General features: G+C 38.1%; 5 protein-coding genes and 1 long non-coding RNA gene across 6 annotated transcripts in view; 3 read left to right on the top strand and 3 right to left on the bottom strand.

Moving 5' to 3' along the window:
- Nucleotides 1–29,575: 29,575 nt before the first annotated feature.
- LOC139721437 (uncharacterized) lies at nt 29,576–40,814 on the top strand. Its single transcript, XM_071632755.1, has 7 exons — nt 29,576–29,713; nt 33,496–33,600; nt 34,972–35,070; nt 35,558–35,656; nt 36,041–36,142; nt 39,212–39,292; nt 39,663–40,814. The coding sequence occupies exons 1-7, from the start codon at nt 29,576–29,578 to the stop codon at nt 40,812–40,814; spliced, it is 1,776 nt and encodes a 591-aa protein (XP_071488856.1).
- A 6,213-nt stretch (nt 40,815–47,027) lies between these two features.
- Nucleotides 47,028–73,883, bottom strand: LOC139721248 (transcription initiation factor TFIID subunit 5-like). The gene is made up of 17 exons (XM_071632572.1): nt 73,732–73,883; nt 71,495–71,598; nt 69,162–69,240; nt 66,856–66,934; nt 66,178–66,301; nt 65,319–65,437; nt 64,442–64,519; nt 63,152–63,252; nt 59,216–59,307; nt 58,322–58,441; nt 57,831–58,010; nt 57,033–57,221; nt 53,826–53,937; nt 52,557–52,670; nt 51,294–51,471; nt 48,194–48,287; nt 47,028–47,142 (listed from the first exon to the last, which is right to left on the bottom strand). The coding sequence occupies exons 1-17, from the start codon at nt 73,786–73,788 to the stop codon at nt 47,028–47,030; spliced, it is 1,935 nt and encodes a 644-aa protein (XP_071488673.1). The 5' UTR covers nt 73,789–73,883.
- Nucleotides 73,884–74,119: 236 nt separating this feature from the next.
- LOC139721240 (uncharacterized) lies at nt 74,120–78,925 on the top strand. The gene is made up of 3 exons (XR_011710224.1): nt 74,120–74,264; nt 77,747–77,769; nt 78,417–78,925. It is a non-coding gene; the product is annotated as an uncharacterized lncRNA (long non-coding RNA).
- Nucleotides 78,926–81,391: 2,466 nt separating this feature from the next.
- On the bottom strand, nt 81,392–87,840 carry LOC139721229 (uncharacterized). Its single transcript, XM_071632554.1, has 6 exons — nt 87,672–87,840; nt 85,240–85,401; nt 84,776–84,866; nt 83,925–83,962; nt 82,873–82,980; nt 81,392–81,507 (listed from the first exon to the last, which is right to left on the bottom strand). Exons 1-6 carry the CDS (start codon nt 87,742–87,744, stop codon nt 81,410–81,412), a joined length of 570 nt encoding a protein of 189 aa, XP_071488655.1. The 5' UTR covers nt 87,745–87,840; the 3' UTR covers nt 81,392–81,409.
- Nucleotides 87,841–91,058: 3,218 nt separating this feature from the next.
- On the top strand, nt 91,059–99,893 carry LOC139721218 (uncharacterized). Its single transcript, XM_071632545.1, has 5 exons — nt 91,059–91,116; nt 93,803–93,973; nt 95,341–95,540; nt 97,886–98,001; nt 98,469–99,893. The coding sequence occupies exons 2-5, from the start codon at nt 93,807–93,809 to the stop codon at nt 99,891–99,893; spliced, it is 1,908 nt and encodes a 635-aa protein (XP_071488646.1). The 5' UTR covers nt 91,059–91,116; nt 93,803–93,806.
- Nucleotides 99,894–111,422: 11,529 nt separating this feature from the next.
- Nucleotides 111,423–114,685, bottom strand: part of LOC139721426 (uncharacterized) — an 8,376-nt gene continuing 5,113 nt past the window's right edge. Inside the window, exon 4 of the mRNA XM_071632744.1 lies at nt 111,423–113,987. Within this exon, the coding sequence (XP_071488845.1) occupies nt 111,423–113,987 (2,565 nt within the window). The remainder of the gene's footprint in view (nt 113,988–114,685) is intronic.

Here is a 114,685-nt window from a genome sequence, read left to right as displayed (position 1 = left end):
ATCATGTCATGCCATGCCATCACGTTCGTGGTCTTCTGAATTTTGACTTTTTGCTCACGAATCAAATTTTGAAATCTTATCAAATCAATTTTGAATCAAAATCAAATGGAAATATAAGATGACAGTAACTTACGAACATGATTTAACACGATGTAGTGTTCGTGTCTCCCCAAGGTCGTCTCACCAGTATCATAAAAGTTTCTTTTTGAGACACACGTCATCAATTTGATATTCTCTTTTTTTTTCTTGTTCATTTCGCCCCAATTAAGTCATCTATACATGAAACTTTTCTTCAAAGGTTTGAAAGATCGAAAGGTCGAAAGGTGTGTCAATGTAACCGAGTGCTTTCATCTAAGCAGAATTTGCAACTGCCTACAGGAACCACATAAATGTAGAATCCAAGAAAGGTGGATTTCGTTACAACATTGAGCACCAAAACTCTCGAGTCGAACATGTTGATTGATGAACTGACGTCATTATTACGCCATGACGAATACACATGGGTATCTATATTAAGACTGAAAATGACTGTTTGCTCACCTTTTAGATATGATCCGTACAATTGGGTGTGTATTAAATAGCGAGTTGCAACTCTAATCTTGCGACGGAGGTATGAGGCAGAAAAAAAAAATGTCGTTCTGCGAATGCGCGAGACAGCTGATTCCATTACCCGACCAGGGAGGAGGCGGGTCCTAAACACTATAGCATCACAGATCTAAACCTCGCTAATGACACAAAATGGGCCAATGACTTATCACTACATACACCTGTCCTTTCTGTAACAAGTAATTTGACAAAGCATAATATCACATTGATAAAGGGATACCAATATAGGGGGGAAATCCGACTGTTACCGTGTGTTCAAGGAATGCGCGTTCCACAATTTTATATTCCCGAGACTTTAAAGGGATCGTATAGTTTTGGTTGAGACCTAATTTCAGGTTTCTAACATTTTTTGATGAGATAATGAGAAACCTCTTATGAAACATGAAAGAACATGTAATTCGTTGAGGAATTCAACGTGTATTTGATGAAAGTGGTTTTGAAATGGATGAGATATCCAAAAAAGAGCGATTCTAATAAAGTGTGGGACCCACACTTTATTACGATCGCTTTGTTTTACTTTGTTTTTGGATGTTTCAGTCATTCCAAACCCGATTTTCATCAAATAAAGTTTGAATTCCTCTTAAAATAGTATGCTCTGTACTATATCATCGGTGTTTTCTTGGTATCTCGCAAAAAGTTCAAAGCCCGATTCTCATCTCCACCTGGTCCAATACTGTACCATCCCTTTAAACTGAGTTGTCTATGTGCATGATCATAATTCCTTATCAATACAATTACTTAATTAAGTTTGTGATGAATAGTGTTTTTGAGGATTGTGTGTGAGTATGGTAAGGAAATATTGATGGACAAAGATCCTACTGATTATTCACACCTACAAGAATGATACAGAGTTGCGTTCCTGTCATTTTCTTCCAAGTTTTTCCCTTGTTTTTGATACACAAGATAAGAAAGGTGAGAGATGACAGAACAAGCAAAACGAATAATGAAGAAATAGTTAGTGGATCGTCAAGCTAGGTGACTATGGTTAGGAGCAGCAACCGAACTATGTGAGGCATGTTAAGCCCCGCTGGTAGCACAGTCAGCTCTCGATTCGCCATCTGCCAATCACATGGAATTACTAAATCGGCAACACGAACATAGATCTGTGTTTACATGAATGGATATCCTCACGCCATCTTCATAAGTCAAATTACTCCATTAAACGTTAAAGAGCATACAATTCTAAGAGGGAGTCAAAGTTTAGCTAATGAAAATCGGTTTTGAAATGGCTGCGATATCCAAAAAAAAAAAAAAGTGGTCCTAACATGTTTTGGATATCTCAGCCATTTCAACCCAATTCTCCTCAAATAAACTTTGAATTCCTCTTAGAATTATATGCTATATGCTATTAGAAGTTTCTCATTATCTCACAAAGAAGTTGGAAATCGGAGGCCCCATCTAAAAAAAAAAAAACACCCACCAACAACTATAAAAACAACTATATCATCCTTTTAATGCGGGTTTTCCCCAAATCCTTTGACCCATAACCCAATGGCAAATACTTGATAACAGGCACTAATAGCTGGTATCTAATTAACTACGTCATAGCCTATATATAGAGGCCAAAAAATGAGAACAGTAACAGAAAGTGTCAACGTATTTACGAGACGTGGACATTTTTCCCTCCCTCATTCTGTCAGCATGGCAGTTTTCCATTCTCTTATTCCTTTATATCTATCTATTTCTATCCCTTGTATACGTGTATGTGTATGTATGTATGTATATGTATCATACATATATATAATAATACATTATGTATTATACATATTATGTATATGTATATACATAAGATTATGTACGTTTATATATATTTATATGAAGACTAGCAGGGTGTTATGTTTATCGCATATAAACCAACATACCGTTAAGTTAAAAACAGCGACTGTTCGAAGTCTTTATCGATCTATGAGTGTATTACGCACTACAATTCCTTTCCGCATAAATTGCGTTGTTGACATGACTGGTCTTATTCTACCGAGATATCACGATATTAACTCGCTAAATATGTTCTACAGCATACATTCACCATCGACTTACATCTGGGTGAGAAGATTTGAAAACAAGAGCTATCGATTGTGAATCATTGCACATAGCATCCTCTGAAATGGTTGCGCGGGCTCCACGCAGTATCCATCAACAACTATGGCAACAATACGTTCTGCTGTTGCTATGGTAACCTTACATTTCTCATGCAGAGCGCGCGTCATTGTTTGCAGGTTGATGTGGCTTCATCTCTTCAATTTGTTGACGAGAGAACTGATCATACATAGTTCGCCACGTTGACATTAGGTGATGACGGGTAAATATATTTTGTATTTTACTTCTCTTGCCTGTCTTGAGTCGTTTAAAGTGACAACGGAGTTATGAAGCACAAACGGAACAATGATAACTTCTGAAGAAAATCAATCGTTTGTCATAATACTGGGCCTGTGTTCTAACTTCAAAATAACCCCGCAATTAACTTCATAATAAGATGGCACGTATGTCAAGGACATCACACATATAGAAAATTGTCAAATCTATTGATCTCCTGCTTACTGCAAGTATATTTTAGGAGAGGAGAGAAACAAAATAATTCAATGATCGCTTAATGATAATTACGAGTTCTCTCCTTCCCTCTTTCTCTCTCTCTCTCTCTCTCTCTCTCCCTTCTCTCTCTCTCTCTCTCTCTCTCTCCCTTTCTCTCTCACCCACTCTTTCTCTTTCCCTCTCTAACTTTCAATACATCATGCCTGTATATAGGTATATAATCTACACACATATATATATATATATATATATATATATATATATATATATATATATATAGTCACGGAGTGTAAGATAAACAGACGATACACCTTTTTATTGTAGTTATTTGACGTGATCAGTTAGCCCTTGAAATGCAAAAAACTGCATCAGATCATGATATGAACGATATGCACCTACAAACGAGGCAAACCAGTGAAATATTCCCCGGAATAACATATTATCGCGTGAAATAAAAGAACAATGCAATCGCATTACATTCACAAACGTCACAATCACAATGGCCACGCGGATACAATGAGCTTTAAGTGACAGCTGTCTAATGATTGGCAAGTCCTTCCCCTGATTAAACATGGGTCCGTCAGCCCAGCTGTTCTTACAAGTACACATAAAACACCGTACGTTTCCACGTTTATATTGACTGTGTATATGTTTTCTGAGACAACATGGCTGTAATACCAACGTGTGAATGATTACAAGTAGGCGAGTTAGAGATGTAGCTGTACCATGCACCCATTGCATGTTCAGAATCCAGCTGTGTATCTTTCATTCTTATGTTGTTAACAGTAGAAGTAGGAACACAAAGAGATAGTCATAGAAGTCATTACTACAAGACTGTAAAGGTCAAGCGAATAATACTGAAAATACTATTTCTTTGGGAATAATAATTTTACTCTAAATATCATTAATTTTTCGCAAAGCATGAAATAGCGCTTCGGTGACGACCTCAATATGCCTGAGGTCGATATGTCTTAGCCTTTGTATATCTTGATCGATCAAGAAAAAACAAGACCTTGAGAACGAACGAGGTATGTCCCCATACAGCTAGGGTACCCCGGCAGAGTACGAGGCAACTTTCCTGGTTCATTGCTCAGCAGCAATTGAATAGATCATGATATCTTTTGTATCTACTAAGATCGGCATCGCTATAAACTCGTCCTTCAAACACCATTACCATTTGTTGTCATGGTTACTACGCGATTGCTTTTGGTATCATCGTATCTATCAGATAAAGCTCAGTATAGGTTTATAGTGAATTCATTTCGGCAAGCAACTCCGGAGTGTCTGTGTGTGTGTGTGCTTGTGTGTGCGTGTGTGTGTGTGTGTGTCTGTGTGTGTGTCTGTGTGTGTGTGTGTGTGTGTCTGTGTGTGTGTGGCGTGTGTGTGTTCTTTCTTCTTTTCCACCATTACGTTCTTTCCTTTTTAAGTTGGAAATGCAACAACAAAATTAATTGCCCTGACTCCAATATTGATTTGAATGTGAAGACCCAATTAAGCTTTCTCTTTTTTTCTTCTTAAACAAAAACAAATGAAACCCCTCTGAACAATGGCAATGTCACTCCGCAAGGGTAAAAAATCCTAGCAATATATACACCATTAGTACACTTACATCACAACTAAAATAATTTTCTTTGGAATAACACAAAGTGCTAAACTGTCATGATGACATTACTTGCTGAATCCTCAATACCCAATACACAGGCCCCAATGTATTTTGGCTATTCTATCGCATATAGTCTCGCACTCTCTCTCTAAAAAAAATCGAGTGAAAATATTCACTTAAAGGAGTGAATATAAAAAAGAGTGAATTTAGAGTGAAATTGGAGTGAATTTTGAGTAAAAATGTTCATTTTCACTCAAAATTCACTCCAATTTCACTCTCAATTCACTCTTTTTTGTATTCACTCCTTTAAGAGTGAATATTTTCACTCGATTTTTTTTTTAAAGAGTCCACTTAATAATTATATCTGCATCAGTCAAGCCGGTATTTATCTTCAAAGTTCAGTTTAATCATTATCACTGGATGTTAGTGTTGATTAACATTAGTATTGATTATTTTTCTATAAAAATCAAAGGAATTATACCATTGACGCTTATAATATATTTCGAACGCTGATTGACTATTAATGATTTTTTAATGTTTACTATTTTGGCCTCTGTTTAACTTATCCAATCTGATATTTCACATCTTTTGAGTCAACGTACGTTTCAACCAACATTACTTTATTTGATGCCTCACTTACCCGATATCCATTATTTTTTTATTTGTTGTCTTTGTGAATGTATTTTGTATGTATGTACGCATGTATGTTTTTTATTTTTAGTCGCTTTTAAGTTGTATATTATATCATTATTTATGTTTATTATACAGTTGCAATAGGGTGCACCTTACCCGACAAGCGTTTGCTTCTTATAGGTGTCACCCAAATGAATCCTTGTAATATTTACCTTGTTTTATATGCGAAATAAATGTGAATTGAATTGAATTGAATCTTACAAACAATGTTTTGTCTATATCGAATATATTCATGTTCACTATATCATTCGTTCTTTATCTCTTGATCAATATTTGTCAATTTTATAATTTCAATTTTCTCAGCATTTATTTTGAAATGAATGCAGAAAAAATGCAACATACATAAACAGTAAGTCGGTGACAATTGAAATAAAATGCTTACTATGCTTACAGTAGCTCGAGTTGCATGTGTATAGACATTTTTCAAGATAGTGGCTGATAGTCTGTTGGATTTTGATATGGCTACTGGATATAAAGTTTATTACGACTTTAAACTATATTTCTGTTTGAGTAACATGTTAATCATATCCACTCAACCCGATCGTTCAAGTTTACTATTGCCATTTTTTTTTTGTACGTGTTCCGAGGTACGTCTGGAATATTGCCGATGACATAGGTCCAATGAGCTAATTTATGAATAAAATGAGACATGAATAGAAATAATGAGTGCATAAAATGGATAATGCCAAGTCTTAATCGACAATGACAATGTAATGATTCCTTTATAATCATAATCTTCGCGTTATATAGCACTGCACGCTTGTACACAATCCCTGCGAAGCACTCGTATGCATTTGAATACATTGGTAATTGCTACAACGAACTCCTGCGTGTTTCGCTCTAGCTTGTTCTTTTATTATCATCATTATTATAAGCTTCGAGTACATTTTCTTCTGCTTGGTTGGGGACCCCAACAGAAGATCGTCAGATGTTCAAACAGGAGACGTGGCTGTCTGGATCCTTCACTGCACACTAAGCAGGTGCGACAAATATCAAGACATATCACAGTATCAGTGAAGACGGTACACCATGCAGTACACTGTGCGAGAAGGAGCGATATCAAACTTTCCGTTTACACTCTATCAGGGGGCTACATGTTGTATGTTCACCTCAGAAATCCTCGTTCTTTGGAATTCATACACTTCTATGAACTGTAATGTTCAATATCCGTGCTGAACTTGAGGAAACCGGTTACATTATAGCTTGGCCTCACAACTCAGCTATTCAGGATACATTCATTGAAATAATTATCGCCCAAGGATACACAGGCATCTATCTAGTCTCTGAAGGGAGGTTACTACTGTATATTGATTAGATTAAAATCATGGCTTTTCACAACTAAACTGATCTCCATCACACAATCAGACCTTTTTAGATCATTCCGCTTAATTAGTTAGCATCCTTCACTTTCCACACTGTCTCTTTCTAGAATGACCAATTACGTTTATCTGTGCTTAGTTGGCTTCTTCACAATGATACAGACCAATGTGCATCACAAGCACACCCTCCCTAAAAGCCAACGAATTTGAACCCCCCCCCCAAAAAAAAAAAATGCATCCTAACACAATACATTGCATCTGAAAAAGAACAAGTTTAAAAGGTTTGAAAAGGTCTGTCAAAATTATCTACGTATCATTGTCTAATGTGAATAGTACATGTGAGCGGTTCTACACCTTTCCACTTCCAAGTTTTCCCGAAACTTCCCTTATCATTAAAAAAAAATTGAAAACAAAAGGCTTTTGTTGTTTTTACTCCCACACAGCATCATAAAATCAGCCAGTGGCACAAAGAGAGTGTTTTTAATGACTGAATGAAATGGGTGATTTCCAAAGTTCATCCCCATTAGTGGGAAGCGGCACGCCAGACACAAAGTTGCAAGAATAGGTAAATGTATAACGTAAACACGTTGGTGTTGCAGACAATTTTACTTCACAGTCAACATAGGTATATATATTGGTGAAATTCACTTGTATCTGGTTGTGGGTGTTGAAAAAAAAAAAAGTCATTTTGATATGAAACACGATAAATTCCCCTCTCTAGTGGCTTGCATAATTGCGATTTTATCAATATACCTCTATAGAGTTCCTGAAGCACCATTAATGACGTCATCTAAGAGGCGATAGCTCAGAAAATTTGACCCCTGGTCCTTCTTGTGTCCTCAATTCTGACTAAATCGCCTCAAGATGACACTTATGTGTGTCTGACCCTTCTATCTATCATCCAATCAGTGTACTGATTGTACTGACAGGTAATACTTCTACAAATGATAATTTCATATAGACTGACATTATATAGATTCAAACTCTTGTCATATCTAGCATGACAAGTAAAAACACAGAAGAGCTATTATAATTTGCATTGAAAAATGTTTCAAAAATTCATGATGGCCACCAACCAATTAAGAATGGCTAATAGAAAGATATGAATTTTACAAACATCATTGCCTTAACTTGTTTTTGAGCCTGTGTGCAGGATTTGTGTGTAGTTAATTCCCGGGGTATCTTTAACCAACATCTTAAGGTATCAAATTACCAAAGTGCCAAAACTGTGTACGATGTCTCCATCTCATTCTATCTCAATTGCCATTCCAGAAGTTTGTCTTTGAGTTGCCTGATCTGAAGACTAGTAGTTTATGCAAGACCAATTCAACATGCAGAAGCAGCAACGGCAGATATAGCAGAAAGAATAGCTCATCACCCTGATTTTAATTGTTCGTAGGTCACTATGAAAATGAGCTACATGACGTCCGCGCGTATTACAGTATTCGACTCGTTGATGAGTTTGATATTTGATATTGTAGAGTGATAGAATAATGGCGCTATAGATTGGCTAGCCTAGGATCAAACTCTTCAGAAATTCATAGTCAGCCATGTTTGTCTAGTGGATGGGCCTAAAGACCAAAGGATTACTCTCTCATCGATTACAAGCCGAGACAAATCCGCGGCTTCCTGCTCCCGTTAAAAACGAGTAATCCCAGAGATTTTGTGGGAACGAATTTCAGCATCACAGCGCTTTTTTAGAGGGTTTTTGCTCTGACGATGAGTTTCGCGCATCTAAGATCATAACGGTTGAAAAGCTTGGACACTTCATCACATTATCACACTATCTGCGGTCTATATAGCTTGATGGTTCTTTATATGCTGGTATGAAAGTCATATTAGATGTAAATTCCACCGTATAATCAGGTTGGCGGTAGAGACGACCTCCCTTCTTTGACCTTCATCGAGAAATTTCAATTTAAACTGATTACATTCAAATTACCGTACGAGTGGAAACTATGGTAATCCCATTTTTCTTCAACCACTGGATATAGAGAACTAACGTATGGTCAAAAGAAACGTGATCAACCGGTCGTTTATAATAGCTGAATGCAAATTCATTACTGCGTCCAATTTATAAATCGTTATAGAGCCAACCACGAAAACACGAAAAAACAAAAAACAAAACCGTTTTGATGCTTTCTATAGTAAGCGCGTGATGTCTGACCAGAAAATTGATCGGTGAGGAATAAAATTCCCGCAGATCAGAAATCAATTCAGATTTGCTTTGTTTGCCGAGCTTAATAAAGCACACATCAATAAAACTACAAATTAAAGTCATCAAAACACTCAATCTCATGGCATAAGGAAGAATTCCTGCCACCTTCCTTAAGGAGATCTTCCCATGCGCTTCTTACTCAGCAGGCCTCAACCATGTGCCAGTATTTAATAGCTGCAGAAAAGAAAATAACAGCTATGATATTTCGTACTAACCTGAATAAAATGTTCAATTACCCTGTACGTTTATAGTCATTAAACATCAAACTTAGCCATAGATGTGTATGCTTGTGTGGGTGTATGAAAATATGTGATGCATGTGTTTAAGTTTTTGCCAACGGGAGGTGTACGCTGTGTATGTGAGGGGTAAAAATGTCGAGTGTGTTCAAGAGTGTAATTGTATCCGTTTTTTACTTGTATTACGATCCATGAATGTTTTAATGTCTGACTTTTTTTTGATAGTGCTTTGGAAAATTGAGTTGTGAAATGAATAAGCAATGTTACAATGTTATCATATGATTATATCTGTTCTGTAATGTAAGCTGTTTTTTATAAGCAATTTTTATGTGATATTGTTATGTTGTGTTGTATCACTGTGTAAACTACCTCAATTCGGCCTTGTTAGGCTGCCATGGTAGTTGTTTTTACACCATGAATAAATTAGCAAATCATTAGCAGTAAACAGCTATGATGTGCGTGTGGTTTGCTAGAAGGACACCGTTTCTTAGGTCCGCCTGCCTATACTGTGAGAAAATTGAGTTTGTTTTTCTACAGATATTTGACACACTGATTTAGATAGACCTCTGTGATACCAATGGATTCTACCAGTTCTCTCTCTGCCTCTACCTATCTATAAATTCTGTAATATCTCTTTATCTGTGGATTAAGTATACATTATCTAAATACCTGTCCATTATATCTTCACTATTTTTTTTTTCAGACTGAACATATGACTGGAATCCAACATTTACCCAAGCTCCGATATCACAACAAAATGAAATAATTGCTTTATCGCTTTCCATTAAAACGAGACGACTTTCAGTGGCCTAAGTATGAACCTGTTGAATGTGGTCTTAATTAAGACTAATTGCTACCAAAGAAAGTCAAGTGAAGTTAAGTCATCCCACTTCTTACGTTTCTGTATCACGATATAAATCTGACGCCGCTGCAGGGTTATGGATTAGATTTGAAACGCTTGATTTACAGTTTGCATACTAGAATTTCAAGTTCATCAAAAACTGAGAATATTGAATTAACAAGTGTCATGTTCCTATTACAGTTCGTTGATCAAACAGTTAGGTGGTAGAAGTAACGTAATTTTTGACTGAGGAGTGCACTATACATTAAGCTCAAAATCGCGCAAACAGTCTGTGTATTCCTAATGTATCGAACACGTTTTGGCAGGAAAACGATCACTTCTTCTTGGAAGCTGTCATATGATTATGTGCTTTGCGACAACAGACTCATTGTTGTGTAACATTAAAGTCACTACTGGAAGCCTCTTTTCGTAGAAACTCCAAGGAAAGACATAAAATATCCATTACATGGATATATTAAATTAAAGAAAAATGAATCCTGCAGTTGTTTCTGCCTTTTTTAGAATTATGACAAGAGTGATGAGAACATCTACGGCAATAATTACATACATCACTGAAATACATCAACAGGTATACGCGCTCTTAACATAATTATGCCATTGGGAAGAGTTGCCGGGAAATAAACACACGAGTATCTGGGCATTGTAATGGACAAATCATGTGCGTAACGCAAGCTTTGTTAATCAAATTAGAAACGTGTGCAGCCCTCCATTCACTGATAGCCGAAGGTGTCAAATTAGAGAGGAATCACAAGCCAAAGTGGGAACACCATTGACGCCCATGCTAATTAGCTCTTCGCGCTTTCAGTTTCAATGTCAACACAATTTGCGAGCGGCGCCAATTATTTGACGTACGAGAGTAGAATATGGCAACAAAGAACATATTGTCATAATGACAAAAGGAAATGCAGCAGGTTGTCTTTGTCACGTGGGTTGTTACTTATCCCTATTTGTGGCTAGATTTGATGGATAAGAAGTATGATGATGAAAATTTCCTGCAATGAGCTACCGAGCGCAGATCGGATGTCTATCACTAATTCAGCATCAATCATCAAAACATAAAAATACCCATAAATAAGTGATAATAAACATATAAATTTATTGTATGACTGCTATTATAGTCACAACGCTTTGTCAATATAATGGGTATACTCATTCACAAATGACTAAAGAATGACGCACGAGTTATTCTGTCGGCTAGAGGGTAGAATGAACAACAGCTGAGACTTGAAGAAATTGAAAATAAACCACCCTCTATTAGTGGTATGACAGATCTCTCTTTAGCTAATTAGTGGGGATTTTATCGCAGGGGAAGCCTTGGAAAGCAGTTTTATGATGTAAAATTCAACGTTGCCTTCTATACACAATGATAGAAGTAAATTATGCTGCGTGTTATTTTGTATCATCACATGCGTTCTGTGTGATCTTGGAATGCGCGATATATGCTTATAATAATTGAATTGTTAAGTGTGTGTGAGAGTAACTTATGTACTTTTTGTAATAACAGCGAAGAAACAATTATGCATATATTTTGTTCTTGTATATATTCAAACGAAATATGGTCAAAACTTGAGCTTTGGCTGTCCCGTAATGCTATTCATATTAAGCTCACAAATCAACATAAATTATTTGGTTTTTATGGACGTAATAACAGTGCCCTCAATTGCATTATGATTATAGTAAGGAAAGAAATTTTTACAGCCAAATGCAAAAATTGTTTGCCAGCTTTTGAACAAATCATGTAAGCGATAAAAAGTTATTATGATATGGAAAAGTATATATGTAAAACAAATCTGAAAGAAAAGAAATTTATGAAAAAGTGGTTACATTTTACTAAATGTTTCTGATTGTGTTTTCTTATGAAATGATTTGTCAGGTAATTTTCTGACACTTTGAAAAGAATTTGCAATTTATAATTGATATTTGTAACTGTTTGCTGTTCTTATTGTATTTAGAATGGCCAAGAATATCATGTGTTAAATCTGCATGTACATACATATCTCTTTTTGTATATATTTGTGTGTATGATATTATTTAATAAAGGAACCCTGTGGAAGGGGAAAAAAAGTGTGTGTGAGAGTGCACTACATGTATTTGCGAACCTGCCTAGCTGAAAGGAAAATTACACAATCCCTGTTAGATCTGCGTGCTTCATCAATGGGTGAAAATAAATACAGAGATAAATACATGGAGATCGAATAAGTATATATATTGATAGAAAGAATTAGAATTATTAATATAGAAGGATAACCCATATTATAAAGAATGGATAACGATAAAGTGAAGGAATATATAACTGAACGGAATAGACAGATGAAAGAATATATTCACAAACAAAATATAGAATGGATGAAAACGAATAAATTGATAAATGTTTATAAAAGAATGAAAACATATCATATTAGTAGATAAGATGAATGATGAAAAATGATGATAGGATGATTCGAGAAATTAATAAATCAGTCTGTGCGTTTGCGCTCGTAAGTAGATGGTATCGACACCAACATGACCAATGTACTCACAAGCCTAGCACGATGGACTGCGCCACATCCTGTTCAATAATGAACGGAAACCAAATAGAATGCTGGATGGTTCGGGTCAGACCTGAAATAAGAAACAGAGAAAGGTCCATGATTTTAAATAATCTCGTAATATCAATAGCGAAATTTAAATTAGAAGGAAGATAATGACAGCATTCCCTCGCAAGTCTAACGCTAGCCTACACACTAAATTTCCATTGTATGAGAGATATAAAAAAAACTTTCTTGTCCTTCTAATCTAATGATTGTTTCTGTTTGTTTGTCGTTGTTGTTGGTTCTTTTTATTCGGAGGTGAGGATTGTAGTTGCTTTATCAATATGATGTTTTCATTAACATACGTGTATATAGACTCAAATAAACAGGACAGTTGAATGCTGATGACATCACTGAGTCAGTAAATTTACAGCTGGCGACCAAAAACACGATTGCTAAAGCACTTGAAACCTCCTTAGCTTTTACGTCCGCTTTCATTGAACTTATACCACTAATATTCCGTTTGTTTGACCTGACTTTATTTGTTTAAGCCACAACTTAGACTTGATGTAAAACTGCCCTTCAGATTTACTGGAAGGAGGTTTCGGGTGCTATAGCTCTGTGTTCTAATGAGTCGCTTAACTGCTTTTTCATCATCGTCATTTGCTGTTGTTACAATCTTTTCCTTTTAAATCAATTGACACTAATCAAGGATATCCAATCTTCGAGACAGATTTTAAAAGAAAATATCAAAATGCGTATACATGATTATGTAGACACAAATTAGCGATTTTCCATATACATATACATAAACGCAATGTGAATGCTCCAGATCATCTAGTAATGTCATTAGCAAGCAAGTAAATATTATGTATACATAATGTTAATTGTGAGATTCCTTCAAGCGTTTCCAAAGTATCTTATCTACCATATGAGAAAAGACGCTTAAACTTCCATTTTTCGCATGGTTTCTTGCCTGCTTATACCCGTGTTCTTTCCGACGAGTGAATATAGAATATAGAATATATATATATATATATATATATATACCTTGTATAAAATCAATCTAGTTTTGGGCCCCACTCACAAGCTCTAGTTGCCTCAAATGGGTCCTGGTGTTGATCGGTTAAACATGATGTGCCTTTACACTGTATAATTATGTATTGTTTTTGTTTTTACTGTGTACATAATGTACTTATTATTTTTACTACCGAATAAATTGAATTTAATTGAATTGAATTGAATTGAATTGAATTGAATTGAATTGAATCGAATTGAATTGAATTGAATTGAACTGAATTGAACTGGACTGAATTGAATTGAATTGAATAGAATCGAATTGAATTGAAATGAATTGAATTGAATAGTTGTGAATCGCAAAATTGATGTTCACCAAACATTATTTTGACGTTCAGAAGTTAATCATCGCCATTTGATATGATACATGGAGTAAGAAATGGGTCCACTGTACCCTTGCAATCATTCTATTCTGATAAAAGAGTTTAAAGACGACATGGAACTTTGGTTTCGTTTTTCCGGGAGAGTAACGGGATAAAGTCCACTCAGCATCAGGCAATTCCGATGTCTTTGCACATAAGTCATTCTCTGCGCGTGTAATCTTACATGTGCAAATACATGATAAGCGCTTCACTGCAAGCGACATGCTCCTTATTGATATAGCTCCGTTAAGTTGCACTCTGTAAATTTTGTCTGTAGACTTTGCAAGTGAGTTTTTTCCCCACCCAAGTATATCAGAACGATACTTCTCTGTAGTCAACTTCATTTTTTATGGTGTCATTATGGCCACTTTAAGGTTATCAGCCCCATATGATACCACGGAGATGCTTTTCTGTGGTCATACACGTTCACTTTACTGTACTACAACAATCAGGGGGAGTCATTCCATCAGACATAGCTGTTCAAGGTTCATTAAAACTACACAAAGGCAGGTTAAATGTGAAAACTATATCATTTTTAATCGTAGCCTACGTAAGAAGAGTGCTGTGCAGACAGAACAGTGCAGTTTAACATACGGTTCTGCTAAATGAGTACCAATGATTTGTGCAAATTGTATACATACCACTATTACATGTCTTGAATGGTTCCAGTTGTTCAATCCTTGCGAGCTATGAACCCGAAAAGTGTATTATAGATCTACGATGACCTTCCGCGAATGATGAGAGACCCTTGTTACAGTGTCACAATTCCAGCATTGGTGTTCCACCACCACTATCATCTCGAACCTTTTTTTCAGCCGTGTCCTCCAGGGTTTCCCAGGCGACGAGACGCCATGATGACATGCCTACCACTTCTCTTCACACACTTGATGAGTAGTTTGATTCATCTCGAAATAGAGTGGCTTCCATCAATACTGCGCTCCAATCCATAGGAGCCAAGAGTGTCAGAAACCCTATTCATACCCGGTGTGTAACAAGATCAACAATTCTGTGACTCGACTCCCTGCCGTCTGTTTGATTATGAAAGTCATAGAATTATCATACTTATCAGTGGTGGTAGCGAGTTCACGTACACGGCGCGCTGCGAGCTGATGACACAAAGTCCGCACAGGCGGGTGCGGGTAAGAGCGGGGATGTCAGTCAACGTGTACGAAAGACGCGACGAGGAATGACGGGAAATGCTTCCAGGCGACAGAGAGCGGATGTATCGCTATCGTCCAAAAATCAGATCGCAGCCACTGGTTCGCCTGCGATATATTCGATCGACAGGAGATTGAGCGGTTGAAGTTCATCGATCGCATTTTGAAGGGCGTTGAAAGGTGAAGTCTCGTGAAGCGCGCTCCTGCGATAATAATGGTAGCCAATGGTAGATTAAATTTTATTAAAGAGTGTTTCAATGTCAGTAATTGGTTGCTTTAAAGGGATCGTATAGTTTTGGTTGAGACCTAACTTCAGGTTTCTAACATTTTTTGGTGAGATAATGAGAAACCTCTTATGAAGGATCGCTTTGTTTCACTTTTTTTCAATGTTTCGGCCACTCCAAAACTGATTTTCATCTAATAAACTTTGAATTCCTTTAAGAATGGTATGCTGTGTATTATTTCATAAGTGGTTTCTTGGTATCTCATAAAAAGTTAAAAGCCAAATCCTCATTTCCACCAATACTATACCACCCCTTTAAGGTTTCTTTCTCTCTCTCCCTCCCTCTCTCTCTCTCTCTCTCTCTCTCTCTCCCTCCCTCCCTCCCTCTATCTATCTATCTATCTATCTGTCTATCTATCTATCTTACCTTCTCTCTTTTTAGATCCCTCAGTCATACATGTCTTTGTCATGTCTATGTACCAATGCATGCCTATTTGTTGTTTTGTGTCTGTGTGTCTTTAATCAGTTACATAATACAATCATCCCCGTTTGCCCCCCCCCCAAAAAAAAAAAAATCAGACTCTTTCCTCCTTCCCGCCTTCGCTTATGCATTATTTTTATCTATCTTACTCACTATGCAACTGTATGCTTTGAATGAATAAAAATGTAGACGAACGAAGCATAATATAGTTACTGTGTGTACTTCGTACAAAGTGTGAACTCTGTCCACCCTCCAGCCTTAATCCCCCTCCCTTTACCTGTTGGGCTCCTTGCCCATGACCTCCAACCCTTCCCTTTTGCTTTTCTTTGTTCAATCTGTGGCCCTAGCCCTCCCCTGACTGTTCTTGTTGTGTGAAGTCCTTATATATGATTGCTTTCCCTGCCTGTTTGTCATTTTGCCTCTGACGAAGATTCTGCTAGGATCGAAAGTTGAGGCCCCTGTTGACTCCAACTACGTTCACGTGTGTACTCCTATGTGTGTGTGTTGTTTTTGTGTGTGTGTGTGTCTATATTGACATCTCGTATTTACCTTTTCACCATCTACTCTGTCTATCTCTTATTTCCCTCTATATCTCGTTTATCTAGCTCCTGTACAACCTATTAGTTTTCACTATAGGTTTCTCTCTCAAAGAAAGGAGTAAGTTCCTTCGTACAGAAAAAAAAATCCTTTCATGGGTATCTTATATTAAAAGTCATGTACCATAAACTGTTTTATAAAACCTATTAGTTTTTCATCAGGTTTCTCTCACAAAAAGGAGTAAGTTCCTTCATACAGAAAAAAAAACTAGATCCATCTATTGGTATCTTACTTTGAAAGTCACGTACCATAGACTGTTCTATAATATAAGCTATTAGTTTTTCATTAGGTTTTTCTCACAAAAAGAGTAAGTTCCTTCCTACAGAAAAAAAAGTCCTTCCATGGGTATCTTATATAAAAAAAGTCATGTTCCATGTTCTACACAACCTATTAGTTTTTCACCAGGTTTCTCTCACAAAAAGAGGTAAGTTTCTTCGTACAGAAAAAAAAAAATCCTTCCATGGATATCTTACATTGAAAGTCATGTACCATAGACTGTTCTATACAAGCTATTAGTTTTCATTAGGTTTCTCTCTCAAAAAGGAGTAAGTTCCTTTGAACTGCGTAGACACCTTTTTCCTCCTACGGATGTGTTATATTGAAAGTCATGTAGCTTATCAGACTGTATCTAGTAGATTGTATATTCGCTTCTTATCTACTGTACTCACATCTCGTTAACTTAACTGTTTCACTTTTTCGTCACTGTATTTCTTTTCACAACAGTTACCTGTAATTTCATTTCATTTCACTTATTTCCAAATTCTCATTAAAATGCAATGACGAACACAGGTTCCCAGCATGTACGCCTATGTATTCAGTTTATGTCGTGTTTTACCGTGAATAGTGGAAATCAATTTCGATTTGATTTGAAACAAGAACAATGTAATGCAGTTACATACGCATATAGTCACATAATTAATCCTATCACCACCCCAAGACAGCATTACTTGCCAAACCATTTTTTGTTTTGCCTAAAAGGATTGAAAATAGCACAATGAACTTCAAATTGCTCTTTTATTTTGCATCAAATTTAAATTCAGAATCATGAACACGTGACATTATTTTGTGTTACCAAATTCAGCTGACGCTTTCAAGATGTAGAATGGATAACTCTTGAGTAATAATAACAAGGTCTTGTTTATCCAGGGTAGTCTCTTCAGTGTTGTCCCTGCTCTACCAGAGGGCCCTACCATTATATTACTACCCTAGCCTTGCCAGGTACCCATTTATACATCTGGGTTGAGAGGGACGTGGTGGGTAAAATCATCTTGTCCAAAGACACTGAGGCGGGAATCGGGTAATCGGGTCCTCCGATTGGGAGTCGGGAGTCTTATCCAATATGCCATAGCTTTGACTATTATGATGGTGTTGAAATGAACAATTACAATCTCATGATAAAGGGAAGGTAAATGCTTTCTATCTCCATGTTCACAAACACACACACACACACACACACACACACACACACACACACACACACACACACACGCACACAAACAAACAAACAAAATAACAACACGTACCGTCCAACGAAGAAGGGGTCATAGTGAAATGATGATAATGTTATTTCATCATTGCACAACCCAGGTAGGTAATGAAATCTCAAAACAAGACAGATAGAGCCACCGCCAGAAACTCGCCTGAGGGCTAGATGAACCTATAAGATCGAGCAGATGATAACAAAGTGAGAACGATCCGGGCTTAAAGCCAGCCCTCAGACAAGAGAAATGCTGAGGATATGAAAGGAAAACTAGAAGTGCTAAAAAAAAGATTATTTTAGGGCGCCTTTAAGCCTGAGACGGGGAGATGTAAGAGCTGCCGTGAAGGGGAAGAAATATTTATGTATCATCGGAGGCAGGATAACCTTTCTGAGAAGAGAGGTATTTTCAATAAGAGAGAGCGCCAAGACGCTTTTATGTGCCTCCCTTTATTGGCAGTTTGATTAATATTGCACAACCTTGTCTCCGATAGAGTCGGTTAAGAGCGATAAGGTATATGAACGACTGCCTTAAACAGTCCATCGTGTTATCCGAGGCAGGCGATTGTGAGAAAATATGAACAGCAGGTGTAAGGACGGTGGCAGCAGTCATTGTAGTGATGACATAACATCCAAACAGTAATCGTCTGGTCAGTCAATTTGATAATTACCGAGCAACCTCGGATACAGAACAGTAGGTATAGACAGATAACACTAAAGTGAAGCAGAGGTAGAATCTATCCTTTTAGTACATTTTTAGTAATGATGAAGATAGCAATAATCTATCTGTTGGTAATCTACTTCTGCTTCTATTTCTACACACGGTGATGATAATACTCATAATGCCTTCAATGGTGATTGTTACTACTTTAATTATCGCCATCATTACTGTCATTAATGTCATCACCGACGTCTGTACCTGCAATATGAGTATTGTTAGTAGTAGTGGTAGTTGTGATAGCAGTAATAGGAGAGGGACATTTAGTTCTGCAGAACTAGTACTACCGCTACAATCAATAGAGATGGAATGATCTCTGAACCGTAGGCGTTACCAAACATGACGGATTAAGCTTTTAATTAGCAGAGTAGTTTAAGACAATCAAGAAAAAAGTAGAATTATCTATAAGTGCTGCATGAATGACTATTGTTGATTTGATTGAAAAGAGTACACATTCACACGTACATTCCGATATGTTTACCTACTTCATGCATTAATATTTACAAGACAGTTTTAATGAAGACCTATTCCTTTCTAAAAGTGCTTTTTAGTAACAAGTCAATAAAGAGAAGATCTGCAGTAAGATACATTAGCACATTCTCAGATTGTAACCGTGAAGTGGCTCACAGTAACAACATAGTAACAGAATTTGAATGTCATTAATCAACTATAGAATGATGATGATAATGATAGTAATGATAACAAAAAAGTAATAATGATGATAATGAAAATGAACAGAAGTAAAACTTGAAGAACCACTAATAGTGCGACTGATGATCGGGATTGCGCTGCCGTCGTGACAATTTCAGAATTAATTCGAGCAAAGGTACTTCTTAATTGACTAAAGTATTCGGAACAATCATAGTCCATGCCAGCAACACTACGGTTGCCATGGCTACATTACCAGCTGTGATCAAGCGAAAAACGAATAATACCTTAATGAAAGCCCCAATGATGTCGAAGCATCGCTCTATACGGACGGATGGCGGATTCCTGGTCTCCGGGGAGAATGATGCTGTTGCTAGGGTACACTATTGCCATGGCAACCAAAACGGAGTCTAAATTATGAAAGCCATACTGATTATGCCCCTCATTCAGCCTATTATACTTAAGATAACAGGTGTACTCATTTTCCCATGACATGTTGACTATTATAGGGCCGTTTTTACTGGGATACCATTTGCTGCGATCAAAAGGGGGATAGAGAGGGGTCATTGACTATAGAGACACAGAGAATAGAAGATGACAGCAGACCAAGATTACTGCACAAAGCTTGCAAAAAAAGGAAATGTTTCTCCATTATAATGAATAAGTTAGTTCGAGGCTAGCTTATGTGCACATTGGTACAATGATCTCTCCTTTTCCTTAAGGCGCTTCACTCGTTTCCAAGGTGACATGATACATAAGCTTGCCCGTTTTAACAACTTATGGAAAACAACAACCATAACGAACTTGCATATACCAGGTGACCAGAATGGTCTATCAATTAATACTTGGGGAAGCATTCATTTTATTATTTTGCATTGAATATACAAATAATGTTTTGTCTGATAATATCGCCAAATACCAGACTTGCTGTCAAGTGGATGTGCTAACATTACTAAGGATTACATGAATTTTTAGTATTTCAAAACTGCTTATCTCAGTGAATTTAAAAAACAGAATGTCTGTTGGCACAAAATAATGACCTCTTTCTACTCATGCGCAAAGTGGAACTCCGAACTAGCTTACTCAGTGTACTTTTATGTCCAGTCGTGTAAGTGTTTACAGTGTTCGGAAAAAGAAATGGTCACGTGACACAAACGCACACCAACTCGCATTCAAATAATGGGCCTTACTAGTTAAACTCCTTACCATTCCAGTCTATCCACTGGCTCACTCACAACATTCAATTCAGTGCAATGTTGTCACGGTAATGCCTTATATTTTAAAAAAAGCAACAACAACAACAGTGATTTCGTCCAATCTGTTTCAAATTCGTGACTCTTCACTTCGCTCTCTTGTTAGAATCCTCGATGTTTTCCTTTAGCTGATGACACCATTGTAAATCACCTGCTAAATTTATCAATTTGCCCGAATCCCCAAAACGGCTGGTTGTAAGTCAAATGCTCCGGTTCGTCTCTCCTCACTCACTTGGCTGATGGGAGAGAGGCGTGAATAATTGATAGATTGTCGTAATCAAGCTTTCCACATTGCCGGATCACTCTACGGGGACGATAGACAGTCCAGTTGTTCGTTAAGTGTTTCGCTTTATCTCTCTCCTCTCCTGTCAAACTCGAAGAATATTGATGATGATGGTTTGTGATAACAGATTAGAGACGCGAGTTCCTCTCCCTTTGATAACATAAGAAATTTGTGTATCTCAGGAACACTAGCTGGAACCAGAAACAATGTCACTTTAAAGTGAAATCACATAGAAATAGTAACAACACCTGTCGCCATTGTTCATCACTTAATTGATCTACGGTGAGCTAGGTTATTTGAGGGGCGGGTGTTTTCCCAACATAACCGTATCAAAGATGTTTGATAGAATAAACCAACCCGAAAATTACCTGATTACTGAGCTTTCTCCTGCAAGCCAGTTGGAGTAATTAGAAGTGATAGTAACAGCGAACAAAGACATTTCAACCGTTACTGCAGCCCAGTTGGCTATCAGGGGCGGATCCAGGAATAAAGGGGGGCGGGCGCAAAGAATATTTTTGGTGCCACTTCCGGGTTTCATCTCATTTTTTAAATCTTTTTATTTCTTTTGTTTTAAACAAAACATAAAGAGGGGGCGGCGCCCGGTGCGCCCCCCTCTGGATCCGCCACTGGGCTATGTGGCTGTACATTCAATTATACTTGCGCGTAGCATTATGTCATTGTCTTTTTTTTTCAGAAGTGAAAGAAAGACACTCTAAAAAATACGCAAATTGAATCCTACAAATAATATCATTTCACGCATAATCCTCAAATTAGTAGACCTCAAAGCAAAAGCATCAGTCTTGCAATTGATTGATGCAATGCTGGTTAACCACTAATTTTTATGCAAGAAAAATGGGAAGCCGCCCCCCCCCCCCCCCCAAAAAAAAGGGGGGGGGGGCAAAGGTGATGCCACTATCTAAGTTGCTTCGCCAGCTTGTATAGTCAATCCTCATGTTTCCTTTTTTCTGGGCAATGAAAGGACGTGAGAAGCGTCAGCTTTTGATTCAATGAAGTTTGAACAAAGGCTCCGCAGAGTCTGCAATAAGTATGGTATAAGGAGTGCAAACAATCTTGAAATATAGATGGCGCTTCTTCATTAGCTCTCTTACGCACAAGTTGACGTCATACACGATGCATTTATATCTGAAAACGTCAAGGTAGTTTCGTCTATCGTCTGTTCTGGTGACAGGCTGTGACTAACCATTATGTAACTTGCCTTAAAGAGAAATTGACTCTAATTACGTGTGTTTGGCGAATGCAGAAGATCTAGTAGAACATAAAAGTCAAGTTTAAGGATGTTTGGACAAGCCGTTTAAGCGTTATGAATATTTACAGCTTTGGTTAAATAATGGAAAGGCCTCAACTATTATAGGAAAACGATAGAAAGGAATTAAATCGATTTCATTCCGGATAAGATAATCACATTTAATCGATTCTTTTATAAGGACATGTGGCCACTCGGATAAGGAAGATTTTTGATCATCTGTTTTTGTTTTAAAAAACGTGCCGATGAAATATATATATAAATATCTATACAAATATTTTAGATACATCCCCCTATGGAAAGTTGAAACATGTGTGTTCCGTTGACATGGCATCCCATACCTTAAAGACATTTTGTGTGTGTGTGTGTGTGTGTGTGTGTGTGTGTGTGTGTGTGTGTGTGTGTGTGTGTGTGTGTGTGTGTGTGTGTGTGTGTGTGTGTGTGTGTGTGTGTGTGTGTGTGTGTGTGTGTGTGTGTGTGTGTGTGTGTGTGTGTGTGTGTGTGTCCATTGTTTTAATACAGGATTTAAGTATGTGAATGACCGGGTGTATTGCGCGCATTTGAGTTTGTCGCCACCTACAGACCAACGTTACGAAAGGCGAACTTTCTCTCATTGAACAGGCTGTGATTATCAGCATCATAATATCAATGAGCAAATGTGCAATGGTATATAGATGATATTTCATTGGTATATTGGTGCTGTCGTTGTTTTCATTCCAGTGTTCCACATCCTACAAGCTAGCTTTTTAGTGGAACACTCTTTTCCGTCGTTATGATAAAGATTACTAACCTTTTTTTGTTACCATGACAAAGTGTGCATTGTTTCTATTTTTGTATAATATCATTCGTGCATATACTTTATATTGTATTCGACGAACTGTGTTATCAGATGAATGAAAGTCAAATTGACAACTTGTACCGCTTTGAATCATGCTTTCTTTTTCTTTTCTTTTTTTTTGATGATGGAAATAAATAAACTATTGCATTGAATTGAATTGAATCATAGCTCGATGGAATATTTTGATAATATGGTTCTGAATCCGGTTTCACTAAATCCTGTGCAAACACAGAACGGACAGCAGGTTGCTATATCGCGCATTCGGTGTGAACTGTTCTGTTTTCTCTATGAAATTCTGAAATGAACCTTTCTCCCCCTTTTTTTTAACAGATCCTCTATATTAATTTGATCTAGTTTACTTTTGAATGTACTGATATCTAAAATACAGCTCTAGTGGTAATAGGTTCAACTCCCGTGTTGTTGGTGAGAAAACGAAAGCTGAAATTATCAAATACAATGTATTTCATTTTCTCTCCTTTTTCATTCGATCTTTTCTTCATTATCATTATTATTTTTCCTTTTTGAAGGAGGGGGTACAAATACAAAATTACGTTGCATAAGACTGTCAGATAAGAATGGTTGCCAGTAATGAAGTTTTTGACAAGAGGAGGAACTGAAATATTATTCATTCTTGTGTCAAGTTGTTGTTGTTTCGTTTTTTCTTCTCAATAAACACTGATTGACAAATTGCCCTTCAACGACGTTAAAACACCGATTATTCAGTGTCCGGAGTAACAGACATGATATAAAATCATGGGCATACCTACTACATCCGAGTATGTATGCCTCTGATTTAGATCATGTATGGATATTACTCTAGACACTTAACAATGAGTATTTTTTACGTCGATGAAGGGCAATTTGTCAATCAGTTGCAATGAAAAAAAGGAGGAATGTTTATTGGAGCTGTGCTATAACCCGCTTGTTCATGTTTCGCACAATGTGTTTGCTGCCATCACCGGTGATTTTTTTTTTTCGGGGGGGGGGGGGGGAGGGATGGGGGAGGTGTTTTGTGTTTTGTTTTATCTTGTTCCCTCCTTTATCAATTCTCAATATCTGGTTAGCTTATTTTCGGTACCTTTCATCATTAAACTCATTCGACAGGTAGCCTTTTGTATTTAACAGTGAGTTAATATTTAAAAAAACAACAACAACAAGGTTCTTAACCGGCGGGATCTCTGGAAGGAAAATATCAGCGTTTTTTATTTATTTATTCAACGATTATTATTAGCGTTTTCTTGATTTCCTAACGACCAATGTGACCTTCGTATTTATTTTGCAATTTCGATGGGTAAAGAAGGCATGTTTTCAAGGTAGGGACCTGCAGGAATTCTAGATTATATATATATATATATATATATATTTTTTTTTTTTTTTTTGGGGGGGGGGCTGATGAGGAAAGTGGCACCTGAGATGGATGGGGTAAAGTAATCACAGCTTATTCTCAGTATTCAATTCAATTCAATTCATTTTCATATTTCTAAATGAAGGAATGTACATCAAATATAATAAAATGAAGTGAATTATAATATCCAGCTTGGATGCACAGTAAATTAATGTAAACATATAAAACATAACGGTCAATCTTTGTAAGTTTGGTTTGTATAACGCTAAATGATGGAACCTACTTAAATGCGAGCTTGTTAAGCGTAGGTCCCAAATTTTGAACAGAGTGTAAGATACAGATGAGGAGCACGGATGCAACGTAGGACCAAAATAAAGAAAAATAAAAATGAAAGGCAAAATACCCGGGACGATAACAGAATCTTCTCAATACAAATAGTGATAAACAGACAACCACATTCTGCAGACGTAAGAACAGTTGATTTAGGAATTTTTTGAATATGGTGTGATAATGCGATATGAATAATGCTGAAAGAAAGAACAACTCGACATGCAAGTTCTCGGAAGAGACACGGGAAGCATAAAGAGTGAACATACAAGTACTAACATTCAAACAAGAATTAGACTTACCAGCCAGGGTATTGTGAGCTATTCGGAAAGTCAAAATAATACATTATTTCTTGTAAGTACAAAACCGAAAGAGCCAAATCGAAATAAGTTTGCAGTATTAAAAGCAAATGTACCGGTAGTAAAATCCAATGCCTGCTATAGATATCATACAGAAGGAGGGTGTAATGTTTGTAAATTGATTATCACCTACATTTTCCTCTACCTCATGGTTTGAAAACCATGGTCCATGCAAAAATCCTACACACACAAATACACACACGCTTTCATGTATTTCATAGCTACACTGGGGCGTATTAATTTTTTTGCCCTGATATCCAATGATAACGGGTTTCTGAACAGTGGTATCGTCATTATTTTTCTAACTACCTGAAGTATTTAACAAAATAAAATAACACACACAAGACACCTGTCGTAATCTCCCGGTATCTAATACTCCTATAACCAAAAGATTTCCCAACGTACGTTTTTCAGCTTGAATTCTCCCTTGCCCTCGGCTATTCACGAGGTTTCATTGACAATGCCCCGTCTTTAACAAGTGTCTGAGCCGGATGTTCGTCCGCGACAACCAAGCGATCATAATGAAAACAATCAGCCACTCTTTATTAAAAAGTCTCGGGGTCAAACAAAAGTACTTTGGTAATAATCCGTCTGGTTTCCAAGGGGCGCCCAGGTCAAGTTCCTATTGTCATGGTAGAAAAGTCTAACTAGCTAATTAGGACATCCAATACAAATCACGTGGTAGGTGAAGATCTCATGCTGTATCAGCTTACACCATACATTCGCCACATTCTCTTAGTTCTTCACGATGATGCAGTCTTGATATGAGGATCGCTTGCCTGGATATCTCCTCGGATGATTTTCGTATTGAAGGAAGCAAGCTGGTAAAGGTACGTCTTTCTCAAACTTGATCTTGCAAGTTAGACCTAACAGATTTATTAGCTCATCTAGTATGATATTGAGTAAACTGCAATTTAAAACATGACATCTTCTTGCTCCACATCTTATGGATAATTCTTCTTCTAATGATGAACAAATAACCACAGAAAAAGTCACGAACCGTATACGTTGGTGTGTTTTACTTTCTAAAGTAGATATTGTTCGTGAACCCGTTGATCATAATGATAAAATGTAGAGATATGACCAGATTTTACTATGTTGCCTAAAAGAAAATATCGGTTTAATAAGAAATTACCTCGATACCCATTAAAAAAACCCAGAATGGGTTGGTTGTAGGACCAAACGTTAAGTGTCAAAGCTAACGTCTTTTTATTAGCTACAATTTAATATGTTAATGAAGGAGTATATAAAGTGCAGTCGCGGATTCTCTTGCAATCTATAGCAATTACTGTACGTATATTTTGCAGTTGCCTATTGCAAAGTGGTCTCATTTATTATGCCACAGTTATACACAGTAATCGTACAGTGGAAGCTAAGATTTTATTCACACGGACCATTGGATAGAATTTATCATAACTTTAATGCTATACATTGAGCCAGTAGCCATTTAAAACCGATTCCCACAAACCATGGTGTCTCGAAGACTCGAACTCAAGACATAAAACGTACCATCTGTAAGATACATGTATGCATCTACAGTTCACTACATTATTAGTGAAGGCTGATGTAGAATTTGGGGGCATAGGAACGTAAAATAGTTATTCGCGTCTTTGTAAACCTTTTAGAATCATTACCAATTTGCTCTAACGAAAGCTTTCGTATGAACAGACAATATTCAAAATAAAGATCGAGCTACTATTATGCTCTGAAATGTCAAATCATTTCGTGGTGGTTTCCATTATGGTTGCTGTTTTATTGATCTGTATTAAACTACATGCAATAGAATACATGTATGCAGTTCCAGTCTCATTTGAATCGTAAGTTTCGTGTCACAGTGTGCTTTTAGGGTGTAGTATTCCCTTTGTCACGTGCTATGTGCTATACGTTTGGTGTGCTATATCCATTGTAAGTGATAATGACTTCACAAATGGGCATTTCTACTGTCAAATAATGTAGTTGTGTGTTTCTTACAAGATTGTAGCAATGCTTCATCTTTGTTTCAAGGAACACTCCCCACAGTAGCCTATATCATCTCGCATCAAGTCTAAAGTCCAGCAAAGCTTCAAGTATAGGCCTCCAAGGTACTTATAAGCGTAGTATAGTCTTTTATCAAGCGTCAAAACTCATGGATACTTTGTAAAACGATACTTATTGTGGAATCTGTACAAGCCTATGGTACATAGTGTTGATGTTGTAGAGTGGTAAATCATCATTACTTATTGCCAGTCATCTCCTATTCTGGATGTTGATTGTTTCTTTTCAGTTTTCATTGTTGTCTGGATTGAGGCTAACCCATACGGTCTTCATTAGATACCACTCAGGCAAAGGGAGTGTTTGGTGTGATGGTAAACTGTTAACAGTCTACCTGAAACAAGAACCAAATCGAAGGGAGGGTGTATGATAACGATTGTCGAGTTGAGGACCGCACAACAGAAAACGATAAACTTTTGCCCCGGTTTGTTTCATTCAAAGGGCTGTAAAATCGCGTTCAGCGGCATACTCGGTCTTTATCGTATGGCGAACGAACGGAGGGTATAAGTCAGTGAGATTCCACCCCTCATCAGCATCGGACTTGTGGTTTTAACCGGCACATATAGAGGAAAGCTCTGTACGAAAAACTCGTGCATCACATTGGATTTAGTGACTACCAGTGCTATTGGTATGTATGTTGACTTTTACTTGTATTTTCCATTATTGCCTATTTAGTTGGTATGTGAGTTCAAGATAATACTTCACGATATGCAGTAACCATTTTGGCTTATTATTTCAGTGATTGAGTTTAACTGGCAGAGTCATTATCATATTACAGTTATTAAGAGACCGATGTTGTCGGAAAAATAACTTAATGTCATAATAGGAATATCGCTGTTTACTTATATGTGCAGGGTAAACTGACCCCAAACAAACAAATAAACGAGCAAACAAACAGATATTATGATTGTGAAATTGTCGCTTCCCTAAAACAAGACGTGAAGATACACTCTCTTCCACGATATAGTATTGTGGAATATTATTTGATTTGGATACAGCTATTCGATGTCACTTATCCAATCAAAAGGAGAGGTATATCTCACAGAGATGGGTAGAATCTGTAATTCATACAATGTGAATAACAAATTAATGATCAATGCTTAGATTTACGCTGACGAAGGGCAATTTGTCAATTGTTGCAAACAAAAACAAAAACAATAAAAACAAATCTCGATGCAAGAATCTTTGATTTAAATAAATACGCAGTGCCTGCTGCTATGAAGGATCAGAAGCAGTACATACTTGGTAATCGGGCGGAACTCTGTAGTCTATCAACCAGGAGGTCGTGGGTTCGAATCCCACCCTGAGCATGGCTGTGTAATGCCTATGACATCATATAGCTATTAAAACACTGAATGATCGGTGTTTGATATCTACGTCGATGAAGGGCCATTTACAATCAGTTGCAGTAAGACAACTCGACCCAAGAACCATTAGTTTTTTAATAATGACAATAATAATAATAATAATAATAATAATGATAATGATAATAATAATAATTATTATTATTATTGTTATTATAATAAACATAATCATAATAATGTCATTGATCAATAAGAGCAGACTGAGTGAAATAATACTTTAGCTGAAAATAAAACTTCGAAAGGCCTAAAATATGTCTGGAAGAGACATAGAGCTTCAATGAGCAGTACAGCGGATTCTCCCATTCGAATTTCTGATCAATTTCCTATCATTTCTACCAGTTCATCTTACAGGAGCTAGGAGCAACTCCCCTGTGTAGTCTCATGTGTACAAATCTTAAAACATTGTTTTCTGAAACGTAATACTCATATAGGAGACATTGATAAAGCATCAATGCAGCCATTAAATTCCGACGTAAATTCTGCACTTCTTTCTTTCCTGCCCTCCTCACCGTTTTTCTCCTATTCCTCTTTCTATCTGGGAGCACCTTGGTGTAGTGGATAAGGATCTGGATTTGTAAATAGAAGGTCATGGGTTCAGATCCTGCCTGGTGTTTTCATCCTTGGATAAGATGTATTTCGCCAACAATACGCCTCTTGACCCGGGCTCGTAAATACATACTTGGCTGGGATAATAACAAGCGATTACAATTCGTCACTTCAAAAGTGAAATAAGGTTCGTTATTCTGAAGGTTCATTACTGCAAACAAGAAATAAGGTTCGTAATTCCGAAGGTTCATTAGTGTAGCGCATCCTTATAACGAATGTATAACGAACCTTCGAAATAACGAACTCTATTTTTTTTTTCGGATTTACGAACTTTCGGAATAACGAACCTTATTTCATTTTCGGATTAACGAACCTTCGGAATAACTAACCTTATTTCATTTTCGGATTAACGTACCTTCGGAATAACTAACATAACTCATAACAATCATGACAACGACAGGGCTGTCTGAGAAAGCAGAGTGACATTAATGAAGCTACCCTGGGAAAATAGATCACGTCATAATATCATATATTTGAATTATTATCGTTATAGCCCTCTCTTTTATTCTCTCAATAATATATTTCAGGACGCAGTAAGTAATCTGATACGTGTAGACGAGGAGTATCTACAAAGCAAACTGTCAGGAAAATGTCATCCGGGGAAGAACTAGCCCTGGACGATCTTGATGATGAGCTCCCACCGCTTCTCCAAGCTGCCAAGAATGCCGACGTCGCTTCCTTTAAGAAGCTCATGGAAGACGGGCACGACGTCCTACAGAAAGACGAGGTCAGTTGAAATGTTTGGTAGAACCGACGGAGCTTGGGAATTTTAAAGTGGAACTTCCATGTGTCCCCATCGCGTGTACGTCACGAGACCGACATTCACGAGTCATGCAGCACACAAGTCATACAGCCCATGGGTTATACAGCTCACGAGTCATACAGCCCATGAGTTCGACACTAAGCTAACAAGGTCCACGAGACCGACACATTAAGGCCCGTGTTGTATCTGTCGAACTCGTGGGCTGTTTTTACCTAGTGTCGAACTCATGGGCTGTATGACTCGTGAGCTGTATGGCTCATGGACCTGTTTTCAATGTCGAACTCGCGGGCTGTATGACTCGTGGGTGTCGTTTAGTGGATGACCCCTCCCCATCACCAAGAATAAACATAACCATTTTATTTTCATATTCTTTTGCTCCACCTCTTTTTCTCATTTTCTGCCATCTTCTTAGTGGCTTCTTTTCTTTCCCATCCTTCTGGGTTTTTTTCTGATTTTTATTTTCCCTTCCTCCTCGTTCCTCTTACTCATCGCTTCTTCTATTTAAGAAATAAGCTGTATAGTCATTCATGACTAATTGAGCTTTATTTTGGCCGACCGACCTAACAATACACTACTATGACGGCTTGTACACGTGTTTACCCACCCGCTCATGCCAACCATTAGCTACAATACCATTCTGAAGTGGAAATCATTCACTTTTTGCCCGACAATAGGAACAGGATGACGTCACTATTCTGCTGTCTTTGCTAATTTTTGCTATCAATGAGATGACTTAATATTCTGGTTACAATCACAGAATATGAATAAATAATTCAAAAAGTTAAACAGATAGTTTCCAAGAATGCATGTTTAAACAAAATATTAGATTTAGCAAAATTTAAATTTAATTTGTACTTTTGCATTTCCAAATACCGAGTGATCACAATCCCTGTAATCATAGCCTCACACACTGAAGATAAGATTATCATTTTCATGACATCAGAGAGTTGCCCTGTCTTCCGTTGGCGGTAAATTCATGCAATCATGATTAAAGTGTGAGCAGTTACCAACTTCCATACTTCCAATGCCACGAATTTCAATTAGTTGATATCGAAACCGTGTTTGTCATTCAATCCCACAATGACTTGTTTGTTCGTGGTTTAATGACCGAGTGTTAGAGCCGCACGTTGCTGGGAATCGAATCCTCAACGAATCGTTTCAATCTCAAAATGCGATGTATCATAATGGCTACCAAATTCTTCGTCACAGTCTGTCTGTTCTTCCGGATGATAAGTCCTCAGTTTGTCACGTGCCTCTGTAATTACCTGTATTCTTAACGTCATCCTTGCAAATCGTGGAAAAGACATCCGATGAGGTTGAGGAAATTTACATTGCTTAGTTACAGGAAGCAAAATAAAGTGTAAAGCAAAAAACTGATCAACAGATTTTCATTCTTAACTGTTTCGCTCCTGAACCGTCGATAGCGTTTTAAAGTTTCGCAAACTAATTGCTCTTTGTGTTAAATCGCTAACTCACTGACATCACAATCTATATGGCTACTTTCTACACGCCTATTCGTGTACTTTCATTCGAATTCCTACTGGTCATTTGCAAATACCCGGGTTACGTTTAAATGAGTAATGTATAGTATGGAAAATGATGGGCGTGGATGAGGCTTGGGTTACCTTCAAATGTGATAAGCGTTTTGAGCAAATATTCACAAAGACGACACGTTTGTCAGGATTTATGTTTATTTACCGAATATAGATAGGAAAGAGCATTAATTCAGAGAGATAATTAAGACATTGAATCAGGATTTGTGTCCCCTTAAGAAGAATAAAGAAAAAAAAAGAGTCAAATGGAACTGGAGATAAAAAGACTTGTTTGGCGTACAGCTTGAAGTGAGACTAGGCGATGCGCGTCCTATCTCCCTAGAGACGGACCTTATCAAGTAAATGTCACCAAACTTAAAACCCAAATCAAACATTGATCTATGTTAACAAAATAATGCAGCGAGGTGCCAAGAGATAAACAGTGATGTGTCATGAGGTTTTTGTTCTGTTTCTCCTTCAAGTCGATGTAAATCTTTCGAATGTAGTACGACCTTGTTACTTCCACGGCAGTACAAATTTGCTTGGTTGCGTGACTTCACTCAGAGCTTAGAGTTTAATGCCATGAAACTCGCAAGTGGTTCTCCAATAATTACTTTGTTTCGAAGGCATTTGTGCAATTAAATCTTTTCCCTCATGACGTCATTTTCTCTTACAGAAAGAAAGTTGATATTGCCTGAAATAAAAAGTACTAAAGTATGCAAAAAGCAGTAGCTGCCGCTGTTTAGAAAACAAACGTAAAAAATAAATCAGACTGTTAGAACAAGGTTACTGCAGCTTGACACCGTAAAGAATAATGTAAATTATTGAACGATCAAATTGTTAAGTTATTGGGTTGTGTTAGGATTTGATGTTTAACGAAGATGCTTGTGATAGAATAGTTACACATTATTTCCCTATAAAGAATAATGTAAATTATTGAACGATCAAATTGTTAAGTTATTGGGTTGTGTTAGGGTTTGATGTTTACCGAAGATACTTGTGATACAATAGTTACACATTATTTCCCTATAATTATCATATGATAAGGCACGTTGACCGTTGCTCTAAGGTGATAAGAGCAATAAATAGCTCCTACTTCTATATCAATGTTTACTAACACAAAACTATAGTCATCGCCATCTCAATGCTTGTAATCTATATACTCTGGCCTCATGACAATGTCTGAATCGCATTCATTTCATCGTGTGTGTGTGGATGTGTATGTGTGGGTGTGTGTGTATGTGTGTGTGTGTGTGTGTGTGTGTGTGTATGTGTGTGTGTGTGTGTGTGTGTGTGTGTGTGTGTGTGTGTGTGTGTTTATTCATTCATTGCATTTACTCATTCATTTTAAAGGGATTAGACAATTGTATTTCTGTTTTTATGTGATTATTGCTTATGTAACATAGATGTATATTCCTCATTCAGTTTCTTTCTCTGTTGAATACACGTAAATGCCTATTTTTTTTGTGTATATTCTTTATCATCGAAGCTTATAATACAATTTTCATCTGAAATATTTCTCTGAGCTTTTGTATTTTCTTCTTATGTAACTGTTCTGTTCGTTTATTTCTCATGTACATGATGTAAGTGACTCCTCTGTAAAACAGCGTTGTTAAGATAACAACGCTGAGGGTCATCCTTCCGTTGAAGGTCTGTTTTATGTAATATATCTTTGCTTGTTTATCTTTTTAATGACGGAAAATGAATACATTTACCATTTTCTTCACCAATTACATTCGTAGCATACATCTATACAGATTAAACAATATTAACAATGTTATGAAAATCCCATGTAGACATGAACTTTACACAATATACACAAGTTGTATTATGAAGAGAAGAGACAAAGAAACTACGGGACCTCGGTACCCGCAAAACAAGCTCTTGACTTTTACTTGTAAACTTTTCCACAAATAGTCATGATCGACAGGTTAATTTACGGGGGAAAAAATCAATCAAGAACCTGTTGAAATAAGAGTGCAGGCTACTGACTTATCAAATCGACGGGGAATAAAAGGGCCCCACTTTTGTTATCACAGCCACGACTGTGGTCATCGTTGTTATTACTCATCATCGTTTTTATCATCATCATCAATATTGTTAATGTTGTCATTAGGCCTATAACTAACATTATTATCATATTGTAATACCTCCGTCTACGTCTACCACTTCTGATATCATTACCAATATCATCACCATTTCCTCACATGATAGGACGACCGCACCGTCCTACACTGGGCCGCCCAGAGTGGCTGTGTGCCGATCATCATGGCTGGCGTAGCTCGCGGTCTCATGTGGCATGCTAATGCTAAGAGCAAGGTGAGCAGAAGGCAAAAGACTCAGACTTTCCTTCTCTTCTTCATTAATTCTAGTAAGCGGAATTTCCTGCTTGTGTAATGTAGAAATGACAGCCTATTCTATCAAAAAGGAAAAAAATAATGAATCGGATTCGATACATAATTTGAAGACAAAAGGCAACATACAATCCGGCGTAATATGATTGCGTGATGTGTAATTAGAAATTGCGGCAAATCGTTTTGATAATGTAATGATAGTTTTAAGTAACTCAGGGGCCTTAATGCTGTGTTGCGTCAATGGGTTTCAGTCATCAGTACATACAGTACCTCTTTTTAATCACCCAGCTTCACAAGGGTGACGACCGCAGATGGAGTTGACATGCTGGGAGATGTAGGACTCGATTGATTCAGAGTCAGTCATGTGTTATTACTTACCAAACTTAATCGAAATTTCACGAATGTCTCAGAATGGTTAGGACTTGGGACTACGCAAGCTTACACGTACAACTGTATGTACAGCTATAAAGGCGAGTTGTCAAGACTCATCTAGGCGCCTTGTTAAGGACAAATAGGCGCCGTACCGCCTTGACAAATCATATCAGGCCACTTTTATCGCCTTCTTGTCCTACACGAGGATCTTACGCTAGTTGAGTTTTGATAAGTCGTCTTCAAGTCCTTCTAGTTCATATACGCGACTTTTTAATAATCGCTTTCTCGTCTTCTCGTTTTACCTTTTCATGAAAAAGAAGGCTGCATTTCTTCGCTCAAACGTTTTGGTGCTCCGTAACCATAGTGAGTTATACGGCTTGCTTGAGGAAAGGCATATCTCCGGAATAAGAAGGATTTGCCATGAGCAAAGACAGGGGGAAAGGATCGAGTGGCAAACAATCTTTTTCAATAGCGAATCACCACATTGACTCGCTGTACAAATGAAATGAAATGAAATGAAATGAAATGAAATGAAATGAAATGGAATGGAATGGAATGGAATGAAATGAAATGAAATGAAATGAAATGAAATGAAATGAAATGAAATGAAATGAAATGAAATGAAATGAAATGAAATGAAATGAAATGAAATGAAATAAAATGAAATTTATTTACCAAACAAACATCGTCAACATAGTCAAAACAGTCAATAGTTAAAGTACAGTTTTGGCAAGAAAGAACCGGCAATAGCGTGCAGGCTAGTCGAGGCCAGTTCTTTCAATGATATAGATTATATGACGCATTTACAATATTCACAGAAGCAACGTTATATAACAAGATACTTTTATTACGAACATGTCAGACGTTTTCTTCACAATAATGAAGATTAAGATGGAGTTGGATTACATTGTATGTGCATCGGGTGCTATATCAAAACCAGTGGTCTTTCTCCCTTGTTTAACAGCGAGGTCTCACACCCCTCCACGAGGCGTGCCTAGCAGGCTACGTCAGGACAGTCCATGTGTTACTGGCCATTGGCGCGGATATGACGTCACAAACACAGGTGATTCTTGGCAATAAAATTAATTAAAATCTCGCATCCATAAGTCATACGAGTCATGATTTTCTGCGCAACTAAGCATGTTAAGTTTTCATCCAGGGCCCCGTTTTATCAAAAGATAAAATCGATTTTAAATTTCCTTAACACACAAGCTGCCATAGACTTATGATTAAAATCAACTATATAATCAATTATAACTCTTCATAAAACAGTTTAGTGTAGTTCAGGGTTGATGAGGTGCATGATGTATATAGGGCCTATTCATATTACTTAATCCATTACGAAATCTTGTTCGAAGTAAATTATATCACTGAAGATGCAGGGATATGTTTCAGCAAATCATAGAATTCTAGAATGTTATGAGAAAGAAGATGATACCACAATTCTAATGGCCAAATGTCTCAAATATTAATGCAACAACACATTTGTCCTGTATTCGAGACATGCCGAGTAATCCAAAAGTTGTCGTTTTTCTGTTTAATTGCCGCAGGAGGGTTACACCCCACTCCTATGCGCAGCAGGTAACGGTCATAATGACGTCACGCGAGTTCTCGTTGGCGCGGGCTGCGATGCCAACAAACTGCTTCAGGTGAGTTTTTATATACCGATACGATGTATACGCGATAACACTCTATAGACACCAATGTCTTGAAACGTGTCTCAATTTAAGAGTTGAGGCGTCGCAAAGGCTCCTCCCAAGTAAGTTTACGCCTGGTATAAAGATAAGATGTACTTGAATAAGATGTACAGAAATGAACGCAGAGGGAACAAAGACGACAACAAAAGATATATACAAAATCATACAGTGTACACCCTGCAAAACAATATGTAATTATAATAATACTGATAACATTACTGATAAGAGTTGTATAGTAGTGGCAGTAGTATATAGTAATAATGATAACAACAGAGATAATAATTGATTTCTTCTTTTTTTTTTAGATTGTAACAATATGATATCATTCTTTCTTAGACAATAGGGGTGAATGCACTTCACATTGCAGCGTGGACTGATCAACCGGAAGTCCTTGATGACCTTTTGACCCTGGGAGGAGACATGACGCGGAAGAGCAAGGTAAAGTCACGTGTACTTTTAGTCCTCTAGCTAGCCGACAATCTGTCATTACAGTTTAAATTCATGCAAAATTAATCAGGTGTCAGGGAGTGAACCTATAAATCTAATAAGTTGTGTACTTGAGTGGAATTCGATTGTCGGACTGGTGCCGTGATAATACTTGAATATAGAATTCCGTGCGTGTTGAATAATAATATTATGTCATATCACATCCCCCATGCTAACTGCATATATCAGTTGATCAATAGAGAACGGGAAATTTTTACAAGTACCAAGCAGATCAGGTGTTTATAGCATCATTATATTCTAGATAATCCCTTGATTGCCCATCATCGCTGAGCGTAAGTGTTATTTTTGTAGAGTATCTTACTTAAGTAAACGTTAAACCAATCCCCCCCCCCCATCATCAGGATGAAGGTAAATTCGCCATTAGATTGCAGATTTGCGCTATATAGAGACGGATTGTCCATGAATCCAACTAGTTTGCAATAAGAGTGCGAGGCATGATTACACCTATTGGTGACAACTAAATTCAAGGAGATAACAGTCTATAAAGTATAAAATATCTTAGAATCAAACAATCATCACAGAACGTTTTTAATGTCAGGAATGAATCTAAATCAAACCACTAACGCCTTTGAAAGTTTTAATACTTTTATGACACTGGGCTTATAGTGTCCCTACCGTCAGTCAAAGTTGTAAAAATCACCAGGTATATACTTACAGCTTTACAGTCAAAATGTCAAACACTATTAAAACGAGGGTCATCAAGTACAACGTACACTATAAATATTTTGTAAAATTTTCTTGACGTCAATTTGAAAAGTTGTGTGATACAATCTGTCACTTCTTTCGGTACCTTTTGTATTTGCTGGACCGTTTCAAGAAAGCGCCTTACTATTTCATTATTCCTGACCACGTGACACGGAGTTGATGTTTGAGGCGGAATTTTCCCAATCCCCCCCCCCCCCGTGCTAAAAATGAAAAGCAGACAGATTGATGTGCGTAGATGGGACTACGATCATTTCACTGGCATGATGCATGTTTTTATACAATACCACTTTCGACGTTGAAGTGGCATCTTGTTTTCAATCAACATCATTGTTTGCCTTTGAAGAAAAAGTTCTACCGTAAAAGTGTAAAATGTACTAACTTTATAAAGAATACCACATGAAGCAAAGTCTTTTCCTATTTATAACTTGAGACCTATCTATTACCTCTGCAAGCTTATAGCACGTGCTTATCCGGAATCATTTATCCAACTCATTCGACAGATTGAACCATTACTAAATCAAGTGAATTCTAAAAACAGTATATTCTACCATTTTTGTTTTGTTTTGCCGTCTCATCCGGTCATCTGGACAAAGCAAACGTTTGCTTGAGCTTAAAGTCACATTGAGATGAGGATCTGTTAATTGTGACGTAGAACAATTCATCCTTGGACCGGGAGAATGTTATCATTGGATTTAGCAGTGTTGCAAATAACCATTACCAGGGACTTAAACCTTGGGTAGTCTTGCAAATGTCTTGCAACGAATCACGTGCGGTGCAAACTATATTATATATATTCAATTCGTTGGTTATAATCATACTATAACTAATAATTTTACCATTAGATAAATCACTCTATGCAGTAGAAATGATAAACCTACTAAAACCTATCTTGCCTATGATATTTAGATGTGTCACATGTAGGAAAATAAGAGAATGAAGAAGGAAAAAAAAAGGTAACAAGCAACAAGCGAACGGTGATTTTGTACGCTATATATACGAATGCATAGAGTTTGATCATTTCAAAGAGTGATCTTACAAGGACTCTACACGCCCATGGTGGACGCACTGTGGAGAAAGATACCAATCGCTCATCAAACAAAATATTGACCCTCCTATCGCATGTATTGGGTCATCAACGACAAGCAAATATCGGCTTTAAGAGATAACGGTGTTGGCTCTAGTTAACGTTACGATTACACGGTGGACAATGAAGCCATCACGTATTATACCTCAATGTATTATTACACAATGGCTGTACTTGGGGGTGTTTCACGAAGAATCTAAGTCGAACTTAAGATTTAAATTTAAGATTGACTAAAAATTATAGTATGCTGTGTGTGTCTTCAATGTTGCTCAACTTTTTAATGAAAATGAAGATTTTGGAGACTTTTTTCCATGTAGCCATTGATAATACAAGATAAAATAAATAAAGATGGAATTGTTCTGCGTAAACATTAATGATGATTTGAAGTAGGTGGTGATTACTAGATTTATTGTTAAATATCGCTGATGGGATTTATCTGAAAGGGAAAAAGACGAATGCTTACCAAGACAGCTGCGGAATGTATACACAGTCAAAGCAAAAGTTGGAAATTTGACTCAAGTGGAATTGCAGTAATGGATTCTAGAATATTTCTAGCGTTCGTGATATATGTACGTTACCTTTGATTCTACAGACTGCTGATTTCACACGTTGATTTAAACAAATCAAAACATTATGCAATCAAAAAGTCAACTAAATTAATGCATAAACATTTTCATCACGATATCCTTCTAATTTTGATACATTTCTGTCTGCTGAAGTATATTCATTATTTAGGAAAACCCACTATTGTGAAATCATAATGCCTCTGTCCTAACGATCTGGGTGGCCAATACAAGTATCAACAGTTCAACTCTTTCAACCTACACGTCTTTATTTTCAGGATAGTGAAAGATGACTTGGTATTACACAGAATTCACATTTGCGGTATGAAAATTATACGTATAATCACACACGTATGTACTTGTTAGGACCTACGTTACTCCAACAAGTAAATCAACAGTAGAGTTATATTTCAATTGCTCTTTTTTAGAAGGGGGCAATACCAGTAAATGGTATATTCATATATATATATATATATATATTTGATATTTATATATATATATATATATATATATATATATTATACATATATACACATATATAATATATATATATATATATATATATCTTTTTTTCTGTTCAGTTTTCTTTCTTTTTCCCATGAGAATGCAACAAAGTGTGACATTTCTTTTCTCTCGTGTAAATTACAGATGGGGAAAACAGCAATTGACTTCGCCATAGAACAAAGCCACACAGATTGTATCAACGTGCTCCGAAAACATGAGGAGAAAGTGAGTGGATAAAGAGAATCCAGATAATGACATCACTTATCTCGGTAGACAGACAGTAAGAGTGAATATTACTATAAATGGGTTAGGTCTACATTTACTTTGTTATTTTTCTTATTATAATTGTTTTCTTCTTTCTTGGTTTGATACCTTGTCTTTGAATTTGGCATTTTCGCCGTTGTTAAAAATTTTGCCGTGAAAGACAGTAAAAGAAAGTTTCTTATCATGTTAGAAGACTACAATTGATGTATGTAAAGAAGCGATTAGAGCCATCTTAATAGAACAAGTTACAGGACTAAATGTAGTGTTCTACACGTGAATCGATAATAGTGACAATGCGCTTTCATTGCCTTCTTCGAAACACTCTCCACAGCGTCAGCTGGAATTCAAATCACAGCTGGGTGAACAGGAGAACTTCTTCAGAGCCAAGTTGAACCAACTGGCAGACAAGATCCACAAGTACTACGACGACCGTCTGAAGCAGGAGATCGAGTACTTCGAGAAGCAGCTCCACGACCTGCACGACAGGGATGCCGAAATCATCTTCAAGTTGAAGAAGAGAATCAATCAGCTCCTCAAGACGGAGCTCGACGACCACGACGAGGAAGAGGAAAAGATGGAGGAGGATGATCGCGGTACGCCAACCTCAGAGACAAAGGCACACGATTCACTGCGTCCCGATGGAGAAAACACGAAACTCTCTTTACGGAGGCGAAGACGGAGTAGCCAGTTCGCCCATCGACCACGGATGTTTAGTATTACAGCACAGCATGGGCTCGGCGTACACGACTCGTCCGACGAAGATCACGGTGGTGAAACTCGGCATGGTTTTGAAAGACAACACAGCGCAGAGGTGCACCGTCAACCTCGACGACCAGGCAGCGGGAAGACCAAAACCATGACGGAACTCGTGCAGGATGCTAGCAAACGAAAAAACAGCGTGAATTTTATCAAGCGACAAGGAAGCGCGGCGAGTGTGGCGATAAGTCAGGTTCCAGAGCCAGAAAGAAGTCACTCCCCGAAGCCTCCAGGGGTCCCGACAATCCGTCTTCTGCAGCCGAGCAGACTGCGGCACACGAGGTCGACAACGCCCTCACACTCAATGTCTGTTACCCCATCAAATTCCTCACTCTCCCCATCCCCTCCACCACTGTCTCCTAATCTGTCTCGACAACGCTCGTCGAGCCCCACTTCTTCCATGGCCGACTCGGTCTTCGGAGAGGAAAACGACAACCACACGGTCCTGTCACCACGCTCACAGCCGAAGTCGAGACGAAGCAGCATCGCCGCTTTCTTTAGGCCGAACTTCAAGTCGAACACGAACGACGAGGAGAAGTCACGTCGGAGAAGCGTCGAGACGAAAATACAAGACCAGTCTCCCCCGAAACCTCAGCCCCCAAAGACAAAGAAAAAGAAAGGGTTTTCCATCTTTTCAGTCCCACTTCCTGGAATCCCTGTAGGTATGATCGAAGAAGACTTCACCGAGGATATTGATATGGAAGGCAGTGGTTCACATGACTCTTGAGTTGTCTTGTAAATGTGATGGAGACTTCATTTCATTTCGTTAGTAAAGAACTTCAATGTTTGCACTTTGTTTCCAAGTTAGCTAATTTGTGCAGTTTGGTGGGATGACGAATTGTCAATGGTCAAAGTCAATGATTGACAGTCAATAATGTAATGTATCGTCAATCAACACTCTACCTTGAACAAACTTGTTTGTGAAGCATCGTAGTTTTGCTTGTATGCATCCATGTAACAGTATGATATCCATGTCTTTACATCTAAGAAATACAGTGAAACCTCTCTACAAAGAGATCGGATGTAACAACGCCTTCTTATAACAAGATGATTTTGTAGGTCCAAACTCTTTATACTTCTTCGTTTTTGTATCCTGCTGTAGTAAGAAACGTGATAACAATGTAATTGTCATCTTGGTTTCCATATCCTCATTATAAGGTGGGCCCCCGTTCCTTTATTACGTAATACAAGAAGGGAAAACTGATAATCACGAGTCAAATACTTCGTTTCCAACTGGACCCCAAATGTCACTGTGGGAGGAAGAAACGTTGCACTCACAGGACTCCTGATGTTATTGTTGTTTTTGTTTCCGTGTGTTTTTTTTTTTTTTTTTGGTTTGTTTTTACAGAAAAAAAGTTAGTCTGTGAAAGTCGAAGAAAAATCACAGCAAAGTTCAGAAAGTTACATCCCTCTGAATGTTTCTCAGCATCACGTTGTCTGTGCATCTTCAAACACTTGACCCGGCCGACTTGCAATGTGACGTCAGTCATGTGAACTGTGACGTCACTGCAAAGTAATCATTAGATTAATGGATGAATTTCTGTTAATTTTGCATTAATCGGGAAGAGCACATTTCTTCAAGATAATGCCCAAGAAGTGTCAGATATTTTGTTCTTCAACTTGCAGAAGAGAAGTTATCCTGCATAACAAGTCAGGACATATACAGTATGTTCGATATTCGTTTGATCTCGTAGTGTTGAAAAAAGAAATGCTCATATTTTCATCTGCTTTCTGTATATAGTCACAAACATTTGACCTCAAAGTTCCTCAGTTTCCTTCCGTCCAACGTGTATCTTTTACAATATCACATTTTCTATGCATTTTGTGTTTTTTCAATTTTATTCATTTCAGTCTCCCAGATCATATCATTTGTGTGTGCTGTGCTGATGAGGTAGGCGCATACTAGCAGTAGACGTTGTGCATTTTGGGTAACATACTGCAAACCAAGCAGCTGTCGGTACTGTACAAGAATACGATCATCACGGCTTGTGTAATGTGAGATGTGTATCTACAATAAATTGTGCACATTAAATGTAATCAATATGGTATCCTTAACTGCCATATTTCATGCTTGACAGGGTCTGGTAAAGTGTAGTTCTGTGGTGCAACAGAGCTTCAAACTGCCTAATGAAAACTAAATTGTGGCGACTTCTAGCTCTGTACAGTACAGTTGTTCAAGGTACTTGTTAGTCTGGCTCCCAGACCATCACTGCCTGTAGTAATTTTGCTTTCCAGAATATTAACGTCCTCTATCGACGAAAGAAGTAGCAGGTTCAGGTGGAAGGTCCTGCAGACACCTTTAAAGCAACCTTTCCCTTATGAAAAGGCGGCGACTCTGTCGCGGGCAGCGGCGGCTTCGTCATATTTTGTGAAATTATAGTTGGCAAAGAGTTTGGAAACGAGACTAGGTACCTGGCAATCCCGTAACACAATCAATGCTTCCTTCTCTGCGTTATAAGTTCATCTCTGGTCAGTTTTTCTCTGTGGAATATGGGATCAGGTATCACACAGCACAGAGTCTAAATAATCTGCTGATTCAAATCAATGTGCAACTCATTCTCAGGTCTCATTCCACACACACACACACACGTACAGAAGGAACTACATGTACACGCATCACTCCTCTTATCACACATCTAAACATTCTGTCCAACGTCCTTCTTCAAGTGAGTTGATAATATTTGAGTGTGTTCACTATACATGTATTCATGTGGGATTGAATAAAGCTATGTAAATAGGCAGGAAATTGTCAGTGTATTGTTCAATTTTGCATTTATTTACAACTATTTACAATGTACAAACCATCTGCATTGATAACCCTGCAACGATGCAATAAATCTGGCTGATGCCAGCTAAATGTCACATGATCATGTCACATGATCCATGTGGATGTGTTTCACTATCACATGCAGTGATACGACCAATTAACATTCGTTGTAATTAACTATCTTGATGATGTACAGTACTATAGTATCATTATGACATACACACTGATGCTGTGAATGTAAAGCCATCATTCATTAACCCATTGAGGATGAGTCCAGAGTATACTTGGGCAAGTGTCTATGGGAAATGCATGTTGTAGCAAAATCAGCCCATCTTTCAGCAGGTTAAAGGGAGCGTATAGTTTTGGTTGAGACCTAATTTCAGTTTCTTACATATTTTTTGTGAGATAATGAGAAACATCTTATGAAATATGACAGAGCATGTACAATGTAATTCTATGAGGAATTCAATGTTTATTTGATGAAAATTGGTTTTGAAATGGCTGAGATATCCAAAAAAGAGCGATTCTGATAAAGTGTGGGACCCACACTTTATTACGATCGCTTTGTTTTACTTTGTTTTTTGGATGTTTCAGTCATTCCAACCTCGATTTTCATCAAATAAACTTTGAATACCTCTTAAAATGGTATGCTCTGTACTATATCATAAGTGTTTTCTTGGTATCTCGCAAAAAAGTTTAAAGCCCAATTCTCATCTCCAACAATACTGTACTATCCCTTTAAAGTCTCACAAACCAGAGAGGAGGGAAGAGCTTACTGACTTCCAAGAGGCCATCACCAAAAATTGTCTCAATATGAGACTATTTCTCCTTTATATCAGGGGGCTCTGGTGATAACTCCATATAGGGTGATGTTGGCTGAACCACTACATACTCATGAGTTTCAACTTCAACACCGCAGAGGTGTATGGGGAATTTATTCATTTTAAAAAAATAATGTATTGTATGAATGCTGCGAATCAGAGGCCACAAATTTGTATTACTACACCTGCTCTGCACCTATGGGTGCTGGAGGCATTATGTTGTTGTTGTTGTTTCCATATTTTTTTAAACCCGTAGAGGATGGACTGATTTTGCTATAACACACATTTCCCAAAGACACTTGCCCAAGTACACTCAGGAATCTTTCTTCATCCTCATGCCCAACAAGAAGCTATCACGTCTCAGTCTTCACGTGAATACTGTCTGGAGTGTGAAAACTCTGCGGAGAGCTGTTTCATCTCATTGGCCCGAATTCACGAAGGTGGTACAAATGAAAGCATGGTTTAAACCATGGACAAAAACCATGGAGCGCCATGCGTTGCACGGAATATTTCGTTACGAAATTGGTCATTTCGTCCACAAAATGACCGTTTCGTTAACGAAATGTTTATTTAGTTACAAAATGTTAAATAAATAACAATTTCATCGACGAAATAATTGATTTCGTACAGAAATATTCCATGCAACACTTGGCTGTCCATGGTTTTTGTCCATGGTTTAAACCTTGGTTTCATTTGTACCACCTTCGTGAATTCGGGCCATTGAGGATGAGCTGATTTTGCTATAGCACAAGTTTCCCATAGACACCTGCCCAAGTATACTCGGGATTAATCTTCAACATGTTTAATACTCAGGTGTGCCATCATAAGACCACCATTCAAATCTCAAACCAAGTGATACCATCCTGCATTAATTGTGACCCCGCACCACAAAACAAACAAAAAGTCGCCAGACATGAATCTTTAGTTAAGACCATATTCTGAAAGAGAAGACTTTAAGCTTTAAAATGATGTATAACTCAAATCAAATGGACTCTCCTTACCTATCTAAATATTGGAAAGAAAGCACAAACTCAGGAAAAGTGTGAACTGAGAAAAAAGGCTCTGAAGTACAGTGTCTATTTAAGCGCTTAATCTTTACCAAACCATGCTGGCTGTGCGATGAATGGGACAAAAAACAGGAAGTAAACCACCAGAGTAACAACAATGAAGGGATTATCAGATTAAAATGAAATTAAGCATGCCTCATTAACACATTCTGTCCATAATCAATGCTAACTTTCAAAGCAGTAGCACTATCCTTTCAAAAGTTATTAGAGTTGAAAGGGAAGAGTGTGTACAAGGTTTTTCAGATATGAAAAAGGGACTCTAAAGACACACCTACTCACACTATTCTACCAAAAATGTTCGAGATAAACTGCTAATAAGCACACTTTCCCGCCCGTTTTATGATCCCAAATTTTAGCATAATGTAAAAGAAGACTTGCTCTTTCAGAAAATATAAAAAAGTTAAGATCAGCTAGGTTGACCCATTTCACTTATTTTCAGTCCTCACGCAAAATCAGTGTGTGCGACTTTTTGTTTGTTTTGTGATGCATGGTCACAAATAACCCTAACTGTGCTTTGTTCCCTTGCTGGCAGGCAAGCTGGAGAGCTTTCTACCCTGACCAGAAGAAACTGTCAATGAATAGAGATCAGCTAATCCCTTAATCCCTATTGTGTTACCATGACTCTCCTCCTCATTGCTACACCTGAGTAGGCTTGCTATTCTACAACTAGGTCAAGTTTGGATGCCAATGAATAAGCCTGGTCAGCTGAGCTAAGTGTCTGGGCACATGAAGAGTGAAGAGTAGACCAATGATTGAAAAATGATGAATTACTGTAAAAGTGGAAATATTCATGGTGTTGACATTATAGCGCATTTTGTGCAACCAGAAACTAGCGCGAAAAGAAGAGCACGCAAATATTTTTGCCTGCCATATGTTACAGCAGTTCGTCGGGTGCCCGTGCATTGGCCGCTAACGCAATATAATTTGTATTGCGTTAGCGGCCAATGCACGGGCACCCGACGAGTTGATGTTTTGATTCTGCGGAATTAAAAACCTGCGAAACTTTTCTTATCCGGCTGAGCGCGAAAACATCCACTTTTACAGTATACATGTCATGTCTCTTCGACCACCACAATGTTAAGTAATGTGTTGCAATCTTTTCATAGCACTGGCTACCTTTTAGCTCTCATCCTAACGGGGTTAAAGCAGTTTACACTTAATTGCTAAACACAGTGATTGTAGTTTCCCTATCAGCAGCAGGGCCATGATTAATAATTGCCAGTATTCCAGTTGTTAATGTGGAAACTGCATAGTGGTTATTGCTTATTGAATACCCCTGTATAAACTGGACCTCAGGAACCCATTTTGTAGAGAGTTTCAATGGGGTGTAAGACCTGAACACCTTACAATTAACCCGTTCCATACTGAATTCCGGATTCCCCATAGACTTAATACATAGGCCACCAGGTTCCCGTATGGAACAGGTTAACTGTACCCTTCATAAGACAGGACCAGCACAACAATGCATTAGCAGAGTATATACCATAAGAGTAGTTTTAGAAATTTCCCATCGTATCGGTCCATAAGTTCAAGGAACTCTATCAGCCCCCACTCCCCTTAGGCTTTTTCTGGGGGGGGGGGAGGGTTGTTTTGTTTTGTTTTTTTGTCAGCCGATTTTGGGAGAGAAGTGTCAGCGAAAACTGTGAGGACTTTTTATTTGCCTTGTCATGACCCATCAGCATTTGGTCACACCCCCCCCCCCCCCCCCCCCCCTTAGGAAAAAGCTACATCTGCCTCTGGCTATAGAGCTATCACAGTGGAAAAGGTACTGACATCCTTGCATTGGTGTGGCTGAATACTCCTATTGATGTACTGTTCACAGATAACATCAGGAATATGAGAATACTTGCAGGAAAAAAAGAAAAATATTTGAAACTTATGGGGGAAAAAAGGTCTGAAATGCATTTCAAGGCATTTGAATTGCCCAATTGGGCAAAGTAAAAAAACAAACAAAAAAAACTGATATCTGATTAACCCGTTGAGGACAGGCTGATTTTGCTACAACACGCATTTCCTATACATACTTGCCCGAGTATACTCGGCACAAATCCTCAACGGGTTAAACTCTGGACTCTCCATCCCTGTCAGATGAGACCCGAGGTGCTTGAATTAAGAGGACATCAGAATAAGACTACCTGGTAGGCTATTGTATGTATTCATAACCATAAAGCATGTGACCTGTGCAAGGTCATGACCTGTAGCTATGAGGTGAAAGGTCATGACCTGTGGCTATGAGGTGAAAGGTCATGACCTGTAGCTATGAGGTGAAAGGTCATGACCTGTAGCTATGAGGTGAAAGGTCCCGCTGCCAGCAGCAGGTTGCGTCTAGTGAAGTGGAGATGGTAGACAGAGGTGGACTTGGTGGGGTAAGAACCTAGCAGACTGTCTCCTCCCTCAGGCCTGATATACAAAACACACAAATAATGAATGAATAGAAATCTTTCCTCTGCATAGAAATGGCTGTTAAACTCAATCATTTCACGGACCCAGTTCAAATGTAGTTTGCAGGCACAAACCCTTTTTGGTCATAAAGGAGTCTGCACCAAAACTAACTTCATGCACCACCCTGGCACTGTCCCATAGGCCCTGTGTTGTAGTGCTAGGGTGGTGCATGTAACAACCTGTAGTTAGTCTTGGTGCAGACTCCTTTACGATCAACAAGGGTTTGTGCCTGCAAACCAGTTCAAATGTGTCTGTGTGTGTATGTGTAGTTGCTTTTGATAGAAATACACACATATTTCTTGATTATTTCCCTCTTGAACAAATCAATAATTACTAAGGCAGTCAAGATTCACACATGTTAATTAGGGAGGGTCAAAAAAGCAATCAGGGAGATATTTTACATATCACATCCATGTCAAAAGGCTAGGATGATTCCCAAATCAGGTAATTATTCTATGATTGTTTATCATCATCATCATCATCATCATCATCATCATCATCATAGCTTTACCTATTACCCACACAGGGCTACAGAGGATGATTTTTTATTTTTTTAAATATTTTTTGCCTTTCTGAACACAGAGTGCTGATTTGCAAATGCACTGTAATCCAAGATTATCACATGAAATTTTTCTTCAAGAAATTTGTACAAATATTTGCCTATTCATTTATCATAACTTACAATATAATCCATCAATAGCAGTGGCGGATCCAGAGGGGGCGCATTGGGTGCATGCCCCCTCTTTATTTGTTGTTAAAACAAAAGAAATAAAAAGAAAAAAATGAGATGAAACCCAGAAGCAGCACCAGAAATATTGTTTGTGCCTCCCCCCCCCCCCCCCTTTACGGAATTCCTGGATCTGCCCCTGAATAGAAAGTAAACAAGAAACTTTGATCTTTTGTCTGAAGAGAAGAACTTTTACAACACATTTCACATGAAAGGTTGCAAACTGATATCAATAACAAATCAAAATACATCAATGTATCACTGCAGACTTGTATTACTTACGAGATCACCATCGGAGATGACATGGACTCATCTGCGTCTGCCTCTGTGAAGATCTTTTTGACATCCCATAACTTCACACAGTTGTCAAGACCACCTACAAAAGAAATGCGTGTGATCCAAAACTGTATAATTTTTACTGTGTCACACAAAAATTTGGGAGGCATTTTATGTATTCAAAGAAGGCCTTTCAGGATATGGACAAACATAACACACTTTCCTTGTTCCACTGGAAATACACTGGAATTGCATTAAGCAAAACAGAAATGCTAGAATTCTAGATTACCGATAACGTAAATTACAACAATAGAAAGAGTTCCATATGTATTGTACTTGTAGGTAAAAAAAAATGAACAAAAACACAAACGAAAAACACAACATGAGCATCAAGTCTTAGTCAATAGTTTAACAACTACAACTAGAATCGGAATTTGTCAACACTGACAAATTAGGTGATCCGATCTGTTCGGAAATCAACTGTTTGAGTCTCCTGATCCCAATAGGCATGACCATACCGGTTTCATCTGTGTTTAGTGGACATTGGCCGTGTGATGTTTGGATTCTCATTTAGAAAACGGAGTCAGACCTGCCATCTATCGTACACAATTCCGTGTACACTAACGAAGATACAGAATGAAGTATATTTGACCTTTGACCCCACTTTCCACAGACAAGATGACATCTGAGCAAAAAGTGGTTATTTTGTGAAATGATCCTTGTAACATGGTCATTACGTGTACAAAATATGGGAAAGAAAGGACATGTATTCACCAACATACAGGATGATACATTTATGACCTTTGACCCTAATTTACATTCCCAAGATGGCATCTGATCAAGTAGTTGTTATTTTATGAAATAATGTACGTGACATGAACTAAACATGTGCAAAATATGGTGGTGATAGGGCTTGTTTTTCTTGAGCCATTGCAAAGAAAATTGCAAAAAGAAGGGAATATGAAAATACATCGAAGATAAGCTTTAATTTCAACCAAGTTTTTGGACGTGATCCCGACAACGTATGAAAAAATAAAGGGCACATTAACGATAGCCCAAAGTCTCAGCTACAACATATCAAAATCTGGGAGAAATTCTCCGAAGCATAAGTGAGCTAGTGCTCGAAAAGGACAGTCATGTCAATTTTCATTTCCAGAAAAACTGCACTCCCATAGAGATAACACGTAAACTGGTCAAATTTGACAAGCTTACTTTGAATCCATTTTTATGAGGTGATGCCGTCATCCAATCAAAAATTGTTATTACATTAATGAAAGAACATTCAATAAGCTACAACACACTGAAATCTGGGTGAAAATCGACAAAGGATAAGTGAGATACGCTCGAGTGAACTTGAAATTTGATGACGTCATTTGGAAAATTTACTCTTTTTATTTTATTAAGAAATTTGATATCTTTTAACCATTTCTCCAGCATCGCCAACCCATGAAATGACACGTACAACTCATCAGCTTTCAGAATATGTAAAGAAAATTGGGGGTCATCGTCCATCCTGACGAGTAAAGTCGGATATAAAATTGGCAGTTTTTTGGCATAGTTGCACTGTATATCGCCATTGACGCGCGCGCGGAATTTCAACTTTGACGGGCCCGTATGACGTCATATTGACTTGAAACTTGGTGGAAATATTCCTTGACATTTCAGGCATCCGATAAATGTGAAAAAATGGGAAATTTCTATTGTATATGAGCTGTGCGTGCGTATATGTGCGCGCGCGTACGCGTCCGTCCGATTTTTTTCAATTTTTCAAAAAATGCTCCAAATGGTCTGAAACGTGTGCAAAAAAAATTTGAGCTCGATTTGAGGATACAAATATTCCAACGCGCGCATACGCGCACGTTTTGAGAGAAAATATGTATTTTGAGAACATGAGTAGAATGCACATAACTTGAAATATATGTGACGTAAATTTCATTGAAAAATTCTATTCCATTAATGAGATATGATTGAGAATGTGTTTTCATATAATGACGTCATAGTGACGTCACGGTTGACTGATCACTATGATACATTAGATTTGTCATCTTTGGGACATGATACATATATGGTATGAGTTTGAAATTGATAGGAAGAGGACTTTCTGAGCTAACCTCTGCACAACTTTTGAGGAGAAAGAAGAAAAAGAAAAACAAAGAATCAGTACAGATACAGAAGGTGATCCGAGAGGATACTCGGATCACCTAATGATCTATACAGACAACTCTACATGACTATACATGACATGACTCTGCATAATAGCATCACTTTCATCTATTCTGTATATGACTGTGACCAATATTAACTGGCACATGAAAGCTACAAAACTTTGAACCCTGCACCTCTCTGTTTTTTGGTGTCTGGTTTTGAAAAAAAAATTACCATTCTGTTTGTCTACTGTAAAACATGATATATTCGCGGTATGAAATTTTCGCGAATTGGAGCCGACAGCTTTTTTTGCAGCTTGAAATTTTCGCGAACTGCCACTGGCATTCAATGCATATAGTGTAGACAAGAACTTTTGCCTGCAATTTAATTTCGCAAATCTTGGCGCTCGCAAAATTCGCGAAATTAAAATGCACGTGAACATTCCTCGTTTTACAGTATATTACTCAATTCACCATAGAGTGGTACTGTATTACCTCCGCCAAGGAGGGTATGTTTTTGTTGGCATTGGTTTGTTTGTTTGTTTGTCTGTTTGCAAAATAACCCCAAAAGTTGAAAACATATTTTTGATGAAACTTACAGGAAAACTTTATGACACAAGTAACAGATGATTAAATTTTAGTAGTGATCTGGGAATTTCTATAAATTTTTGTAGGACTATTTATCTTCTGTTATATCGGGTCAGTGAACCTGGGGGTTCAAGCTGCACATGTTTAAGGTTTGCATATGCACACTAAAGCGTGTGCTCTGCTCAAGGTGCCATGCAGCAGGAAGCTGATGAGGTAACATAAACACAAGGCTTCTTTTTAGCTTTATAACTAGGAAATTGGGCAATTATTCAGCATGCATGTATGGGTGGGAATGAGCTGCTTGGCCGAGGTCTGCACTCTTCAAGAGCTTTTCTAGTTTGATTTGACATCTTCACTCTTCTCTGGGAACCCACCTGAAGCAAGAACATTTCCATCTTGACAAAAGCTGAGAGAGTAGACAGGAGCTGTGTGGCTGCTTAGTTCCCTGATCAGGTTGCCATGACGCAGTTCCCATAGCAACACACGTTTATCAGTACCCGCTGATGCCAGATAGTGACCATTGGGAGAGAAGACCAGACTGTGGATTGGACCCTTGGTATGAAAAAATTAGAAGTTTATGAAGGATATTGATCTCAGTGTCCTATCACACAAGATCAGTTCAGAAAATTAAAAATGCTTAGAAACGTCAGTATTAAGAACTATATAAGTGCTATTTTTTAAAATTATCATTATTATTATTAGAACTGTGGGTCTTGCAGCGCAAACAACAAACAAAAACAAAAACAAAAAATCAACCACTGCTTTCATGATTTCCCAGGCATGTACTTAATGTTCAGGATGTAATCAACCACATTTTTCAGGGGAATACATTTTGCATGCTTCACTGATGGTTGTTTGATAAAATTGAAGTTACATTGTATGTAATATTTCTTCCTGTACTTGAAAAAAATCAATAGTTGGGAGTTCAACTCTAAAAACATCTTAAACTAAAAAATAGGATAATGCTACTGCTTTGAAAGTTGGCATTAATCATGGACAGAATGTGTTAACAGAGTATGCTCAATTTCAGCTTAATCTGATAATCCCTTCATTGTTGTTGCTGTGGTAGTGTACATCCTGTTTTTGTCCCATTCATCACACAGCTAGCACGGTTTGGTAAAGATTAAGCGGGTCTAGGGCAATTACCCCCTGGGCAATTACCCCGCACCCTTCCCCTGGCCCTAATCCTAATCCTAATCCCGAACCTAATCCTATCCCTAACTCAAACTCCTAACCCTAACCCTAACCCTAACCCTAATCGTTACTCTAAGCTTACCACTAACCAGTATTTAGCCGGGGGGTAATTGCCCTCTCGGGGTAATTGCCCGGATACGAGATTAAGCACTTGAATAAACCCTGCATTAAAGAGCCTCTTTTCTCAGCTCACACTTTTCCAGAGTGTGTGTTTTCTTTTCAACATTCAGATAAGTTAGGGGAGTCAATTTGAATTGAGTTATTAATCATTTTAAAGCTTAGAGTCTGCTCTTTCAGCATCTGCCCTTAACTAAAAATCCATGTCTGGCAACCTTTTGTTGGTTTTGTGGTGAAGGGTCACATATGACATGGCTGAAAAGATGTGATCATTATCTCTGCCAAAATAGAAAAAAGGAGGCTAGGGAAGAGATTTCTTCGCATACCTTGTGTCCAGTCATAACCCTGACACACTTTCCGCTGCTCATGTCCCATAGGCGTATTGTCTTATCACTCGAGCCTGTGGCAATGTAGTTTGAGTTGGGATGAAACTTCACAGTCTGTGGAGCGAACACATGTACAGCAATCATGTAAAGTAGGATGTATCACAATAAGTGCCATATATAAAGAGAGTCTGGTCAACTCGGTTTTTCGGCTTATGAGTTTTGAAGCTTATGATTGGTCAAAACTATTCTGTGATTTTTGTGGAGCCATGTCATTACCAAAGTTCGCTCATACGCAGTGCCCATTGTTCACCACCTCAAATTTGGCTTGCTTTCACTGTTAGGTCTGAGCGTACACGCCAACCCTCTAACGCGTAATACGCTTGGGAACGACATGGCGTCCAATTTAGCAGTTGTCCAGACCTTCTTTATATATGGCACAGGTCACAATAATGCACTGCTGCCCTCTACTGGTTGAAATCTGACATTCACTTAACCTGACAATGAACACTAATCCGATGAGGATGGGCTGATTTGGCTATAACACGCATTTCCCATAGACACTTACCAGAGTATACTCGCGACTCGTCCTCAAAAGGTTAAGGAAGCTGTGGGCATCTGTATTCATGGGCCTAAAAATTGCGCATGAATTATCACGACAGAAATATCTCTGCTTTACTACACTCAGTATTGCATGAAATGGTATCATTTTCAGAATTCTAGACCATCAAAAGTAACACTAGAAAATGGAAGTTGACCACATGTCAATTTTTGCAAACTTAATCATTCTGAAAACTTACAAAAATTTGGTAGCTTTCTCAAAGGTTTTCTTATCTCAGTGAATAGCAACAAAGAACAAACAAACTTCCCAACAATGTAAAACCAAAAATCTACACATGCATTCTAATTTTGCAAATTTCTCACTCGCAAAATAAAAATGCTTGTTAAAGCTCTTGCCTACACTAAATGTACTGAATGGCAGTGGAAATGTACAAAAATATCATGCTGCAAAAATTTTTTGCTTTATAGTACCTGCAAGCACAATTAATCTATTTTTAAAATATGTGATTCTGCAGTTTTGGTTAGATCATTTCTACAGATCACTACTCAATCTCACTATTGACGTATGAACAAACTTAACCTCTCTACAGCCAGGTCAATTTGAATTTCTCAGACATGACATGTATTCAACAAGGGATGTTTTAGATTACATTACATCTGAACAGACAATGCCTCAAGGAGAAGAGGTAGAATCAGAATTTAAATTCTTACATCAACGTCTGAGAGATGACCAGCAAATATCCTCAGAGGTTGATGGTACTCTGTGGCCCAGAGTCTGGCTGTCCTGTCTTTGCCTACTGATGCAAAGTAATGGCCAAACGGTCTGCAAAAACACAGGTAAAGTACAATAGAGAACATCATTAGCATGAAAGGAACTAAACGAACCAGGTGTATTGTACCAAAGAATATCACTAGTGAGAAATAGACTACAAAATATATATATATATTTTTTTTTTTAATGTAGAGCTCAGATATCGAAAGGATTGCAACAAGAAGAAGGATGGTAATTGATGAATTACTCAGAGTAGATTATGTCATCATTATCATTGTCTAATAGAACAGAGTTTGTATCTACAGCTCATTTGTGACCCTGTATCTCCAAAACACCAACAAGTCACTAAACCATACAGATAATCCTATACTATAATACTCGAAGTTGTTGTTGTTGTCGCGGCCTTATGTATTTCCTGTTTTATTTCGGCGTTGCTGGTTTCTCTATCTCCTCCCGAGCCGTCGGCTCCGGGCAGTTGCGACCGGTGCCGTCGGCCGCAGGAGAGTATCCTACATCGAATGGCGTGGGTTTCGTCCCCTCTCCGCGTCCGTGTCGACATCGAGGACGAAAAAGAAAAATTAATTAGCTACATGCATAATGCATTTTTGTGCGTGACGAAAGAGCCGAGCGTTTCAATATTCACGGAACCTGCGCTGGCCTCCTGCTTTCTCGATCTTCCATCTTTTAGCTTGCAGAGACACTGGGGGATACTAAAGATGATGGTGCAGCGAAATCTCTGACATCTTCCGGCGGACGCGCACGCACACACACAATGTACCTCGCAGAACTCTATACACACTCTACACTGTGTGTATATAGTTCTGTGATGTACCTTTGCCTCCGCCTGTTACGTGTACTGAATGTATTGACGATGGTTTCACGAATCTGTGTGTGCGTGACATGGACTACAAGGGCATTTACGTACAGTTCGCCATTATTGGCGTCCCCAAATGAAAACAACGAACGTTGGTTATGTAATTGTATTTTGCACAACTGCAGAATACTATATATGCAGCTCAGGTACGTCATTTAGTTTGCTCGCCGTTTGCTCTCAAGTCCGGTGTCATTGCACGCAGACTGTTTAGGACGCGGCTAAATATATTTGCCGATCGTACCCTTACATATCAGATTACACGCGCAGCTGCACGTGTCCATTCGTTTACTGCAGAGCTGCTGTAATCATACATATTCATAAGATGAGCGGACGTAGAGGAAAACCTCGCTTTGCCGACCGCCTATTTTTAAAATTGCAAGTGGAAATAGAATGTGTGGTTCTATGGTCTATCAAACCAAGTTTTGGTGACAAAAAAAGAGGGAGCAAATGAAGACGAATGCAGTGATGTGTATATTCTTCTTTCTTCCATAACATGGGAAAAATATTAAAGAAAAAAAATACGAGGTCGTGAGAACCTACTCCCACGGGTGCCTATTAAACCTGATGACTATGATCTCCCCCTCCCCAAATAATAACAATGATGATAATAATAATAATAATAATAATAATAATAATGATAAGGATAATGATAATAATGATATAATAATAACAATAATAGGAGCAATAATTGTAGGCCTAATATTAATTATGATAATGTACAATCTGAAGCAGATGTAGTTCTATATCATATGATATATCAAGCCAAGTTTTGGTGATTAAAAACAACAAGGAGGGAGCAAAATTATGAAGACGAAAATATCTTATTTTTCTCTCATAACGTGGGGAAAAGAAACATGAAAAAAAAAACACAAAACAACCGAGGCCTTGAGACCAGCCGTGGATTCCCGCGGGTGCCCGCGTGGATGCAAGAGCAGGGGGTAATCAAAGTCATAGTGTTAATATCTTCCCGTTTCAACGGGAACAACCTGTGGGCAGAACTTTCGGGGAATCTCATTTGCGTTTTTGGTAATTTTTCCCTGAATGTTTTTGTTTTTTTGCCCTGCGGAGGTGGAAATGTGTGTGTGCGTGAGGGGGGGGGAGGGGTGAGGGGCAACAAGACAACTGTTGGACTTCAACGGGTGCAAATAACCCCTCGAAACTCAAGTTCTATAATAAAAGCAAGTAGTGGCGGGAATGATCCCTACCAATGGACCGGATCGCCTGGCATATACTACAAAAATGTATTATAAAATTTCTGGGAAGGGTGGTCATTTAGAAGACAGCACAATTAACGAAAGAATGAGAAGACTTTTCTTTGTATTTCTTCAATAAAAATGTGCAAAATCGTATTATGAGAAAAAAAAATAAAACCCCTCAGACCCGTGGATTTCCACGGGTGCTGCTAGTGTAAAATAATTAAAGAGTGACTGGGTTGACCAATTTCACCTATTTTGAGCCTTCACGTAAAATCAGCGCATGTAACTTTTTGCAGGTTTTGTGATGCATGGTCAGATTTGTAAATTACCATGTGGTTGGCAGTCAAACATCACTGTCTCAGAAATTCTTATAACTGGTAATTGTTTTCATCTATGACAGCATGAATCCCAAAATATTTTGAGCAGGCTTCCTCCCTGTAGGCAATTCTGATCTCTGGTCTAATGGTAAGCTCCTGGAGAATGCAAGAATCTGGTGGTTAATCCCTTGTTTCAGATCACCTCTTTGCAATTGTAGCAGTGAGGCTAGAAGGAAATTACTCAAAGCACCTGGTGAAGGGCATGGAATGGGTTCTACGTCCTAAGAATTGTTTCAGCCTCTAACCAGGGCAAACATAATAGGGGCAGTCACTCTACACAAAACTGTGTCATTTCACTACCTGGTATTTTGCTTTTTGTAGTTTGGACAGTAGTTTGGGAGTTACCAGCGAAACTTTTTGCATGCAAAAGGGGAAGTTTCTCATTTCCCACAAAACTCAGTATGTGTAGTTTTGTGTAGTGTGGCCACATACAGCTGAAACTTCAAGAAGTTTGTCATGTGATTGGATCCATTTTATGTTGAGTGCACACTTTGCACATTATTTTGCATGCTGTACATGATTTTTGCCAATGTGAAACATGCATATCAGAGACTGGAACTATAGGTAGTTTCACATCAGTCAAACTAAATATAGTTTTATCGGTAGTGTGATTGCTTGCTCAAACTTCATATAAAAGTTATTGGGAAGTAAACTACTCATAGTTTAGTGAAATCTGGCTGCTGCTAAAGACAATCTCACCCAAAGTCTGCATCCCAGACAGGAAAGTTGTGGCCCTTGTATGAGACGAGGCAGGAGTAGGTGTACATACTCCAGAGACGTATGCTGGAATCCTCGGAGCAAGACAGGAGGAAGTTTTTGTCTGGACTAAAGCTGGTTCCGTACACCGGTCCACTATGGCCATAAAGGGTCTGCTGGTCAGTTGATGTCCTGGAGGAGTCGGGTCAAGCAAGAATTTCAGCAATTTATTATCTCATCAAATATGAATCCAAGATATTTTCCATTGTTCCTAAAATGGCATACTTGTACAGCCTGTTTCCTACAAAATTGTGTTTGACTGTTTTTGGTTTTTTTTTTAAACAGAAACATTCTCCTATTCAGCTTGTTTGAATGCATACACACTTCTTCTGATCTAAAGTGTCAATTAAGACAAACATTGTACTGTGAGTTATGCTTGCTACAAGGAAAAATGCATTAGGATCAAACTTCAATAGGAAATACTCCTGTCATAAAGATATTTTGGGGGGGTTTTGTGTTAGCATTGTAAGAGCAGTATTACCATACTCACTATCAAATTTACAAATACTTTTTTAGCTATCATGCTAGTTATTTGCAAAATGAAACGAAAATGTTAGTGCTTCACAAACTGATAGAATCCCAAATTAACCCCATTATAGCTAAAGGCAAAACTATCAAGTGTAATGGCAATGGCATTTTGTGATGAGGAATCTGAGGGAGTAGGCATCTATCTGCAACTGATCTTTGGCCAAACCAGACACATGAACAGATGGATTAATTTGAAGTATATTTGAAGCCTACCCATCATCCATTATTCGTTCCAGGACATCATCTGCTTCGGCATCAATCTCCTTCAAGGTTTCAGCTGGCTTTACCCTCCGTAGCTTCTCAGGGGTCAGTGTCCAGATCCGGATATTGGAGTCTGAGAATCCGGCTGCCAGGAGACCGGAGTCGTTGCTGACGTCTACTGAGATGAGACGACTGGAGGGAGGCAGACAGGATAGAGGAGATTCAATCTTTATTGCACAATAATCAAAGTCAAGACACACTCAAATTTGCACTGTAATGCTTTTCATCAGCATGAAAAATATGCCATGAACTCTTGCTGAAATAAATGTGTTTCCTGAAATTTCTTTAAAATTTCACCTGAATTTGGGAGTCAAATATCATGAGGAAGATATTTCTAGAGTGTTGGTACAGTACACATAAATGCTCAGTCACAAATGTTAGTTTTGTTTCAGATTGCACCTTTTAAAAATGAAAAAAAAGGGGACTACACTGGATTTACTCACCCTTGTGTGGAGTTGAGGAAGGAGTAGAAACAAATTGAGGGCAGATTGTCGGTTCCCAGATGGACTCGTTTGGACAGCTCCCTCTGGGCATTCAGACGCTCCAACTTGTCTGCATCTTTGCTGATGTCATCATGATGTCACAATGAAACAAGGAGAATTATTGCTGATATGCACAACTTTTGGGTACAAACTAATTTTCTTTAATAGGTAACACTGCTATCATGTATTTTAGATCACAAATGCAAGTCAAGTTTGAGGATTTTTGTTTCATATTGGTATGTGCTATATCACTTATATCAATTACAAAATGAATATGTCAGTTGAAGGATACGTGTATCTTCCCTACAAAAGATTGCAATAACTTCTTGTCATAAACACCATTCCAACCTGTGCACTCATGTATTCTTTGGCAATGAAGTCAGGGAGAAGTGGATAATAGTACGGTTTGTACAGAAAATAATCTTATATTAAAGGGTGTGTACAGTTCTGGTCGAGGTGAAGATTTGGCTTTTAACGTTTTGTGAGATATTCAGAAACCACTCTATGAAATGTCAAAGAGCATGCAGTTCTAAAGGGTATCAAAAGTTTATTCGACGAAAATCGGTTTTGAAATGGCTGAGATATCTAAAAACAAGGTGAAACAAAGAGATACTAATAAAGTTGGGGCATGTCGCCTTTTATTATTAGCACTTTTTTGGATATCTCAGCCATTTGAAAACCAATCTTCATCAAATAAACGTTGAATCCTTCTTAAAATTACATGCTCTTTCATATTTCATGAGAGGCTTTTCATTATCTCACTTAGAAATGTTCAAAACATGAATCCGTACCTCAACCAGTACTGTACAGTCCCTTCAAGAGAAAGTCTAAAGCCTTTCAATGTTTCAGACTTACAGCTCTGGAAGAGGAATCCTGTTCTGTGGTGGTGCGTTTGGGTCAGGTTTATTCTTCTTGCCTGCCATGGGGTCTTTCTTCTGCTTCTTCTTCTGCAAAATTGTTTAGAAAGCAACAGATCTTCATGATAAATACAAAATAATTACAGCAGGACAAAATCTTCATGATGGTTTATTTTGATCATTTATGTTTAACTTGCCAAACTTAGCTTAACTTGCCAAAAGCTTTTTTTCATCACCATTCTGAAGTCCCTCTAAACTTGAACTATTTGTGAAGTTAGCAAGCCCACTCAGGTGTAACAATGTCCCTTTAAAGGTGCATGGTCCCCGTGTTTTAGTCAAATGCGTATGCGGGCGCACGGCGCAAGTTTCCTATAGAGACCTATGCTATCGACTTCTCTTGGGCGCTTACGCTTTGGCCCACTTTCCCGAGTCCGAAGAAGTCCGATCCACTGTGTCAGTGGTCCGATCACAGTTCGGCTCATGATTCGGCTCATGGGGATGACAGCTTTAGCACATTTCTTTTGTAATGTCATAATAAGAAGCACATATGCACGCACCCTGGCATTACTACAGACTGCGTGATGCGCAGAGAAGACAATGAAGGCAACGTTACTTAGCAACACCTACGCGCTTTACTCTTGATGACAGCTCAATTTCGGCAATCTTCGTATCAATGCAAACGGGAATCGGCAGTAGCATCAACAGCGCCATCTACACTACCGGGACTATGCCCCTTTAATAGTCCAAAAGGGAGGCCAAGGAGATACAATAGGGATGAGGGACATTTGGTAATCTCTACTCATTGACAATACTTTCCACTCATCTCCATCAATCAGTGGACAAAGGACAGGAAGGGCTCAAGCATGTAGTGTTGTTCTGAAGTCTTTACAGTGCACTGGCACTGGCAAGTTATGAAAGAAAGCACACAGCACTGAGCAATGAAAGCACAGGTAAAGCATCAATCACTTTTACATTGTTAAAGGACAAGTTCACCTTCATAGACATGTGGGTTGAGTGAATGCAGCAATATTAATAGAACACATCAGTGAGAGTTTGAGCAAAATCGGACAATCCGTTAAAAAGTTATGAATTTTTGAAGTTTCTACTCAGTCACGGTTGGATGAGAAGACTACTATAGCTTGTGATGTCACATGAGTACAACGATATAAAGAAAGAATAAAGAAATTTCAACTTATTTCCATTTTTCTCGCATAACAAAAGAACACTTGACTTCTCTCTTTCAGAAGGCAGGGGGAATTATATTACCCTTAACATACATCAGTAGCAAGTCGAAGAAATGTTCACTTTCTTCAAAAAGTACAGTTTTGTGAAATTCTCTTTTTATTTTCCTTATGTAGTTGTACGCATGTGACATCATACACTGTAGTAGTCTTCTCTTCCAGCAGTGACTGCGCAGATACTTAAAATATTCGTAACTTTTGAACGGATTGTCCAATTTTCCTCAAACTTTCACTGATGTGTTCTACTAATATTGCTGCATTCTCTCAACCCTTATGTATATGAAGGTGGACTTGTCCTTTAAATGAGGAAATTTTCTTTGATTAATAACGATGATAATAATAATATTTAAAAATAATAAATAACACTTATATAGTGCTAAATACTGGCATTTTTAAACGCATAAATACAAAACAAAGAACTCAAATTCAATACTATTTCAAAAAATCAAGACCTTAATCACTACTGGATAGAAATACACAATGTATACAACATTCCCAGGAAGAGACTTGTTTAAATCAGACTGAAGACTGATCTATTTTAGTTTTCTTTCACGAGTTACCGGTATTTGTTTTTAAGTTTTGTAATCCTTATCATCAGTACAATAATTTGCATCTGCACTTAGAAAAAAAGAAAGTTTGTAATCCTACACAGAATGCTATCCATTGCAAGTGGTACAAAGTGTTGTTCTTGTGTGTTTTGGTCTGCATATAAACAAGAGGACATGACAATGCACCCTCTTAAAGGTCCTGTTTACCTTTGGGAGCAGTGATTTCAAAAATGTTCAAGATATTATAATTGCTGCATATGTGTAGGTCAGTTGTATCACAAAACATCCTACCATATAAACATTTTGCAATAAATCCCAAAATGTAAGGAGATATAGCTGTTTTTCTCAATAAACCATAACTGTAGATGGTTTTGTCTGGAAACATTTTTATTACACCTATTGTTCACATTTTGTATATTTAACAATACTTAACATTGATTATACTGATTCAAATCTCTACATTGGTTGTTTCTATTCCTAACTCACAGACGCCTTTATACAATATCACCAATTTGAACTACTGCTGCAATATGAGATATTATTCAAAGTACATGTAGGCTTACACTGTACATCATTCTCTGGTGCTTTGTCCAGGCATACACACAGGACATGGATTATAGAAAAGATGTCATCATGAATGTCCAAACTGGAATTTCATTATGATATCATATTTTGGAAAATGATATTTTCTTCTGACTTCCGGTAACAATTATTCCCTGAAAGCAGTGGTTGTAAGTTTCAGGAATTCAATATTTTTGTAAGTATCGGGTTACATGGTTGATGGATTAGATAAGCTAGCAGATGAAAACTGGAGTAGGATGCTCTTTTAGCATCACTTCTGTATAAAAAGTCTGCATCTATCATGCTTGAGTGCTAAACTTGTCTCAACACCTATCAATACAGCTAGATGAATCAGTAGGGTAGATCAGATCATTTCATGGTCTCAATCCAGAGGAAATCCCTGTCAACTTTAGCACATGGCTCCCCTTCTGCTAGCATGAATGAGGATTACAGCGTGAGAAGTCATCCATGCACGCAGGGAGGGGAAGGACATCCACCTGATACTCAGAAACCAGATGATTCGATGTGAAGGATGGATGACCACCCAGCCATTGTGCACTCATGCAAAACACCTTGTGACTCAGTTGAAATATGAGCCTATATTCAAACCACATTTTTTTGATATCACGTTAAGATGCAATTTGCAGGCAGAGATATTCAATCAATGTCATGACTTTTATTAGAGTAGTAATTGGAAAATGGAAACCACAAGAAATGCAGGCTTTTGGGGTCTATTTTGTTTTTCGTGATCTTTCTTTGCCTCTTTCTCTTACTTTTCTGTTTTTCAAGATCTGTTTCTCTCTCCCTCTCTCTCTCTCTCTCTCTCTCTCTCTCTCACTATGACTGTAATCACATGAATAATATCTTCATCTGAAACTTATGAGTGATATGAGCGGAATAATTTTGATAACTGAGGTTGGGTATTCCTTTACTATGTAGATGTGAAAAGTAATAATGATACGCTAAGCTGCTGATTAAGAAATACATTTACTAGCAACAGGTGCACATATTTTACATATAGTATGTAACTCATTTTCTAATGCTTATTAATTCAAATCATTGATGACAATGAGTTACAGAATCACCATCATCATCATCACCCATATTAAGTAGATGGTTGAAAGTCATACTCAGTAATTCATTCTTTTTATGCAATGTTGGCAGGATAAATGAACAACATGTAATGATTCAATGATATAATGACAGCTTATAATGGAATCTACTAGCATCTTAATCTTAACATGGTAAATGTCATTTTCCTTACTGTTAAGACCTAAAATTAGGGTCTAGGGCAATTACCCCCTGGGCAATTACCCCGCACCCATCCCCTGGCCCTAATCCTAATCCTAATCCTGAACCTAATCCTATCCCTAACTCAAACTCCTAACCCTAACCCTAACCCTAACCCTAATCGTTACTCTAAGCCTACCACTATGAACCAGTATTTAGCCGGGGGGGGGGGGGGGGGGGGGGTAATTGCCCTCTCGGGGTAATTGCCCGGACACGCTAAAATTATGACATTTTCTGTGTAAGATATGATTTTAGCAGGAATCTTTCCTCCTGGAGGGACGGAGGGTGACTGACCTTTGGTTTGTCTTCTCCTTCTCCTCCCTCATCCTCTTCATCAATCTGGATGTTGATGTCAGGCTCCTTCAACAGGCCGTAGAAGATTTTCCTTTTATTGGCTGCAGGGAGAAATGTACAAATATTATCAGTCTAAGAGACTGCCATACAAAAGTTATAGCTGAGGTGTTCTTTTATTTCATGCTTTCATACAACATTTTACATCAGACTGAGCAGGGCCCCCATTTCATAAAACTTTTTATCAGTGACAAGTTGTTGTAGTTGTTACAAGCTACTGAAATCCTTACATCTAATTGGCTAAGAACAAATTTGTCATAGAAATGTGGCAGTTGTCACTGATTAAAAGTTTTATGAAACAAGGCCCAAATGTACACTGCATTACTATTTCGTGGCATTGTTTCTTTTCTAGATTGTCTTCATACCATTCCCACTCTCCAAAAGGAAATACAAACTTAGTATTTTGGGCAAAAATATCAAAATGAAGCTTTGTCGGAGTTTGTCATTGGCTGGGAGCTGTCACATAATGAAATAAACAAATTTCACTTCAACCATAATCATCTTTGCAAATGAGAGTAGTATCACCTTTTGATTCAAATTAAACTAATGCACCCACACTGATTACTGTAAAGCAAGAAATATTTGCAGCATGAAATTTTCGCGAATTGCCATTGGCATCCAGTGCATTATAGTGTATACAAGAACTTTCGCATGCCTTTTAATTTCACAAATCTTTTAAATTCGCGAAATTTAAATGCACATGGAAATGACTGGTTTTACAGTACTCATAAAGACATGAAGATCCACCTGACAACATTAGGGCTTTTGAATGGACACACAATTTATATCAACTGTCACGGTAAATTACTGAAGTCTTCATTAATATCAATCTCCTACATAACTACTGTCACCATTACTGTGTATAATAAAACTTCACATGCAGAATGAATGGGGCCTCCCACAAGACCGACACCCACGAGTCATACAGCCCACGAGTTCGACATTGAAAACAGGTCAATGAGTCATACAGCTCACGAGTCATACAGCCCATGAGTTCGACACTAGGTAAAAACAGCCCACGAGTTCGACAGATACAACACGGGGCTTAATGTGTCCGTCTCATGGGCCTTGTTAGCTTAGTGTCGAACTCATGGGCTGTATGGCTAGTGAGCTGTATAACTCATGGGCTGTATAACTCGTGAGCTCTATGACTTGTGGGCTGTATGATTTGTGGGTGTCGGTCTCGTGACGAGCACCCAAATGAACATGAGGTAAAGCTAAAGTGTGTCTGACCTTCTCTCTTAGCCTCTCCAACCATGCTGCCTGCTGTGGCGTCAATCTGTTGCTTGGTTCTTGGAACTCCATCAAACACTGACCAGAAATAAAACACAACACACTAGATAATTACAGATAGAACTCACAACACTACAACTAATTTCTTTGTCCTGCGCAAACTCTTTCCATAGTAGATAATGATAATAATAATATCAAGCACACTTTATCATAACAATTTATCATAACAAGCCATATCTACTCCTTACAAATGTACACTAGTAAGAGTGCCAGCCATAGAGAGGGACATCCAGCAGAAGAATAGACAAAACAGTTAATAAAAAGAAAAGAAAAAAAGAAACAAGTTCAGAGTCAGAAGTTATGACACCTAAATGAAAATATGAGATAGATAATGAAAAATGAGATACAGTTGTACTTTGAGTTACACTGTCAACACACTATGTAATAAATTGTACTGACAATAAATATCATTACAAAAGCAAACAAAGATAAATTGTTCAAGATTTTATTTTATTTTTTCATTAAAAAAAAACTTTTGTAAGTGTTTAATCTTGCAAATCGCACTTGAGAATATTATGCTAAAGTAATGAAGCTGATGAACAAGAGCTACATTATGTCAGGACACACCCCCTGTAATGCCAAGTGCTCATTTGACCGACAACATCACACAGACATTGTCTAGAAACAGACCGACTGACAAACCTTCCTTTTTGGGGGGCTGCAGTGTCATCCACTCTATGTTTTTCTACTGTTTATTTGTTCGGTTATAACGAAATTCCGATATAACGAAAGAAAACTGCCGGTCCCGAATACTTCGTTATAACGGGAGTCCACTGTATTGCCTAGACACAGACTGACTGACAAACTTTCCTCTTACCATCAATGTAAAGATGATCTTCCAGGATGTTAAGCACTGTGCTGTTCTGTTTGTCCTGTAGATATCTCTTCAAGGCACTGTAGGAATCTCGTGACATTCTGATCACATACTTGCTCGTTCTAAAATAACACAAAGGCAATCAAAAACACATTGAAGTTATTAAACAACTCTCAAGTTCCACATTATCTGACTCATCTGATGTATTCTAATTCTAAACTTTTTTCTTTTAACTTTTAGATAATCGGCCTTTGTGAAATGTACAATTCGGCAGAGAAATTTATGAGTTACGCACAGGCATACATTGTATGTGTCTCTCATTAGAGTTTTTCATGTATAAGAAAATAATGAGGGGAAAAAAAGAGGTCTAGTACAAATTGACACTTTGCTGAGATATTGTAATACTCGAATTTTTACCATGAAGACATTCAATCTTTATGGGCAAGCAAGAGGATGAATGACATCACATTCAAAGGTGGGGAGACTTCACATTTTATGTACTGGGAGCAGGATTTTGTTTTTTGTTTTTGTTTTGGTCAACCCCAGTTTATTCACCTGTAAGTGACTAAAGCTGACTTTCCTTGTGATGGGTTGATGTTTTAATTCATAGGAACAAAACACAGGATAACCTATGATTCAATGGCCCTTACAGTGTACATGCCCAAACAAACTTCATAATGGAGATAACTCAGGTGAGTATGGAAAGTGTCACTTTTGTGTAACTTAACTCCTTTCCACTGAGATTCGAGTCTGTGTATGTGTGGGATTATTTGTGATATGTGCATTAGGTGTACATGTGTGTATCTGTTGGTGTGACTACAAGGGTTGGGGGAGGGGCACTGCGTAGTGTTTGAAAGCTAACCTGAAGTTCATCATAAGTTCACTGTGCCTCATGTGATCTTTCTTAGTGACAGCTGCCAGTCGAGACAGATCCTCTTCATGGTATTCTTCTTGCTCCCCATTGAATGCACGGAAGAAAGTTTCAGCTGGAGACGAGAAAGAAAAGACATTTATCTGTCACTACAGAGCATTCACAAAACTTGTCATTCTGTGAAATGATCACTAAATAAAAATTGTCTTGTAAATGTTAAACATTATCTGAAGTGTGGTTTGTCATATGTCCTATCACAAAGAACTCGGGGATACTCTTAGTCATAAACTGAGAGTCCCCTTAAATAAGGTACTGCACTATGTTTTTCTCAAAAATCCATCACTTCCCACTCTCTTGATAATAGAACATTACTAGTGAATGACTGGTAACCAAATCTTTTGCCCAAAAGTGACTCAACATTGTGCAAATGTATGATCCCAACTATGCTGAACTAATGCTTTTCCATTTTGCACAGAGTTACCTACATTTATAAGGATGCTTGTTAATCATGTCTACATGGAGTAGTATGTTATTTCCTGTACAGAAACATTAATCATTCTTTCTTCTCTTCTTACCCCAATGCGCATGTTCCATGTTATCCTAATTAGCATGAAAAAAGTATCTCTCGACTGAACTGTAACAGAGAATCATTTCCACAAGCCAGCTCACCTTGTTTCTCATGATCGTTGTAGACTAGTTCAAGGTACATGTGAACAAAGACAGGATAGAGGATTTGGGCCAGCTCACTCTGAAATGTAAATTTTAATCAAATACATTAAAATGATTCATGTCAAAGATCTACTATACATTGTGCAAGGCACAAAGGTCTCTGAAGTACCATATGTCCCCTAAAAAAAAATTTCAAAGGTACCCTCCGCAACGATAACTTTAAAAATAGTGAATCAATCCAAATACAATTTCAGGGTTTGAAACTATAACTTATTGCCTACATCTTACAGAAAACTCCACTCAATTTCCTTCAGTGGTCAAAGAGAAATATAAAGGAATTTTGTAGAGCATGTCAGGAATCTCTTTCCGCCAAGTTCTGTCTATTGTGTTTACACATGTATGTTCCAAGAGCATCCCAGTGCTAAACTTGGAAGAATCAGACTCATGACATGCTTTACAACAATCCACATAATTTCTCTGTGACCGCTTAACCAAATTGAATGGGGTTTTCTGCAAAATAGAGCCAAGACGTTTTATTTTAAGACCCTGAAGTAGCATTTAGACGGTTAGATCATATTGGGTGTTATCAAAGCGAAAATCCGATTGTAATTTTTTGGGGGACATACTGTATAGAAAATTAACATTAGAACCGTGTGTTTCCTTAAATCAATTCAATTTAGATTCACATTATTTAAAGAAAAGGATTACAAAAATTTAACAACAAATACAAATTAAAATGATTGATTCAAATAGAAATGAAAAAAAAGGAAGAATGAATATGGTGCGTTGGACGCAGTGACAGGGGTGCTTGTTAGTGAGTCAAATTGATCCCAATTGGAGTGCAATCCATTTTACTGAACACAAAAAAGGTTTCATGAGTTTTTAACCAAATTTGATGAATTAGAGCTGGAAATCCCACATCATCATTCATGTCCCTCTCATCCAAACAGCCAACTTTGGCTAATATGCCCTTTATGTTCAAAGTTTTAAGCACTTTTAAGTATAAAGTTATGTGAGTTGATTCTCTCCATCTGGAAATTAATACAATGTGCACACTGCCATACATGTATATCAATAGCCAACTGCATTATATTTCATGTGATACACGTAGAAATACAATGGAAGATAGTCTACCAATTGTAAAGCTCTGGTCAAAACTAGAAATGTCGCTGTGGTTATACCCCCGCCAAACAACATTTCATAAGCTTTGGTCAAAACAACATTTCATAAGCTTTGGTCAAAAAACTGAGGAAGTAGTTAAATCCGCAAGATCTTTCCTTGATCTTCTGCCATTAATATGTCGTTACCATGGCAACGTACTTTCGGGTACTGTCGAAAAATGCGTCTTGCACATCTACAACCCAAGGCACAAATCTGTACCAAGTTTCATGGAAATTGGGCAAAAACTGAGGAAGTAGTTTGCAACACAAAATTTTCCATCATTTTGGCTCATAATATGTGAGCTGTTACCATGGCAACATACTTTTTGTCACTGTCAAGAAATGTGTCATGCTGACCTATATCCTAAGACAAACATTCAATATGAATTCCATGAGAATTGGAAGAACACTGATGAAGCAGTTTTGCCATGAAGCATTTTGCCCTATATTTTGCCAATAACATGCCGTTACCATGGCAACGCACTTTTTGCCACTGCGGAAATATGTGTCTTGCACATTAACATATTCAGATGAACATCTGTACCTAATTTCATAAAAATTGATCGAAAACTGTGGGAGGAGTTCGCGACGCAAGATTTGTATCCGTTTTTGCCCATAATATGCCGTTACCATGGCAACGTACTTTTGGGTACTGTCAAAAAATACGTCTTGCACATCTACAACCCAAGGCACACATCTGTGCCAAGTTTTATGGGAATCGGTTGAAAACTGAGGAAGTAGTTCGTGACGCAAGATTTGCAACGGACCGACCGCCCGACCGACCGCCCGACCGCCCGACCGTCCGCTGATTCCTATATACCCCCTTCGTTTGGCGGGGGTATAATTAAGATACACTGCATTCTTTAAGACAAATATGGACAAAAATATGACAGTTATTGTGTTGAAAAAAAAAATGATCATGTTAATTCTAACTTGATGAGCATGGAAACGCTGATAGGATTGTCACATGACTAAAACGACAAAAATCACTATTTCATCACCACAAAAGTGGCCTTACAAGTGTATTAGAATAAAATTCCTCTTTCAAACATGTCCACTTTACGAGGAACAATCCTTTAATCTGCATTAACACAGTGCTCATTCTTGGAAAAAATCTCAAACCCCATAGAACAACAAACAACTGACCTTAGTAGTATCCAGTGACCCCTCAATGAAATTCTTAAGGTTCCTGTAGTGGCCATCATATAACAGTGGGTCTCCATCACTGATGAATTAAAACACATCGTAAGTAAGATCAAATCAAATGATTCTTACAGTGATAACTACAGTATTAGATATCCTTTAAAAAATTTCCACAAACTATGCACACTGTTTTTTTAGATATTTTTTTATTTACTTTTATAATTTGATAAACCACAGTAACAGAGGAATAATTACGAAATTACGTGTTAACACAATCACAACCCTCAATTCATTCACATACAGTGTAAATGGACATGTACAGTACATCCACTACCTACACGCTCACACATCTTTATCTCATTCACTTAATCTTTTACCACAATAAAGATACCGTAACTAGAGAGGCACTCAGAAAGCGCAAACCTCCGCCAAGCAATTCATTTCCACCCATACATGCATGCTAAAAATCACCAATATTTCACAATATAGAAGCCCTTCATACACATCATCAGCTTCCAGCTGCACCGCGTCATGCCGCGCCCGAGCAAAGCACACCCTTTAGAGCACATACACTGTGTACATGTATGCAAACCTCATTTACACACAGCTTAAACTCTGAAGTTCATTGACCCTTTCTGCTAAAAGATAAAAAATCCTTCAAAACTCCATAAGAATTCCTGGATCTCACTATCAAAATTTAATAATCTGTTTCTTTTGTCAAATCAATTTTTCCTGCAAGTTTCACCCCGCGTTCACATTGGTCCCCGCGACGCGGGGACAGCCACAAGAGATCTTATCTATTTTACGACTGACCGTTCACACTGATATCTCATCTGTCCCCGAGCTGTGGGGGCATTTTGGGGCTTGGAGCGATCTCTGCCACTTGAAACCAGGCATAGTGCATGCGCACATTTGATGACCACAGCTGGACGCTATCAATTGCGCCCCAAGGTCACTCTCCCCACCAAATCTTGTCCCCGTACCCGACTTGCTTCGCAGGGATGAGGGGACAAATCCCAGCGAGCGTTCACATTATGGTTTTCGAGGAGAAAGTCCCACAGCTCGGGACTTTCCCCGCATCACGGGGACCAATGTGAACGCGGGGTCAATCACATCTATTCGCAACTTTTTGAGTTATTTTGCAAACAAACAAACAAAACCAATGCAGATGAAAACTTAACCTCCTTGGCAGAGCTAATAATGAGGTCTTTTTATAATGCACTGTGTCTGTCACAAAATGACACTCCTGGTGCAGAAAGCTGAGACCTCTTTTTGACATTGCTTCATTTGGAAAGAGCCATAATTGAAGGATTGAATGATGAAACAATATGTTGTACGTAAGCAACATTGTACTGAATGATACCAAGAGCAGGCAACCATGTAAAACATTGTCTGGTCAGTTTTTGCACTTTTAGGTTTATGAGCAGTGAGCTCTAACCATTATAAGCACATCATCAGCTAAGCATTACAAAGTGCATGTTACAAGAACTATTTCAACTCTCCTTGTTGCTAACTGTTTTGTTTTTTCCTTCACCATGAAAAGTCTTGTTCCCGACATCACAAACAATATTATATTTAAGACATTAAAGGACAAGTTCACCTTCATAAACATAAGGATTGAGAAAATGCAACAATATTATTAGAACACATCAGTGAAAGTTTGAGGAAAATTGCACAATCGATGCAAAAGTTATGAATTTTTTAAATTTTTGTGTTGGAACCGCTGGATGAGGAGACTACTACAGCTTGTGAGTCATATGCGTACAACAGTATAAAGAAAATGTAAAAGAAAATTCAACATATTTTCACTTTTTTGGCATAATAAAAGTGCACTTGACTTGCCTCTTTCTAAAGGCAGGGGGAATAATATTACCAATAACATTTGTCGGTAACGAGTCAGGGGAATGTGTACTTTTTTCAAAAGATGGAATTTTGTGAAATTCTCTTTATATTTTCCTTATATTGTTGTACGCATGTGACATCAGAAAGTTATTCATACACTGCAGTAGTCTTCTCATCCAGCGGGTACTGCACAAAAACTTCAAAAATTCATAACTTTTGAACGGATTGTCTGATTTTCCTCAAACTTTCAATGATGTGTTCTACTAATATTGCTACATTCTCTCAATCCTTATGTTTATGAAGGTGAACTTGTCCTTTAAATATTGGTATTACTTTCTAGTAAATCTGAAGCTTTGCCGAATGGAGAAATTCACTCAATACTGAAAGTGGACTGGAAACACTACTACAGACTGCACAGTACAGTTATAGAGACAGGTGTGAGAGAACTCAGTACCATTTCACACTCTTTAGACCAGCTTGCTTTAGACACTGACCTGGTGTATGCTGATAATACTGTAGAAACATCTTGGTCAGTGTTTGATGCATTCTCGGAACTATCTTGAACATGGGCTTCCTTTCGCAGCAGTTCTTCAGTTCCCTATGGCACACATAAAAAAAAGGACAAAAATGCACAACATTAATTACTGGTAACAATACAAACAGATTTCTGTTCTATCTCTTTAACTACATGTATGGTTGAGTGTCTAATACATCGACACCCTAACGTTTTTCTATCAATAGAAACTTAAAATATCACACAATTTGCCTGAAATTTTACTCACAGTGTGGAAAAAATACTCCAAGGAGTTTTATAATTTTTTTTTTGTTTTTTACTTTAATGGTCCTTGTCCGCTCTGCTCTGTGGCCTCTGATTCTGTCAGATGTAAAACCACATGTACATTACTGATGTAGCTCGCGCAGTCTCTGCGGAACATATCCCTGACGACAACACAAGACACAGACATCTGATCTTTCAGTCAACATGAATCCCCTCCGAAGGAGGAGAAGACCATTCAAAGTTTGAAAAAAAAAATGCTATAAATCAAAACTCCTCCGGACAGATGGATTTTCTGTCTAGATCTAGACCTGGTTGTAGACACCTGCACGTAGACAGGTACATGTAGACAATTTGAATAGGTTGTGAGTTGCAGCTAGAGCTACAATGTACATGTAGACTACTACAGCCAGTGAGCGTGCGGTGCATAATGCTACGCCTACAACTGGACCTACTGTACTACATGTGTACTCGACCACTTTTTGATTAAATACCTTGTAGTTGTACAGCATCTCAGAAAATATCCCTCAGTTTCACCTTACAAAATTCATTTCACTCATGGCAGAAAATACCGCAGATTCATGTTCTATCCCTGGCTCAGCTCAGATTGTTGCCATGTTGACTCATCCACACACGCGGAATTCTCGGTGACAAACGCAAGTGACTTTTCTTACTGTGCACCAGCACAAGCTTATTATTTTAATCAACCGCCCATTTTCCCATTGAAAAGCACGTAAATCCAGTGAATGGCATGGCAAATGTTAACAATAGATTGTAATTTCAAATCTCCAGTGAAGAATGCAAAACCACTGCACTGTGACACTGAGCATAGCTAGTCTCATGCATGAAAGTTTGTTCTTTAATTTAAGCACAATGCTATAAATAGAGGGGTGTCGGTTTCAATGTACGGTGTCTATGTGTTGGACACCTACTATACAGTAGACTTACTGGGGAAATTACAGAATACTGGTTTTGCGTCATATAAATTAGCATATTGGTGCGTATTAAAGAGCCGCCGGAGGCTCTCCCTTAGACTACTTTAGAGATGAATATCAGCCCAAAGGGCTGAAATTCATCTTTCCCATCGCCTGGGGCCCCCAAAAAAGCCCGGGAACGGAACGGCCGTCAAAAAGTAGGTTGACCACACAATTTTTATGAAAATTGAGTGGTTTCGGAGAAAAACTGCTCTAAATCAAGATAAGAGCGCCCATCAAAACACCCGTGTTTTGATGGGCGCTCTGCATCGGTTGATTAAAACTCGATTTTTGAAAAAAAAAAACAGAGAGGATTTTTTCTTCTTTTCATCATGGATAGTCATGATAGTGGACATGTGTGTGTAACAAAAAATCACTGTGCAAAGTTGCGACAATTTATACGTCAGATGTGAGATGAATAGAAGTGAGTAGGGGGCCTCATGAGGCGTTCCCCCCCCCCCCCCCCCCCCCCCCCCCCCGGGCCTCATGAGGCATGGGGGCGGTCCTCATGAGGCGGGGCAGTCCTCGTACGTGGGAGCAGTTCTTATGAGCGGGTTTCCCGGACTGAGTTAGAACTAATTTTTACATTATTATTGCTATTGGGGGACACCCCTGAAAACCACGTATGAATACCACACTCTCTCTGCAATCGTCGTCAGCCAAATCACAGACCGTATCGCAAATCGGATTAATATTTTTGATGGTTGCTATCGGCAAGCGTAATTACGCTCTTTGCGCTATCCGTGATTGGTTGCCGGTATTCTGTAATTTACCCGACTTACTAATACCAATAGATCGATGATACTAGATTTTGATTCTGTGTACGGTCTACGCAGCTGCAGCGCGCAGGCACCAACATTGCACTGCCATTGCATTGGTAGGTCACACAATAAATTAGGTATGGGACTAGGGCACACACACACACATGCATCTGTGTACTCGCTGCACTGGCAACAAATTTAATCAGTTCCGCTAGTCTCACCTTCAAATTATTCTTTCTCAAAAACTGGAGGACAGCTGCTAGAGTTTGGCTATCCATTTGCTGTTTTTCTAGTGGAACAACATTATCAACAGGAGGATTTGTAGGTGACGGGTCACTTTGGATCTGGTTTTGTCCCAACTCCGTTTCATTTTCTGCATCCATGGGTTCCGCCATTTTGTCATTCTATTGACGACTCAGGGGTACTGACTAAGAAGAACTTATATTTTGTTGCAAAGATATTTTATTGTGTATTTGTAACTTAAAAAAATAGTTTTCAATATCAAAATATTTTATTTTGTTTTTTAATAGGTATAAATGTCTTGAAAATTTGCTTCTTGATTACAAATATCTAATGTAAATAACTTATTTATCTCGCCAACAATCGATCAGTCTTTTCAAGGTGGCTGCTTGTGGTGTCTGACGCCTGTGGCAGCTCACTGCTAAAATCTGTCAAAATCACTCATTTTGAAAGGCAATCATTCCTTGACATTTGACGACTTCTCATTTAAAAGGAAGATAGTATGAGGGACAAGGTGAGGAAACTGTTTCAAAGAAGGAAATTATGCTTTCTGATGTACTTTTTGGGATGTTGCTGATTTGTGTGTGTGTGGATGTGTTCCATAAAAGCGAATGCTGTAGCGCGACAGCGACATGATCATGAGTACGGGGCCCCAGGGGCGCGGGCTTTGGGTACTTAAACTAACGTTAGTTTCTACACACAGTTGTTGACCTCAAAATGATTCTTGATATTTTGGGTGACCATTGCGACCTTGCTTGGTTATTCTCACGTTTCTCTCAGCTTCTCCATGATGTCATAAATAGATCTAGAGATGATCTGTTTTACTTACAAGGTTGTCATGATTGTAAGCTCCTTCACACAGTTTTGTGCAGAAATTGTGGGAGCGCCCTGAGTCAACAGAGTGGTGTCTCTGGACTCTGACCTCTGTAGAGCCTACGATGAAAAAAGAAACACAGATTTAAGCGCGTCTAAAAGTGTCCTATTTTACCAGTAAATGGCTTGCTTTGGCGCTAGTGTACACTTCTACTTTTGCACCTGCATAATTTTACTATTTAGTGTTTGTCAGTTGATTCCCAAACATGCATGCACAACTTCACTCTGAGTCTGAGTATAAATATCCAACAGCCAACAATATTTGCATGTTAGTGAGATCCAAGTCCAGTGAAATGGAATTTTCACCATTTTGACCCTTCATTTCATTTGTCTGAATATGTCGATCGCGGCCAGTACGCTCTGCGATAACTGTGTTGCTCAGTAGCACTTGGAACACTAGAAGTCTATAGCAGGCAGCGCACGGTGTCTACTGTTAGATACAAAACGTGTTCACGGCACAGTAGCGAGTGCTGTGATTGATCTGAATGCAGTGATCTCATATTTGAAGGATCACAGCAAGTTCTTCGTTCATGTCTATGGTATCTGTAAAAAGACAAACCTGTTTTGTTTTTTCTGCCTTTCCTCACCTTTTACCGAGTCTTGCGGTAGCGATTAGTTGAGGTTTGGGGGGGTTCATGTTGTGTGTGTGTGTGAATGAAAGAAGATTGTGAAAATGTGGTTACAAGACAATGGTGAAAGAATATCTACAGAACAATCTAGAGAGAAAGGATAGACTCTAGTGAAAGGAGGAAAAGAAATGAAAAAATACTAAAAAGGTAAACTGGGAAAAAATGAAACAAATGGTTTACAAAATAGAGAGTACATTTGAATAAAAATGAAAGGTAATGGAGGGAAATAAAGAAAAACTTGCATCGTAAAGGAAAGCAGGGGAGAGATGGATGTGTTTGGGAAAAAGCGGAAAGCAAAGAAAAAAAGTTTGAATACCAAAAAAGTAGGCCTACTTGGTTGAAAAATAGAATGAGAGATGAAGCAAAACTGGATAAAAGCATAGATGAATAGGATGGAAAGATAAAAAAAAAGATTATACAGGTTGTAAAGGAACTTCAGAAAAGGTATCTTATTCGGCCTAAGCCTCGGAACGAAAAAAAAAGAAAGAAAGAAAAAGGTTTCGGAGTGGAAAGAAAGGACAAGTAGATGGAGGGAAAGATAATCCATGAAGGAAACAAAGATTGAACAGGAAATTAAAGACAAGAGGAAACCCATAAAAAATAATGGGGGGGGGGGGGGGGGACAAGGATAGTTAGAAATATCTCAAACTAAGAGAGGAAAAGATGGAAGAGAAAGATACATTTAGCGGGCTGCACACAGTGCACGTTCTCGACTGCTTTGTATCTAGATGCTACAAAATGATATTTAGAACCGCTACCACAAGACTTGGTTGGGAAAAAGGGAAAAACAAATTTTAGCTTTTCAAAGACACCATAGAAAAAGCCACTTGATCGCTACATTCAGATCAAACGATTGTCCCTTACTGCGTGCGCTAAATATATTTATACTGTGCAGATTGCTTGTGTACAGAGCAGCATTTCAAGCCATCAAGATTTTCTGACACTTGTGAAAGTGTTATTGGTAAAACTTAACTTCTATTCGACCTTAGAGGCTCAGATACAGTTATTTTAGATTTAAAAAAAAATAAGTTTTTGAATAACTAGGGTGAGTTTGTGCATGTTTGGCGATCATTTGACAAGGAGGTGTGAAAATACACGAGCACCCTTACTTTTAAACTACATTGTATGTATACGTTCTGTATCTAGGGTAAAACCCCCAGTATTCAGTCATTAAAATGGACTGTACAGTTCTGGTTGAGGTGAGGATTTAGTTGTTAACGTTTTGCGAGATATCCAGAAACCACTCTATGAGATGTCAAAGAGCATGCAATTCTTAGGGGAATCAAAAGTTTATTTGATGAATATCGGTTTTGAAATGGCTGAGATATCCAAAAACAAGGTGAAACAGAGATACTAATGAAAGGCTTGGCCTGTCGCCTTTTATTATTATCACTTCTTTGGATACATCTCGGCCATTTGAAAACCAATTTTCATCAAATAAACATTGAATCCTTCTTAACCCTAAAAAGACTGGGGGGCCTAAAAGGCCCCCCCCCCCCCCCCTCGACATTTCGCGCGATTACTCTGCAACACGCAATGCTCTCGCCGCGATGCTCTATGACTTTTTTCTTTCGAGTTTCCCGCACATTTTGACACCAAATTTGTGATGCCCGGGGGTACGGTTCTGAAGTTACGTAACTTTTTGTACATGCACGTGAGGCCGAAAATGGCTCAAAAATGTGATTTTGTGTACAAAGTCAATGCAAATTGAGTTTTTTCACATGGTTCATATAAATATGCTTATTTTTACTCTCAATGGCTAAAATTAATTTGTTTTAGGAGTATTATGCTTCAAAAAGTGTCTGCCACAAATTTTGTAAAAAAACCCAACAAAAACAAAAGGTCGAAAAAACACAGAAATACATGAGAAATTCATAAAACAATAGAATAAATAAATTGATTTTGATACCAAATTTTTTTTCAAGTACATCTGCTAAGAATGCCACAAAGAATAATTCGACCAAAAATGAGCACTTTTGGAGCTTTATTTACTGATTTAGGTCAAAGAGTCTGATTTCTCGCATAAATTAGCATAATTAATCAAAATAAAATAAAAAAAAGACTATTTTGGAAAATTTAAATATACGATCTTGTTGATTACATCGCACACTACCATTGTGCAAATTTCCGCGGCGATCGCGCGATCCACGGCCGAGATCTGAAGGGGGGCCCTTTAGGCCCCCCCCAGTCTTTCGAGCAACCAAAATAGCCCAGTCTATTTAGGGTTAAAATTACATGCTCTTTCATATTTCATACGAGGTTTCTCATTATCTCACTTAGGAATGTTATAAACCTGAATCCTCACCTCAACCAGTACTGTACACAGTACTGTACACAGTGTACAGTCCCTTCAAACTTATTCTGAGTTTTGTTTGTTTGTTTGTTTGTTTGTTTTTTGTCAATGTTGCATTTCATCATCACTTTTCAAATGTCTCATTTTTTTCTGTCTCTCTTATTCTTTCTTTATGTGCTGTTCTGGATGTGAACAATGCAGTGGCGCAAGAAACGCATGCGACGGTAAGTTTGGTTACATCGTATAGCTTGTAAAATGAGGCTTTTATACCTGAAACAAGACATTTGCATCAAGAGTGCATTTTTTTTTTTTTTTTATGTTGTATTTCATCATGGATGTGCCTGTTTCGTGCTACATGCGTTTCCATACATGGCAGTCAGCTGTGAAGTTTCTTTGCCAGTCTTAGTGGTAACAAGCTGGCGTGGCTGCTGTCACTAAAATTGCATTTCCCAGTAAAAAATACTTACTACAGGTCCTTACAGTGTTATGCATGTGCAGGAGGCAAGTGTAAAAGAAAGTAGTGACACATTTGTGAGATACAAGTTTACTACAAATTTACAGATGCTGATAATAAGTTTTAGGGAAATGTAAATTCTCCAGCAAGCATGCATACATGTACTTGTCTTGAAAATCAAGCAACTACTCAGCCTGTTTATCTGTCCAGATAAAGCATGCATGTTTTGGCATTAGTTCTGTTTTTCCTACAGTATTCTTCAGCATATCAGTGTGCTATGGTTTTTGTTTTTTTGTTCAGTTTTCTACATGGATTTTTATTTCTGTCTTTCATAATGTCCGATCATGATAGAGACATGTATTTTACAAAAATATGTTTTTGAGTTGTAACAGAAAGTTTATTTTGATTCATTCACAGCCTGAAGCGTAAGAGGAGAAAGATGCGTGCCAGGTCCAAGTAGACTGTCTCCTCAGGCACCCCTAAGGTTATTGCACTTTTGCCCTGAGGACTGGACCTGGGTGCTGGTGTTTGCTTCATCCCTGCAGATTCTGTATTCTTCACCTCTGTGGTCACTTCATGGGTCACCCCTCGTCCTGAATCACCAATCAATCACTGTGACCAGTGTTCTCTGCCTTGTCGTCTGTGTCTGCCGTCAGTTGGTTCACGCCAGGATGAAAGCTGTTGGGGGCGGGATCTTCACAGATGTGCAATGGCGTCAACTTCATCAATGCATTCAACAATACCATCTCTTTAAACTTTTCAGACATTCCTCCCTGGAAACAACTTTAAAACTGTACCAGTCACTTTCCCAGACTCTATGCTTGAGTGCAGTGCCCTTGTGGTTGTCTCATTATGCCCTAATACATCTAAGGGACTACTCTTGTTGTATCAGTGTGTAATAAAGCATTTCCAGTGTGTTTAAAATATCTGGACTGCAAATATCTCTTGCATTTGTATGAAGACTGCTTCGTAGATGTAGAGAGATTAGCCCATGGGAGACTGGTGGACTGACAATTGTGTGTGTGTGTGCACGTGTATGTGTGTGTGAGTGTGAGTGTGTGAGAGTCACTGCATGATTATCATTCGATGGAGGTGGACATTCTGTGGGAGTTACGGCAGGGGAAACTCAGTGGGTCCTTGAAACAGTAACTAACAACTACATGTACATGTACTTTAACCAAAATAAACAGAAGGGGAAAATGGAAATGTATTGATTCTCGAGTACATGTGTACACTTGTATGTACATATGAAAAGAACCAAGTGTAGCACAATCTATTCAAAACACTACAGTGTACTCCCAGTATAACAGACTTGGTTACAAAGAATTAATTCTCGTTATAACGAAGTGGAAATTCAGGTCTCAAAACAGTAAACTATATGATATCTGTGTATACAACGCCATTTGGCTATAACAAAATTTCGATATAATGAAAGAAAACCAATAGTCCAGAGAACTTGTTATAACGGGAGTACACTGTAAAACATGACTCGTTTGCAGTCAAACTTTACGCTGGAAAGATTTAATTGCAGTCAAATTATCCATACAGTACATTCACCTTTGTAGAACAGGACTTGTAAAGACTGATGAAAAAGGACAGAATAGAATGAAATGGACAGAATAGAATGAAAAACCTAAATCTCCTTGAGAATTTATGATTTTAAACTTATACACACACACACACACGCACGCACAAACACAAATGGAGATAAGGGAATACACTTGTATGTGTGGCCTTGCAAGTGACCAAGTGGTGTGCATTATCCATTTCATCTTTTTTTGTGTATGGACATGTTCATGTTATACATGTACTTGTACAATGTACATGTACAAAATACATGTACATGTATAATATTTGGTGGGGTTACACATGAATTGGTTTAGCTTGTGTGTGTGTGTGTGTGTGTCTTGAGAAGCTGAGCTGAGATGAAGCTGATTGTGATTAATCATCAAAACGTTGCCAAAAACGTAAGTTAAATTCCAGTTCTTCGATTCATAATTCGTCTCAAATCTACATCGACTGGATGAATAATAACTTTCATCAACATGTGTGTGTGTCTGTTTGTGAGACACACACATTTATTACAAGTGTAGCCATACAAGATACATGGGGGGGGGAAGGACATACATACTTGTACATGTAATATATTGTATATAGTGTGTGTGTGTATATATATACACTGTATATATATATATATATATATATATATATATATATACATGTATATAATGTACCTGTATATATATTTGATAAGATATTATATAATATATAATTATATGTATATGCAACTTAGACTGAGTTGTGTTCTGTAGAAGAATTTGATTATAGATTCTGTATTTTATGTACCAACATTTTTGTATTTTTTTATTATTTCTTTTATTTATTTATTTTTCTTTCTTCTTTTTTTTTTTTTTTTTTTTTTTTTTTGGGGGGGGGGGGCATATTTATGTGTTGATTGTATGTACAGTACATAATCATATGAAACGAAAGTTGTGTTCCGGAGAAGAATTTGATTATAGATTGTACATTTTTATACCATCACTTGTAATACACGCTTTTATTTAATCTGGAATGTTCTTTATTCAAATGCAAATAATTAGGCATATTCTCAGAAATAATAACTTTAAAATGCACTTATAGTACGGCTGCAGAGTATATGGGTGGTGGCACTCCGATTCAGTCGAAGTTCAACTTATTTGTAGGAATAATGCGGTTTATATTACAACCAATTTCAACTTCATATTTTTGTCTTACCTTTATGGTTCAATTTAGAAACGACAAAAACAATGTTACTAGGCAATCATTAACAATGGCGGATGGGGGGGGGGGGGGGGGCGCACCGGGCATGCGCTCCCTCTTTACTTTTTGTAAAGGCGCCTCCCCTTTGCGGAATTCCTGGATCCGCCCATGATAAACCCAAAGTCATAAATTTGAATTGATACTAGCAACAACAAATGTAATGAAGTTAAATGATAAAATGATGTTTATTACTTTAGTCCATTCATTCCCGTACGTTTCCACCCAATGTATAGATAGTGTGTTCAAAATTGACTTTCATAAAGAGTAACATAGTCTTATGCACTACATTATGCAGTATACATGAAATGGGCCAATGAGCAAATTATAAATTTCAGTTCAAGGAATCTAACTTCAGGTATTATTACTAATTTCTTCTCGTCCTATCATGAACTCGGTTGCTGAATTAAATCTGATCACGTCCCCCCCCCCCCCCCCCCCAAAAAAAAAAATAGACAAATCAGAAGCCTACTCTATATACTGATGTATTCATCATTTATTTATCAAACAACAAAAGGAAACGAGGGGATGCAGGAAGGTGAGTGGAGGGTTTACAAGGAAATAAATAACATTTCGGGAATGATTTTGGTTGAAGTGTCGAGTTTGTTGGTCTCTCAGAAGACGGACGAATCACAGTAGCAATCCTCGGGGCAATCCAGCCAGTCATGTTCGGAACATAGTTTGCAGTATCGGTTACAGTAGAACTCGTATTCTGAATACGGAGAAAGAAAGAATACGTTCTCTTTATCTGGTTATTTTCTTTTTTTAATCGACATCCATAATACGTGATGTTGATTTGATTATGAAATATGTTTTAGACATGAAATGTCATGCTTGCATGAATTATGAAGAGACAACTCCATGAAGTAAACTTCACGGTAGACGTGACAGTGTGACTGAGATCTTGTACATGATCATCATCACCACCATTTCAAGGTAAAAAAAAAATCATAATTTTCATAACTCAGTTTTCCTTCTACCTGCACTGTATCTGATATTTATTCTATCTACCAATCCCTCGTTCTCTCTCTCCCTTTCATCACTCTCTCTTACACTTCTTCATCCTCAAATTTCGTTCTACTCTCACACGTTCTTCTGATACTATGCAATAACACCTTTAATAAACTCTATCTAAATATGGTAGTTTAGACTCGTTATGTAATATATACTGTATGTGTGTGTGCTTGTACATTATTATGTGGCACACTTACCTATATAAGTAGGCCCTATTCTCAAAATATTACCCGTCATGCCCATCATACAGGCTTCATATCTGGGTATCTTTGAACTCTCTAAAAAAATCGAGTGAAAATTTTCACTCTAAAAAGAGTGAATACAAAAAAGAGTGAATTTCGAGTGAAATTGGAGTGAATTTTGAGTGAAAATGCTCATTTTCACTCATTTTGGAGTGACGTCAGGGATCACTCCAAAATCTTCGAGTGATCCCTGACGTCACTCCAAAGTGAGTGAAAATGAGCATTTTCACTCAAAATTCACTCCAATTTCACTCGAAATTCACTCTTTTTTGTATTCACTCTTTTTAGAGTGAAAATTTTCACTCGATTTTTTTTAGAGAGAACGGTTACAGTTTGTTATTCCGAAGGTTCGTTTATCGGAAAATGAAAAAAAAAAAATCGTTATTCCGAATTTTCGGTAATCCAAAAACGAAATACTATTCGTAATTCCGAAGGTTCGTATGGTACGCTACCTTTTTTTTTTTTCTCTCTCTCTCTCTCTCTCTCTCTCTCTCTCATTTCTTTTTTCTTCATTTTCGGATTAACGAACCATCGGAGTAACAAACCTTACTTGATTTTTCGGAAAAACGAACTTCCGGAAAAAGGAATCTTCGGAATAACGCCACAGTGTTCCGATTAACGAACCCCATTTCATTTCCGGATTAGTGAATACCTAGTCTGGGCATAGGATATTTGTGTGTTTCAGAATAACCAACCTTGGGAACAACAAAATAATTTTTGGATTTACGAACCTTCAAAATAACGTACATCACCCCTTTGAACATTGATTTAATCTTTGCACAAATCAAGCCTATACTGACAAAACTCTGGCATCATCTCACCTGGCTTTCTCTTGCACTTGCAGGTGGCGCAGCCAAACTCATCGGCTTGGTAACCATGGGGACAGTCCTTGATACATCGAATGGCGGGACACTCTAGGAGATTCCTGTCTGTGGAGTGATAAGATGTTCCTATATACTTAGTAAAACTGATGATGCATATCATACTTTAAACAAATCGTACCAACATTGAGAACGAAATCAGTAAACACAAAGTGACAGATCAGAGAAGAATAATTATTGATTGAAATCGTAAATCCGGGGGCAAACACAAAAACAACTTTTGATCGGCATATGAGGAAGTAAGTATGACAGATTATATTATAGGCACCTAAACGTACAGTCTTAGTCACATGACCGTCACGTAGTTTTCTGAAACGTTAGTATTTAAGTTATTCACACAAAGAGGTCAGAGCTTGTTTTCATTGTCTTCTAGGAGCGAGGTCTATGAAGCTACACTGGATTTTATGGTTGGTCTGAAAGAATCATGACAAAATTCATTACTACGAGAGAAAAAAATAACACACAATTAGTACAAATTTATTATATACAACGGTATAGAGCCGATTGAACAAGACGTTTATATTAAGATGTTTCAATAAACGCATGAAATTGTTCTAAAACAAAATCATTAGGTATTTTTCAATACTTTAAATTCAAGATATATCAAAATATATTTTGTTGGAGGCAGCTGGATTTTGATTTGATTTCGCGGTCCTTTTACGGGGTAGAGTGTAATTAATTTACAATAAATCTATCAATTAGCCCATCACCGTTTGATCTAGATCTATAAACACCAATGAAATGAGCGTGATATCATATGCAACGATTAACAAGCACAAACAAATATACAATAAAGCGCAGCTATACAGGTAATGTTATCTCATTATCTAGTATTCTCACAGTCACCATGACCGTCATTATGTTATTATAATCATTGTCTTCTTGTCTATGATTACAAACATATCTATCCAGCTGTTTGACCACAGTGTTTCACCATGGACAGAACAACTTATTCAAACATTATATAGGAAATGAAAAGACTTGAAACTTACTGCAACTTGAGCAAGCCCAGTAACCTTTTATACAGGCGCTGTTGACAAGAAACAGGTAGTCATTGTAAAGTAGACAAACCACGACACACTTGTATGTAATTACTCAATGTTGAGTGACGTCAGGAATGTAAACCGCGTTATGTTCGGCACATTTTTTTTTTTGGTCAAATAAATGCTTTCTACACGGGGGACCCCTTTCCCATTATTCGTTAAATTCCTTAATCGATGGACATTTTGAATTATTCAGTGTATATGACAAATTTGGAATTCGTATGCCGTCTATATTTTCCTATGCATTCAAATGACAATTTCTTTCTTCAGATTTCCTCTCTCTCGATGTATCCTCTCAATAAATACACTCGATAGGTTTCGGTTTTATAGGGCTGAATGCCGGGTAAGATTAACAGTGGTTTTCAATTCAAGAGGTTTATTGTTACGCTCCTTTACCTGTCTTTCTTTACCACGAAATCAACTGATTGAATTTCACCTGATATAAACAGACACTAAACAACTGTTAAGTCATTCTCTTCTTTAAAAGATTCAGGCATTATGTATATATATATATATATATATATATATATATATAATACAATTCATTCATAATTACTTTATTCAATGGAATAGATAAGATTGAAATACCGTGTTAATGAGCAGATTTCCCAGGCGTTTGTTTGTTTTTTACTGTTGACAGCAGGATTATGTGTACATAATTGTTTTGATAATCATTCTAGTTCCGCGACTAAAACTGTACTTTGTAGTTGGAATAGCAGCTTTGAGGCAGGTGGTAAACAGCCAAGTATACGTATTTAACTGAAAACATGGAATTCTAATTTGTAAAGAAAATATCGTACCATCCCCCACAGGGTTGATCGGAATTCTTGGTCTCTCCATCACGATACCACCTTCCTTCGTCAGCCTCGTAGCATCCACGTCTTTCTTCATCTGGGTAGGAAAACAGGTGTCATTCATGAGACTCATAGACAAAGATGTGAAGAAAAAAAAACTTATTGAATACACCTTGTCACTATAAGATTATGATGTGGCTGCTTGATAGAAACCTTTGTAGCTTGACTTTTAAAATGATTCTTGTGATTGTTAACTACATATCTCAACCCTCATACATCGAAAGGTGTCAGCTTGGCGCCCTGAAAGTTTCTCAAAGAAACGAAAAATTGGAGGGACGATTCTCCTTTATCTTCTTTGATCTATTTGATTTCTTCATTTGTTTTTAGTGAACTTTTTAGCATTTGTTTAATTCATTTGTCAGCCTGATTCTTGACGCAGATTTCACTATAAAGACTATTCTACAGTTCACCTCCGCAATATTTTCTGCATTCCGCCTTGCTGACAAAGTTGTTTGGGTTTCCCCCACATCCTCCGTACGTGAAGGGAGCACACTTCCCTTTGTCCCTGCTGTACGCCCAGCGAATTTCCGACTCGTTGCACGGTCCAGGCTTGGCTTTCAGCTCACACGCGTCTGAGTGACGTAACAAAGGAACTTATCCAATCAGACCACTAATGTATTGTCTTTTAATATAATTTATTTCGGGACACTTCTGTACTTCCGGTGATTCTCATTGTTAATTCCATTGAATCATAGTTCACTTTTAATTTCTCCAAACATGATCTCATCAACATCATTTTATTCAATAATAACGGCAGTTTCCGTCAGCAGAAATAATCAATGTTTGATTTGATTTATTGGTTCCTGTATTATCATTGTACATGCACATACATGTACATGCACATGCATGACATGTACACATACATTGGTGGTGGTGGCATACATATTCAAAGACGTAAAGGTTTACACAAAGTTAGATCACCTGGAGCTCTGATAAGCAAGGCATGACAAAATATTTTCTCACCGAGGTGCAGATGAACAGTTACAGGTCATGTTCCTCCGTAATAATAAAAAAGTTTTCGATGAAACGCATTATCATAATCACATGACGAAAAAAAAAAATGCAACAAAATGGTGGCGCAAACAAAGAAATGATTAAAAAGGGAAAAACATCAATAACAACAAGAAAAAAATGCGGGTAGCACACAGTACATTCCGAGGAGACAACTGTAGAATTATGAAGAGCATGCCTAAGATTAATACATGGAGAGAGAGAGAGAGAGAGAGAGAGAGTACATTGCAAATCATAATAAGATAGGAGATTCCGTACTTCAATCCTCAAAAAAAAAAATTCTCCCGTTAAAATCCATTTACCCTGCCTGTTGTTTATCAAACCATTCCAACAACGGCTATGAGACATAAATCAGTTTTCTGTGACGAGCAAGATATTAATTGAGAATCCCAGGATATTTTCGTAAAATTCACCGCCAGCGATGTCTGACGTCATAAAGATCAAAATCTCATTAATTTGGGGCTTTCTTTTGGGCACCGATGCATGAAGGGCGGAGCAATATTTAGACCTCCGTGACGATGATGACAGTTTTATGAATGGAAGGACGTTAGAGAAATGGTGATAAAGTCGGAGAAGAACTAAATTGATTCCAGAAGAGTTACATGTCGTTGTCACATTTTAATTAGAATCGCGCACCAAGATTTTAGTGATTCGTCTCGAATGTTAGTCTGTCATTACTTTGTCATTATTTCAAAATCATAGTGCTGGTTGTTTTGTCGCAGTTCCTTGCAGCCAGGCAGCTGAAGATGTTTTGATTGTGTGCAGTCAGGAACAGAAAAACTGAGCTTCGTTTTCATCAGATTACACTTTGCCATTTTCATGAAATCGCTCTTGCGATTAATTCAATTTTCCTACATCAGGGCTTGTCTAATGTCATCGTTTCTTGGTTGAATGCCGAAGACAATGTTCGCCACTATCATAATCAATTACCCTTTATATCGTTGGGGTGTTTCTCCTTACATGACGCTTTCAAAGCAAGTGTATGGCAAGTAGCGATTGTGCATGACTCATATAGGATAATATCGGAAACATGTGGATAATATCGGAAACATGTGGTTAATATTTCTTTGCGCTTGTTTATGGAAGTTCGATTGCGTTCAGAATTATTTAGAAGTGCATTTTCACATCAACACATGTTTCATCATACTGAATCAAATGTTCCATAAAGAAGAAAGCATTGGTTCAACATCAAGTATAATAGTCAGCAGAATTTACGTTAAAAAAACCTCCAAGTATAATATGTTTCAAGGATATCATAAAGCTCTCACGTACGTGAAGCATAAGTGAACATGCTGGGATATAGCTTTGTTCACGTGTGTATGATGTTAGCTAGACAAGAGCAACCCAACTATTCATATGGATGAAAGCATTGAAGTAATGAAAGATTATGGCAATTTAAGAGTCTTTCACAGATTCTTGCAATTTGATAAAGTATTAAGATAACGGCTGTTCAAATATCGTTATCGTCTTGCGTCTGATGTTGCGGTGTCTTTGTATAATATTTTGATTTGAATAACATACTTCCTTGATTACATCTTATAAAACTTTTTATCTCATAATAGAGGAAATTATACCATATTTCAAAACTCTACACTCAATTAGAGATAAAAATGCTCTTATAAAAGAAGCGGAAAAGCAATATGAAGAAATTACAGTTAAAAAAAGGGGGGCTTTCTTTATCATCCAGTATACATACTGTTGATCACAGTGTTGTATAACTTCGCTTTATTTTGCGATAGATTTTACAAGCAGATTTGATTTGCATCTCTATATAGGCATATCTGATTTTGATTTAGTTTAAGAAGTTTACAGAGGGAAAATGTGAACTTACCTCTTGTATATGCAGACATGACACCTACGAAGGTAACCAGAAGGGTGAGGCTGAGTAACTGAATTGAAATCATCTTGAATCACTGTCTTTTGCTTTCCGTTTCTCCAGACGAAAGGACGGGATTATGTCTTATTCCGCTCTGACTGCGCTTTGAGATGGATGTGTGTCCTATAAGGGCTCAGACTTTGATGTGATTTGTCTCTTGACTAAACCTCCATCCAGGGCCATCATCGCCTCAAGCTTGTCCTCGTACACTCATGCCTTGTTTGGCTTGGAGGATGAATGGGGAAGCTCTTCAGCCAATCAAATTGCTTTGTGGAATTATACGAAACATGATTGGCGGATCCTCACAATTACGTTTTGCGTGCACGCAACACAACGTAAAACTGAAAGTGTGTGACGTCGTTGTTGGCATTTTGTCATTCAAGCAGAAACACACCCAAATTGTACCTATCTCTCTAAAAAAAATCGAGTGAAAATTTTCACTCTAAAAAGAGTGAATACAAAAAAAGAGTGAATTTCGAGTGAAATTGGAGTGAATTTTGAGTGAAAATGCTCATTTTCACTCATTTTGGAGTGACGTCAGGGATCACTCGAAGATTTTGGAGTGATCCCTGACGTCACTCCAAAATGAGTGAAAATGAGTATTTTCACTCAAAATTCACTGCAATTTCACTCGAAATTCACTCTTTTTTGTAGTCACTCTTTTTAGAGTGAAAATTTTCACTCGAATTTTTTTAGAGAGATTTGATTCGATGTGTGAGATGCTAGAATGCTTCCATCGCGATTGAAAACCTCTAGTCTATTTGAGAAAGACCCTTTCTGTTTTGTTTTGGTTCTATTTTTTTTTTGTTATGTACATCCCCCTCTCTCTGTCTCTTTGACATAAGGAAAGTCACCAAATTTGATTGAAATTGGGTAAAAGGTGTAAGAGTGGCAAATGAAAATATGGTAGGGGGCACAATGTCCCCCTTGGGCTTTATAGGGTTAAGTGATTAGAGCTTTCAGACTTGCACTTGACGTGGGTGGTCGACTTTAAGTGATTAAAGCCTTCATACTTTCTTCATCGGGTGGTGTTTACTCTCAGGGGTAAGAGTTTTCAGACTTTCTCTTCATTTTGTTTTTGGCGTAGTGTTGACGTTCAATAATGTAAGTTTTCAAACTCCAGACAAATCTCCTTTATTTCGAACATGATACTCGTAGATTTTGTTATCTACTTGTATATCCATCTGGAGAAAATAATTATTAAGCCTTTGTTTTACTTTGACCATAATATAAAGCGATGGCGAGTGAGTCTTACCAGCGCTTACTCATCAATATCCAAAACCGCTTTCGTCGTGATTGAATATTTCTTCCTCTCCCACTTACTTCTGTTTTTTTCACTTTAATGCCACCATGCTGGTGAAGCATGAACCCACATCCTCTACAGCAGGCATCAGACATGAAACAGTGGGTAAAATGATTTCACTCGATCATGACGGTAGAATTTTGGTCAATATTTCATTATCTGCAACACACTGTCGCCTTGTTTTCCTGCCATCTGTTTTTTCCAACGCAACTCCTTGGGTGCATACGTCATTGCCGTCACTTCCGATGATCATAGAAGAATGACTGATTCCGTAAGGAATTCTGTTTGTCGCTCTCTGTCGAGACTTGACGGAGGAAAGAAAAAATGACTTAAAGGCATTATTTACCATTTGCAGATGAAACAAAATCCCAGATTAAGTGCTTCAAAATAGTTATGAAATGTGAGTTAGGGATAGAAACAACCAATGTAAATTGATGTAAATCAGTATAATCATTGTTAAGTATTGTTAAATATATACAATTTGAACAATAGTCACAACAAATTGTTTCTGGAATAAACCGTCTACAGTTATGGTTTATTGAGAAAAATAGTAACATCTCCTTATATCTTAGGCTTTATTGCAAAATTCTTCTATGGTAGAATGTTTTGTGATACAACTGACCTACACATATGTATCGAATGTGATATCGAACATCTTTTTTTTTTTTAATCGCTGCTCCCAATTGTAAGCAGTACCTTTAAAAGAAAAACAGCAGACGGGAAGGGGAGGGAAGAGGATACCTTAAATGACTGAAAAAGTGGAGGAGACGTACCAAGCAGATGCCTGTAGAAGAGATCAAACATGTCAAATGTCATGTTCCTCGTCGAAAAAAGAAAGCTCCTTATCTCGCAACGGTATGGAAACCTGATGGTATACAGCCTAACGGTTACTGGGCTGAGCAGTCACAATTGCAGTCTCGCCCCGGAGTCTCGCCCAATTTGAGAAAAGGTAAAGAGGGAGAGAATAAAAAATGAAAGAGAAAAATAAAGAACGACATAAACAGAGAAGAAAGAATGGAGTGGAAATTTGAGGATTGTGTGAAAAGAATTGGATTCAGCAACGTTTATTACTGCTTATCTTTGACAAAGAGTGATAATAATATTACACTGGCAAGGTTTTAGTGTAGGCCTACGTGACAATTGATACAATTATAGTGTTTGGGGCATAGATTTATACATTCAAATTCACAAAATTCTTCGGTCAAATTGTTTTATTGTAACAGATTCACAAATTGCCCTGCATCGACGTAAACAAGCACTAGTAGTATGATCAGTGTTTAAGTGGTAGTCATGACGAAAGAAGGCATACATACTCGGGCAGGATTCGAACCTACGACCTCCTGATCTCCAGACAGCAGGGCTGCCAACATTGGAAACCAGTTGAGAGTGGAACTCCCATAGGCCAATGCTATAATTAAGGAGTCAAATTAATTAAGGAGTGAGATCAATAGAAATGCATGCAAATGAAACGAAGTTTTAGAGTGAGAAAGGACCAAAATGAGTGAGTCTCACTCTCAATGAGTGAGAGTTGGCAGCCCTGGGACAGGGCCGACCACCGAGCTAGATCAGAACCAGCACTATAGCTGTCGGGCGGAAATTCGGTAGTCTGGTGAATAAGGCGCCTGTTCGGAGATCAGGAAGTCGTAGGTTCGAATCCTGCCCGAGTTTGTATGCTCATGAAGATGATGACAAAGACAATGATGATTATCCCGATGATGATTATTATTATCATCATCATCATTGCCATCATCATCATCATCATCATCATCATCATCATCATCATCATCATCATCATTGGCTTTAGGCCTAATCACTCAATATCATGGTGATGTTGATAATAATTATCAAGAGTGTGTCACAGTAAATTTGCCTCAGTGGAAAATGGCAACATCACCAGCTGTTAAATTTTGTCATTGTTATTATCTCCTCGCGTTACATCGTGTCAGATGATAGCGTTCCTTATAAGTTTTTAGCTAGCTTTGCTGTGTGTGTGTACGCCCTCTACGGTACATTAATTAACGTTACTGTTTTTTACCGCTGTGAAAGAAGCACTGAATACCGCTGTTAAGAGTTTTTTCCGCCTTCAATTGGCACATTGTGAGTTCTCTTGAATATGTTTATGTCATTATTTGTCAGAGTACATAAACCATCGTACGTATGTCATTGACTTTTAACATGAAATGCATGGCTTAGTGCTTACAGTCTACATTTTGCTCCAATTTGCGTTACAGCCAGTTTGCATTGCGTGTTAGTCTATGGCACAAATTCATTGTAGTCCCAGGTATATCTACTGGTGTAGTGTCTATGTCTCAATGGTACAATACAAATGGGAACATGCTACAAACAATGTCAATTCTGATATTTGCTCTCTCCGGTGTAGAGGATTCTAGGACGGAATCTATGAAACACATCTTGAAATGTGTTAATGTATTTTTACTTCGGCAGTGAGACTCAAAGGAGTGCTAGACTAGAATCTAGACATCTGTAACAGTTCGATGAAAAAGAAACACAAATTTTCGCACCTCTAACGTTTATACTCAAGGTAGGCCTACCAATAGTTTTGTATTTCACCAGGAAAAGGCTTACTTTTATGATATACGTTTCTTACCTAATTCATACGATATGTTCACTTGTTCATTTCCACACTGATCCCAGCAAGTGGTCTTGAAAAGACGTTTTCCTACGAGTTCATCTCCATAATAACTCCAGTAAATCATATATAGAGTAACTGTGTCAGTAAGCGGCTGTGCAGCCGTTCGCGGCAGGTACAACATACACGGTAATATACCGCTAAACACTGCATTGCACTGTTACATGCACACTACACATATACTAACACACTAGCAATCAACAAAAACCAACCGTAAAATGGGCACGATCTCTGACGAAAGTGAAATTTTCTCACCTAAATGACAACATATCGCATCCAAAATGAAATTTTCGGTACTTCTTAACATAACAGTTAAGAAACAATGGTCCAAGAAACTTGATTTTTTTGTCGTTTTCTCGATGTTCATGGATTTTGAAAACATATCCTCACGTAAAATAGAACTTTCGCGAGCCGATGTGGGCCGCCATTTTTTGTGGAAAGTGGATGTTACCATCGAAAAAAAATGAGAAAAACACGAGAAAGACATCAACAACACCGCCAGAATTGCGATCTTGTTGCGGCCAATGCATGTGCGCCCGCTATTTTCACGTGATTTCGCAATGGGAATTGGCACTTACGCAATGTTCGCGAGACATGTGAAGGCGTTCAGCTGAAGATCGCGGAGCACGCGCGTATTGCATAGGGATTGTACATCGTGCCGCAAGCAGAAATACTACGTCGCATATCGCCCTTATCGGCGAAAATTGTGCCGGGTTTTGCCCTGGTGAATCATGAAAACTGCGTTGGTCAATGGTAAATTTCTTTTATGAAAACAATTGCGTTAATGAATAATCTTGTCTATGATATATGAAATGGTTGAAAATAATTTGCCTGATTTGTTTACAAGTTGGAAAAACCCTTAACAATGCTTAAACTGCCGCAAACAGGATATTTTCCTCTAGGCCTATAGGCTATAGTCTAATAATATATTCTTTGGCTTTCGATGCAACCTTTGCGTGGCATTTTGCGCATTGGCGATATGAATACGCATAACAGTCGTTATGATTTTAGCCTTTTAACAAGGTCCTTTCGCTGTGCACCATGTACACCTGTAGTGGCGAGCAAAAGGGTTCGAGTGAAAGGTGCCCACACTAGCAGAGAGCGATCGGGCGCCACATGATGTCGCGCAGCAAGAGTGCCTGGTCAAAAGGCTACACTGCTACTGACTAGTGCAAGTGCCGAGGTTTCAAATCCGTCCTACAGAGCAGTTGTCGTTCTCCCATATCCCTCCTGACCGTATCATTTAAAGTCATCAATTTGGACAAATATGGACTGTATTCGATAGCGGAACCAAACGTACGCCGTATCCTGTTTTCAATGATTGGACTACATCAGTATATATTCAAACTGACACATTTTTTAGTATTTAAATTGAAATTTAGCTGCTAAACTACGCCTTCCCAGATCCCAAATCCTACAATGCGCAGTCCAAATGCGAGTCGTAGTTACTTCCTGCCATGCATGCCACTCGGGTTGTAGCCATATTCCAAGTGGCTGGATGTAAGTAACTATACACAGCCCTGTCACTGTACACAAGTGTCGGGTGTGCTGGTGCACGGAGACGCCATGCTTCGTATGGCATCTAGTCAGGCTAGGCTGGATACAGCCACACACATGTCACTATAAAACTACTACTCAGTAGTCTACTTACTAGATTCAAGATCAAGATTCTACAGTACATGCATCCACACATGGACATGATGGAGAAATTGGATATCTTGCATGCCGTAAATTTTTAAATACATGTTCAGCTGTATGTACATTATATGCAATACAAGCAACTATGGTACTGGGGAAGGTGTGAAAATTGCAATTCCCCTCTAGTGGACTACACTGTAGGTCCTAGCAAATGATAGTGAAATGCTGTACCCAAGAGCATTAAATGTACTTTTGCAGCCACGGAACTCGAACCAAGGACCTCAATACTGAGATTTTATGTTCATCCACTGAGTTACAACAGTAGATCAGCTCTTATAGATCTCTAAGCCTCAAACTCAAACTCATCGCCAGACTCGTGCATGAGAGAGCAAGATCAAGTCTTACTAAAATACTGTGTTATATTTGAATCAGTAGTGATTTTCACTTGAGTTATCGGTTGCAAATATAACATGTTTTTCCGATCTCTCCATACAGGAAAATGGGGCTTGGTGGTAGAAAATCAGATACCAGTCGGAAGAAAAAGCACAGCATCACTGTCAGTCCTGCTGACCTTCCCAGGTTAAAGGTCATCCGAGAAGGGGCAAAGTGTAAAGACAACAATGAAGTGTTTAAATGGATGCTAGTTCTTGCAGAGAAGTACCTTGGGTAAGTGATTGAAATGTTTAAAAAAAAAAAAAAAAAAACTTACATGAAATCTGATGGAAGATTTGTTTTTCTTCATCTTCATATTTGTTGTTGTTAGCCAGGAATTCCAACAAGGAAAATATGTAACACAACACTGTACTGCAACTGCATAAAAAGCTATTCTAACTACTGCAACTGTAAATCTAACAGTAAGAGAGGGATACTAAACTCTTAGATCGCTAAAAATTGTAATGAAATCTGACAAGCTCTTTTTTTGTAAATTTTATAGTTTATCATCCCAATACCATCCATCTTAGCATCCTGTAAGTGTCAGCAAGCCAAATATCCTGTAACTTGAATTTTATAGTTCCTCATTCATTTTATACTTGCTGTGGGTCTACAGCTGTAAGTAACTGTTTTTAAATTATGCTCTCAGTGACATTGTTGGGAATATCAACCTATTCCTCTCGCAATTCTTTGAGAACCATCAAACGAGATTCTATAAGCCCATCAACAAAGAATGGAAAGGGTTGGTGATCCACCTGTGTGAGGGCAGTCGAGCAGTACATGTTTCCCTTTGCCATGGTCAACTACAGATGTACATGTGCCATCAAACAATGCAAACTATTGATTGGACATAATATATGGATAAAGTGTGCGCTGATGCACTCGCGAACTCTTTTGTTATACACTATAAGAGCACCCAAATGTGGTCAGCAAAACTCAAAATCTAGTGAGCTCAGCCTTGATGGCCATGTACATTTTCGTACAAATTTTTTACCAAACCAATCGCACCACTACTACTTTTGAAAAGATATCTTAAACGAAAATACACACAGTTTTGATGCAGAAAAAGAACAGATATTGATTGAAAAAACTCAACTCTTGTGATCAAAGTCATTTTTGTGGTCAGCATAACACGAATATAAGCCACAAGTGCAGACACTCTTGTCGACAATTTAGGATCTGGTATACCAGGTTCCCATGTATGAGTTCGATGCCATGGGAACCTGGTATACCAGGTTCCCATAAGGGATGGGATAAGAAAATAATACCAGATGCACATCTTGCATGACAGAAACTTGATTCCTTTTGGCTGATTCAAGGAAATTATGTAATGTGTGATATTTCTATGACTAAAATTGGTGATGAGTTTGATGTAAGCAATGTCATGTTTTGCTTTTTACCAAAATGGCTGTGTCTTGGTTATTACATTCTGTGTCAAGTGATTTCTATGTATTTTTTAAAAGTAGTTTGTAAGTCAGTATTGAAATTTTATTCAAATTAATTGTCCTAACATCAGCATCTTTATTTCAAGTCAGGATTGCCTAGGCATGACTTATATCTGAAACGTCTAATGTGTTGATGTGTTTTTAAATGATATGCAGAGTGGACACTGTTGGTGCTAGTTCATCCGCAATAGAGAATCTTCCGGAGGAATCTAGGCTGACTGAAATTCCTGTATCAGATCTAAAGATGGATGGAGAAGAGACTGAAGACCTTGCATCTGACAAAGATGATGGAAGGACAGAAGATATTGTCAGTAACGCTGCAAAAGCCATCAGAGAAGACCTAGAGAAGGAAGGAGGTTTGTTTGTCAATTTTTCCACATAGTTCTCGCGTAGCATTTTTAAAAATCTATGATTTGTCCTCATACTCTGAGGATTTTGTTCTTCATAGTTTTATCAGATTAATTTCAAAATAGAGTGCTATACAGTGTGTCTCTAAAAAAAGTAAACCCAACTTCAACGGCAAATTTTCAGAAAACTATAAAATATTTACACATTATTTTTTCATGGTTAGATAGTCCAATAAGTCCTCTGTCCAATGATACCACGTAGGTTATGTAACTCTCATGCATGACTGAGCATGATTCAACTTAGTGAATGGGTGTGAAATCATCACTGTGGCAAGTTCCGTGATCAGCATACTTTCTCACATTGTACCAGATGGCTCTTTTTGTTGGAGGCTGCCTGTCGGGGAACTGCACCCAAAAAGCCTCTTGAACTTCCACGAAACTTCTTGTTTCCTGGTATCGAGTTACCAGGAATACTCTCTGCTCAATTGTCAACTGTACCATGTTTGGAAAGCATGTGAAGTGTGAATGTGTCAGGAACAACCTTTGCTGAAGTTGTTATGTAATCATAGGCCTAACATGTGACAAAAATTTAACTTCAAATATGCCCTGAATGCATGACAATAGCAAGAAATAACTTGCCACAGTGATGATTTCACACCCATTCACTAAGTTGAATCATGCTCAGTCATGCATGAGAATTACATAACCTACGTGGTATCATTGGAAAGAGGACTTATTGGACTATCTAACCATGAAAAAATAATGTGCAAATATTTTATAGTTTTCTGAAAATTTGCTGTTGAAGTTGGGTTTACTTTTTTTAGAGACACACTGTATAATACATGTATGTATGTCCTTGTCATTAAAATTTAAAGTAGAAAGATTAGATGAATTTTTTGACAAAATAAGCAGACACAAAAACCTCTTAGGCTGTGAAAGTGTTCAAAGGTTTTTTGACCCATTTGTTTTTCATAACTTATAGAATTTAGTAGGTAGCAGGTTTTTTCAGACAACAGATCAGCTTTAGTTTTGTATTACATTTAGACTGATACTGATGTATGATTTAAGAGATGAAAATGCTTGTATAATTGGTAGAGATTATGCTCTTTTGCTGTATTTAAGTCTTTACCCTGTAATGAAAAACGGGTTAAAATGGAAATACCAAAATCAAGCATTGTAAAGATGCCTTTTTCCATCACACTCCCAGACAGTATCAAAATCATGCTATGTACTTTCTTCTAATTCATATTGTAAAATACAATCATGGCTAACAGTTCATTTCTGATCTAAGAATGTTGCAAATGTTTGTGTTACAACAAAGTAAGTGGGGGCGCTGTGGCATAGTGGATAAGACCCGAGTTTGATTCCTGCGCCCAGTGCTTAACCCTAAAAAGACTGGGCTATTTTGGTAGCTCGAAAGACTGGGGGGGCCTTAAGGGCCCCCCCTTAAGATCTCGGCCGTGGATCGCGCGATCGCCGCGGAAATTTGCACAATGGTAGTGTGCGATGTAATCTACAAGATTGTATATTTAAATTGTCCAAAATAGTCTTCTTTTATTTTAATTTGATTAATTATGCTAATTTATGTGAGAAATCAGACTTTTTTATCTAAATCAGTAAATAAAGCTCCAAAAGTGCTCATTTTTGGTCTAGATATTCTTTGTAGCATTCTTAGCAAATGTACTTGAAAAAAAATTCGGTATCAAAATTAATTTCTTATTTATTTTATTGTTTTATGAATTTCTTATGTATTTCTTTGTTTTTTCGACCTTTTGTTTTTGTTGTTTTTTCAGCAAAATTTGTGGCAGACCCTTTTTGAAGCATAATACTACTAAAACAAATTGATTTTAGCCATTGAGAGTAAAAATAAGCATATTTATATGAACCATGTGATAAAACTCAATTTGTATTGACTTTGTACACAAAATCACATTTTTGAGCCATTTTCGGTCTCACGTGCATGTACAAAAAGTTATGTAACTTCAGAACCGTACCCCCGGGCGTCACAAATTTGGTGTCAAAATGTGCGGGAAACTCGAAAGAAAAAAGTCATAGAGCATCGCGGAGAGAGCATTGCGTGTTGCTGAGTAATCGCGCGAAATGTCGAGGGGGGGCCTTTTAGGCCCCCCCCCCCAGTCTTTTTAGGGTTAAATATGTCCTTGGACAAGATGTTTTTATCCGCCATGTCCCTCTAGACCCAGGTGTATAAATGGGTATCTTGCAACGCTAGGGTAATAATAATGGCAGGGCCCTCAGGTACAGCCGTGGCAACACTGAAGAGGCTACCCTGGGTGAAGTACTACCTCGTGTTGTAGGAAATGGACTTCAAATTGTTGCACATGTTTTGTCACCAGATGAGGGGATTTCTCCTGCTGAGAAATTTGATGTGATCGTCTCAGAAGTTGGCAGCACACTGCAGCTCTTGGATGGTGAGAAGGAAGGATTGGAGAACTCTAGCTCTCAGGAGGAGGTGGGATTTTTCTCAAAGTGTGAAAATGAAATGCTAGAACATTATTCAGAAACAACACAGATAAGGAAGTTCATTTCTTGTAAAATGTAACTCCACAGTTCAACCCTGTTTAAACAGTCCTTTTTGTGAAGGTCATCTGTGCTTAAATATCTAGATGTATTCAAAGAGAATCAGAGAAGCCAAAGTTGCTGCACCACAGTAGTCACTCATATTTTCATAGCTGTGTCTGAACTAACAGATAGTCCAATCTATCCTGCCTTACATGTAGATCAGAATTTGAATATTATGCATGACTAGTGTGACTAAAATCCCAGTTAAAAGGCTCACTGTACAGTTGTGCCTTGATTTTACATGTAAAATCACACAATGAGAGATACTTCCTTTCAGAGTGTTTTCAAAAACAATTGATGAAATAACACCTGACCCAGTTTATTGACTGTCAGTTAATGCTTTGTCTCTCTGTGCAGGAGGCAGCTGAGAAAGCAGCAGACTCCAAGACAAGGCCACGGCGTAGCAGACGAGTTCGTCAAAGCAAAGAAGGTCGGTTTAAATGCAGCATGTGTCCCTTCAGATACCCAACCAAGGAAGCTGTCATGCAGCATGAGGAAACACATGGCCGCAAAGTTCAAGTTTGCGAGAAATGTGACAAGGAATTTGTTAACGTCGATGCCCTGAAGGCACACATCCGTTTTGTGCACGACAAGAAATATGACTGCAGTGACTGTGACAAAAAGTTTGGCACAAAGTACCTCTTGATGCAGCACCGGCGATCCCACACAGGAGAGAAGCCATTTGTATGTGAGACATGTAACAAGGGTTTCACCACCTCCTCCTCCTTGAAGGCTCACATGGAGAGTCACAATGTCAGCCGTTCCTACCTCTGCCATGAATGTGGTGCTGCATACCGACGGAGGGACTGTCTCAAACAGCACATCCTCCGATGCCATAAAACAGAAGATGAGTTTCAGTGTGAGATGTGTGGCAAGAGTTTTAAATATCGTGAGTCTCTTAAGAACCATTTGGAGCACCACAAGAACTCGGACCAAGGCAAGTACCCATATCAGTGTCATCTTTGTGGCAAGGGATACACCCTTGCTGTCACACTTCGCAGACACATGAACTCACATGAAACTGTCTTCCAGTGTGAGGTTTGCAATCGTCAGTTTAGTCATCGGCATCACCTCAAGCGACATTCCATCGTACACACTGGAGAACGCCCCTTTGTGTGTGGGTACTGTGATAGGACGTTTGGTCTACGCACAACGTTACTGACCCACCTCCGTCTCCACACGGGAGAAAAACCTTACAAGTGTAAGATGTGTCCCATTGCCTTTCGACGGAACTACAGCCTGAAAAATCACATGAAAAAGGCACATGGGATTGAAGTACCGAACCGCAGCCCTGGTTCTCTACCGCTGAAGGACAGTAACCAAGATAACGTACCCACAGAGGTGATGATGGAACTTCAGCTTCAACAGGAGGAGACGGGAACACAGAAGGAGCTCATTCCAGAGACAGTGCCCATCCACATCTTGCAGCAAATTGACCCAGATGGAAATGTGGACCAGCAGACAGTGACATACAGCACATCAGCAGAGGGAGCTGTGGTAGCCAGTGAGTTGGTAGACAGTGCAGAGAGCCAGCAAGCTGTCATGACTCTAGCTAACATGTCGCACCAACTCATGAACATGCAGCAGATGGAGGAGTTGCAGCAACAGGTGCAACAACAAATTCAACAAGCTGAAGAGGTGCAGCAACAAGTACAAGAAGTGCACATCCAGCAGCTAGAGGATGGGACTCAGACAGTGGAGTACAAATATGTCACATTTCCCGTCAACTTCACCTCAATTCCTACCTCAGAAGCAGAGCCTCAGGATGCCATTATTCAATGAGAAAAGGTTTTTGGTTAATAGTCCACATTCTATTGAAATTGGGTTGTAGTGTACCCAAGATATGAACATCTGTTTTGTGCATTAAGTGGTATTCAACCGTAATTTAAGTGTAATGTCATGAGCCTAAATAATCTATTTTGTAAAATGTGATATTTTGCTAGGCATGGCTCGAAGTATTTGGATTACATCTAATTTATGAACATAAGAGTCATTGCAGTACTTTGATGAACAATTGTGCATTAACTTCCCCTAGCATTCAGACAATATGGGCATTTGCAGTCTAAAACTGTATTTCTGAGAAGCTGAAAGCATGGATCCAGTGCAGGATATGAGAATTTGAACCAGTCTGTTCACTGCTGGAATGCAGAAGTGTGCATAAGTAGATACACTGTACCTGGTTTATGTATTGCCCCAAAATAATGTCTTGCAAATTTGTCATTTAATTTTTATAACTTTGGTGTGTCAAAGTAAAGAAACATTTGTTGCCTTGCTGTGCCAGTATTGATATAAAACACTCATGAATGTTAATTGTTAGCATAATGTAATTTCAGTTTCAAGTCCATATCAATATACAGTGTACATGTATTTGAAATGGTATTGTTGGAGCCCATTCATAGTGCATCATGAGTGAAAAATGCAGAATGAAGATTAAAACTACTATTGGGGGCACCATGGTACTAAGCATAAGACCTTTGACATATAAAGAGTAGGTCTAGGGTTCAACTCTTGTCTGGAGTGTCCATTTGTGGACAAGATGTCATACCCACAATATCCCCTTGTTATACATGTTTGAATGGGTACCTTGTTTGCAATGCTGAGATCTAGCAAAGAACAGTGCTGGTACTGAAGAGACTCCCATGGGTAAATAATACCATGTTTTATCAATTTCATTATCGTAATTACCACCCTTCCAAGTCCAATGCTGTCTCTCACCATTCAGCGGTAAATTTTGGGAAACGTTGAATTCACCCCCTCCTTCTTTAACAGTGTTTGCATTGATACATGATTATCTGAAAAGCGGGCAGTTAACTCTCCCTACCTACAACAATGTACTCTTCTAGTGAATGTCAGGAGTCAAAAACTTGTCTTCATTTGCACTGAGTTACTAAGTAGTGGAAGTTTCCCTATTTGGCCGACTTCAGTCTTCTCCGAATAACGTCCTGATGAGAGTACAATCAAACCTATCAAGCGGCCACCCAAGGGAGATGAAAAGAGTGGTCATTATAGACAGGTGGCTGCTCAGGCAGGTTTAAATTTAGTTTGTGCCCCTTGTGTCTAACTACTGGTACACTTCTTTGTCCCATCCCTAATCAGAAAGGAAACTGACAAAGCAACTTGGTAACATGATAAAGGTAGTGATGACACCTTGTGTACTCTACTATGGTTGTTTCCTTGACTCAGTTCAGTAAATGTTGGGTGAGCTCAAAGAATCAAAGATTGCTCTCTTCTTCTATGCTGATTTTTCTCTTGTGTTAGTCTCACTCTTGTTTCACTTGGTTTTTCAGTTTATTTGTATTTATTTTATAGCCTAATTAAAAGACCCAGTAGCGCTAGGATGCATGGGTGGCCCAATTAAATTGACCTCCATTCGCTACCCACGTGGGTACATTCCGAGACCACGAACAGCACCCATCAGGGAATATGTGCCTGAAATTGTACGTTCAGTGGTTTATCACGGTCAACTCAGGTTGAGATTCTTTGGCTGTGTGTGTACTTGTACATAGAGATCAGTGGTAAAATTGAACACAATTACAATGGGACCGGGTAGTTACAGGGATTCTCAAATAATTCCGAGCCAGGCTAGCCTTCCCACTCCATAGTATCTCCATGCTACCGGGTCTATAAGACCACCCTATCCTTTGAAAGGTTGCTGCTTTTTTTTTTTAATGATATCTGATGTAAAAAGTAAATTACTTCATGATAGGTTGTGGGTGTTAATACATGGCAGACACAGTACAGCAATTAGTCCTTTACTAGTTTAAGGTGTAAGCTGTATCACTGGTTATCTTTATCACTCTAAAGTTGTGAAGTTTCCAAGTATTTAATGAGAAATAAATAGAAATGGAGGAATTGTGTGCAGCTGTACCTCTATTACAGTGATGCTGCATATTGAGATATCTTTGAGATGAATGTCACTATAGAAGCGAATGGTCTTCCTGCCCCTTGTTTCAAGACATACAGTGTAGTTGAATATCATGGGACGATATGTGACCCACTACAATAAAAGGATCCAAAGTCGAGGGAAGTCAATTTTCTGAAAATGACATCACATTATTATTCCCTTACTCTTGCGCTTTAATTTCATATATAAAATGACTCATAAAAGTACTCGGTTGCGGAGATATTGATGATTGTAAGAGAACATGTCGAGTGGTCTAGAAAATCAGTGTTTTAAGAAAACCAACTTCAAAAGGTAAGATATTTTTCACCTCTTGACAATAGAAGGTCTGCTCATAGCAACCTGTGCGATGTTCATTCAAGCTTAATGTCAGTGGTCTACGCACGACCAATCAGTAACCAGGATGCCACACACTGACCAATAAGATCACTCCCTCGTTGCTAGGGGCTGAGTCTATCTGCGTCAGTAAATCCAAATCTTCAGACACGTTTCTGTTCCGTTGCAAGTCAGAAAATCATGGCCCAGGTAAACGCTAATTTCCTGCCTTTCCTTTGATAATATAGCTTCGAAACTTCAGCAGATGATAGATTACACCTCAACATCATGCCAAAAACAGACATTCGATGATTTTGACCGATTCTGATGATCTGACTTCAAACTCAATTTTCTCGGCTCAGCCATCAGCGACTTTCGGATCCTGTTTTTTATGAATATTATCTGGACTTCCATTGTAGCCTGCATGTTTGGCTAGAGGGAAAATCATTTTATTTGTCATGCATCAAGGTTGCTATTACCAATGCTGCACACTGGCACTGGTCCAACGGTCTAGGACCAGTAAAATCACTGTCAGACCAGTAACTTTTTCAGGAATGGACTAGTAAAAAATGGAAATTGGGTACTGACTGGTCCGACAGACAGTTCAGACCAGTAGAAAAAATGGGTTTAGTGTGCAGCCCTGCTATTACAATACGATACATGATCAATTTGAACTATAAATTGACATGACAAGTGAGTCTTACGAAGACCAAAGAGCAGGCCAATCTCCGTTTAAAGGAGAAATGGGTTGTGTGCAGCCGTTTAAAGGAGAAATGGGTTAGTGTGCAGCCCTGCTATTACAATACGATACATGATCAATTTGAACTATAAATTGACATGACAAGTGAGTCTTACGAAGACCAGAGAGCAGGCCAATCTCCGTTTAAAGGAGAAATCCAGTCCAAATATAAGTTAGTCTGATAAAAATAGTGAAATCTTACAAGTTTAATGGTACAAATTTGACTGAAATTGGATGAGTAAGGAAGTTAAGACATTTTGAAGTTTTTCCAATTTACATGTATGCAAAACAGTTCTTGTACAGTGGATATGAATATACATGCAAATGAGTGAGCTAACCATGTCATAACCTCAGAATTTTCCATTGATCGTGTACAAAAAATGATGAAAATTCAATGTTTCTGTCATTGAAGTCTGAAACATGTTATTCCTGAAACTTCAGAATAGTGATAGGTTAGGATTTAAGCCTCAGGCATAATTGCATTTGAATAAAAAACTGGAAATTTCAAAATTTTATGTACAAACTATATGGCAAGTTTTGAGGGGATGACATGCTCACTTTGCCATTTGCATATTCATATTGACCGTTCAAGAACCGTTTCCTGAAAAATCAGCAAAACTTCAGAATGTCATAACTTCCTTATTTTTCATCCGATTTCAATCAAAATTTTACCGTTGAACTCGTAATATTTTACTCTTTATCAGACTAACTTATATTTGGACTAGATTTCCCCTTTAATGCCGAGCTTATTTTGTGAGTTACTGTGACATTTATGGAGCCATGATATAGCTGGGTGTTTGACTGCAGTGGGTTGGTTTATATGCAAGGTCCAAAATACATGTATTGTACATGTACCTACATATACATTGTATAGTGTGCAGAATGTCTCTTTCATGAGAGTTGGATTACCCTTTTTTTTCTTTAGTTCAACAAATGTCTGAATTTTCAACCGCTCTAATCATGCATGTACGTGTATTGCAGATTCTTGTCATGATCATGCATGGACATGTTAGATTTCATTAAATGTATCAAGATTTATTGCATCTATGATATACATGTAATGATTTACAATTACAGTGTATATTTGCTGTGTGTAGTGCTGGAGCTTTCAAACAACTTTGAAAGTTTGTTTATTTTCATTTGCTTTACATTTTACAGCTGATTTGCAAAGGCAAATCAAAGTCAGGGTGTACATATTTTGTGAGTGTGATGTACAGGAATACAACTATGTCATTACACGATGTATCATTATTTGAAAAGAATATTTTGGAAAATGGAAATTGACAGACATTCCATTTGTGAATAAATTTGAGAGTTAAGTGTACAGATAGATTCATGTATCATTGTCTGATTTTTTTTTCTCACTTTTTGTGGTGAGCTTCAAAAAAATTACAGTGTAATAGGCTTCAGATGGAAATTTGTTGGTTTTTTTTGTTCACCCTATAAACAATGTATATGATTCTGATTACAATGTGAACTCAAACCTGGCATTTAATAACTCAGGAAAGTTAAGTTCTTGGTATAACTCTGGTTAGATCACTTCACAAAATGTTTCTAATTTACAGTATCAAATTGGTACATGTAAAGACAAACATTGTAATCCATGATAGTGATATGTTTATTAAATGACTTGCAAAGCCATATGAGCTATACGTGTTCATAATAACACTAAAATATGCATTGCAAGATTGACAGACATGATTTCACCGAATACTACATGTACAATGTACTTCCTTCTGGTACAGATATATCATAATACGAGTTGTGATTGGTATAACACCACATTGTCAACTCAACAGATTTTTACTGAAATTGACTACAATCAGTTGTGACATGTTATTAAACATCTTCTTGATTTCTACATAATAAATACATGCATATGATTATCATTCATTTTCCCCTCAAACCATTTGACGATAGTACAATTTTCATGATGCATTTAAATATTGTACTTACGATGGGCACTTACTTCTAAAGACAGTGTTATAACCAAAGAAACAGGTCAGCATAAATCTGAGTAAATCTGACCACTACACTGTACAGAATTAAAAAAAAAATCTATCCACAACAGTTTGAAAGTCAACACACACAGAATCAAGATGTTTCCTTGAAACAGCATTTTCAATCATGTGACTGTGACAAGGCCAAATATAGAATCTGAAGGTGCTTTGCTGACATTAAGACTCAACTACGCCCTCTACAGCTCAGCTACATCATCACTTTTGCAGAGTCATGATGACGATGAGAAAAGGTCAAAGGTTACAGCATTGCAACCCAAACTAAAGAAGCATTACACAAGCAAAGTTACTGTTACAGGATCAGAGGATTGATGATATCAATAAGGTTTGCAATCTTGTCATGTTACAATATCTACAGTTACCATGGAAGCAGTAAGCAAACATCCAATCAGCTGAGAGCATTTGTCATTGCCATAGTAACTGCAAATACATGTATAGCAATTTGCAAACATCTTTATGATACAGCTAGTCTCCAGGATTACTAATGAGGGCACCAGTTTAACAGTTCAGCTAAATGCTACACACTGTTAGATATTCACCATGGGATACAAAATGAGTGGTCCCTGGCCATGTTAGGCAGGTGACAGCTCTATAAAGGGTCTATAATACAGCAACTTCGTGCGGGGGATTTTTCAGTGGTCGCTATAAGCAGGTGGCTGCTACAGACAGGTGGCCACTATAGACGGGTGACCACTAAGACAGGTTTGACTGTAGTTCAATGTACTGGGGCAAGAATATAACTTCAACCAGCGTAAAGTAAACTTTTCAATACGACATCATAAATGTCACCATATTCAATGCTGCACAGGATTAATATTAGTTGTCACTTCTACATGTACTATAAAAGAGTGATCCAAGAAGTTGGAGGAAAAAAAGGAAAGAAAACATGGTTTGATACAACAGCTGGGTCAGTGCAAGCAAAGTGACACAAATCAATCTCTAGTTTAGTTACACAGTCACAGTATACAACACTCATGGTCAGTGAGAACAGACATGACCAGATAAGCCACATCATGCAATGAAGATGTAAAAACTCTTATTGCATTTTTGAGAAGAGTTTATTTAAAATTCTATGACATTAAAGGGATGGTACAATTTCGGTTGAGATGAAGTTTGAGATTTCCAACATTTTGTGATGATGATTTTTTTGGATAATGACAAACCAGCATAAGTAATTCTAAGACGAATTCAAAGTTTATCTGATGAAATTTGGTTTTAAAGTGGCCGAGACGTCCCAAACAAAGTCATCCTAATAAAAGGTGGGACCCATCTTTCATTATAATCGCTTTGTTATACTTTGTGTTTTGTGTGTTTTTTTTTTTTTTTTGGTGAAATCTCAGCCATTTCAAAACCAATATTCATCAAATATAATTTGAATTCCTCTTGGATTGTATGCTTTTTAACATTCTATAAAGTGGTTTCCAGGTATCTTGCAAGAAGTTAAAAGCTGAATTCTCAGCTCAACCAATATAATCCCAATTGATTAATATGACATTTGACAAAAACTGTTCTTTGAAGATTTGTGACCCCGACACATCAACTCTGTAAAACCTCTTCACATACAATAACTCTTGGAGCACTACAGCTCAGTTGTTTATTTGTACCTGCTATGTGTATTACAGTGCACTCCCGCTATAACGAACATGGTTATAACAAAATTCTGGTTACAACAAAGTAAAAATTCGGGCCACAACATTATCCACTCTATGCCTTTTTTTTAATATTGTTCATTTGTTTGGTTTTTATGAAATTTCGATATAACAAAAGAAAACTGCCGGTCCCATGGACTTCTTTTATAATGGGAGTCCACTGTATCAGTGGGCAAACCAAAACATGTGATTCATAGGGCTTGGCTTGAACCACTTTGATGCCATACCAGTCACATGCTTTCTTATCTGTATTTGAACATATAACAGCAAATTATGGTCATCAACGAGACATTACAGTGAATTTTTAGTAGCCCACAATTTTTGACGAAATTGAAAACGGAACACTGATTAACATTAAGATTAACTTTTTTATGTCATTGTTAGAGAGAAATGGGACTACCATTCTTTTGTTCGATATCATCAAGTGAAGGCCTATATGAAGAGTTTGAATGCAAAAACAAATAAATGTCATTTTGACATATTTTTAAAAGTAAAGTCATCATCATATCATATAGAGAAGAATTGAATCTTTTTGATGATAACACACTTGTTCCAAAACAAATATTTTTGAAGATACAGTATATTTAAAATTATCACATACATTTTGATGATTTTCTTTGCTTTTCAGCAGCTCCAAATTCAAATATCTAATGTTGATAAAAATTGATATAGTGGTGGCCTGTGTGTTAAGTCTACGGGCATTTCAGAATTCAGTATTAATGGAACGGGTTAACTCTTCATATCTCATCTTTTAATTGGACATTAAGAGAGGAAAATGTGCTTCCTCACATGTAGAAATTGATGTGATGACGTGACATGATGAGTTGACTGTCCTGGATATTACAGCAAACCTACTTCTATTTTAGACCACTATGACAGTTTGCAAATAAACTAAGCCACACAAAGAATGTACCTCAAATGACAATATCAAGGATGAAATAACTAAAGCAAGTGACTGTATCAAATGATTGTTCAGATCTACAAATCCTGGTACTTGGATACACGGAAGAAACTTAAAGTCAAGAAATTTGAACTGAAACATACACTGTTCCGTGGAGAAATGAAAACATTCATTTTTGGCTAATAGAAAGTATCCTGACAGGTATATGTGAGACATGAACACCAACAGAAACATTTGCTGGTAAAACTTGATTAATTAGATTGCTTGACACTACATACAGTTTTGATGGCAACATAATTTTACAAAGAACATTACATGACATTTAGCAATTGCTCAGACTGTGGAAAAGAGAATAAATTGTTCTGTACTGAGTGATGTCACATCTGGTTTCAAATGAGTATTGCCCACTTCCATTTCTCAGAAATCAGTTTTCTCAGTTTGGATACTTTCATGATGGTTTCACACTGGAAGAAAAGAAAGATTTACACAGCCAGCACACTTTTCAAAGCATATACGCACATAAACCTCAGTATACAGTTAAGGAAGTTATTAGCAAATTAAGATACAACCTTAACACTACATAGTTAAATTCCAACAGTTGGCTAGTTTGCCCCACGTGCCCTCCTTTTGGCCTATCACAAAATATGCACAATACATGCTGTCTTTGCGTAAAGAAGAATACATATTCAAGACCATAGCACCTAAATCACTCAACATAAACTACTACTGGCAAAGCTAATACAGCTAGCACAATGAAAGAAAACAAATTAGAATTTTTGAGAAACAGAAATCATACAGTAACATGATTTACTGCTACATTGTATGAACAAAAAGATACACAATTATAAAATTCTTATTGCATACATGTACATTCAAGTGTCGAAGACAGCTAGGTGTGCTTCAAAAACTACTCAAACATTTTCAGAATAACATAGTATCATTTTTCTTTTCTGTATATATGTTTTGTGTTTAAAGAATTTTAATCTTTTTCCATAGCAGTCACTACATATTTTATAGTTATCTATCTCTCCTAGAAAACCATCAGCTATACATACATAATACATTATAGCTGTAGGTCGCTAGTAGTATGTTCATAAAAATAAACTTTGGTAAGAAACAGGTGCACAAGTTCTAGTATCAAAAAGATATGATATTGCACAGAAGTAAAGAAGACATAAAAACAGTGACATTCACGAGTGCTTTTTGTTTATCTCCAAGTATACATATGGACTTTTTTTTTTCACAATGCCTCATGGCTACATCAATAGTACTGTGGTACTAATAATAATTACTACCTTCTGTTGCCATTATAAACGCAAAGAGCATAAATTACTTTAAAAGTTGCAAGCATTGATTAAGCACACGAATACTGATAGAACGCTGAGATTTAAATATAACTCAAGTCAAGCTACATGAAAGTACTTTCAATGTTAAAGTCATCATCTAAGTATTAAATGTCCTATAATTGTGAATTCAATCAATTTGATATCACAATTTTCCATAGGTGCACACATATCATTTCCTTGAGTTCCTCTCTTCCTAGTAGATATGCACATGACATTATTTCTAGGAGTAATCAATGAATATCCTTCAAGCTTGCTTCATAAGAAATTGTATCATGATGGAAATTGCTTACTGCTTGTATTTCGCTATGAATTAACTAAGAAAATGATTCTTTAGATGGGTAAAAAGAAGGCAGGAGTTAAAAGACTCTGCACACTGTTCACATCCTTGAGGCTCTAAAATGAAGCTACCAAGGTATGTTCAAAACTGACTGCTTGGAGGATGCTACAATACAGACATGTTTTCTTAACACCCTTTCCTCAATGTATAGCTCATGTCCTCACTTGAAGAGGTTTTCTTCTTCTTGAGACTGTCAATTATGTCATATTCTGTCATAATTACACTACTGTAAAAGTGAAAAATTTTCGCGGTGTTCAAATTTTCGCGCATTTCGCGCAACCAGAAACTAGCGCGAAAATAAAAGCACGCGAATATTTTTGCTTGCCATATGTGCCTGTGCGTGATGTCTTGATTCCGCGGAATTAAGAACACGCGAAACTCTTCCGACCCGGCCAAGCGCGAAAAATTAGTCACGCGAAAATATCCACTTTTACAGTATATGAAATCACTTAAAAACTATGAAAATAAAATTGACATTTGTGGCAGCTCTGCACCCTGCTGCATTAAGTTATGGTAACTTTACACCGTACTTACAATTATTGTTAACTCTGCAATCAATGGTGACTACCATAGTAACACTACTCCACAGCCAATCAAAGCCAAGAAATCACTGATAGTTACCACTGATTGCAAAGTTACCATCAATTGTGAAAGTGCCACAGTTTTATGTAACAGGCCATGGCTTTTATACAGGGCCAGCGGAGCGTTGTCAAAAGTGGGGGGCCCACTTCTGGGTTTCATGAGGTAACAAGCAAAAAAAAAACAACAAAAAACAGTCCTCAGCTCATCTCTCCACTTCCACTTCTGGGTTTCTTCAGCTGACAAGCAAAAAAAAAAAAAAAAAGGGTCTTCAAAACATAACCTTACCACACTCACACTTCAGATAAAAGGGGGGGGGGGGTCCAAAGTGATGACACCTTATGTATTCCTTTGTATAGGGCACAAAAAGTGCCCCCCCCCCCCCAGTTCCGCCGGCGGCCATGTTATAGTCCTGCAAATTTGATGTATCTTCCTTGACACACTCTCCAAAAGAAAATACATATCGTCATGAAGTGAAAACAACTGTTGTGATGGCATTGTATGTCGGTTCACACCCATTAATTTGACATGATGACAAAGGGTGGTAGAATAAGAGTTGTCCCTAAGACTTTGTCATACTTGGCAAGGGTAGGGAGTGTTGCTTGGTGGGGAATTTCCATCCAAGTTGTGTTTCAAGTACATACTTATGCAACATGTAAACTATCAGACATTGCTTGTGGCAAAAACAGGTTGTAAAAGTTGACATGAGTTGTCACAGGTGGCAACACTGGTTACAAATAATTGCATCAGTGTAGCAAGACAGTCATCGTACAAACAGTTGAAATCTAAGGCAAGATAACTTGGGTCTATTGGTCACAGATTGGGCCAACACCTGTATTACCAACAATTGTTGCTATGTACAAATGTCTGTCGCTGCTTGCACCGATGTATTGGCAACCTCTCGTACCCATCCAGACTGTAAGATTCATGGCAAGGTGGCTGCTTTATGATTCCACTATTGCTTACCTCCACTTGCCTCCTCATAACGACTGCTTTGCTCTCATGTATATATCCAAACACACTCGAGCCTGATTTACATACATGTGTGCACAGGTAAGAAGAGATTATTTCATGCATGCATACTAAACAATTTCTGATACTTGGGCAGATTAATAAATTTAAATCAACAAATTCTTCCTTTGTAAATGGGAAGTATGAGTCTGCAAATTAACTTAAAGCATTATATTTACTTTTGTGGAATGATAAACTAGTTTTCTGCATCATGTTGATAAAGATTATCACTTTACATGAATAATGTGACATGGCATTTATTGCCTACAACATGACATACAGTCTGTATCACCCCCTTCACTTTTCTTCTCTTCTTAGAGTAATCATGAATCATTGCATCTTTATGTTTGTAAAGGAGACAGCTCTCAATCCCTTGAAATGACACTGTTCTTTACTCACAAATCATTTTGATCTCTCAGATATGATCACAAATAAACAGGTGAGATATGACAGTTGAGTGATATTGGCAGTGAAGACAAAGACAGTTTCTTTCAGTGACTGTTTGGCAAAATGTATCAGTTGTTCCATCTCTGCTCACCGGATGAGCCTGGGTGAGTAGGCAAGGAGAACTGCATGGATGGGTTGACATACCCCATGTAGGGCAATCTAGGCTGACTTTGGGCCCCCATCTGTGGGGGGTAGTGCATGCTGGCAAGAGCCATGGCAGCTTGCTGGTTGCTGGATTCATGCTGGGACATACTCCAAGGTCTGCTGGGTAGACTCGAATGAGAGTTTGGGTGGTCTTGGGAAGGAGGTGCTGTGAGGGGGGAGCTAAGGAGAGGAGTCAGGGGACTGGGAGAGGGGCATGATATGGTGCCATCGGTAGGTGGGGTTAAGTCTGGTGTATGACAGAGGTTAAAAGAATTTGGTGAGGGTTGGGGAGAGAGGAGAGTTTGGTGGGGATGGGGGTGAAAGTTTACAAAGGGTGGTTTGGGGAAGCGGTGCAATCCTTGGAGGTGTGTCTTTGGGGCGGAGTGTGGGTGAACATGAGAGGTCTGTGAAAGAGAGGAGTTTAGGAGTGATGAGTGAGGCATAGATGGGGAAGGGTGTAAGATAGGGGCAGTATTTGTGACAGGTGGATTGTACTCCAGCAAAGCTTGCAGATGCTGATGTGTATTGCTAGAAAACTGGGATTGTCGGAGTGGCATTGAGTTGTCAGGATGGTGGTGAGGAGATGGTGAAGGCAAATACTGAGTAAGATTTGTAAGATTGTTGCTTGCCACAGGTGGGATAATAGGGCTGGGATGAGATGAGGCAGAAGATAACGGCACAGACCAAGTAGTGGATAGCTTGGATGTCATTCTGTAATGTGAGTTAAAGTTGGAAGTTGTGATGTGTTCTTCTGACTTGCCCAAGGGGTCAACCTGTTGAACTCCATTTTTCTGCTGATACAGAGGAGGTTGGTCTTGATGATGTTGCCCCTGGTCATATTGCCTCTGATGCCGCTGGTCCTCATTATGAGGTTCCCGGTGAGGATGCTCCTGTTGATATTGGCCCTGAAGATGTTGCTCTTCATGATGTCGTGCCTGACCTTGCTGTGACTGGGGTTGTTCTTGATCATGTTGCTCCTGGTAATGCTGTTTCTGACAACCTTGCTCCTGTTCCTGGTGAGATTGTTCATTGTGATGCTGCTTTTGTTGTTCTGATTGATGCTCCTGAACTTGATTGGAAGGCTCATCTTCAACCTGGTTGTGGTATTGCAATTCAGGTTGTTGTTGCTGTTGAAGAGATTCTTGAAGATTTTGTGGTGGTGTGACAAGTTGCTGTTGTAAGGGAAGCTGTGGTTGTGGTTGCTGTGACTGTGATGGTAAGTACTTCTTCTGTTGCTGCTTGTCACTCCCAACTTGAGGGTGACGCTGAGAAGATGATTTCACAGCTTTTTCTAGTGGTTGTTGAGTTGCAACCTGCTGTAGTGGCATAGGCTGATCTGGTGGAGATTGAGTCATATGTAGTTGTGCTGTCTGGTGGCTTTCATCCTGTTGCACCTGATGTGTACCACATATCTCACTTGTTTCTAAAAAGACAGGCTTCTCTGAATCAGCATTCTTCTTATCAGACTTGTGTTCCTTCTTTGTTTTTGCTCCTGTGCCCGTGCCAACAGGGCGTCCAACATTAGGAGGTGGTGGGTTGTCTTTCCACATGTTGATGTCATGCGCCTTGTGCTTGTGTGTCTTCAAACTGACATTCTGCCTGAATTTTTCACCACAAACGTCACACTGGTATGGCTTCTCACCAGTATGCATGCGCCGGTGGACCATCATGTTTGAGTGCTGAGTGAAACCGCGATTACATTCAGGGCAGGTGAAAGGTTTGGTTTTTCTGTGGACCAGCTCATGTCTGATCAGATGGTGCCTGCAGCGGAAGACCTTCTGGCACACTTTGCACTGGAATGTCTCTGTCCGCATGTGCCTGTTCAAATGGCCCTGAAGAGTTTTGGGAGTGGTGTAAACATTGCCACATATGTCACATTTGTAAGGCTTTTTCCCCTCTGTTACATTTTGGTGAAATTCCAGATGGTTGGTTAGCGAATTCTTATTTTTGAAACTCTTCTCACACAAATTGCAGTCAAAAGATTTTCGAGGTTTGTGGTTTCTTCTAACATGGTGCAACATTGCATCACGTCGCTTGAATGAGACTCCACACTCGTGGCAGAGATAAGGACGACCTTCACTGTGGCATTCTTTGTGGTCATTGAGCATCTGACTGGATGCAAAAGACTTGTCGCACTTCTGGCAAGCAAAAGGTTTTTCCCCTGTATGTGTCCTTTCATGTTTGGCCAGCTGATCGGCAAGGCCAAATTTACGATGACAGTGTGCACACTTGAACTTTCGGATATGAGTGCGCTGTTTGTGAGCCCAGAGATGTGAACTTGACTTACATGACTTTCCACAGTCCTGACACACAAAGCTGTCTCTCCTGTGAGTTTTCTCATGCCTCTTTACTGAAGATTCCCTTGTGTAGGTTTTAGGGCACTTTGAACATTGGAAACTTGCTGAAGACTCTTTTCTTGCATTGTTTGAAGACTCCTGCTGTAGCTTTTCATCACATGGGTCCCGAGCTCTCAGTCTGCGGTTATTCTTCTGTAAAAAAAGCAAGGGACATGACAAATTATCATGAAGGAAGGGTCTAGGGTCTGAGACTGCTTTAGAATGAATAAATCCTGTCTTCCAGTTTGTACTACATATTTTTGTGAGAAGCAATAAGTCAAGCACAACATGGGGCAAGTTACTACAGAATGATCAATAATTAAGTACACAAACTATGAAGCATTTTAATTACACTGTACGCCACTACTACATGACGGCATAAAACAAATATGAAGTACAGCAATGCAAATTCTCTCGGTGTCAGTACACACATCTTCAAATTTTCACCAGCTGGTACAGAAAATATCATCAAGCTCAAGGCATAATTGCTGCTCTTAGCAAATGCCCACATACTGTAAAACGAGGAATGTTCGTGTGTATTTTAATTTCGCGAATTTTGCGAGAGCCAAGATTCACGAAATTGAAATGCACACGAAAGTTCTTACCTACACTATATATGCATTGAATGCCAGTGGCAATTTGCGAAAATTTCATTCTGCAAATATATCGTGTTTTACAGTATCTGATTTGCAACAAAAAGAAACAGCAAATAATCATGACAATAAAAGGCATCTGAGGACCAGACTTTCACGACAGCACTCCCTTTATAATGAAGTTCTTGGGACCTGCAGTTTTCTTTTGATTATATCGAGATTTCATTATAACTTAAAAGTAAAGTATACAAAGATACA

This window comes from Diadema antillarum, unplaced genomic scaffold (assembly GCF_040938485.1).
Source record: "Diadema antillarum isolate AM-2024a unplaced genomic scaffold, OU_Dant_1.0 scf00000013, whole genome shotgun sequence".
NCBI lineage: Eukaryota > Metazoa > Echinodermata > Echinoidea > Diadematoida > Diadematidae > Diadema > Diadema antillarum.
The sequence above is the reverse complement of the archived record's forward strand: the minus strand, read 5'-3'. Positions and strand labels throughout refer to the sequence as shown.

Excerpts from the sequence above, each read along its gene's own strand:
- LOC139721218 (XM_071632545.1), top strand. The coding sequence starts at position 93,807 with ATGGGGCTTGGTGGTAGAAAATCAGATACCAGTCGGAAGAAAAAGCAC. Across the intron at positions 95,541-97,885 it reads AGACCTAGAGAAGGAAGGAG|ATGAGGGGATTTCTCCTGCT; the intron begins GTTTGTTTGTCA and ends TTTTGTCACCAG. Across the intron at positions 98,002-98,468 it reads ACTCTAGCTCTCAGGAGGAG|GAGGCAGCTGAGAAAGCAGC; the intron begins GTGGGATTTTTC and ends CTCTCTGTGCAG.
- LOC139721437 (XM_071632755.1), top strand. The coding sequence starts at position 29,576 with ATGTCATCCGGGGAAGAACTAGCCCTGGACGATCTTGATGATGAGCTC. Across the intron at positions 29,714-33,495 it reads ACGTCCTACAGAAAGACGAG|GACGACCGCACCGTCCTACA; the intron begins GTCAGTTGAAAT and ends CTCACATGATAG. Across the intron at positions 33,601-34,971 it reads ATGCTAATGCTAAGAGCAAG|CGAGGTCTCACACCCCTCCA; the intron begins GTGAGCAGAAGG and ends CTTGTTTAACAG.
- LOC139721248 (XM_071632572.1), bottom strand. The coding sequence starts at position 73,788 with ATGGATAGCCAAACTCTAGCAGCTGTCCTCCAGTTTTTGAGAAAGAAT. Across the intron at positions 66,935-69,161 it reads GGTCACTGGATACTACTAAG|AGTGAGCTGGCCCAAATCCT; the intron begins GTCAGTTGTTTG and ends TTTACATTTCAG. Across the intron at positions 66,302-66,855 it reads CAACGATCATGAGAAACAAG|CTGAAACTTTCTTCCGTGCA; the intron begins GTGAGCTGGCTT and ends TCTCGTCTCCAG.
- LOC139721229 (XM_071632554.1), bottom strand. The coding sequence starts at position 87,744 with ATGATTTCAATTCAGTTACTCAGCCTCACCCTTCTGGTTACCTTCGTA. Across the intron at positions 84,867-85,239 it reads ATGCAGAAAATATTGCGGAG|ATGAAGAAAGACGTGGATGC; the intron begins GTGAACTGTAGA and ends TTTCCTACCCAG. Across the intron at positions 82,981-83,924 it reads CTGGGCTTGCTCAAGTTGCA|ACAGGAATCTCCTAGAGTGT; the intron begins GTAAGTTTCAAG and ends ATCACTCCACAG.